The 110,285-nt window shown below is 40.4% G+C and overlaps 7 protein-coding genes across 13 annotated transcripts; 3 read left to right on the forward strand and 4 right to left on the reverse strand.

The window, feature by feature from the left end:
* Positions 1-18,827: 18,827 nt before the first annotated feature.
* ndufa8 (NADH:ubiquinone oxidoreductase subunit A8) lies at positions 18,828-27,501 on the reverse strand. The gene is made up of 4 exons (XM_085166471.1): positions 27,292-27,501; positions 25,015-25,178; positions 20,242-20,407; positions 18,828-19,288 (listed from the first exon to the last, which is right to left on the reverse strand). Exons 1-4 carry the CDS (start codon positions 27,340-27,342, stop codon positions 19,151-19,153), a joined length of 519 nt encoding a protein of 172 aa, XP_085022597.1. The 5' UTR covers positions 27,343-27,501; the 3' UTR covers positions 18,828-19,150.
* A 134-nt stretch (positions 27,502-27,635) lies between these two features.
* Positions 27,636-44,669, forward strand: morn5 (MORN repeat containing 5). Its single transcript, XM_085166472.1, has 6 exons — positions 27,636-27,836; positions 27,959-28,106; positions 31,415-31,526; positions 31,839-31,970; positions 40,487-40,543; positions 43,113-44,669. The coding sequence occupies exons 1-6, from the start codon at positions 27,790-27,792 to the stop codon at positions 43,232-43,234; spliced, it is 618 nt and encodes a 205-aa protein (XP_085022598.1). The 5' UTR covers positions 27,636-27,789; the 3' UTR covers positions 43,235-44,669.
* Positions 40,729-55,303, reverse strand: lhx6a (LIM homeobox 6a). 2 transcript variants are annotated; one of them, XM_085166462.1, is made up of 9 exons: positions 54,438-55,303; positions 53,542-53,613; positions 53,099-53,281; positions 51,215-51,336; positions 44,446-44,663; positions 44,001-44,101; positions 43,811-43,906; positions 43,484-43,658; positions 40,729-43,330 (listed from the first exon to the last, which is right to left on the reverse strand). In XM_085166462.1, exons 1-9 carry the CDS (start codon positions 54,513-54,515, stop codon positions 43,251-43,253), a joined length of 1,125 nt encoding a protein of 374 aa, XP_085022588.1. In that variant the 5' UTR covers positions 54,516-55,303; the 3' UTR covers positions 40,729-43,250. The 2 variants fall into 2 exon arrangements, with proteins under 2 accessions (XP_085022588.1, XP_085022586.1); XM_085166460.1 differs by having other exon boundaries at positions 44,446-44,666; positions 54,438-55,302.
* Positions 55,304-56,398: 1,095 nt separating this feature from the next.
* Positions 56,399-71,684, reverse strand: rbm18 (RNA binding motif protein 18). 6 transcript variants are annotated; one of them, XM_085166467.1, is made up of 6 exons: positions 71,506-71,680; positions 70,457-70,570; positions 65,794-65,920; positions 64,919-65,005; positions 60,579-60,679; positions 56,399-57,763 (listed from the first exon to the last, which is right to left on the reverse strand). In XM_085166467.1, the coding sequence occupies exons 2-6, from the start codon at positions 70,561-70,563 to the stop codon at positions 57,583-57,585; spliced, it is 603 nt and encodes a 200-aa protein (XP_085022593.1). In that variant the 5' UTR covers positions 70,564-70,570; positions 71,506-71,680; the 3' UTR covers positions 56,399-57,582. The 6 variants fall into 6 exon arrangements, 4 of the variants coding, with proteins under 4 accessions (XP_085022593.1, XP_085022596.1, XP_085022594.1 ...); XM_085166470.1 differs by having other exon boundaries at positions 64,925-65,005; positions 71,506-71,679; XM_085166468.1 differs by lacking the exon at positions 71,506-71,680 and adding an exon at positions 71,339-71,475.
* Positions 71,685-71,746: 62 nt separating this feature from the next.
* LOC146514409 (uncharacterized) lies at positions 71,747-73,152 on the forward strand. Its single transcript, XM_085166464.1, has 3 exons — positions 71,747-72,111; positions 72,268-72,408; positions 72,557-73,152. The coding sequence occupies exons 1-3, from the start codon at positions 71,877-71,879 to the stop codon at positions 72,997-72,999; spliced, it is 819 nt and encodes a 272-aa protein (XP_085022590.1). The 5' UTR covers positions 71,747-71,876; the 3' UTR covers positions 73,000-73,152.
* A 14-nt stretch (positions 73,153-73,166) lies between these two features.
* On the reverse strand, positions 73,167-74,641 carry LOC146514410 (uncharacterized). Its single transcript, XM_085166463.1, has 2 exons — positions 74,195-74,641; positions 73,167-73,958 (listed from the first exon to the last, which is right to left on the reverse strand). The coding sequence occupies exons 1-2, from the start codon at positions 74,597-74,599 to the stop codon at positions 73,308-73,310; spliced, it is 1,056 nt and encodes a 351-aa protein (XP_085022589.1). The 5' UTR covers positions 74,600-74,641; the 3' UTR covers positions 73,167-73,307.
* A 9-nt stretch (positions 74,642-74,650) lies between these two features.
* mrrf (mitochondrial ribosome recycling factor) lies at positions 74,651-98,626 on the forward strand. Its single transcript, XM_085166466.1, has 7 exons — positions 74,651-74,829; positions 79,263-79,439; positions 79,575-79,727; positions 88,096-88,214; positions 95,509-95,600; positions 96,901-97,060; positions 97,851-98,626. Exons 2-7 carry the CDS (start codon positions 79,265-79,267, stop codon positions 97,926-97,928), a joined length of 777 nt encoding a protein of 258 aa, XP_085022592.1. The 5' UTR covers positions 74,651-74,829; positions 79,263-79,264; the 3' UTR covers positions 97,929-98,626.
* The last annotated feature ends 11,659 nt before the right edge of the window (positions 98,627-110,285 follow it).

Below are 110,285 nucleotides of genomic sequence, written 5' to 3' on the forward strand. Positions count from 1 at the left end.
AATATATATAAATTCAATGATCCACTATGAGCAAGCACTTGGCAACAGGGGGAAGAAAAGCTAAACCACTCTCAGAGTGCAGCCATGTGCCCCGACACTCACATTACATCATCTTAAATATTACATGCAATAAGCATTAGACACATCTATTATTTTAAAGGCCATAATGCTTAAATTATTTTCTAAAGGTTTAGCACACACCACATCGCATCTTACCTGAACGTCTAGTCATGGACTTTTCTTTAACGTCACTTTAGGAACTTTAAACACGGCTTTACGTCTGATTGGCTGTCAGCTCCTCAGTAACCCATACAGGGCAGCTCCTGCATCATGTATGTGTGTGTTGTGTGAGTGTGTGCACGCCGGTGCTCACGGCTGCATCATGCACCTAATTAGCAACAGATGCTGCTCTGACCTCAGAGACTTCCTGGAAACGCAAATTTGTCAAAATGAAGCAGGAAAACGACAGAGCAGCAGTTTAGGTAAATGTAACATATAGGACACACGCACACACACACCAGCATACAGACAAACACAAACTGGCAGCCAAGGCACACTGACACACATGTCCCTTCACTTTGTGGACACAGCCACACTTTGGGTTGTACAACATGGGATGCACACAATAAATAATTGCAAATACAAACACATACATATCTACAAGCTTAAAATTAAAGAGACGGCTCTTTCAGGGGCCGCTTCACCCTCTAACCCCAGAGACAGCAGCTTGTCCGCTCCAGTGTGTGAATGTGTGCGTGAATGGGTGGATGACTGGATATGTAAAGCGCTTTGGGGTCCTTAGGGACTAGTAAAAGCGCTATATAAATACAGGCCATTTACACGATATCTGAGGTTTACCACAAAAACACACATTTACAACTTCTAATTTCACTACAAGTGCAAAGTAAGGCTACGTTATAATTGCATCAGTATGATCCCTACTGATAAAGGATAGGCCAGATATTAACCAGGGGATATAAACAGAAGAACCACTGAAGAAATATCTGGCTGAATGGGGACAGAAATAATTAAATAACCTAGGCTAAAACAAAAATGTTAATAATTGCCTTTAAAAAGGGAAGCTCTGACTGGCTAAATCTTTATCTGACATTACGTTTCAGGAAAAAAAAACAACAACAATAAATCCCTGCAGCTGAAAATTTATCTTCAAAAGATAAAAACTACAAAAGTTTGTTTTTTGATGAAGGACAATTTCCTGCCGATGTAATGACAGAGCATTTAAAACACAGCTTGCAAAACAAATCATGTTCTGACTTTGGCTTTGCTCCAGAGGGGCTTTTTTTGTGTGCTTGTCAGCCTTTAAACGATAACACCAAATAATTTGATGTGTGATTTACTGCAGCAGTAAATCCTCACTGAGAACCACATTGCCCTCTCATCCATCTCCCATCTTTCTTTCTGCAGTACCGGAAGCAATCACACTATCTTGGTGACGAACAAGCAGCCTGACCGCATGATATCACCTCTTTAGGAAAACAAGAGGGAACGCGTGCCAGTTGCGCTCACATGCGATCAATTATTTTACGTTGAAGTCAGGCTGGGGGGAAATTTTCAGCCATTAGCCCTTTAGTGCAGGGATCATACCGAGGGTAATAGTGACTAAACACTGAATAAACACATTTGGCTAATAGGTCATTCAAACCTGAAGGGGAGAAGTTGGGGTTGCTGATTGGCTCGAAGGTTGTTTTAAGTAGGCCTACTTATTCTGAAGTGCTGAAATGGGAAAGACAAAAGGCAAAGAAAGCAACACAAACACTTTATAAAACAGCTTGTGGCATTTGGTTTTTGTTCAGTCTGTCACATGAAATTACAGCATACACTGTAAATCACAGTTTCAAAGGAAATAAGTGACACATATGAGCCACACTGCTGACTTACAATTAGCAATGTGTGTGTGTCAGCTTTAATAGCATTTAAGGATACACAGGCACTTCGACGCAGACAGTTCCTGCCTGGATTTCTGGTTCGTTATTCATTTTTTAAATTATGCAGTGTTGTAAAGGGGAGAGTGCTTCAACATCTGGGACAACAAAACACAGCTGCACAGGAATAAGCAAGTTAATTTGTTCCTGAAACTCTCAGACAATGACAGATATAATAGTTACCTATCTATTGTTTCACGCAAGTATATTTAAAGCATTTCTGTGTTTTAAGCAAATCCATTTCATTAGCATAATAAAGACTATAAAACTGTTCAGTGCCTCAAAGTTATTAATAATGATCAATATAATAATGATAACTATTATATCATTGAGTTATGTCATGTTATTATTTAGTTCAATTCATAAGCTGCTTAATATTGCATGGTAAAGACCCTATGTTATTAAAAAAAACCAACAACATTCACACAACCCTCTAAGAGAAAGCACTTGGCAACGGTGGGAAGGCAAAACTTGCTTTTAACAGGAAGAAGCCTCTGGCACAATAAGGTTGTACCAACACCATACAATCAAAGAACATAGTACTAAACAGTTTAAGAAACAGCTTAATGTCATCATCATGTATTAAATGCATGAAAAGGGGCTTTACTTATTAGGCAGAAAAGGAGCAGATGAGATATATATGATGGAATCTGTGTTATAAATCCACATCCTTAATCCTGTAGCTGGTCTAAGTGACCTTATATACTCTTTACTTTTAAAAACCATGGTTTATTCTGTGCCAAAGCTCATATGTCTGCATTTTATAAATGTATTGAACATTTTAAATGTAAATGATATAGTTTAAAATAGGTTCACCACTGCAGGTTATTTAATTTAAATGCAGACAGATTTTTTTAATGTGTGGCTATTATAAGATTTATGAAACTTAAACAAAGATTTTGGTTTAGCCTTATATATGGGGCTATGTTGGGCATATGACCTAGACCTCAGAGAGTTAATTGTTTAATAGCCTATGTAACATTTTCATATTATTCTTTTATAGTCTGCTAGCTTTGTCCCAGATGTTTCCAGTAATATTCAGTCACACTTTTAGAAGAACTCATTACATTTCCTTCAGTGTAACCACACATTACACATTACAGTGCCCCATCCATTGACATGATTTATCCTGAGATACTTTTTACACTGGTGATGGTGGTGAGTACCCTCTGTTATTTTTCCCCCCGCTATAAGTGCACATAAACATATCCACAAACTGCTTTGGGCGATGTATGTGCAGGCTAAAGCACAACTACTTACCTAATTAACACAGGCTGAAGGTTTCCCCTCTTACTCCATCACCTTTAACCTCAACATAAGAACCAGCTACTCAACAGAAAACCTCTATTATGCTAATTCTGTGTTTTTTTCAATAAGTCACCAATATCTGCATGTTGTATTCACACTGTTGTCTCCATTCATAAGATTATATTTTTTAATATTTGTTTTTTTTTTCTATAGAAATATATCCACAGTGCGCACTCTCTCTCTTCCCATCAGCCTCTCTGTTTTTTCCCCACCCTCCTCTCTCGCTCTTACTGTTTATTCTTCTGGCGGTGTAGCAGGCCCCAGAGCCCAGAGGCAGGTCGTGTTCTCAGGGAAACAGCAACTCTCTACAGAGCTGATATCAAAATAGTTTAAAATGTGAATTGTCTGATAGTTCCCAGTGAGTGCAGAGCCGAGCCAAACACTTCCAGATCCCCGTTCCAGGAGAATGTAAACAGAGCTGGGGCTGTGAGAGAGCAAGTGAACCTGCTGTGTTCTTGTCACACAATATAGCTCAGACCGATCTGCTTGGTTTGGTTTACTAGGACCAAGGTTTCCAACCCCCCCCCCCCCTCCTTTTTTTAAAGTGATTTGTTATTTGCACAAAGAGTCAAGGATGTGTTTGGGTGGTGACTCTCAATGGGGGAAATATTTTGTCAGGGCTAGAGTGCTGAGATGAACCAGATATCCTTGGATAGTGTCAATGTTTCATGTCTTTCATGTTTCAAATTAAAAATGGTAAAAATCTAAAGTTGTTTCTGCTGACAGAAAGACAGGGGGAAAAAGTCTGGATTTTTGGGTTGCTTGGTTACAGACAATCAATTACAAAATCAATGTGGAAGATTAAAAATACGAAGATGGAAAAATCTAAACCATATATATAAAATGTGTTTAAGGTGCCCCATTCAAGGTGCAATTTAACATGTTAAAACAAAGAATGATAGATAAAAATAACAAAATAGCGCACATATATATAACATATTAATGAAAAGCCAACAATAGAACAACAACAAAAAAATACTGTGTACAACATATACTAGCTATGGCAAGTGTAAATAGTCCAGGTGTTACAGGGAGTTGTAAAATTTGATGCTCACAGGTATTAGGAATCATTTCCTGTGGTTGCTGATCGTGCTCCTCTAACTGTCCAACACATCATGGAGAGGGTGTGGGGAGGATTCCCAGTGCTGTTCCTGACTTGGAGTAGATTTCTTTCTTTCTGGCCCTGCCATCAGAGAGTCAAGCTCCACACCCACAGTGGTATTTGTTACTGAATGGATAATGTCAGTGTCTCTAGGTCAAGCTGTTTGTAAGCAACTCATTCTCTCCCATCAGTCCTTTTCTACATATGTGATTTTCCCACTTTAAAATAAAAAAATCTAATTGCTTAAAACACTACTAAAAATTCTGAAACCCTGTTTTCGCTGAATAAGATGGTAAAGACAAAATATAACTGTGATAAGTGTAAACATGTTATCAAAGTGCAAAAACACGCAAATACATTAAAAAAACTGATTTCATTTCTAAAAATATGTCAGTTCTATTTATATATGAATGCAAATAAATACATAATTATTTAGTAGTATTTATTATGTATGATAAATAAATAGCCAGACTTATGTGATTCACTGTAATTATGAATACAACAGTGAAACAGTAAGTGTAGCACTTGTGCATAAATGAATGAATTCACTCTTAAAAATTGTCTTTAAACAGTGGGTAATATTTACTGTTGCTATGAAACATTTATTCATTATTTCCTAACACCTACATTTTGATCAAAGGATTTTTTTAAATAAATCATTCCTCCTACACATCATCAAAGGAAAACTGATAAATATATCCAAAAGTACACTAAACTCAGAAAAATAAAACAAAAATGTTACACTTCCATAAAATATAGAAAATAAAGTCTTCAATTCACAGATCGGGTAAACTGCCAAAAACAATCGAGCTTGCACTACAAATGACCCCTAACATGGAAAATTCAATGATCTCCAGCTGTTAGCTTTAAAATCCCCAAAATATCATTTGATTTATTCTGTGTGTGTCTCTGTGTGTTTGTTTTCGTTTGGGAGTAAAATATCTAAATCCAATGTGTATTTTCATTGCATTTTTGTTTGAGGGTTTTATTGATGTGCTGGAAGATGTAATATTTGTGCATCTTTGCAAAACATGCCAGCATGCAGAAAGGGCACATCTTGCATGATGCTTAATTCTCCCTTTAATTTCTTTGCCCGTTTGTTAGTTTGTGCAGGAATCCAGTCTTTGTTTGTCGAGCAGGTAGAGATGCCAGCATGGAGTTACACAATGTGCTGCATTTGAGGTCGATTACATTATCATCATCATCACGTCCAGTTCTACGATGTGTGTTTGAGGCGAATGCAAAACTTGATCCATTAATTTTTTTCATGTGGTTATTTTAAACTATATGTAATTTCTGAATGTAGTTTTCATGTGCAAAAGTTGATATTTGATTTCTTTCATTGTTCACTGACAAAGAAAAACGGTGCCCCCGCTCTTATTTAGATATGTATTTATATCCTTCTATTTGCACTGGGTATGTGCAGCACTTCTAATGTTTCTACTCGAGATCACTAAATACAAATTAATTTAAAAAAATTTTAACAAGGAAAAAATTAAACACGGAAAACAAAATTGTTCACAAGCATGTCTGCATGTTGGGCGTTTCTGGGCTCTGCCTGAATAAGCAGTGGAACTTTCCAGCGTTTCTTTTTCCTTATTTATTTTTTGTCTGTGTTGTTTTCTCAGTATTGCAATGCATCACTTGACATTACCCAAGCAAGTTTGAGCTGCAGCGCATCAGCTGAAAGCAATTTGGTCCAGAGTGCAGCTGCCAGGCGGATAAGACTTTCCTTCTTTCGTTTACTTTGAAATGTTCCTTTTTTTTTCAACATCCAAAATACACAAGGCAGCCAAATTGCTGACATCTGTGCGAGGGGGCAGTGAGACTCCTGCATTCTTTCATGCCCCACTATGCAAAACTCCACATTGTTTATTTAAAGAACACTGAACACTTTAGCACTATTAAGAAACATGTCATATAGTAAACTAAAGGTTTCCTCTCAGGAAAAATCCCTGTCAGTTTATTTTTCCTTTGCATAAAGTTATTTTAGTTTTGACTCACAAACTGCCTGCATTCACAATTAAGCAAAAGTGTTGTAAGCTTGTGTAGCGCGGGATGCTAACGAGCTAGGAAAACCTGGAAGTGGTGTGATTATTTATGTGTTGATGCGCAGACAGGTGGGATAGCAGGACTGGGCTGTCTCCTTCTCGCTTCCTGGCGATCTCTCGAATAAGATGACACCACAGAGAAGACGGTGAGTAAAGCTGGTGTTTAGTTTTTGTTTTTAGCTTGAGCTGCACAATATGCAAAGATTATGTTTCTGGGAAAACAAAAAATGAATCAGTGTGTCTTCGAAACCTACCCAACAGCAAAGTGCAGAGTGTTAGATCACAGCAGGAGTCTGCTTCAATGCAAGTGTAAATTGAAGATGATGTGTCTGGACTGTATTTTGACACATCGTGATCTTAGTGGAAGACAAAGAGTGAGACAGAGGGGAACGTAAGGGAGAAGAGACATCGAAAACTGACAACTAAACTTAGGATGACAGCCAGAGGACGGCCTGTGCGTCAGTGCAGGCAAGGTGGTGTGTGGGAGGAGGGTGTGGACGCGGGGAAAGAGAGTAGGGAGGACCCACTGTGACTGATAGCCCACCGGGGCCTCAGAGTGGACCGACACTGGGAACAGCTAACCTATCTTGACATGCGTAGGAAACCCAAGACTTTCTGAGCCCTCTGTCAGATAGGAACCACCCACAGGAGCCCTGCCACAACTGTGTAGCCCGAGCCGCTGCGCGTCTTTTTTAACTAGCTCTGTTTAGATGAACACACGGCGGAGGAATGCTGCAGTATACCTTGCAGAAACCGCAAGCACAACAGAATTAGGGCGACTTCCCAGGGAAATCCATGGGAATGAGACAGCTTTGCCTACTAGCAAGATCATAACTGTGTGTGTATGAGTTTCAGTAAAAGTCCCTTTGATGCCGTGGTGCTGTCAGCAAGCAGTCAATAAGAGCTGACAAGGGCAAAGCGCCTCCGAGGTGGTTTTGGGTCATGTTTAGTTGGTGGGTATTAATGTAGTCATACCAAGATTTGAAAGAAAGTGAGGAACCACTCGATTCAAATGCGATGGTCAGTATCAGTTGTCGCCCATCCCATACATACCAGCAGTAGGTGCGCGGCGCTACCTCCTAGCTGACTCAGCAGGCTGTTGTTATTAACTGCAGTGATAAACAGACACAGATAATGTAGGAGACCTCTAGTGGCTGTACATAGAAGTGCATGCAAAATCTCAGGTTGAAAATATAGTTGTAAGCTTTGCATTTTAACCCAAACTGTGATCTTTTCCAAAAACTAACCAAGCAATTCAGACCCCTAAACATGACCAAGCCATCTTTACATTCTTTTATATATTTTTTTTTACCTCCACCTAACCACGCTTAGATTTAGTGGGTAAAACTAAATCATCTATTTCTGCTGACTGAACCCAACCAAATACCACATGAAAACAAACATTCAAAGATTTATGTTGCATACTTGCAACACCCATTTCACCACCCAGAAACTTTCACACCAGCAAATAGCAAAACTACTTCCTTCCAAAGAGCAACAACCAGAATTTAGCAACAGCAGCCTTTTCAGATCTTAGGATTGTGGTTTTTCAAACTTGTCTCTATGCCCTCACCTGTTTTTGTTCTTGAAAAATATCACACTAGCTGTACACAAACAACAACATGACTGGCTTGTTTTCTATGTCTTAATGTTACGCTGTCAGGAGAATCCACAGTCCACGTGAAGCTCTCAGTTTACACACTTTCACGACAAGGCGTCAAGTAAATTTTGTCACCATATTTGGTCATCCGGCACAAATTTGCTTCAGTCTTTGCATAGACTTTTTATGTAATCGTGCCACGTGCTAAAATATTGCCTCATTTTTGTTTTAGTCACAACATTAGGTCATTTCACTGAAAGGACGTGTTACATCAAAATACAACTAGGGCTGCCACGATTAGTCGACTAGTCACGATTACGTCGACTATCAAAATCGTCGACGACTGATTTAAAAGTCAACGCGTCGTTTGAAGCTTTGTAAGATCACAAAAGACGCAGGAATAAGTAGTAGGATTTAAGAGTGTAATAACGGACTGAAACAGAAGATGGCAGCACTGCATGTTCAAGGATGCCAGCTGCCGTTAAACCCCGAAGAAGAAGTAGCTCTGTCCCAGAATTCATAGCGCAGCCCAGCTCAGTTTCCAACAATGGCGGCAGCTAGTTAGTTTTAATATTACTCTTATTATTCTTTCTGGGTCACAAAATAAACGTTTAACATATTTTCAGGCGAGAATGTAGCTGTGTAAACCTCAAATATCTGCTCAGTTTATCAAGACACCACATATTTTCAAAAGCACTCCGACGTTTTCGGAGACGTCTGTTACCCACTAGTAGGGATGGGTATCGTTTAGGTTTTATCCGATACCAGTACCAAACTGGTACTTTTGAAACGGTGCCAGTGCTTAAACGGTGCTCGAACCGTAATTTAGATAATTCCTTAAAAACAAGATGCCAAAATAGTCCATAAGTTTTTTCATGATGGTAGGATTTACTCCTAGTAGACCTTTGCATATGATCTCAAACCATTTGTCAATTGTTGTCTAAATTCCTTTTAACTAATTGTATTTAGCAGAGATTAAAAATAATTTTAGCTAATTTTTCCCCCTTTTTCTCTTTTGTTATTTATTATTATCTAAGAATGGAGAACACACACTTTGTTCTAAAACCTCTCATGTTTAGCTGTTTTTTGTAAAAAGATAACAATGTTAGCCTTTTCTGCAGATATAGGGGATTTATGGCATCACTCTTGGCTGGAAGCAGTGCTTAATCAATGGAAACAAAACACAAACTTTGTCTAAAAACCTCTCATGTTTAGCTGTTTTCCACTTTTTCTTTGGTCATTTTAGCCTTTTTGGCCAGGGTGAAGGGAGTATCTGCCATCAAACAATAAGACAGCCGCATGTAACTACGATGGTGTTTGCTAGTTCACCTTACATGCATTAATGTAATAACGTGGTTAGCCTACTCAACGTAAATTACACACGAACAACATTAAGCTACTCACGCATCATCATCCGTCATCATTTCTGCTACACTGGCAGGGCTAGGGGCCAGGACTCTCCTCTTCGGGTTTTGGGGGGATGTTGCTAACTCCGGGTCCGATAACAGGCACCACACCCGCAGTAGATGTGCACGGTGTGAGGTCTCGCAGCAAGCTATCAAATACGGCGCATTTCTCGGCATTAAAAAAACCCTGCTATGCGTCGCCAGGTGTTTCATCAGATTCGAGGAGTTACCTCCTTTGACAGTATCACAGTATAAGCTTAAAGCACTTGTTGCAGGCTGCTGAGTTTGCATATTTTGCTGTGAAGTACAGCCAGACTTTTGACCGCTTTGCCTTGGGCATTTTTAATCTGTAGCTCTGCTCTAAAAGAACATACGTACGTGGGCCCGCCTACTGCGCTTGCAAAGATAAAATGATTGGCTAGAATCCAAAGTGTGTGACATCTCAGGAAAAAAAAAGCACCGAAATGTGCGCTGCTTTTCGGTCTGGTTACTACCGTTTATGTCAGAATCCGTGCCATCATGGCACCGGATACCGGTACCCATCCCTACCCACTAGCTCGATAGCTAGCCGGGGGCAAGGCTCACTAGAGCCCGTGAGAACACCGGACTCCTGGCAAATTGTTTTCAAACCCACCGCCGTCTTTCGCTACTCAGGTTAAACATGTAATATAAGTCACTTAGATAACTTAAAAATGTTATTGTTTGGCTTTTTTTCAGTATTTTATTTGTTTCTGAGTAAATCGGTTTGGCTGAGATCAAAGTTATAGTTTTTACACAACTGAACAAACGTCAAGCAGACAACTGATTATCAGAAGTGTGAGATGCTGGAGAATATACTCCGATGTCCTGTTATATTTTAGATAGCAAGGAGTTTATTAAACTTCACCCAAACAATCTGCAAATTTCATTAAAATTTAATAAACTATCATCTTGTCCTTATTTTTAGTTGGCACATACCTTAAACACTTAAAGCTGTAAGCTAATGATAGTTATATAAGAGCAGATGCTGGTGCAATAAGCTGTACGTTTTACGTCCAATGGATGCATGATCTGATTAGTCGACTATCAAAATAATCGTTTGTGGCAGCCCTAAATACAACCTTCTCACAGTAAAACGTGAGTGTCCCACAACTCCTTTTTAACGCCTAAAGAGTTCACAAATCAGACTACAATTCCCAGTTTACTTCAAAGTAAAACATACTAAAGAAAACTACAAACAGTGATTCTCATCAGGGGCAGATTTAGGGACTCTGTGAGATTTAATATTAATACAGTCTGTTAAAAACTGTCCATTTCACCGAAGAGATTCTGACATGACAGTCGGAAGAGCACAGGTGTAACCGACTGAATTAATCACGGCTGAAGTCTGTTTGAGTTTCAGTTGGATCGCTGTCACACTTTCATCACACTGTCGTCACTTTTATTCATAAGACTGTGCTCCAGTGCAACACAAATCAAAACACGAACAACCAATAACACAAAGGAAAGAATGAGGAAAGGGTGGAGATGGACACACACTTGGCCATCATTCAATCTATTTTGGCACACAGCGAGAGAAGGGGTTTTGGGGGTTTTTTTGCTTCCCTTTTTTCAGACCGACGTTGGGACACAAAAAAATATGAGACAGAGCAAATGACGACAGCATGGAGAGGAGAGGGTATAAAAAGGATTGGATGTTGGCACGCAGGGAAAAGCAGTCTGCGGTAGACTTGTAAATAGCCGGAGGGACAGAGGGATGGAGGAATGGAGCTATCGGCAGAGAAGTGATGAAGGTCTGGGATCGGGCCAAGATAAACACAAGCCAGCCCAGAAGGAGCTGCAGCAACACACACACACATTTATGACCAACAGCACATACATGTACAAATGCACAAACACCCAAACACATGAGGCTGCTAGCACTTTATATCCATCATGCACTTACATATACACAAACACACCCATGCATGCACGTATGAACACACACACACACACCTGCAGAAAAATAAATAGTTATGTATGGCTCCCCGACCACAGCTTCTTGAGTGTTAACCTGTGTGACAACAGGCCGGGCTGTCATTTTGACATCTCATTTCATCACATAGTTCACATTAGTCCATTTGCTCAGATACCACAGAGTAAACACGAAGCCAAAAGAAATGGTTGGAGTTTTATTTTTAAACACGACGAATAAACAGACTCAAGAGTTATTTGAGCCTTCAGAAAATCCCTCTTTGTTTTTGGCAGTCATTTAAATCCAGCTTGGAGAAAGAACCTTGTCCTTTGTAATTACCATAAATCCTCAAAGAAGAAAACGTCAGCTGTGTCCTGAAGATTTAATCGTAACGCAGGAACACTGGGACGTTTTTTGCCGCTACTGTTAATGTGCACGCATGCGTGCTTCTTTCTTTCTTTTTTCAGTGTATTTGTTCAAATGTGTTCAGATGTGTGTGACTGAGTTTCATTAGCGTGCTGTGAAGCGCAGGCTCTCCTGCTCTGTCTTGTCTCCAACTGACTTACATCTCGAGTGAAACCTTAAAAATCTGCTAAATGTTATCTTAAGCATGGCATTCAAAGGCAAAACTGCAGTGTGAAAGAGTTGCTGCGAAGCATGTCGCGCTGGAATGCAAAACACAAGTCATGGTCATCGTCCTGTCACCGCACAGGTTTGAACTGCAGGGACCTATGCTCATTTTTAACTGCAGTCTGTTAAATTTCCCTTAAGCATGGCACTTAATGGTGACTGCTGTGTGAAGCAGGGGGCAATGCTCATGTATCCATCTATCCTACAGAAATAAAGATTAATCAGATGCTATTTAAAGCTTCTCCCATGAATGTTTTTACTTTAACTGATTATGTGATGATTATGTGTAATGTTTTGAAATCTGCAGTTCTACTAAGTTAGATGTATCAGTCCGTTCCACCACAAGAGCAGAGGTCTGTGTCATATCAAAGAGTGCATGAAGACAATGTGACAAGCCCATTAAAAGTTGACGTAGGACAAGAAGTGGGCAATTTAGCAGACTAATTAGTCGATACACACTTCGAAATTCATCAACATCCACCTGTAAAGACGAAATGGAAAGTTATGGGCTGGACTAAACAAAAGACTGCTCTCTTCTTCCACAGAATAATGTTGCATGGGTTCACTTATGTGTAACTATCATCTACACATGGCATAAAGTTCACTATGCTGTATGTGCTAAAATTCTGTGAATCCTGTGTATAATAGATGGATTAAGCTACTATGACATCACCTGTAAGAGCCTTGAGCTGAGCATTTATCACAATATTGGTTCACTGAAATCGAGCCAGGGGTCTGTGAACGCAATAGAGGTGGGAATCACCTTATAATGATACTTAACTCACAGTACAATACTATAGCACTTTAATGCAGAGTATTACAACAACATATGTGATGAAGCATGTGAAAGATGAGGACTATGCACAAAAACAGTCAAGCAATGACGATTATTTCCAATGTCTTTAGGTCATTGTCTGCAAATATTTCTCAAAAGTACGTCTGAATAATGTAGTTTACTGAACAGTTTTTGATGAATAAACTGCAATTAACCAGTGCACTATTTTCCCCTAAATACTCATCCAGCACAACTCTCAAATATGAGGGTAAAACCACCGTGCTTAGCACAGCCACAAACTCCTACAGGTGGAATCTGGACAGTCACCTTTGGTGATGCTGCAGACTTTGGCGATAACGTGGTGTGGACTGTGATGAAGTGTCAGTTTCTTGAAAACCTTGTGGAGATTTTATCAGAAGCGTAAGCGTTTATGAACGTGCTACAAGTGACTATCTATTATACATAATAGTCACTAAACCACAATAATTTGTGGAATATACACCTGACATCTTCACATTAAACATTTATAGAAAATAAAGACAGAAATATGGCTTCTATTCAGAGTCTAGTTAGAGGAAAATTTTAATATAAAAAAACTAAAATTCTGGACCGGGTTGGTTTTTGCATGGTGTCTACATGATTGTGACATATTGCAATGTATTGCCGTTTTTTGTTTTGTTTTGTTTTTTTCAGGTGAAATTTATGTAAACTTTGTTCTGTTCCTCTCACTTCAGTAATTTTTATTCCTTCAAAATGGGATTATCAAACACACACACACTGACCAACACTGTTACTAAAACCTATGGTAAACCTGAGAAAGTGAACTGTTCAACTCTTCAAAATTTAACTTAAGTGGAAGCAAAAATGTGTGAGTTATGATACTATTAAAAGTATTTAGTCTCTAGTTTTCTGTGAGATATGAACGCACAGTATGTTCACATGTCACAATTTAATGCAGCTCTTCCTGCTGTACTCAGGGTTTGCTCAGGTTTTCGTTAGCCCGGGTACGGCTGTGCTGGTGCAGCTGTGTCACATACCTGCATTTGATTGTTCCAGTGGGAAAAAACGTATTTCCCACAACATTTTATTAAATTTGCCTAAATGCAGTTGATGGATTGTTATTTTCACTCTGAAGTGTAAGGTAGCTTTGTCAAGCTAAGTGTGTCCAGTATTGGTTGGTTTCTCGGTTGATTTAACATTAGCTTTGCTGTGACTGGCTAACGTTAGCTTAGGATGGCAGGACGTAAGATAAACCTTCATTTTGTAGTATAAAGGTTGCTTTCATATGACACTTCTTGCAAATCCCACGTGACATGTCTATCTCATTCGTTCCACAGGTTTGTGATTTAAACCTGGACAGCACTTTTTTCAAATTTCTTTCTCCAAAGCCTCCATCTTTCTTCCTTCCATACACTGACCTCATGTCACCTCTGCTGCACTCACTAGAAAAACTCAATAGCATCTGCTGGTAGAGTTAAAAGGTAATTAATTTTATTATTATAGTACTAAAAACGTTGTATTTCCAGTTTATATAAAAAGATATCAGCATTTGGTGTCCCTGTGTTAATAAAATATTGATATGTAAAATATTGCAATGCAATGCTGGGAACCCCTAGGAACCACATCTCATGTCCATCCTGTATCCTTTTTATTACTGGTGTATGTGACATATGGAATATAATCTAAATGTATGTTTACGTTTATTATTTTTAACTGTAGGCTGGAAACTGTGTCAAAGATTTTAAGACAGAGATAACTACAGATAACTGCATTTTGTAATTACAGAGGTAATTTGCAGTTTTTAAATGGTGACTTTTATTTATTAAAACGATGAAAGATTTCCAAACCAACTTGGCCCTGTGTGACAGTCATTGACATCTATCAGTCGGGAAAGGTTTGCAGTACAAAGTCATTTCTAAGACTTTGACACTCAGGTGGACCACCATGACAGTCATTATTTACAAATGAAGAAGAACTTGGAATAGTGGTGAACCCAGGAGTGACTGGCCTACGAAGTTACTCCAGGAGAGCATCAATGACTCGTCTAGGTTAAAAAAAAAACAACCTGAAAAATAACTAAATACACCATTTACCTCAGTTTCAGTCAGAGTTCATGATTCAACAATAAGAATGAGATTAGACAAAAATGGGATCCACGGTACAGCTCCAAGGTGAAAATCATTGCCGACCAAAAAGAACATAAAGGTAAAAAGAAACTTTCTGAAGAGCCCAAAGACCTTTGGGAAAGTATTCTGTGCACTCATGAGACTAAAGTTAAACTTCTTGGAATTTTTGATCCCGTCACCTCTGGAGTAAAACTATACAGCATTCAATAAAAAGATCAGTCAAACATGGTGGTGGTAGTGTGATGAGCTGGGGCTGCTTTGCTGCTTCAGGACCTGGACGACTTGATGTAATTGATGGACGCATGAATTCTGCTCTCTCCAAAAAAATCCTGATTTCTGGACATCAGTTTGTACATGAAGCTGAAGTTCACTGAGGTTAATTACGACAGTTCTGCAAAGAAGAGACCAAAATTCCTGCACAGCCATGTAAAAGACGCATTGCCAGTTATCACAAATGCTTAATTGCAGTTCTTGCTGCCAAAGGTAGCACGACCAGTTATTTGGTTTAGGAGGCAAAGATTTGTTCACAAAGAGCCAGGTAGGTTTATTTCCTTTTAATAAATAAAATCATCATTTAAAAACTGTATTTTGTATTTGTATTTATGCAACAAATATTACAATTTGTGTGATGATCTGAAGCATAACAAATATGACCGAAAATAAGAAATCTGGAAGGAGGAAAATCCTTTTTCACCTCAAAACAAAGGAATTATTTTGCAGCTGAAATTTTCACCCTTAATGGCACTTAAAGACTTGAAGGTTGCAGAAACAAACCCAACAGCCCTCACTTACTAAGATCTTATTCTCGTGTAAAGCTGCCTGCATAGCTCCTCTCAGAAAACACAGTTATTAAAAAATAACAATGTCTGCAAGTGCATGTATGTGCGTGTTTCCCGGGAAATTTACCCCTTTGATGCTCTCAGATTAGTAATCCCCCTGAGTTGTGGTTGTGAATGTGGTGGTGGTACTTGTGACCTGGTGGGTGGGTGTTTTATACTGCAACCTGCATGCTAGTTCAAAGCCCCCTGTGCAGTACGAGGGGGATAAGAGGACACATGAAAGCAGCACTTGACAACATATACCGTCTAAAAGATCACAGGGCCAAATAGCAAGAAAGGTGCACCAACATAAACAAATCAAACACACCTACATTTTAGTTTGTCCATTGAAGTGCACCCACATGTTGGGGGCTCTTAACGGCACTGATGTAGCAGATGTATCAAGCAAGATAAGTACTTTGGAGGGTTACTGACGCAAAGGTTTGCAACTTGCTAATGTACTACAGAGAAAGGAAATTCAATTTTTGGAAAAAAATTCACATATCTCTTGACTTATCAGTCGTTATACATTTGTTATCTTTTTTGTTTTTTTGCAGAAAATAGATGTTGGCTTGTTTGAAAACGTCCTCGTCATTTTTCATATATCCATCTAGCGTGTCAAACCTGACACTCAACAGCAGGAATACAGTGACAGTTATGTCTTCTGAACAAGCCAGGTTGTTTGAGTATTTTAGCACACTGAGCTCCCAGGCGGGCTGTAGCTTTATGAAAGCCCTGTATTGTATTTCTTTCCTGTGCCAGAGCCCGTTTCCTGTGGCGGTGCTGTGTCAAACAACGATGACCCTCTGCTTCCTGCAAGTCGCATGTAGACAGGCCTGCCACGAGCCCTGGGGCCTCACCGTCAGCCGCCGAACAACCTCCAAGCCCCTGCTCCGTCTGTCTGTTTTCAAGTCGTTTGCCACCTTGCCCTTTCTGGATCTCACTTTTTTTTTTCTCCCACTTCATGTTTCCCTTAATTTCTTGCTTCCCTTTAACTGTTTTTTATTTCTTTTTCTTCTCTCATCTCTCTTGCACCTATCTCTTCCCCTCCATGCCTAATTTATCACTTGCGACCTCCTGTTTCTCCTTCGTGTTTCCCTGTATCTACACCTCCTTTCCTTTTTGTATCCCTTCTTCCCTCCTCCCTTTGTCCCGCCGTCCAGGTCAGAAGATGGTCTGTCAGACGTTTCCTGTGCAAGCCGTAGTGCCAGACCACACCTCGTGAAGGGGATTTCTGCAGCTAAAGTCAGTGACGCCCCATAGAAACGCAGAGACACGCACAGTCATGTTTGCACATACAGTCATTTGATAAAGTAAAAACGTCTTATGGAAAATTGAAGCTTTTCTTAAGAATATTTGGACAAGTAGATATCTGATCCGCCTTTAAACAGTTAACCTTCAGTTAAAGGTATCAGCGTATCAGAACTCATCCACAAGGAAACTATCAACATGTTAGATTCTCCAAGATGTTTGTGAGTTTAGTGGACATTTGAAATCCTCCCATGTTCCTCTGAAATGCCATTCTGGGTTCTGCTTAGGCCTTTCCACAGTGGATCTGCCAACTCTTCTTTTTGGGACATTCCTCGGTGGATTTCCTAATGTGATCTGGATAATTACCCTGTTGAAATGTCCCTGTCTGGTTCAACTTCAGCTTTCGAACAGCACTCTTTGATATGATGCACAATTCATAGTCAAATCTGTAAATGCGCTCTGCCCAGTCAGTTAGGTAATAAAGCAACCCCAAACCATAACATTTTCACCACCATGCTTCATAGTTGATTTGAGGTTCTTCCCCTGAAAAATCGCCTACGGTCTGCATCGAGCTGGTCTAACGTCACTGCGGACAAAACTCTAACATCCATCTGTCCAAAGTACATTATTTAGAAACTCTAGTTTACTTACACAGACCCCATCACACCAGTTTCCTCCAGGCGCTTGAATAAGATCGTAGGGCCTGCGACTTTGACTTACTTTTTCCAAGCCCCCTGGAAAACTACTCAATAAGCAAGAAAACGGATCATTCTGAAAATGACCAAATAATGTCAGTTAAGTGTAATTTCTTTTAAGTATCTCACCTTTTTAAATAGCCACTTCAACAAAGATCACAAGCTAGCTTGTATAAACACATAATTAAAAGGCAACCAAATTTTGGTGGGGTGTATGGAAGGGATTTTTATTTTTGCATTCAGTGTTTCAGGAAATGGGGTCCTACTGTGCTGAAATTGTCGTGTGTAGGATAAAATGTAACTTGTGGGAAAATTGCTGAAAACATGCAAAGAAGAAATAAGGCTATCAATGCTCCATCTAGTAGAAACAAAAACAAGCATGTGTACTTTTAAATATATATTCTCAGAGACCGTCAGCAGAAAACTATCCTTTGTTAACTCACTTTGTTTTTGCACCATTAAAAAAAAGTGTTTTTTGATTATACATGAAAACCCCAGGGCCACATCTCTGCTTCTGAGTATGAGAAAGATGTCAAATTTTATGTTACCATTTTCCCCACAGAAGTCACCCACATGGCAGAGGTCAGAGACTCGTCTCATGTTTGGAATGGACCAAATCGCGACTGCTGCTGCCAGTATAGATTTTAAACAGTTGCTATGTGGGCTGAGACAAACTCTGAGCCCTTACAGTAAATTGTCTTCAAACCGGTCTCCCTCACCACACTGTAGATAAGCTTGGATCCTGGACATCATCCCAGTGATACGTGAGCACATGTGTGTGTACATTGGCACAGTCTTCCATGTTCCACAGACCAGCGGGCCACTTTCAATAGGCTTCTCACCTCCTTCCACTCAAGGTCATGAACACGTGCGCCGACAGCAATAAACACACTTCACCGTGCAACTCTGAAAATTACCCTTCTGGTCTTCTTCCAGTCCAGGTCAGAGGCAGGAAGTGAGCCGAGAGAAAATGAGGAAGCAGCAGCAGCGCGCTCTTGCTGCAGGTAGTGACCCTGAACCCTGACCTCTAACCTCACCTTGAATCACTCTGACAAAACACAGACGTGCAGCTCCTAATAACCTTAAAGTATATATTTTTTTTAAAATTCAGAAATGTTTAAGATGTTAAAACACATTAGTAATATTAACTGAGCATTGAAATAAATTTAAAATAAAAACAGAAAGCTCCTTTATAATTTATCTCTTTATTTTTAGACAACAATAATAACAGCATGTTGCTTTTGTTCACTTTTTTACATTTACAGAAGTGGTGGACTCATGGACTTTGTTCCTTAATCAAACTATTGGACAATGTTTGAGGTACAGCTGCAAAAAAAGAAATGACTGTTCAGGCATGAACCCTGTCCAAATCCAGCATCCTTAGTGCTCGTGTTTGCAGCTGAGAAATTCAAACCTTAGAACTATCTTAGAAGTATCAACAGTCACAAGAAGCCTAGCTGTTTTTGGACAGAGCCCATGGCTTTGGAGGGTGACTGATTTTCCAGAGCTGCCTCACCAGTTCCAGAAGAATAACCTGCTGCCATGTTTGGCAGGCTCCAGTTTGCCCTCGATGGTTTGGTTGGGCTCTGGACGAGGTCTAGAGTGGTAGGGGTTCTCTGGCAGGGGCCGCGAGGTTGCCACTTTGGTGACCTAAGGAAGAAAAGCAACACACAAACCATAGGTTCTCAGACATACACAGTATAAACACACTGAAGACTCACTCAAATATTAATTGACACACTGATGTCAAACATGGCAGTTATTAGGAAACAATATAGCACATGCTCTGTGCCAATCTCTGACAAGAGATTATGCTTAAACCGCATAATAGGTCCATGCTAAAATGAAACCATACAAAAGTTGTCAACAACTGAAGCCCTGAACATTTCCTTAGCCTTTCACTGGGCCTTCCATCGTATCCCTTGTCATGATTTATATCCCTGCACCTCTTTGTTTCCCCCAAAATCATCCAGACTGTCCCCTGCTTTGTCCCACCTTCACACCATTTGCCTCCTAACCTTTCTTACAAAAAACAGTTTGCTAATTTAAGTTCCAAAATCAGTAACAAAAATGGAATCTGTTTTAAATATATAAGCAGCCAGAAACTCCGTCCACATTAAACAAGAACATTTTTCACAGTTTTACAAAGTCACATTTTTGTTCTTTTCTTTGCTGGCTCACATGTTTGAGTCGGTGCACAATATCTCTGTCTAACAAATGAAAGACAGCCAGAAAGTTGATTACAACCATTCAAACGCTCCCAGGTTTTTGGGTTGTGTTTTTTTTTTGCAGAAGTCCTTTTAAAAGACTACATAAATAAATGTCTAATAATCTATTGTTGGCATCGCTTTTTGGCTCCGTTTTGATTGCTGATACCTAAATTAGTGATTGCCAGTGTTATACAAGCCCCTTAAAAATGTTGGTTTTATGGAAAGAGAAAAAAACAAAGCAGCATAAAACTATTTGCCTGCTCAAAACTGTAGCTGAATGAGACTGCATAAGATGCAATCATACATACCCCACAATCAACATGAATAGAGCCCATCAACCGAGCTACAGTACTCACACTGCAAATGCACAAGTTAATCCCTCACCAGCCTCACCTTAGACAGATCTCCCAAGTCAGGTCTCTCCCATCCCAGTTTCTCAAGGACGCAGCTGTCGAAAGCGTGCTGCTGTTTACGGCAGTGACGGAGTTCTGCCAAGTTTGAGTAATCCAGGCAGGTCCAGTACTCCGTGAAGGACTCGGCACAGTTCCCCTTGATTTGCCTAAAAGGCGCAGTGCAGACAGACACACATCATAACATGCAGAAGCAGGATTAATCTTCATACAGACTGAATCTGCAACGCATGAAGTGGAAATCTTAAATCTAAAATATAATAAATTTTTATCCATCATCCATTATTTAAACATTAAAACCACAAAGATGAAATTAATAATATTGACTATATTGTTTAAATGCGATGTTCTCTGGGAAATGATCCCAGCATTCTTGTGACTAGCACTTTGACACACACCACCCATGCACCACCTATGTCGCAGACAGACACCAACACACCCACTGCTAACACCTCCACCCTCCAAAAAGTGAAAGCACTCCCCGACAGCAGTAGCCTCCACCCTGTGGGAAATGTGCCCTGTCAGAGTGCAAAAACTGCTCGATAAACACAAAAGTCCTAAGCCACTGTCCTGACCTCCAGAGTTCCTAGATCCTAATCTGGGAAGTTTGGAGGAAGCAAACTAAGTCAGATGCACAGAGGCTCCTCTCCACATCCTACAGGACCCAAAAGGATTTACTGCCAACCTACAGGACACCATCCAGAGATCCCATCAATCCAGCGACCACTGAGAGATGTTTTGGTGGGGGATGAGGGGTACCTACACAATATTAGGCAGGTAATTTTGATGTTTTGATGCCCAGTTGTATGATACTGGTGATGACACCAATCAGCACCAGTATCCCACCAGTCAGTGGAATTTTCAAAAGAATGCATATCATAGGAGTCAATAATTCAAGAATGTAATGGACAGAGCTGCTCAAATTCAAGAAACCAAATGTATTTAACAACTTGTATCAGCGTATGGTTACCCTGCTTGTGAGCAGTCACTTGTTGATTGAATCTGATTGCTATGGGCTGGTTTTCTATAACAAGAACACCTAAAGGTGGCTGGCAGTTGCCAGAAACACCAGAGAATCAAAACAGGCCCCTGGTGCAATTACAACTTTTCTCAAATCTATCTTCATTATCATAATTGCAGGTTTTTCTCTCACAAAAGCACCTCAGTTACTGCACAGGCGTCACAACATAACCAAAGCTCAGAATAAAACTTTTCAGTAAACACAGACACTGCACTTAAAAGTGAAAAAGGCCAGACCACAAAGTTTTATGGACACAATACGCTTCATGGGTAATTTTCTATTCATGTTCTAAATCGGCCACTTTTTCTACTAAAGAGAGGGAAAATTACTGGAGTGTTTTCTACATCACACTTAATGAGCTTAAGTTGATGATTTATTCTTATGTTTTTGGATAATTTAGAGAAGAGGCTGAGTAACTCAGAGAACAGAGAAATGAAAATCTGGAACTGATTTTTATAAAGTCAAAATCAATATATTGATCAATAAGTAAAGAGAACATGATAAATAAAAAGCTTTGTGGAAGTAAATAGTGACTCAACAGGACGATACAAATGATGCAAAAGTGCAAGCGGCTGTGTGATTATCACACATTCCACAATGGAAAATAACTCTTCAACGTATGCGGCAACAACCCTAAAGTTGAAGTAACTGAAATTTTGATGAAATATCTATTGAGACTCATACTGATCTCATTAAAAAAAATGTCACTGCACAAATCAACCAGCAAAATACAACAAGATTTACCCTTAAAGATTTCTTCCCATAACTTAGTGCACAAGTTGAGCACTCATCTTCCCCCATCTTACATTAGGATGTACTTTGGATAATTGTCATACTGAACCACCGACCTTCTGATCAGCAGATGACCTGCTCTAGTTCCTGAGCCTGGGTGATGTCATGATCGAGATGCTGAATCACCCAGTAATGTTTCACATACTTTAAATTAGCCATTGCAAACATTTTAGGCAAAACTGATTTCACAACAGCAGTGCACACAGTCTCAAACCAAATGGTAGCATGGATTTCAGGATGACATACTTTGGATTTTGTCATTAAAATGTTTTTAATTAATTAATTAATTTGTTTAACTGATCTCATGCTGCTCTTTTAGCTGCTTTAATACAGTGGCAGCATCTCCTCCCTTTGTGTCTGGAAAACACAAATACATTGTTTGCATATTGATTTTTGTAAACCACGTATCGTCCCTTGGTCCTTGGATAACAATATATAACAATATATAATATAAATTTTTATGTGACATAAAAAATGTCATATCACCATATCATTGCTATAGCAACGCCATGAATTTATGTTCCCTAGTGCACAACAACAGGATCAGCATGGCCGTGTCTGAAAGCCAAGCATCAGCCTCCCATGATGCCTAAAAGGCAGCTACCTCAACAAACTCCAACAGTTCTTTCCTGTTCCTGCTAAAGGTGGAAACTAACGCATTTCGCCAATTGTGGCAGAAGCACATTGTCAAGTACAACCGTGCTACGAAGGAGGAGATACAAGCAGCTGATGAGGTGCGACTTAAACGTAAACGAATGACTCCACCGAGTGTTGCTGGAACACTCACTAGTTACACTCCATATGGCAGAAAGAGCAAACAGAGGCTGGAGATTACTGAAGTGGTTACATGATGGAAAAACAAGCAGCTGGCTAAAAGCTCGATCCAAAGTTAAGAATTTAAAGTTGAAAATATGGTTTTGGTATAGTTTTATTTAAGGGACATGGTTTACTTATAAATTCTCAGCATCAATAAAATGTTCATTATCTGGGCCAAAGGGGAACTCTTATTATCCCCCCCCCCCCCCCACCAAAAAAATTATTTTCTGTAAATTTTCTCAGAAATATAATGATATAAATTTGAGGCTATATCACCCATCACTAACACTGCAAACTCTCACCAGTGGTGCTTTGAGTCATTAGGGTGAGAGGCACCATGCATTCAAATTCAACATGGAATACCCCATATAAGCATCAGCCCCTTTTTTTGCATCAGGATCAGCTTCTCTGTCTACTTCACTACTAGCCCTTTCCATTAGTACCTTGGGTATTAATGGAAAAGTACCCAAGGAAAACTTGAAACTGTTTTTAGGGCTTTCCATTAGGTCAGCAGTCCCCAACCCCCGGGCCACGGACCGGGTTGTTTGGTACCAGGCTGAGAGAGTTGAGGCTCGGGTGTGAAATTTATGGTTTTCAGGGATTTTATTGTTAGCTTGGTTTCCCTGGGTCTTTTCCCGTGTTGTAGTTGTGTGTCTTGTTTTGAAAGATATATTTACCCGTTACCATAGCGACCAGACAGCATAAAGGGGCAGAGAGCAGGATGTTACTCTCAATGTTGTTGGTGCATTTCAGGAGGACGTTGCTAATAAAGTTACACAATTACACAGTGAATTCGCTTATTATTAATAAATTTACAAAATACCACAGTTTTTGTCTTGGTCGTATCGTTTTATTTTGTTGTATTCATCCGCGACACCTTAAAGGCCGGTCCGTGAAAATATTGTCTTACATTAAACCGGTCCATGGCGCAAAAAAGGTTGGGGACCACTGTGTTAGGTGATAGTACCAGGTACAAGGTACTTTTTTAGTACCTACTCAATCGAGGTTCAAAGCAATCAGAAAATGTGACGCTGTCAGACTGCATGTCACAGATTGGCTAGTCAGTGGCATCACTTGATAAATAATGAGAGTGTCTCTTTCACAAAAATCAAAACCACCATTTTTGCAACCCAGCAACAAGGGCTACACAGAACTAACACCGTGGTCCCCGATTCTGATGAAAAGCCACTGACTGCACTGCAGGTATAACATCACCTCAATGTTGTAGCATTCATGTTGCATACAAATGATGTCACGGGACGTTGAGCCGTGTTAATATAACAACCCCACGTACACATTAGATAGTACTCGACTGTAATGGAAAATGACTTGAGCCCAGTAGTACCGCCTCTTGTCGCATTGAGCCGAGTAGGTAATAATGGAAAAAATGCTTACTTCTCTAGAATCTAGTTGCTCTTCTCCATCCTTGATGTTACATGGAAACCTGATTATCACCACATTTTTCTTCCCTTGCACTACTTTTAAGTCACATATTCAACTTTACCATGACGTTTACTCAGTTATGTTAATAATTTATTTTAACCAAAAGTCAAAAGATTGAAAACCTTATTAGCAGTAGAAGACACAGAATATGAAACTTCCCAACTCTGCAGTCTTCTGTAAGCTCAACAACTTTGAACTATGAAGGCACAATTGTCCAAGAGCAGCATTGGAAACCTCAGAACACATTCTCTTACCCACATGCCCATCACCAAGAAATGCAAAAGTATCTGACCAGAGTTTCACATGGACTCCCACAGTCTGCACTTTCAGCTGGCTCCAAAGTCAAGCCACATTTTCAATCACTCTCTGACCACAAGCACACTGTTCACTTTTGCAGATGACGACAATGCAGCAGCCCTCAGTTCTAAAAATATAATTACTCTGCCTAATCACCGGAGTATCGCCTTTCTGTCAAATATCATGACAACGTCAAGCCAAGGCATAAGGAAAAATGTTATTCTCGCAGAAATGACAAAGCTCATCCTTTTACCATTCAGACTGCTCAGACAATACATCTAAGGCCTCATCAATCCAGTCCTGTTCATATATAGTCTCCTGCTTTAAGTGTTCACTTTCAGATATTGTGTCCATTCATACCCGAACTATATGGCACCAAACTACTACCTGAAGAAGTTGAGTGCACACTCATTGACTTTTCTCCCTTCCTCTAGGCACTTCCGGGGATCCTTCTCCTCCCAACGGCAGAGCATGAACTCTTTGTTGGGTTTGTCACATTGGGAGCCATAATGGTGGGCAGCAGCCTTCAGTACCGAAGAGGACACTTTTATCTGCACAGATAGCAACACATGGAAGACAATTAGAATGAAAAAGGAACATAACTACCAGAGACACTAACAAATAACAATTGTGCAATTGGTGTTTTTATGAGACACACTTTAGTTCACTTCGATTTTATGTATATAGCACCAATTAAACAACAGTGTATATTAAGGTAGCACTTAGTACTAGTTTTATTTTGGTATATCAACAAGAAACTTAAGACAGACCACAGTGAAGCCAATTATTTGCAATGTCTCTCTCTAGATGGGCTGTGTTTAAAAAACACAAACAAAAACCTGGATGCAGTGCCCAGTAGGAATTGTAAATGAACCTTGTATTGATCAGTTAATAAAGAGAAAACAGCATGATATGACATAAAGAAAGAGCTGTGTTACTACTTTAATATTCCCATTACAACTGCCTTGTAGTGATCACTACTAATGTGATTTAATTTATAGCTACTATATGCATTATTATCTCATGAAGAGCAGGCACGCTCAACATGTTAGAGTTTCTGCTGTGAAACTGTGAAAACATGTCCTTGAGCATCTGAACTGTTGACTGTTTATTTTTGTCCAATAAGAAACACAACCTATACAATAAATAATACATTATGAAGCAAATCTCTACACAGAAGCACAAATTCTAACATGAGAATGACCACTTTAGCCTACAAATTCTGGCTTTTTTAAAATCTGAATATTTTACTAGGACTGCCCCCATGGTAAAATTGCGGCCTGGTCAGTGTTATAATAAAACTTTAGCTATAGCCAACGCATGCATATACTTGTTTTGCATTTCCATTGTATCAAAGGAAAACATTTGCTTATTTATTTCTGAACTTTTTTTAATCTCCTCGTAGCCCTCCACATGTAAACATTTAGCCAGCACAAAATTAATGTGAGAAAAAAAAAAAAAAAAAAAAAACAGACATCAACCACTGTTTGCCATTGATGCCATTTGACACATTATGAAATATAATGATTTGTTTTATTTTTGAAAAATAATGGAAATAATGTTTAAGGTGAAATCAAATGTTCACAAATGAAACAGGAGTGTAAACATTATTCGTGAGAGTTTTAGGATTTAAATATACAAAAAGCTAAAGTAAAAGATAAAACTGAGATTAAATAATAATCTCTGTTGCTGGTGTTGAATTATGTAGTAAAAATGACATTATTAAACGCTATTTACATTTAAATTATTTATATTATCTACAACAATATTTCTGAGGGCTACATAAGTTAATGATATAGCTGTTTTCTTTGTGTCTTCTCTTTTGGAGGGTAAGGCAGCTTTAACAATACGAATGCAGGTCAGACATATACAAGCATTGCTTCTATCTGACCCTGTTCAGCCACTACTTCTTATACAAGTGAATTTACTATCTGTATCAAATATCAATATCAAAATCTTTCAACAAGGTAAACATGTTGGTGCATTTCTACAACATATAAATATATGTATATATACTATATTCTTCTCTTCGTGTTCTCTTTAAAATATCTGCAGGGGTCTTGCCAGGTATTTAACAAAATTCATACTGTACTTAAAGAAAGTTTGTCTCACAAGCTGAAAGAGTATGCTTTAGCAAAAGCTTGATAAAGTGCCCGATGTTAGGACAGATCTAATTTAATGGTGCAGGCTCATTTATTATATCCTCCGTGCTATTATTGTTGGACAGGCACAGGCTGCTGCTGCTGACAGCTATCACCTGACTTCCAAGGACAAGTTCAATATGTCAAATAGCACTGCTACAACAAACTGGTATAAGAACCGAATGGAATCGAAAGCTCCTTTCACCCTGACAGGTATAACCAAATGTACATTCTGAATGCACATTTGCTAAACTTAAAAGACTCAAGAAGTTAACGCCATATATTGTCAAAAACAGTTATCATAAAGGCGCCGAAATATTTAACACCTTCCTGTGCTGTAGTAAATATTCACTCACATATGTATAGCATTCATCAATATAATATAACTATCTTAGCAAGTAACGCTAGTGGCTTAAAGTTTACAGCTTTTCAAATGAACCGTGCAGCAGCTATCCCTTCAGCTAGCTACTTAGCTGGCTTGTCCCGTCTTCTTCATTCATGCTAAACAATAATGTCCGCTCACCTCGTCCACCTTCAGCTCCTGCAGGGTGGGGACTTCCAGCTTTGTGGGCATGACTGTGTAGCTGTGCAGTTAAAGAAATCAACAAGCTCAAATACCGCTGGTGAAAAACATTCAAGGTCCTCGTCAGACTCCAGTGCGAGCGACGAGGCCGTAAAGAAGGTCAGTTAACTTTCCCTGCTACTGTAAGCTAGTGGCCGCGCTCTGATGACGCAATTCACAGAGCGACGCGGAGCCGCATGCGCACTGTTAAAAGACTTTTAAGAAAATAAAATTGGATTGACATTTATCATATTTTATTTAAAAATGAATAAATCCAACAAACTATGAAAAACTTTTTTTTTTAGATGAGTAGAAACCAATAACTTGTTCAACAGTCGTATTGTTGCGTCATTGCCATGGTAACGGTATACCGCTTCACTGCTGTTTTCAGTTTTTAGAGTTTTTAGATCGACTTTGCATGCTTTTTCCACCCTACATAGAAAGCAGGACATTGTGTTAATGGAGCACATCGGAAGCAGTTACAATGGGGCAACAAAACTTGGCAGGTAGTTTGGCCGTAGTTGTGAAAAAGAGCCGCAGACACAGTGTTTGCATGTGTGCGTGTGTTTGTGTGTGCTCGTATACTCAAACACAGTTCATAAAACAGTGTGTTTTTTCTCTGCTTCAGGATGGAAGGTGAAGGAGAGTACACCTTCCCTACAAATACAAGATATGTGGGAGAGATGAAAGATGGAATGTTCCATGGCAAAGGAGTGCTGTACTTTCCAAATGGAAGTAAATATGAGAGCACCTGGGAAAACGGCATAGCCAAGCAGGTGAACAGTGCATGACTGTGTGTGTTTCACATTGGTTATAGCTGATACTATCTGATATTACATCTGGTCCCTTTTAGTAATCACTCACAGTTATTATCATAGTAATTAGGTTTGCCTTTTTTTGGTAGGATCTTTAGCCTCTCCTGCTCTGAAGTAAACTTTCATGGACCTCACTGCAATAGCAATCACTACAATTATTATCATCACTGCTGTTGCAGTTCATTTGAAATGATAGTAGCTCTTAACCATGACAAACCTTGGCCCAGACAACCCAGCACATGGTTTTAGTGCCAGTGAAAGACCTGCAACTTACCTCCATGCAGAACAAATCTAAACAATTCAATAAACCCAGAGGTTTGTAATACCAATTAGCTTTTTTAAAAGAACCGGCAAATGTAAAAAAAAAAAAAAAAAGAAGAGCACAGATTACAGGCACTCAGGATTTTTATTCACAGCCTTAGTTAGAGTTGTGCAGGTGCTGAAACTGCTTCTGGCAGTGGAGAATGAGCAGGTCTGCAGGTTCCAAGGAGCAAAGGCATGAGGTTGGAGACCAGAGAGGCTATATGTCAGAAATGTGGCTGGCTGGCACACAAAAAGAGCTCTAGAGCACAGAGAGAGTCATGGGAGCAAAAACTAAGCAAAGATTGTGAGTAAGCATGACACACTTCTACTCAGTCAGACAGTGGCTGCATGATTTGGTCTTAATACATAAGGAGCAGGCTTGAAAACCAGGGATCCAGGAGAAACCAGTGAGCAGCCATGCCCCTGGGAAGACCTTACATCATTACGACCCATACATATGCTGTATAGTTAACAGCATTAATCGAAGCTGCTGCTCCTGGATCCCTATCAGCTCACTGACATGAGATAATGGTGCACTTCAATGGAGCAGATTTATTGGTTACACACCTAGTGCAGGTTTCAGAGATGTACTCTGAATATGACTTAGATAGACTAAATGTCAAGGTCTTAGCTGTTTTTTGTTTTGGGGATTTTGAATTCCTCGTGAATATATTTGAGTTTGGGCTTCTGTGGAGGTTTATTGTTATTTCAGGCGTTTCCCGTTATGATCTCTGTGTTGAATTTCTGGGTTCCTGTTTTGATTTCTTTATTGTAGTAGATTGAGAGCTTTATCTTAGGTGACATTCCTGTTTGACTTTACAGTTATCCTTGTCGGATCCTTGTCCTTATTGGATACAAGTAACACGTTACTTGTATCCGATTACACTTTTCAAGTAATGAGTAGAGTAAGGGATTACTATTGCAAAACAGCGATTAGATTACTGTTACTTTCCCATAAGCACGCTACGTTACTGCGTTGCTGCGTTGCTAAACCGTGATTTTGTTTGTGAGAGTGTCTCATGACAATGTCTTACGAGTGTGCGACATCTGTGGCAGCAACAGACGTGTGTAGATCAACAATGGATAGTATGGAGTGCAGGAGAGAGCACGACCATGTAGCGTTTAAAGCTTGGAAGTACTTAAATTACTTCAAGTTTTATTCCGTAAAAAGTGACAAAAACATAAACTCCACTGTAAACTCTGCATGGGAGGAAAACTTCTTTCTACAGCAAAAAAAAAAAAACTTCAAATCTGAGCAATTATCTAGGACACTGCCATGAATGTGAAATTCACAGAGAAAGCCCCGGATCCCCCCACTGACATGACAGTTGCAGCACCTGGCAAACCCCTGACAGCCTCATTTCTGCTAAAAAAGTGAAAATAGATTTAAGAATGACAGGACTTAGTTCTGCTGGATCTTTGATTTTATTTATTTTTTGCTGTTTTACTTGCATCTATTTGAAAGAGTGAGTGTAAACACAAAATTATTTTATATGCTGGAATATGCAGAAAATAGGTTTTGTTACGACCCCTTTTGCTAGGCGACAGGGGCAGTCTCACTCCCTCCAAGGCCCAGGGCCGTAACAGTTTAAATGTTAAACAAATTTCTTCAAAGTCAAAGACTGTTGCATATAATTTATTTTTTGCAAGATGCGAAAGTTAAAAGATTCAAACTAATAAAACAAGTTTTAAAAAGAGAATTTTTCATTTGATTACAGGTCTATTGCTTTATTATGTATTCAGGTTCTGTATCATGTTTTTAGTAATAAAGTAACTAATTACTTTTGAAAAGAGGAAATCAGTAAAGTAACGGGATTACTTTCTTGGAGAAGTAATCAGTAATTAGTAACTAATTACTATTTTAAAGTAACTTGACCAACACTGCTTATGAATGGCTTAAAATATTTTTTCAAGTGGCTCAAAAAGCTTCAGTCGAGTCATGCAGAATGTAAACAACTAAATAAATAACTATAGATAATAAATGCCAGGGAAGTCTGTTTATGTTATGTGTGTCTGAAAGGATAAAAATATCCGCTGATATGTTGCAATATCAGATTTGTAAATCGCCAAATCTCAGTATTAATATTGGTCTTAAAAATATCACTATAACAGTTGAACTCTAGTTAAACTCTAATTAAAACTATCCAGAGTATCTAACTCTCCTTATGCGGTGAAAGAAAATGTGTGTATTTTTCGAAAGATTTCGACAGTTATAAGGATATTTTGGGGGGGAAAAATTAGGAAAGCATGGAACAACAATGAAAAAATATAGATATATAGCTAAAAATGACTGGAAAGTGTAATGCTGTAAAAAACAAACAAAAAAAAAAAGGCGGCCGTCTGCCGCCATCTGCTGTGACTGGTTGGGGGGAATGAGGGATAAAAGAGGCAGAACAACAAACAGTGTCTTTCTTGTATCATCCCTTGAGGATAAATAAAGTTCACCCCAAATACCAAAAGGCATATTTTTCCACTTTCTCCTTGAGATATGTATCTGTGCAGACAGCTTTGGTTTTATCTGCTGAGGTTTGGAGATATTCATCACTGAGAGCTCTGCGTCAATTGAAAGACAATGGAGGGAGATTTAAATTCTTTTGGGTTCTCAGAGAACTCAAAGCTGACATTTGAAAACCGCAGCTTCAACTTATCTTTCCAGAAACCATGCCTGGGGTATGCAGAATAACCCAGACCCAGACCTTACATGCAGCAAAGTTTGCTGGAATATTCCCTACGATAACTGTCATCAGTGAGATCTGTGCATTATCTTGGGTTTTTCACTGATTTGAGGAGCACACGTTACATTTCTTTCACTAACAGTGCACTGGGATTGGGGAGGATACAGATATTACAGCTTTGGCAAAGAAAACCCTCACTTTTCACTTGTAAGATATCACTGATAGGTGGTTTTTATTAAGCGGACTTAATTATAAGGATACTTCACAGGTCTGTGTGTGCTTCCACCCCAGGGGACATTTACCTTTGCAGACGGACTGCAGTACCAGGAGAAGGACTGGAACTACTGCGATGGTTATGACAGACGCTTCTACACGGAGAGGTGCAATGGCCTCAGACCTGCAGGTTGGATCTTATTTTCTAGACCACTCCTAAACAAACACACAAGGAATGATGAGCATATAGTGTACAAGCCAAGTCTCTGTATTGTTTGGCTGAAAGCTTCCTCTCAGTGCTGGATAATTTGTAAACTATGAGTTTTATCTGAACAGCTCTTTCTATTTCGGTCCCTGTTTTTACCTAGCAAAGTTATGCAGGCAGTTCTGTCATCCTGCTTCATGAGCCAGAGTCTGTGTTCATCACTGGCCTGACAAATAGATGGTTTTACCTCTAAGTCATTCCTCAGTCAAATCATAATAATTCCATCTATTCATACAGGAAAATCTCAGATAACAGATTTACATCCTCCACGAGCCATTCCTGATGGATGTTATGACTGTGGAGATGGTTTCTATAACCCCAGCACCAGAGTGGTCACAGCCTACACCGGCAGGTTTCTCAGGAGCGCAGGTGAGAACAAACTGTTAGAGCAAAGCTCGCTAACCATTAGGAGAGGTGTGCTCATTCATATAAATTTTTTGTTATATACTAGTGGATACTTTGTAGCTTGTACCCCTGATCCACACAAGAAGCAGAATTATCTGTATTTTCACAACAAAATCCTCCTCTTTCACTGCTTACCCCGCTGCGGTTTTGTGCACATTTTTCCACTTGTTTTGTTGCCAAACTGGCTCTGTCCACTACTGAGCAATATCCAGGCACCGTGGCCTGTTGCGCCAAGGTAAATTAGAAAGATTAAAGGCAAGCTGAAACACAAAATTTCCATTTCAAATTATGTACACAAAGTGTTACGTCCAGTAAAGCACCTGTCAGTGATGGATTGCTTTATGTTAAAATATATTTATTCAGTAACCTAATAAAGTATTTCCATTTGTTTCTACGACTGACCATAACTAGAAACAATATTAATTCCAGTAATCATGTAATTAATTTAACCTTAGCTTCAAATTTACCGCATGTGTATGTACGGCAAATATAAGTTTTGCACCTATGTTTAAACTAATGCTTGGATCATAGAAGAAAGCAAATATTTACTCACAATATGGTTCTGTGTGCATTTGTGACCACTGTTTTTCTGACTGAGAACACGCGTTGCTGAATTCAAACAGAAGGGAATCAAGTAAAAAACAAGGTTGAGAGGTTAAATGATTGATTGATTGATTTGGCGTGAGGTACACAGGTGAGGAGTCTCTGGTGATCGGGTTTTAATGTAACATAATATTTAAGAGGCTACTGATGGAATGAGCTGTGCACAAATATTCCCTGATGGAGGGAGCGGTGGAGCAGGGCTGAAGAGTGATGCTAAAGAATCTGGACGGATGTGATGAACTTAGTTGGAAAGACAACAACCGTGAACACTGGCGGTGATGTAAAGCGTGAGGCGAAGAAAAGGGTTGCACTAATCAGATGCTGACAGGAGCAGAAGACTGTTTCAAGACTATCGCGGTGCTACTTCAGGTGGGAGGTGGGCAATTGTGTGAAAAATATCATGTGACACCAGTTGAATTTCACAAACAAGACTTTTCTGAGACTACTGCACAAGCTTGATTGATTAAAAAAAAGTAAAAAGTAGGGTATGGGGTGTAGGTGAATTTTTTCGCTTTTGAAGTGGGCTGTTCTAGAAGTTCGAGAGCTTCTGATGTAAACGGAAGGAGAAATGGCCCCGGTGTACCCATGTGAGACATGGTGAGAGAGAGAATGTAAACTGCATTAGTCTTTCTGATTGAACTTTTGCTAAACTTCATTAAACTCTATTGAAGCTACTTTTAAACATAGTAAACCCTCACTTCCTCTTTCAGAGTTTCATACGTTCTGTTCTGTGCATCTGCCTGCACAGTATGTCCGTCAGCGAGATTACACAAATAGTTCAGGCAAGCGAGACATGGTGGAAAGGTGGATCTGATCAAAGGAAAAATCCACGAGTGACTCACTTTAAAACGTGAGTTATGGCAATGGCATCAGTGAAGGATTTGCTTTACTAGAGCGCTTTTAGGACCCTTTTTCTTTCATCATATTTAATAACTACAACTCTCAAAGTATACAGTGTGGCCATATGGAAAGGTCTTGATAAGACTGAACCCATGGAGTGACATTAATGGATTATACTTGCATTATCTGATGGCAGATCACTGTTGCATTTCATCTGATAGGCAAGCCTCTATAGGCTACAGCAGTAATTTTTTTTTCTCTTTTGTTATTTGTCAAAAGTGGAAAATTGAAGACACATTTTTCCACTGAACGAGTGCCCAGACTGGAAGTCTTGATTCGAAGTGAACGCAGTCTGTCGGGTGTCCCAAATTCTGACATCCTCTGTTTGTCGTGTCTCCCTGCCATGATTTTTCATCACTAGAAAATGTAAGACGTATAGTCAGTGTCATATTTCCAGGGCTGACAACATCAAGCTGTCGTCAGGTGGCTTCCCAGTCGATCCAACAATCTGATCTGGATAAATATCTCAGCTCCCACATAGATAGCTGTGCACTTTATTCAGGCCTTAGTAGGCCTCATGCCTGTAGGGTTTGCAGTCCTTTCTCTGAACATGTGCTCTGCAATGTCTTGACAAACTCCTGCAAAAGTCTTGTAACACTGGTTTTAATTGCCGTAAGCCTACAAGTCAGTGTTTTCTGGCATTCTTTCATTGTTAAATAAGACAGAGTCCAGCTTCAACGTCTGGCTTCTTATCTAACCATTTTCAAATCTGCTTTATTTTGTGTTTGAATCTGATTGGCTGTTTTTCCTCTTTAGGAATCACAAACAAGTCTTAAGAAATGATTCTTGGCACATGTTACGAGGTGACTCACGAGCTCCCTGAGGTATTAATGTATTTCGGGGCAGGATATTTGTATTTAGATGAGCTACTTGCAACACAATGCAGATTACTTCCACCGGTACACAAACCTCATTTACATATGTGTAGAGAGAGAATCAAACAGATCCACATCCTTGCCAGATGTCATCGGTATGTGTAAGAAGACAAAAATTTGGTTCGCGATCTTTTCCTTAATGCGAGTTGTTCATCATCATTATAGTTCTGGTATTGATCTGCAGAGTGATGAAGAAAGGGAGATATGGGGACTCTGTTTTGATTTAGATCAATATGAAGTCAAACAGGAACTGTTTAATGGATTTGTGCCTCTTTTTTTCCCCTTTGTTCATATGCAGTTTGTGTGGAGTGATGTGTTGTGTATGTGATGAATGCTGTTACATACACTCTTTATGCTTATGTGTACTCTCCCTTTTGTCTTGGTATACAATTCTTGAGAAGAATGTCTCTGTATCCTGTATGGATTTATTTTTCAACCCTGGGAGGTGAAGGCATATTTGTCAGAGTGGGTGTGAAGACTGAATTTATTGCCTCGTGGTTTCCGCCCAGGATGAGGACTGCGGGGATGATGGGGCACAGGGAAGGCCCGCCCTCCCAGTGGAGAAGTTTGCATGCAGCAAGTAAGAGGAAGGAGATCCCTATGTCGCTGTTGGGAAAAATTGAGCCAATGAAGACAAAGTCTCATGTTGTTTTTGTTTTGTTTTTAAGGTGCAAAAATTATTATTTTTACCCCCTAGAACCACAAGTTGCTGCTTGGAAATATCTGGCTAAACTTTCCTTACCCGCCAAATCGGACCTTCTGCAAAGAAGCCGTTGCAAACTTGGACAAACAGTCCTTCTTGGAACAGCGCCAAGCAGCAAAACAATAGGATCTGTTGATAATTTTCCCTAAGAGGTTTTAGATTATTTTTGGAGTCAAAGCGCTTTCTTGTCAGTGCCTGTATGTATGGAGGGATTTGTCAAAAACGGACCATGTAGAGTGATAGTGATAATGGAAAGTGGGGGGAGTGGACACAAAATACAAAATAGCTACAGGGAAGAGGATTCAAGAGTGAGTTCGAACTATACGTTGTGTATTAAGACGGCTGTAGCCAAGCTGATTGTACTTTTTGGTTAGCAAAGTCCATTTGTAAAGCCTCGAGATAAGCATGTTTTGGAACCAGAAACAAAGAACTCAAAGGGCATTGTTACTCTAAAACACCTTGTTTTCTCCTCCTTTTGGCTGATGCTGATCATAATTTACAAAATGCTGTATCCAATAAGAAACCAGTGACTGAGACTGCGAACCTCTCAGAAAAATGTTTACCGAGGTCATTCCTAATGCCCTCTGCTGGCCAATGGAAAGCGCGCAAAGCTAATGCACTTCTGCAATCTGCAAATACACTGGCTGTCCACACTCATTCTCAACTACGGTGCTCTTTTGGTTTATAAGCCTCAGATACAGATACAGATGTATTTCATGAAAGAGGATGCTGGCCATTAATAGAACGATTGGGAATTTGTTCCTCATATTCAAGTTTACTCAAGCTCAGCACCAAACCCTAAACCACTCCTCAAACGTGAGTTACTCTGGATAAATGCCAACGCCAAATAGTTGCAACTCAAACAGTGACAACAGTAATGGATGACCGTCTCTTTCTGAATCCAAGTGGTCTGCTCAGTTAATTCCACAAAACCCATTACAAATATTCACTTTAATCATTGACCAAAATGACTCTGCAAGCCGACAGAATGATCTTTTTAACCGATAGACGATAAGTGTCCTCCTCCAACATGCTGACGCATGAAGTCAGTGTGTTGTTCTTGGCTGCTGTTTATTATTTCATTTAAGGTCATACAGTCTTGAAAAGCTAATCCGTCCTAAATTATCTGCTAAATTAGTTTTATGATTCAAATCAAGCAAAGAATTATCTTTTTCTTTTTTTTTAAATCTAAAGTTAGTGATTTCATAGCCTCAGTTAAAATAATTTCTCGTTAGGATTCGAGAGGCATTTCAAAGACTGGCACAGCTCCGCACAGTTGTTTTTGGTTGGATGACACTGGAAGAAGGGAGTTTGAAAAAGGGTCTCGAGCAGGAGTCAGACAGGTCACTTGGATACAAAGCTACCTCCTGATTTGAACAGAGGACAGGAAAAAAGGAAGTGTGCACTGTGCAGTTATTGAAAGCGATTCAAAATACACATTCATCTATTGCATATTTTTTTTCTGGTTTTACTACCTCTTCTTAAGTCCCACAGCAGTTTGTAGGTTGTGCAGTAGGTTACTTATTGCTCACCTGGAGAATAAACCAAAGGAAAATAAGAGTATAGTACATGTCAAGCAGCAGATAGAGGTAGCACCTTTGTGCTCTAACTTTAAGAGTAGGGATGGGTATCGAAAACCGGTTCTTGTTGAGAACCAGTTCCCACTGTTTCAATTCCTTGGAATTGTTTGCCATTTTTGCAAACGATTCCCTTATCGATTCCAGTCGCCCCGAATGACGTCACCACGTTGCGGAGCGTCATTTACCTGGCAGGAAACATGATGGCTCAAATGCTCAAAAGTTTGGTTATACTTATATACTTATATTATACTATACTACGAGAACGGATGACAACAGGGCAACTTGCAATACTTGCAAAGTAGATATTTCATTAAGGGAGGAAACACTACGAATATGCAAAAGCATTTGCTCACAAAACACGCGATAACCTTAAATGAATGTCGTGTTTTTAATTCCGCTCCGGACTCGTGAATCTCAACCCAGCAGCAGCGGTAACGTTTGCACGTCCTCTCCCGTTAATGCGGCAGGTAAATAATCAACTAACAGTGCATATTATGTTAGCGCGATCTGCCTTATTACCAAACCTGCCATTACTGTGCATTTAGGTGACCATGATGAGAGAGACAGACAGAGTCTGGCTCAGATGCTGGCAGTTCTCGCTGCAGTCTACCGTTAGCGTCTCCTTTCAGGCCAGGATAGACGAATGTCACCGAGCAGTGACTAAGTTTGTGGTAAAAGGCTTGAACCCATTTGCCACAGCAGATGATTTTCGGTAAGTGAATGTGTTTAATTGTAGGCAGGGACATTACTGGATATTCTTGTGTAATTGCTACAGAATAATTTATGTTATACTTTGTTATTGCTACAGAAGAATATTTATTTTATAATTTTACATTTACAATTTTTTTTCCTGGGGACCCTGTGACACCCCATTGAAGAGCCGTAGGCTGTGGATCTCTTAAGATCTCACTGTTGGGTTTGTAAGGCCATGTTACTCCTAAATTTCTATCTTGTTCAAAGAGAAGATATAAAACAAAGTTCTAAGCTAATCGACCTTAGTGTTCTCCTTTTTTTAAAAAGAATCGATAAGAGAATCGATAAAGAATCGAATCGTTAAACAGAATCGAAAATGAAATCGGAATCGTGAAAATCTTATCAATACCCATCCCTATTTAAGAGTGATCTCACTAAATCAGTTGAGATTTTCTAATCCAGTTTAAAAGAACCAGATAGCCTGTAGGTGAGAAGGTTTGATAAATGTACATGATGTGAAAACAAACAACACTATAGATTTTTTTTTAGACTGCAGTTCTGAAGCAGTTTTTTTTAAATAATTTCTATTTTCATTATGATGAGATCGTTACAACAGTTGTGTCTTTCCACCCTTACTGTGTCACAGACAAACGCAGCTTAATTAAAACCAACAGACTGCAACACAGGGAAATGATTACTGTTAAATGTTAAGTCCAAATCACACAATCAACAGACTAAATATTTTTTAAATACAAACAGCTCACAAGGCTATTTTTAATCTGCTTTGCTGCAGACTTCCAGGGACATACATTAGTACTTTAATTAGCCATCGCTGATGCAGATTGCTGCTAAAAGTTTGAAGGTACTAAGACATTTTGCATTGCTCTGTGAAACTGTAATTTAAAAAGAATGAGGGATGCATAGGTCACATCTGCGCTTGAAATCTCCACTGGCGAGTGCCTGAATACGTTCTGTTATTACTGCAAACAAACACACACACAATCAGTTGTGAATACTGCATTCTGTCTTGGCAACAGCCAGCTTCAGAAGGGGCCATGTGTTGCCATATTATTTGGAGCGTTTTCCTGTTTCTGGAATAACCGCTTCCAGTTGAGACTCTGCACAGAGCAAGCTGCACACTGAACACATTCCACTGCCAAGGAAAACACCTCTCTGGTGACCAAAGCGCGGCCCCTCCCTTTGTCCCCTTCCAGCCAAGGTGTTTCACGGACAGATAAAAATCAGCCGGTCCGCTGGGGAGTGCAACATATCCTCACGCTGCTTTTCCTATAAAACAGGATTCCTGTGTTAATCCTGTGAGCCGTGGCAGACGGATTAATACATTTAAAGCTAGAAATTGTAAAACCATCGCTGTTTCATGTTGTATGTTTGTGTCATCAAGACACAAAATCACATTAAAATTGGAGACAGATGACTTATTCATGTATGTTTGAATGTTTGTCTAAGTGTTCATTTTGTTGATTTCCAATGTAGAGCCTTTGCTTAGAAACCAAAAGTGTGCTCCATCGATCGCACCGGTGAAGGGTCAGGTCGTTTCTCAGCGAGTCACAGAGTTCCTGTGAATATTATCCAAATTCTGGATTTACTTCAGCAGAACCTTGTTCATCTCTTATGCAACCACTGTGCTACAAGAACACCAATTTTTGTTTTTGTAGTTAAGCCATCCTGTATATCTTTGTGTGCATATATATGTATGTATGTGTGCATGTGTGTTACACCACTGCCATTAGGCTGGAAGGAAACACTTTTCTCTCTGAGTGTATTTTGAGGATTAAGATAAACAGACTTTAACAAGGTGCCATTATCGCTTGCACACACTCCCCTCCTCTCACACACTCACATAAAGGTTCTCCATGTAGGTTGTTAGTCGACCAGAAAACTGTTTGATGAATTTGTTTCTGTTATTGTTGTGTTGCTTTTCCTTCTTATAATTACCCCGCCCCCCCCCCCACACACACACACGCACGCACACACACCCCGGGATTTCACTGCAGTTATACCCATCCTGCCTGATAATTACCACCGTCAAAACTGCTAAATTTAAAAATCACAAAAAAGTGCTGTCCTCGCATGTAAATACGCCAGCCACCTGTGCCCTCAGCTAACTTTAGGTGCCAATTACACGTGACTTAAATCCTGAGATAAACGCTGCCAACACTGAAGAGAGCGGAATTGCAGCAAATATGAAAATGCCCCCCAATCTAATTATCATTAAGGAAGGTTTTGGGGGGTTGGTGGTTAATTGAGGTCAGTCTCGTGGCCGCTCAGTTTTGTGTGAGCTGCCGTAATTACCTTTTCCGCTAACAAAATGCGTTACAAAGATCCGCAGCGGCAGCTGCCCGCGTGTCCGTCGCGTTCAATTGACCTCCCGATCAGAGCAGGTAGAAAAGGAGAGGCAGAGAATGAGGGGAGAGGCCGTTTCACACTTGAAGAGGCTGTTAGTGTTGACGCCCTCGGCCGGCAATTACACACAATCAGCGGGAGAGCTGCAGACCTGCTCCTCTGTACAATGGAGCCCCGCGCGCGGTCGAACCTAGGGGTGAGGCCCGCGAGCCGCTCAAGTGTGTGCAGCTGCACGCGCTCCAGAGAGAAAAGCCGACTTCCCCTGCAATTAGCTCCTCATTTCAGTTTTTAACAACGAAAAACTGGTTTATTATCATCTCCTATGGCAGTCGTTTCGGTTAAAAAAAAAATTAAGAAAGAAAAAAGAAGAAGAAGAAGAAAGGAAAAAAAATTGGCGTCCATTTTTTGTGTGGGGGTTATTATTTATTGGTGTCTGAAGTGGCTCTGAGAAGTTATTTTCTGCTAATTGTCGGGCTTATCTTGCTTTGACAGATTTAACCGAGACTTAAATGGCACTTCAACGGTGCTGCCTCGAAATCAGTGCGACCTGCGGTGTGATAAAGCTTGCTGTTAGGTCTTTGATTTAAACGTTTTAAGCGAGTTCAACCAAAAATGCTTCTTGCTGTGCGCCTTTATATGATTAAATCTGTATTATCAGAGTGTAGGTCAAAAGAATGGTTAAATGGTTCACTTTTATCTGGAATAAAAAGAAGAATAAAAAGATACAAATTCTAATAATTTCCCTTTGGATCTTTCCACCAGATGACCAGGAGCATGAGTGGATTGTGCGGACTTGTCGGAAGGCTTGGGATGAGGTTTGTGACGCTGAGCCGGAAAAATCAGCTGCAGCCAGATGTGAGGAGAGCAGCAATGTTAACTTTTAGCATGTTATTTATTAAAACCGAGCTATAGGGAATTTCTGTCTTGTATTACATTTTGCATTAATGACTGAAAAGTAAATGATCAAGTCCATGCTTTTAAATCATCTCGTTTTATTCCCCCCCCCCCCCCCCCCACATTGCTGCTGTGGCCTATGAATTCTGGGAGGTGCAACAGCCGCCTTTCAGTGCATTCATCTTAATTTCCATAATACTGTATGCATTACAGAGAGGGAGCTAGAGGAATGGAAAGAATCTGGAAAATACATTTACAATCAGTTTACAGGCAGCACAGAATGCATCCAGTTTTATTACATGCTTTGATTGCCATACTGTATTATTTCAGATCTACATCTCACACCCAGAAGAATTAGGACAGGCAATCAGTTTCCAACTGGGTTAAACAGTCTTTATACATGCTGCCCAAACAACTCTGTTATTCTAACTTTATCCAACAACACATTTCCCATCCCTGTAATAAGAATTGACTTATTTACAGTGAATTAATGATGTGCAAAACACCACAGATTGCTGGTGTAACACAAATGTGCCATTCATGTGTGAGGGTTGGTTTTTAGGGGTTTTGGTGCTTTTTTTGCAGGGTTTTTTTCATGCCCAAATGAAAGATTTTAGCAGGCATTCAAAAGTGAGTGTATTAAACTACAATCTGAGGTAATTTGCCAAAGATAGGAAATTAGCAGGTAACATTGACAAGGCTTTGATCTGCTGGCCGAGCGTCAGGCACTCATTAAATTGCTCTTCAACATATCGCCATAAACTCCCATTAGCAGATCATCTTTTAAAAAATATCAAATAAAATTAATAATGAATGAACACCCTTGAGAGCAGGAGACATTTCCCATAATGCACTCTTTGTCTTGCACAAAAATGCAGACCCAGCACACACACACACACACACACACACACACACACACACACACACACGGATGTACACTGTTAACCACTAAATTAAGCACAAATGCTAAAGTAAACACACAAGAAGTGAAGTTACAGCAAAACACAATGCCTGACTTAAAAAAATACACATGGAACACAGAGTTATATTTATGGATTTTATTTGTGTATTTACCATTTGAAACTTCATTCCATCTGAGCCCGATTTAATCGTCTTACACGCTTGTCTGTGCTTTGCAGTTGACATGTTTTGGAAAATTAAACGTGAATAATTGCTTTGTTAGTTTATCCTCAGAAATGATCCAAAGCCACCAAAAAAATATCACATTCTATTTTATTGCATTTTATTACACAAAACATTTATGATGCACAGTCTATCAAATAAACTTTTTTGTTTCATTTCATGTTTTTTTAAACAAAACAAACAAACAAAAAAAACATTTCAAATGGGGGAAAAAGTGCTTTACAGGGATTTACCATCTCAATAAATACAAGGACATTGAGGTCTTGTTGGATCCTGTTCTTCACACTATGGCCATGGAACTAAAATACAAATGCACACTCTATACCCCTGCCAAAACTCACACATTCACACACACAGACACACACACATCTTAATATGTACAAAGCCAGTCATTTTATACTGTCCATATTGTACCAATACAATATTCCCTGCCTGCTTGTGTGGAACACACACACACACACAGAGGCTGAACAAGCAACCTTATAAATTATAAATTAGTAACAATACATCTGTGGGAAAATCTGGAAATGTGGTCTGATTTTGCAGGAATGTGAAGTTTGACTTGTATGGTCATCTCAGACTTTCCTCTTTAAACAGGACTGTGACGGTTTAAAGTCTGCAAACTCCTGCTTATAACCGGTGTTTTATTCACGTAACAGCTCCAATGTTGTCCTTTGCGGCTTCATTTAATGGTAAACAGACAAAATGCTACAACAGAGTCTATTAAATAGTTTGTGATTTTTTGCTAATTGAAGATTTAGGAGTCTCATAATTTTTCCTGCGTAATAACAGTTAAATGTTTAGTGAGAAATATCACTTTGGAAAAGATAAGGCACGTAATATTTTCTTGTCTCTAATTCTGCACCTCAGTTCGGTGGGAAAGGAAGGAGGAAGTTTCTGGTTTTCTGAGACGTCATAAAGTCAATATGTCATTCCGAAATAAAAAATATTTCAACAATCAAAGATTTCTGTTATATTTAGATTCCTTCATGGTTGCTTAGAGAGAAAAGAGCCAGGAGCCTTACCTCTAATGTGGTCTACTGTGGCCTTTGGGCCACAAAGATAGTTCCCCTTTAAATTTCTCTTCGTGTTTTGACAGCACTTCAAGAAGTTTCCTTGCTCAGTTTATCCCTTTAAAGCTCCCTTCACCTCCACATTAGGTGGTGGCTGAGTAGAGTAGAGGATGCTGTACACGTGAAGCAAAAGGGTCCGTGTGAAACATAGTCTGTCAGTTTAATGATAAACGCTTCCAAGTCATTTTTGGAAGTCCTATCCCCAGAAAAGAACATAATCACAGATGGTTTTTAGCTTTTATCTCGTTCATCCATTTCTCTTTTTTTCTGGTTTCATGGGACAAGGCTCCTGCAATATTTGTCTCTTCTCCACGCTGACTCCTGGATGACCTTCGAGTTGGTTCATGAGACATCACTGATGTTAGATCAGGGGTTGGGATCGGGAGGTCAGGGGTCATAAGGGCCATGTCGGAGAACTAGCGACTGAGGGGGAGCTGAGGCAGCGACATGGCCTGATGAGAGAGACTCTGAGAAGTCAGGACAGAGAAGGGATGACCTGGGGAGCAAACCATAAAAAACACACAAGATTAAAAAAAAAGAAGAAGAAAAGCAAAATGTGTGTCTTACAAAGCAACTCCCATAATTTAAGAAGTCAAAACAAATACTAAAAATGATGTGCCTATTTACACCACAGTAAATGATAACTCACTGTCAATGTACCCATGAAGGGCCACCATGCGCGCTCGCTCGGGACTGCCAAACGGAGAGTAATGCAGCTCATCGGGCAGAGATGAGGGTATCCTGGACTGAGGATGACCTTGAGGAGCCCCGCTGTGCTGGGGCGTGTGCTTTTTATGTCTTGCTCTGCAGTTTTGAAACCACACCTATGAAGATGCAATGTAACCAGACATCATGTGGCTATATTCTTAAAGTTTGTCTTTTCAGTGTACTGTAAGAATGTGTTCCATTAGTTTAGCATTTTAACATTTAATTATATTGACGTCATCCATTTGTGCTTTTTATACACACTGCTCACCTGTATGACTCTTCTGCTTAGGCCTGTCATGTCGGCTAGTTTCTGTAGCGTCTGGGCATCCGGATTGTTGTCCTGAGCAAACTGTGCCTGCATGATCTGCACAATGAGACAAAATATTAGGTACTGTGTCAGGGCTTTGGCACAGTAAATCAACGTTGTGCACTTCGGTGTTGCTGAGAGCGTTTCTCACCTGTAGCTGTTCTGCGGTGAACGATGTCCGTGCTCTTTTGGCCGGTTTGGGTTGACTGTCTTGTTCTGTTGGAACTGCTCCCTCTAATGTTATGCCATTGCCTAAACAATTACACACACACATGCAAGTCAGATAATAGTTCAGTGATAAATAAAGTGACTATAGATGTCAGGAGACATAGGTAGTCTACAGGACTTGAAAAATGTATCATATCAAAGGGACCTCAGGAGTTTTGATGCCCCAGCAGGGACCCAAATTTAAGAGCCGTGGCCTACTTTTCCGCTCTTGCAGCATAACATGCTAATTCTGTAGGCATTACCGTTCTCAGAAAATTAACAGATATCAATCATTTGAAATAGTTATGACAAGGAATGATTCAATCAGACAATAAATTTGCTGAAAAGCACAGCTTCAGAAATATCTTGTCATTTACCCAACCACTCACCGCTCTCAGCTGCTCGTTTGAGGTTCTCCACCATGGTGTCGTAGTGGATTCGGCACAAAACCTTCTCCTCCACCAAACCAAACTCTTCTCCCGTGGACAGCTGCCTCTTACACGAGTAGCAGGCAAAACATGCCAAGTGGTATGCGTTTCCCCTTGCACGCCGCACCCAGTCGCTGGCGTATATCTGCCGCCCGCAGCGGGCACACTTAGTACCAAACCTACTGTGAGGGGGAGAAGAACAGAGCAGGAGAATGAGGAATTATGGGTAAAAAAAAAAAAAAAGGGAAAAAGATAAAATTGTTGCAGAACAGAAAATGAAACATACACAGTGACTTCCTTTTCTTTGAGAATATTTTCTTGAAGTGAAGTTTGACATGAATTTGTTTTTTAATTTCTGGCAAAGGTCAGAAGCTTTAAAGGAAACTTTGGAGGAGGAGGATATGGCTTTCAGAAAAGACTTCTGAGTGCGGCTGCAAGCTGAGCCTTGAATGCAAACAAACCAACACCTGCAATTTCCTGACTGATGCATGAAGCCCCTGACACATATATACACACACACACACATAAGCCAGGTTGGCTTTAAACACAGTGGAAGATGAAGAAAAACCCGGATGACATCATTCTAGATCGCCTCGCTGTAACTGATAGCAACAGCGAGGTTGGCGGTGAATAAACCCAAACCACCTGACTTGCTGTTATGGATGGGTGGTTGGTGGGAGAGAGAAAGAGGATCCAAGATGTAAGGCTAGAAATGCTTCAAGACAATTCCTCATTAGCAAGAAATAAGATAGCTGAACATCTGCTTAGTTTAAATGTTTTAAATGAGGGGGATAAAACGGGACACGGGGCTCAAAGAAGAAATAAAGGCTGCTGTAGATTTATAACTAATCCCACAAAAAGGCCTTCCTATCCCGTATGTCGGTGGCCTTTCTTCTAAAAAGAAAAAATGTAAATCCCAAATATTAAAAAAGTATTTTCAAATTTATTAGTACATTAGTAATATGTGTGTAGAAATTAGTCAAATTGAGCTGCAGCACTTGTGCTTTATGAAATAAGATATATCAGACATAGGCAATACAGATGATACTTGTTTAGGGGAAAAATGTCGAATATCTCATATCCCTTCACGAGATTGTGTTTACTGTGCAGCTGGGTCCGTGGAGTATCCAAATAAATCTCCATTTTATTGCAACAGAAATATTATAGATGTTCCCTGTTTTGCACAAGAATAAAAAGATATTAAGCGCCTCATTTGAAGGACCCATTATGGGTTTTAATGGGTATCAAACGCTTTAGGTTGGAGATGGTTATGGTTATGTTAAGAGCCATTGTTGGGGTCGGCAGCTGCCAATTCTGCTGGAGGAGGCCAGATTTGTAAGCAGCCTGAAAGAAAGTGCTTCTTCAAGGGTAAAACTGGCGTGGAAGGGGGTGGGGGTAAACATGCGCAGTGTGCTGCACTGTACAGCCAGATTTGTGTACATTCATCAGCCGTGCTCACCCCGATATTTCGCTCGCTGCTCCATACACAGCCACAAACATGCGCCATATTTAGAGTCAGAGGTCAGTGGAGCTGGCGGAGGGCAGGGAGCCGGAAAAGAACAGTCATGGAGAGAGAAAGAGAGGACGTAAGTGACTGAGACAGGGAGTCGTAGGGCTGGGGGGAAATGGCAAAGTGGAGAGCGTAAGCGGCGGAGAGAGCGAGCAAAGAGAGCTGGGGGTGCAGAGGAGCACAAGGGCTGCCAAGTGAGTGGGTTTGGCAGCGTATGCGTGCACTCAAGTCCACTCTATCTAGGATGAAAGCATACTAAGGGCCTGACATCTCGCAAGCTTGTAACCCTCCTTATGTGCAGGAGCTTGTTTGCCAGAAGTCACTTTTATGCATGTAGTGTGGTGCAGACTATTTATGGGGCATCATTAGGCGACTACTGTTTGAGGTTCAGCCTAGTTTTTATCATCACAGGTCAACAAATTATATAGATATCACAACAAATGCAAAAAATGGTATTCATCAAGGGGGGGGGGGGGGGGGGAAGTGCGACTGTAACAGCGAGTCCTTGTGATGACCTTCAAGGAAAATTGGCTGGCATGGCACCCACTAAGGGCTCAAGTTGTCTCTGATATGTTCAGATTTAACCAAACAACCTCTTATGTGCCATTAAAGCCACTCCGGGAGACAAATGGACTGCACGGCTCACTGTACGATATCCTTTCAGACTGTTACAGAGAAGTCGAGCCTGTTTCTACAGTAAAGAGGAAAACATTGTGGAACGTTGCAGCTAATGCAGCATGACAGCTTGTCAGTTTCATGGTCTGAGACAGAACCCAGAAAAAGCTGCAAACCATCCCTTGTTTTAACCCCCTCCTCCTCTTCTGTCTTCCTCCCCTCCCTCCTACTTCTGCACCCATACTTTTTCTGTATCTTATTTTCCCTTTGCACTAAAAAAACTGATGTTTATTTTGGATCCGTGTCAATCCTCGCAGCCCTTATATCACTCACCGCAAAACTTCCTTTCCTCCTCAGACTTCTCCTATTTGCTCCCCTTATTCTGTCTAATTTTTACTCTTTTTTTTTTACAGTAATTCACCTGCTGCTGAAAGAGGGGCCTGAGGAGGTACACGTTTTTTGGATTATTTATGATGTGCTCTGAGAACATGCTAATCTCTATTAGATTTGTCCTGAGAGAGGCTGTGCGGTTTGTGTGCGAGAGGTTCACATTAGGTTGACAGGATTCTGAGCTGAGAAAAAGAGGGGAAATGTTTCATATGCTTTACGTCTTTTAACAGGTTTTAATAGATCAGGGTTTTATGGATAAACCCTGCAGAAAATACAAGTCTTTGACACTCTCATCCGTTGCTCTTTTAGCCTGTAGTAAGTAGGAATACGGGCAGTTTTCTTTGCAACAGCCAATCTGATTTTCGGCATGAATAATGTAGTGCAGCGCTTTAACTGAGCAGAGTAACACTGTGTGTCACAGATGTCTTATTATAATTTTAATTCATTCGCTTCTTGATAAAAATCTCTGTAGCTGCTGCTCTCCTTTGTTGCTATGGAGACCTAATCAGCTAACCAGAGGTGGGTGGTTGATGAATAATTATTATTGCAAAAAAATTTTAAAAAAATCAAGCGCGCACACACACACACACGCATAAAGAGACATGCACACATCCACATGTGCTCACATCTCACCCACGAAGTTCATTACATACGTGGACTCTGGTTACAGTGTCAGTGTCACGGGGTGCCCCTGATTAGGGCAACTTCCTGTGTGGCCTGCAGCTCATGGACGCGGATGGGGTTTCTATGGGGCAAGGCGAGGGAGGGCTGCAAGGAGGCGAGGGGGGAGAGGGGGGGAGGCTGATATAGAAATGGTTTGCGTATGTGTGTGTGGTTGAGAGAGAGAGAGAGAGAAAGCAAGCCCCCAAGGCCTGACATGGGTTTGAGAGGCACAGCGGGGGCTCTGTCCTGCACCCCTATAACGCTGACATCGCCCCCACCCAACCTCTGCATACACATACACACGTATATGGAGGGAAACCCACTCTGATTTCCTGCTATTACGCCCCATTAAAGCAGCTGTCAGTCCAAAGCCAGATGAGAGGCTGACACAGATGAGGAAATATCTCCAGAGGTTTGAAAGCAGCCCAAAGGATCTGGACTTGCAGCGGTGTTTAGCCTAGTTTAAATCTGGCCTAAACCCAGATTACAGTTTATATTTACAGAAGTAACCATTGCACAGGCCCCAGCCCTGCAGCAAAGCTTCAATGCAGCATTTTTTAAAATAGCATCACATTCTCAGAGTGACTTATAAGGACATCGAATCCAAAAGTACTGATGTTATTGTGCAAAACAGGGGTTTCGTCCACATATTGTAACCATACTAACTATTCTCTTCTTGCAGTAGTTTTTAATCTGCGTATCTGCATTATGAACTCTTTTATGACTGTGCTTGTCATCCCTGTCTTTAGAGTCATAGTTCTGTACAGCAGATAGATGACAAATGTGAGGTAAACTGTGGAGCAGTTTAGGTCCTTTGACCAGTTCTTAAACTTCTAAATTTAGGAAATTAGTTGCTTTGCATTTTGTGAAAATAACTATACGTTTTTCATATAAAACATCTGTCCAGAAAAACCCTTTTCATTCACACCCTTTATTAAAAAACGTTTTAAACAAAATTAGGAAAAATAACAAGAGTAATAATACGTTTTATTTTAGGGGGAAATGTGGCAGTTTATGTGACATTTTAATTTAGACCCCCAGTTTCTATGAATTAAATATTTTCTTAGCTTTCTGTGCGTTTAAATAATTAATTAACAACCATATAGGTTTGAAAATGCCACTTAACTACATCTATGACCAAATTAACCAGAAAGAGGCCCTAAGTGACCCTCATTATACACAACAAACGCATTTCATTTTTACCCAGGATGCAGAAACCAACCACTACAGAGCAAAGAAAATTAAATTAGCACAATAATGACAAATGGCTTTTAATATCTGGGGCTAAAATACTGCAGTAATTCTAAAAAGAGATTATATTATATTATTGAGGTCTTTGGCATCTGATTATGTACATTTGTTGCCACTTTCAGGCCTTTAAAACGCTAAAGAGTAAGTGACTAAATATTTGTCAGATGTCTTGAGGATTAAAAGAAATAATAATTGCTGCAGTGTTGCACTTCTCCTATAATGGGATGACGCAACATTGCCGAGGTTTTCTCTGTTTTAATTCGTTGGTGCACAGAGGAGAAAGAGAAGCAATCTGATGAAAGACAACTCTACCAACAAGTGACAATATAGCTTAAAACAATGAAGCGCTTAAAACTCTTTGACTGTAAGAGAGCTTAAACTGTTTTATTCATTACCATCTTTGGAGATCTGATACTATGACGTATTTAAGGTCCACATTTAAAAAGCATTTCTGAGTCTCTCAGTGATCAGTGTGGAGGTAAATTCTGAGGGAGCATTTAACCAGAGGTAGGTTGGTAAAATATTATGGTGCGGCAGAGCAAACACAAAAGTCTCCGTTTTCGGGAAAAAATGAGCAAAATGACTGGCAGCTGCTAGACATGCATAAATAAACAGAGATCTGTGTGTGTTGGTGACCAGTGTGTGCGTGTGAGTAGGTGGATTATGTGTGCAGGTGTTTGCATTGGGCATTTCTGCTAATGCCCATTTCAAAGTTTCACATTTGTGTTTTTATGTTTCTTATTACATGTTTGTCCATGTGCAGGTATCTGTCTCAGGGTGTGTTTTCAGTTTGGACATAAGCCACATTCACACGAATTACATGCTGACCAGACACTCGGGGCCGTCTAATTGCTGGTCTGGAGGCTTGAGGGTCTGGGGTGGGGGGACAACTAATTGCTGGTGATTATAAACCTCAGAGCAGTGACTTGGTGTCAGATTTTGATCAGACAAACACTAACGCTCACTTGCAGCTCTATGCACTCACACACACACACACACACACACACACACACACAGAGCGTTAAGCACAAATTGGCACACGTGTCCATACGATTAATACACCAGCTCCAGGCTACTGAACAGAAATTGACCATACTGATGCTGCTGTGGCTGTGAACCCCATTTAACCCTGTACTACCACACACACACACAGGCCTGCACACATTTTTATATTTTCCTCTTGGCACTCACAAAAACACACAAAAAGGGAATAGAAAACTGAGTCAAAACATCAGACAGGCTTTCTTAGTCCAGCTTGTATTGTAATAAAATTGTACAAAATTTGCCTACACATTCATGGCATGTTGTATACAGACGGTATACAATTTTATTTTGTAATATTTTAGATATATTATCAGAGATATTTAATTTTTAAGGTTTACTAAACAATCATTATTGGGGTTTTTATTATTATTGTTATTAGGCTTGATTCTCTAACTGAAATTGTATTTGCTTTTTTAAAATGAGACATATCCTTTTATTAGAGAATAGATAGGAATTTCCTTTTTTGCACTTAAGCTCTGTTTGTCTTTAGGGACCGACTAAATCCGGACAGCTCAAACTGGCATTTCCGCCAATTTCCGTTTACATCACGTGTCCCTGTCAGAGCGTTAAAACAGTTATCCGCGCGCATCGTGGCACGTGGTGTGTTAATTTTGTACCTCATTCAAGACTGAGTCATGAGAAAATGATTTCACCAGCTTTTACGCACTAAATGCTGGAGAAAGGATCCAATGATCGGGCAGTTGCAAAACACAAAAACACGCCCAGCCAGTCTGGCACAGTGCACTGGAAATGCATAAATAAGCGAAAAGAAACTAAAGTGTGCTAACTTTAATTTGCCTTTTAAGATCTGATATGATCAAAGCGGTAAAAGAGAAGCTGGTCATAACAAGGTCAAAAGCGTTTTTCCTTAAATAGCGTAAAACTACACAGCCCACAACTTTTTAAACACTTTAGGGAAATTTTCCCAGAGTGCAGCACTCCAGTGTTTTTCCTTTTATAGGCCAAGCTGCTGAAAATGTCGCGGTTTTTTTGGATAGCCATAACAAAACTGTGAATCTTTCAGCTCTTCGCTGTAGGCAAAAGCTTTTATTTTGTTACACACTTTCAGTTTTTGAAAAGGCTTTTCAAGAATATTCGAGGCAACCCACATGCATAAGTTTCAAAGGATAAGCGTGCGTGAGTGCACGTGTGTGCGACAAGAGAGAGAGGGGGGGGGGGGGGGGAGAGAGAGAGAGAGCTGTGCTGGCAGAGGGGCAGACGTGGTATTTTGAAAACACGGCCATAAACTTACCCTACCTGAAATAATCCATTTTACAGAAGATCTCTTTGTTTTTGATGTAGCAGCTGCTGTGCTGACGTAGTGACGTCCTGCACACTGAGCACTCCAGACAGCGCACGTGCCAAATCAGGTTGTTCACCTGCAAAGAGACACCAAGCGTGTCAAACACACACAAACTGATGATATAAGGCCGCATTAAGGACTTAGGGTGTCTGCTGTGGTGAGTAATGACTCTGTCACACTGTGGAACACTGACGTGATGCAGCAGCATGCGTTATGAACGCGCCTGCGCAAATCCGATCGATCGTGAGCTTATTTTGAATGTTTATGAGAGCTGTAAATAAAGGATTTTTTTAAAACAATTTTTTAAAAATTTCTTTTTACTCATTATTTTAAACGAATAAATACAATACAAAAAACTCTAAATAAAATAACTCACAATTTTGAGCCATTTATGAATATAATGCTGAAACTATAAGGCGTGCAGCTTATCACAGATGTATCTGTATTTTAGCAATATGCTTTTTAGGAGGGTTTTTTTTTTTTTGCTTGTTTGTTTTGTCCTAAAACATATTTTATTGGCAATTAAGATATTATACGAAATATTAAGGCATCAACCGATATTTTCTGTGACTGGATTTTTTTCTTCGTTAAACAGCATTATAATCGTTTAGGAAAACAATAATTTAAAAAATGTTTAAAAAACTTTTTTTTTAAATTATACTTTTGCAAGCTTACAGGCAGCAAAGACATCCGGCTTGTCTATTTATTCATATGAGAGTTAAAGGAAGCTGCCAAAAACACTTGCCTTAATGTTAAATTTATATTTATAACCTTAAATGATTATTAGTACTTATTATTATTATTTGCCCTAATAGATATATTTTTCGTTGATGAATTTGAGTTTTTTAAATTATTATTTTGAATACGGTGTTAAATAATCAGTCCCGACATTTAAAATCATGGGGAAAATATATTACTTTTTTTTAAAAATGGCTAAATAAAGAAGACAAACAATTGTTGCACACAAAAGATTTTAATTGTTTAGTTTTTGAGATCGTATAAATTAAATCTATCCAGAGAATTTACAACATGTATAGACAAAACGCCTTCTATAGATAATTGCAGATAAACTAATAGTTCTGGACATGAAAAATACAATAAAATAAAATAAAAATTTCAGTGTGACTAATTTATTATAATAGCATAAACGTTTAATTTAAGACCAGACATTAAATATTGAAATAAAATAACCTCATTTGTCTTATCTGTAACGCGGATGGAGAACAAAGTAGGCAGATAACGAACTAATGATCTTCACACTTCCTGACACACACACACGGCCGTGCGCGCACTAGTGAAGATTGTTTGGGGTTGGAAACACACGAGCGCACGCGACAAAAGCAGGGCGTCCTGGCTGTGAAACAGCAAAAGAACCAAAACATCCCTGTTGTGACTGCCTGCGGTCTCCCAAACACAGAGCGCCGTTTAATCTCCGTTTCCTGAAATGTTACGGTGGCGATAACATGGCTGAGATTTAGAAACAAATCGCCTCTTGTGTCTTTTCCTGTTTTCCGAGTTCGTTACAGGATAATAAAAGTTTTAAGTAAGTCAGGCATATAGCTGCCTTCAAATATCATTGCAACCTTTTTTTTTTCTTTTTCTTCTTTTCTTCTGTTTTCAGTTTGAAGTTGTATTTATTAATTTATTTTTGCTTTCAATCTCCAAATTGCGTTAAATTCCGTGCAAACTTACGGCGGGCCTCCAAATCCAAAAATAAGGGCAGAGTCAGCACAGCATCCTATTTCATTAGCTCCCGATTGCCTTGTGCAGACGAACTATTTCTGTCTGTTAATGTAAAAAGGAAAACAAAAAGTCTAAAAGTATGGCCGGCCTCTCACCTTCAGCAAGTATCTGTCCAGGATCTCCAGACCGCAGCTGGCGCACAGGTTCTTCCCGGTGGACGGCACCGAGCTGGTGGTGGAGGTCGGCGAGCACACGGAGGGGGTGGACGGAGTGCTGGGGGAAGAGCGGGTGTCCTCCCGCTCCATGTTGGACCGCTGGGATTCTCCGTCCGAGTGAGACTGCAAAAGGGCATCAGCAGAGCTCAGCACTGACACACACACACACCGATCATCCTCATCAGCGCGTTGACAGTTTTCAGGTGTCGCCATTTTTTTTACCATGCGTTTGCACTGCAGTGCGCGCATAATTCACAAATTTTCGCCAGCTTGAATGCGCGTGAAAGCAGCAAACGGTCATCCGCTGCACGCTATCGGCGCACTGAAAGAGCATTTTTTAAACATATATGTTTTAAAGCATAAACGGGCAATAAAGCTCTCACCATTGACGTGTGCTTAGAGTCCACACTGCAGCGCGAGGCTCCCGGTGTGCTCTGGTGCTCGGTGGAGATCACCTACAAGAAAACGATCAGTGAGCGGCAGGTCATCACTTTCTCCGTCTCATTATCAGCTGAGCCGAGCAATCCTCGGGATACATTTGCGGACAGCTCTCCGAGGCTACTCCTATTTAAAGTAGTCCTGACAATAAACCCCCGGTTAAACCTGTTTAAAAGCCCCCCTGCAACAAAAGGCAATGTTTTAATGAAGCTATCTCAAATTGGATTGATTTTGTTCCCCCTGCCCTTAACCCATGCCTCTCAGAATAATAGTATTTTCTTCGCAATCCAGGACACGAGACTGGAGGATGGGGAGTGGAGTGGTATGTGTGTGTGTGTGTTCGGTGGGGGGGACTACCTGTAATTACAAATAGCTTGAAACGCTGGGGGGATAAGAGGGACACGGAGTGTCAATTTCAACTGTCAATCAGGGTGGAAAAAAGGCAACGGTCACCCAAAGAATTGCAAATTTGATTTTTAATGGCTGTAATTAAAATCTAATTCTCTTCACGCGAGTTGGCAGCGCTCGAGAGGCTCGCGGACAGCAAATCACGCCATTCATACGCAGAAGAAGCAGCTGATCTTCACACACACACAAGAAACATGATTCTTGTGAGATCGCGGAGAGACAAAAAAAAAAAAATCCCCGCACGATCCCCGCCCCGGGGGGGCTGCCGAAGAAACTGCGCGTCCCGTTCAGTGAGAGAAGAAACTGGCATGTTGAAAATATCCCTCAGTAAAACTAGAGCCTAGTATAGCATTCGCACTGCACATATGACTAGCTGCAAGTAGAGTCATTTTAAACCTTTTTCTAAAAAGGCCCAAACATTGCGTGTCATTACCTGCTTTGTTGGGATTCCTTCGGACAGAATTTTATTTCCCTCTGAAAGAGGGGACAACACTTCATTTTTCCAGTACATGAACCCCTGGCGTCTCAGAGTTTCCAGAGTCTGGGATCAGGAGAATAGTCGGCGATGGGCGTGAAAAAACAAAAGAAAAAGAAAACAAAAAAGTAAAAAATGGGGAAAAACAGTTATATCCGTACCATGAATGAACTGTGGCGCGCACTTTTGTTCTACAAAAAAATGTCTCTTTAAAACACGAACACGGTCTGTCACGGCAGTGATGCAGCGCCGGAGAGTTTTGCTTGCTGCTCTTCACAACAGATTTCTTACGTTTCTCTCTCTCTGTCTTCTTCTTCTTCTTCTTCTCTCTTTCCCTTTTCTGATCTGGGGTCCGACCACAGGAAGTGAATCAAATCGAGGCGCCTCGTAAAAACTCCCCCCAAAAAGAAAAGCTCTTGAGGTTCAGCAGAGACCTGCGGGGCTTCATAGGCGAGCGGAGAACCTGAGTGTCTCTGCAGAGCTGCAGTGAAAGTTTGTGCGAGACTCTGGCCTGCCTTATAGTTAAAGAAGGGGGAGGGCGAGTAAAGAGTTTCATGTGCGTGAGAAGGCTGGACGCGCAGTTCGGAACAGTTCTGATTCCTCAAAGCTCTGCTGGTGGATGTTTGATATCTTAGACATTTATAGCAGCAGAGGGAGAAAAATAAAATTATACTTGTTTATGTGATTGTCATTTATTTGCTACTGGAAATATACAGCTGGCGTTGACCGCGGACAACAATGCGGCAATTAACGCACAAGTTTGCGCGTGAAAACCAAAGTTTTTGTTATATACACGCTGATTCTTGTGTATATGCGGATAAAACCATATGTATGTTCTTATTACTCATTTATATATATAAAAAAGAAAAAATAGTCATTATTAAAGACAAGACAATTTTGAGACTGAATTTAGTTCAACTCCATGATTCAAAATATAATTCCGTTAATATTTTGGATAATTTAATGCCAGTTGTCGCTATGCTTGCAGTTATTTAAAGAACATAAATATTGCGATTTAAGACATCATGTATTTATAAAATAAAACTGGTTGAAGTTAAAATTCATTAAAAAATAAGAATAAATTCGATGTATAAGTAAAAGGTAAAAGATGTATATTAGTAGGGCAAATGTTCACGATTTACAGATCTTTCAAACACAGCTGGCGCTACGTTTAAATCCACAGATTAATGTGTTTGTTTGTTTTTAATGTAAATCCTTAATACAATTATGCAAAAGTATAAAGACATATACATAAATACATAAACTATAGGAGCTGATGCAACTGAATCTAAACGCTGACAGAAACTCAGGGAGCAATTAAACAAAAGGCTGAGCTTTATAATTACAGGATATGTTTGAGCCTACAATAGTTTAGATCGATATGTCAATCATCCCGCTTTCCACAGCGGATCCATGATTATCTGTAAATCTACACTTCAGAAATTATTCCATCAAAATGATCCAAACGTTTAAAAAAAGAAGAAAAAAAATACACCCGAATGTGTATCCATGAATTAAAAAGGATATATTTATCCAGTGGGCCTTTTATTGAAAACAGATAATTACAGGCAAGGAAAATAAAAAAATAAATAAAATAAAAATAGAATTAAAAAAAATGCTGTAATTGATTTCACAAATGTTCTGCAGCCGCATGAATGATTTTACAGCAACAAACAAATCCCACGAAGAGCTGAGTGATGTCAAGAGGTAGGATTTGGTCCATCGGTCTGCACGAAATTGTGCTCTTCCGTCTTCTCCAATAATTAGCCCGCTGCGAGCTGTAGACCAACAGTTCCTACTTGGTAACCTCACAAAAACAGAAAAGGCCATTTGGCCGGCAAATTCATCCATCTGCCAATTAAATCCAGTTTACAGTCTCATCAGGATTTCGTCTCTTTTTTTTCTTTTTCTTTTTTAAAAAAAAAAAAATCGTAAGAGCCCCAAACTGCAATAAAAATGCCCAATATGACAGCAAATGGAAAAAAAAAAATGCAGTTTATAATAAAGAAAATTTGTCCACATTAATCAGTCTTACAAAAAGGCCTACAAATATTGGAAGTATTTACAGGAACTGCACAAAAATAGTGAACTACTTAATATTCATCATATCAGAGTGGGAAAAGTGAGCCTCAAAAGGCTACAATAGCTAAGACTATATGATTATTGTGGATAATGTTGTTACATAGATGCTCTTTCTGGTACTTAAATAAATGATTTGATCCATGATGGCTGATTTTCCACAAACAAAAACCCCCCAAAAAAAGGGTTACATGTGGTGAGGAGAGGGAGTTTTTGGGCAATGGAAACAAAATATTTTAATGGCAACAAAGAACACCATCAACATGAAAAACACAGGAGCGAAGTGATTATTTACTTTTAATTGAGAATTTTAAATAACAAGAATGCGACCAGGGATGGATCTAAATGCTACGCAAAAGTCATTAAAAACAGTCGTATAAAATTAGATCCAAGAAAAAAAACAAAAAAAACAAAAAAAAGAACAAAGGGGGAGAAATCAAGCGCGCCCGCACACACACACACACACACACAAAAAAACTCGCAGTGAGAGTCGCTAAGCGGCTTGTGGCTTATTATTTTTACACTCCATTAATAGTAACCAATTAGGACAAACCGAAGCCCAACCCGCCCTCCAAAAGAAACATATTCCTTAATTAAATAATGTGATCTGGAAGTTAGAAGATGTGTTCAAAACAAAACAGAAGCAGCGTTTACACTGCTTAACACTTTCAACTGTGTTCAATCGCTGCAAATCGTGACGAGGCAGGCCGACAAGAGGTCCGACCTGCACGTCAGCCAGGTTTGGGTCACATGTCCGGCTAAATAACTGCTGATGATTCTGAGACCTGAAATAACTAAAAAAAAAAAACCCAAACCCACTTTGGGTGCCGTCCATGATGGCTGTGGTTACTCCTTAACAGTCAGGGTTCACCTTCGAGAGCTTTTATTTTCCCCACATCGGACAGTCGAAAGCACTGAATGTGGAAACTGTTTGTGTGGAGGTGGGGGCTGAGGTGTAGACGCTGGCTTTGGGATTAGAGAGGAAGGGGTGGGTGGCTGGGGATAGAATAAGTGGGAGGATGGGTCATCTCCTGAACTTGCGGGGCCTGCTCTGGTTGCTGTGGTGTGATTTAGAGTAGGGCTCCCAGCGTTTCCTCTCCGGCGGCTTGTTGTAAACGTAGGCAGACGGGCCTGAGTAGCTATCGTCTGGATTCTCCTCCATCATCTGGAGCTTGGCTTCGATGGCGCGGATCTTAGCACTTGTGCTGGAGGAAGAAGGAAAAAATGAGAGGAGGTGTTAGCAGCGAGGCTGGGGGGGAATACTAGTGTTGATACTGAGTGTGAGGGACAAATAGGGCTGATGGACAGACTCTGGGGGACAGAAAGAGGAGGTAATAGCAGTCTTAGTGAGAGGGGGGTGGACAGGTTTAAAAAAAATATAGAAGAATGAACAGTGAAACAGAGGACTACTTTTATTTAAATGGTGAAACAGAATTTGGAGAAGCAGAGGAGATAAGATTGTGGGAAAAAATTGCAGTGCTTGTGGGGAGGTGGTGGGGAAATGAGGGAATGAGTATGTGCGAGAAGTAGCAAAAAAAAAAAAAAAAAAAGAAAAACTGGAGAGGAAAACAATAGAGGGGCCATCAGGGAAAAAAGAGGGCTATAGTGTATATTTCCTCTCTTGTGCTGTGTGGATAGAGTGACTTTGAGGTTTGCAGCAGATAGATGAGAGGTTCCTGCACAACAACATGAAATTACTTCTTTTTTTTTTTCAACCACATCTTGTCACATATTTTCACAAAATTAACAGCTTCCACATTTAAAGGGTAAAAAACACTCTGCTTAGTGAGTCTGCTCACGCGGGGGAACCTAATTTGGCATTTGACCGTTTTTACACTCCATTTGTCTTATTTTAAATAGGCTGCAAATGCATTATTAATCCCCCTAAAACTGTTGTTTATGTTAATGAAAAGATCATTGATCAGCGCGCTGCTTTACCTCACAATGGTAAGGTGAATCCACCGTGAGGCCAATTGCTGAGTGTCTTCTCTTCAACATCCCATCAAAATAAAGGCTAAAAAGGCCCCAAAATAGTAAAGGAAAATATCATAGTTCAGATTAAAGTCCAAGAGTTGCCTTTTTTTGGTTGCCAGTGGGATGTATACTCACTGAGTAGCCTGCATAAAATACATGCTGTGTATTTTACGTTTTGCTGTGACTCTAGGCTATATTACCTCAGTAGGAGGCGAAAATGCCACAGAGTGACTTAACAGCTCTTTATTTATTTAATTGGTTGACCTGCCGTGTATATGGGAATAAGGGCTGCAAATGTGGCTGCTATAATGGCAAACTTTGGAGTCGGACAGAATTTCAACACTTCCATTGATGTCTTTGGAGCCAATGTGGTCTTTCAATAATTTCAGCACCACAGTTGAGTACCGTGAAGAATGTTTTATAGCAGAGGTGTCAGACATGCTTCCTGGCAAAGGGTCAAATCCAGCCTGCTGGACAGCTTTACAAAGTATCAGAATGGCTGAGGAGCTAATAATAACTCATTTTCTTTAACAAATTGCACTGCTCTTGCTGGAGAGGTGGAGCTGTGAGGATAGCTAAACTTTTTCTAAATCATAAATGATTATTTCAATCATAAATGAGTAAAATACTATTGTTTCGTTTCAAGCGTGTGAGTTTTGCGTGTTTTTTTTTAAAGATCCACTTTCATCTGTAAAATTGTAATGCAAGTATAATTACAGCAGACCAACTGAATGTGGAAAAACTGAGGAACATTGTTGAAATAGCTCTTTTTTTCTTCTTAAGACATCTCAGACTGTTTTTAAAATGGATGTTTCATTAAATGTGAATGTTTTCAGAAGGTACTTGGACTACACTAAAAGAAAGAGAACAGCTCTTGAGAGAACATTAGACCCATATGAGGTCCAAAATATGTCTGAAACTTCTGTTTTTCATGTATTTGTGCTGGCTTGGTTAATTAAGGTTACAGTATGTCAGAAGATAGACGTGATTGTGGATGTAAAAAAAGGTCACACTCCCAGAGTGGGTGAAATGCTTCATGGGTTTCTCCAGCCCTCCCCCCAAAGTTGGATGAGTGGAATGGAAAAAAAATAAACAAGTGTTTTCTACTGATTGCATTTACTTTTTTTTTTCCCCATTCAGTGACCCCCCCTGCAAGTAGTTATAACAACCAACTGGTCACCCAGAGCTTAAGCATTCAACACCCTAACCTGTGGGTGCCCACTTTCAATCAATGCATGGGTCACAGAGTGGAAGGCAACCTGCCTCCAAACAATCGCAGTCTGACTCGGACTGAGTGCGGTCACTCTCAGACAGATTGGAGAAGGTTTGCAAATAACTGCTGTTTAATTTATAACATTGCCATCACACTAGTGTCAGTTGCAACTCGTCTGCAATTGGTCTCTTTGCAGTTGGGGACACGACTCAACTGGTTGCCAACTGGTTACAATCCTATGTAAAAGTTAATAGATAAACAGAAATATCTGAATTTCTGTTTCGGATCTATGAGGTTCTCGCTAGACTCTGAATGTAAGCAGTTGAAGTGCATTTACAATGAAGGAGATAGCACCAGATTAGCGATCATCACTGATTTATCACAGTTACTCAGATATAGACTGCATGTGTACATGCCAACTTATTCCAATTCAATCACAGGCTGACTGGTAGCAGACTGTCCTAATTCCATTTTATCACCTTCTCAATGCAATAAAGTTTCTCTCAGGATGGCAACTGTTATGAGGCTCAGGTTTTAGTAGTTGGAGCTCTCTCTTGTAGTAGGAGACGGTAAACTTCAGCAGCATTCTCACTGCTAGAAATTCTTTCTTAGGTTTAAGCAAGACTGACAGGTAGAGAAAGAAGAAGGCAATTCGATGCCCACTGGCTCATCTTTGCATTGGGTGCCGACAGATTAGACACCAATTCAAATCCATTCAAATACAAAAGTTCAGGGCTTCAGCTCATATGTGAACACACTCAGAGAAAAAACAAAACCTGATACAACAGCAGAAAGTTTATATGTGTGCGTGTGTGTCTGCTGTTGATGCCAACCTGAGGTGGTTGGTTGTTATGGATCCATCCTCTGTTGAACCGCTGCACGACGGTTCCAGGCTGGGAGGCATTGTCTTGTCATTACGAAAACCTTCAAACCTCTGTAAACAACATACGTGGGCAAAAACAAACAAACAAAAAAAGACCCACACAAACAATGATGGAAACATGTATGGACAGACAGATGAAAAGAGATAAACAGAAGGAGTAAAATAACAAGTAGAGCAAGTAATGGCAGAAGATACACAAGATACAGGGAAGCAGACAATCAGTGGAAGACACTGAATATGTCCTAAATATATAATGTGGACTGTGATATAGATTACAGCTCACAGTACACATCAATCAAACTTTAACTTTCTAAAAAGGACAAGCAATTCCTAATCATTAATCTCAGTTTAACAGCATTTTACCCCTGAGATACATTTTAAGTTTGAACAGGGCCAAATACAATAAGGCAGACATTTAGAAAACAACAGGCCTTCTAATAAATACTAACAGCAGGTCTCTGAAGTCAGCTCCAGTTTTCTCCCACAAATATGAACATTACTAAACTACAGTATTGATCTTGTTTGTTTCTGGTCAAACAGACAGTAACCAAGAAGCAAGCAAGCACGTCCGGCTTGTAATCACACCCTAAGGGATGATCGAGGATAAAAGTGGGACCAGCTGATGAGCAACAACCAACGTGTGCACTCATTTCTTTCAAAACCACCTTCCAAACATCTCCAACAGCCAAAACTGAAACCTGTGGAGAAAAAAAAAGAAAGAAAAAAGAAAAACTAAACAAAGTAACAGTCACATGATGGGTAATGATAAGCTCCAGCGCTTGGCGCAGCAGTTTCCGTGTGCAGTACGTTTGGAAACCATCTGGCAAAATTCAGCTTGTGGAAGCGAGACAGACTCACATGACATTAAATGAAGTTACATAAATGCAGCACAGCACACGCACACACATTCCTACATACAGTCCCATGAAATAAACAACATGTATAGCCAAGAATAAGAGTAAAAACAATGACCATGCAACCAGCCAGGACCCTTCCCTTCCACCTATTCCTAAAGGCATGTGGCTGGAATGCATAGAGATCTGAATGCAGCCAATAAGAGCACACTGAATCTGAAAACACTCCAAAACCTGCAAATAAAGCTAAATTTGGGTTGTTAAATTTATGTTTTTCAGGAGATAGCATTTTAAATTAGGTTAATAAATCTATATATCTAAATTACTGCACTATAATTGGCTGACAAGTGAGAAATGCATAGCAAATGTAGTTAAACTTTTGTTTTGTACATTCATTCAGTGTTGGATGTATCACCTTACAATATGACACCAATAACTTTTACTTTGTAACAAGTAACAAGTTCACCCAACCGGGTGGTAATATAGTTGAGGAGGTGCTGGAAATATCATGAAGTAAACTACACTAAGAAGACTTCACACGCTCAGGATGAATAATCAACATGCACAAACTAAATGAAAACCGTTTATTGTTTCTGGTAAAGCAAACAAACTCAAACGAGTAACTAATGCATACATGATGCTTTAATGTAATAGATTACTTTTAAAATAACTTGATATTTTAAAATTAAAAGCATATTACACAACACGGAGTACAAACAAATAAAGCCAAGAAGAAGTGTACAAAACCGCAGTTCCTCTCGTGGCCACTTGAGGTTGGCTCGAAAAAGGAATGAGACCCCAAAGACTCCCATGCTAAAATGCTCCACTTTGCAGCATTAAAAAGCAAACTTACATACCTGGTAATAAAAAAAAAAAAAGTTTACCCTCAGATCAACTCCGAGTGAGGGTATTTTTTTTACTCATCCAACTGGGTAACTCAGTTAGAGGTAGGATCACGGCAGGCGCCCTGACACAAGCATAAGCTGATAAGTGTGTTTGTGTGTTGCACTTGCTAACTAAGGTCACTAGGATAAGCTGATAAATTAGCACTGTACCCTTTTAGCCACACAAATCATTTCATCTCCAAAGGTGGCATGCATCATAGATAAGCTTACTTATATAAGTATGGGTATAAAATACGCCATCTTTAACAGTTGCATTAGCAGGTTTGGAAATCTGAGGATTGTGAACATCCTTAAATAAATGATCATCAGAGTAATTCCCTCCATTTCAAAGCTTTAAGTAAAGTCAAGATGTAAGCCTGGACGATTGGATAACTTCAACACCACCTGTCTGTGACTCACATATCCCAGCACACATCCTGGGTTGGACTCAATGAAGACAGGCTGGCAAAAATGTAATTCATTTTTAATTTGACTTGAGCTGGCTCCATCAGTGGAAGATTGCTCACAAAGACGGGACTGCAAAAATTAGTGACTCGCAATTCACAGACTAGTCCACTTGAAATATCAGTATACCGGCTTCACTGGAATTGGCGGTGATCTGCAATTGACCCCATGTTGTAATCTCTGTAGCTAATAAGAAACATAACCCTTGAAATTATGCATCAAACAAAGGTTAAGAAAGGGGAAAAGCACACATATCGCATGCTTTAGAAGGAGGTTTAATGATCAGACACCTCTTAGGAAAAAGCTCCTGAGGTGATGGGTGAAGTTGAGCGTTGCGGTGCCGTCTTTTTTGGAACATACGACATGGGTCATGCTTAAACCTCTACTCTTTTCCTCGCCTAAAACTCACAATAAGAAAATGTGGGGAGTCTACAACGTGAGGGAGAAAGATTGATGAACAATGTGAAGATGACTGTGGTTGAAATATTAATTTATTTTCACAAAGGGCACGATAATGGTGATGTGTGAATTCATTTCTGCCAGGAGGGAGGCAAATCCATGTCTGCAGGCTAGGCGGAGATACTCCCTGTTGTGAAACTTTAATTATAGCAATCAAGTCTAGCAGGACAGTTTGCAGGGTCACATGATCACGACCGTCCATCAACACACTGCAGCAGAGTGGAAAAATGCGCATATCTAGCTTACTTTAACAGATCAAAGCTTAAGAATACCAACAACATTCGCTGGAAGCCAAGGTCAACCCCAGTCTATAACCCACTGACAATTTAATTATAATTAAAAAACGAATTCCTAAAAAAACTTGCACTTTCTCCGACTCTGTTAGTCACGTATGCAGCAGAGAGGACAGCGAGATATATATTTTCCAAGGCTGTGTTTTAACTGCCTGAGCTGATAGACAGAAAATGGTATTTACTGAGAGGAACCAGCATTTACTGTATGCCTGCCATGCAGGCAAAGAGTCAAAAACCTGTTTATTCATTTAAATCCTCACATTAACAAACCTGATACTACAGTCTGGGGCCTGTTGAATCTAAGATGACCCCAACTTGACTTGAAAATACTGTTAATATGTCATTTTAAGCTTTAAAAGAATAAAACAATTATTACGTTTGATAATTATTTATATTAGCCTACACATACTGCTAATTATTAAAAAAAGAAGAAAAAAAGGGGTCAGAACCAGACCCTGTTCAGCTGATTATATTCACTCACTACAGTACACTGAATTATTCACGAGATTAACCGTCCTGTTAGTATAACCTACGCTAGAGATGCTTCTTGCATGCAAGTGTTTTTACATGCAGCAGTTATGCAAGCTGCATAACTGACTTGCATAACTGGACAATAGTTATGCAAGGAAATGTTTGATTTCATAGTACCGCACCTAAAAAAGTGCATGTGAGCTAAGGCGAGTGGCAAAGATGTTGGGAGATTGTTACTTAAGTGGTTAAAGGTCATTTTTATTAGTGGCACAAAAATTGTTTTTTTTTTTTTTGTTTTTTTTAAATGAACACTTGTAGAAGCATGAATATAAACAGCTACTACTTTTGCTTGAAACGGTTGATTGAACTGTTATTAGGTAAATCTTTGAGCAGATTTATCTCACAGCGTGTTCTCTTAAAGGCGGCAGCGTTGACCTTGACCCCCTTCTACCATGTGTTTGTGTGTATGTGTGTGTGTAGGGCGTGATTCGTCTCTATACAGGATATCCTTTCACCCTTCGCCAGTAGGCTTTCTATTGTTAACAGACAGGCATGCTGGTTGTGCTGGGATCCCTGTGTTCTCTGTAAACTGGCTCTGACAGCAAAAACACTAAAATTAAAACCACTACAGGCGGATCATTTTTATCTTTCACCCTAAGCCAGATTGACCTCTGCCTTCACACATGTCCCTCATCTTAAGATATTTTGGTGATTTCTCCCAACCCTTCGGTCATTAGAGAGCCTAACATTTTTCTAATGCACAGATCTAATATTTATATTTAGTCTCTATACCTGCAGATTAAACCCAAAATTTCAGCCACATTCAGAGCAGTATTGTATGCTGGGAGTGAGCGTGATACTTACCCTCACCTGTGCATGTGCCCAGCGCACAACCAACTTCTTGGACAAAGCTAGCTTCCCATTTAAACACTGGATAGCCCTCTCAGCCTCCTGCATGCAGCCACAGAAACACAAACACAGAGAAAACAAGGAAGAGGAAAAGAGAGAAAGACAGAGGGGCGGCTTTTAAGTCGTGATTAAAAATCAGCTTTGATGATTGCATCCGAGTGATTAAATCATTAGTCCTCATAACAGCAGAAGGCCATAACTGAGGTGTCTGAGTGTGTGGCTGTGCGTATGAGAGGCAGTGTGAATAAATACAGTTTTATCTAATCAAATGTGCAAGTGGCTTTGCTGCTAAATTATATTAATGCAGTTCTTTATCCAAGCGTGTCTACATGTAAGTGTGTGTGAGTGTGAAAGATAAACACACACTTCCTCTGTATAATCCTTTTGGGAGGGCTTCATATCCCACTGATAGACACTAGCTGTGAAACTAGATGCTTATCTCAATCCCACAGCACGCTCCAAAACAACCTGTGAAGCTTAAACCTGCTCCCTATAAAGCCCACTTCAACAGGACACACACGCACACTGCGTCAGGTTGACTCATGAACATTTTTACACTCAGTTTGGGTCATTTTCATAAAACATCCAACTCATAGTGGATGAAAATTGTTTCTCATCAGATCTTTAAGTTCAAATATTTTTCCTATATTGATGAAATGATTCGTTTTACTCCTGCCAACTGAGGATTTACTTTTAGAAATGATAAATCTGGTATTTCATGCATCTGAGTTTACGTACTAGTGTACAAAGCCACATGCTGTGGGTTTAAAAAACTAACAAACCTTTTAACACAACTGACATTTATATGCAGATAAACATGCTGCACGTACCTCCCTGGTGCTAAAGTTGACAAAGCAGTAGCCTCGTGGCTGTCCCTCCAAAGGCCCAGACTTGTGAAACAGGAAGTCAAACTGTTTCACTTTGCCAAACTTCTCTAACAACTTCACCAGGTGATATCTGTCGAGAGAGAGCGCAAAAGAGAGAGAGAGCAAAAAAAAAAAAAAAAGCGTAAGAAAAGACTGCTCCATAAAGACAGAAAATGGGAAATAAAAAGGCAAAATGACTTTGATATTTTGCAAAAGGGTCTCAGTCCATGCTGTATTTGGCCCCTGTAAATCTGTCAAGTAGGGCTAATGAGAATGACAGCTTTCTCTCCCTGACACCTTTTTAGCAGCAGGCCAGCTGGTGTGGCAGGCCGGTGACAGTAAATCTCTGACTGAGACAATGCTGAGGATACAGTAGCAGGACAATGAGGGAATAAAACAGAGGAAGCTTAAAATCCCCCCTGAGCACAGAGATCTGCACAAACAACCTCCACTGACTGTGCGGCGCTGCTTAGGAATACAAATGAGAATACATGTGGTCACTGAAGAGCTATGCAGTGTTTGTGAGATTGTAGGTGTGTGTGTGCGCGCGTGTTTAACCAGCAATTTGCAGCCATGGGAAAAAAACATTTCTTTTGACAGTACAGAAAAGAGCAATGAGTTCAGGGTCACTTGGAGACTAGATTCTCTGCTACACTACTGTAAATACCCCGGGGCTGATTGATTGTTTTCAACACAAACTGAGCAGCACGTGCTTTTCCATTTTGTTAAGAAGAAAATACAAAAAAGTGTCCATCCCAAGTTCCAATATGCTGACACATTCGAGATGCTGGGGTCAACTGTGTGAGTCAGGCTCAAAAAAATGACTGAAATGGTGAAATCAATTAGCAAAATTGTTGCAGACTTCTTTTAAGAGTGTCAGTGGACTCATTTATAGTAACTGTTTGAGGTCCAAGAACAAGTTTGAATCACTGTGAAAACTCCTCAACAAGAAACAACACATCACCCTGCTGATTAGTCACTGAAACCACCACAGAATTAACTCCTCATGTTCCCGAGTGAAGGCAAAAAAACGGCTTTTAGCAGTCCTCACTGTATGAAAGACGACAACACCCGCAACTCAATCAGCAGTTTACGAAAAAAAAGGTTATAGTTACACATTTGTATACTTTAATAGTTTGTGTCAACCCAAGGAGCGTGTACATGCACAAACAGTTGAAGCCAAACATATTCAGCAATTCGTTGATTTTATTGTTGTTTACATGTTCTTGTCTTCTGTCACAGGGGAAAAAACTGAAACGCTTGAAGAAAAGAGTCCAACAGACGCCCTCCTGTGTTCTTGATTCGGTGCCATTGCCTTGTGTGACTGTCCAGGCCTCAGAGTGACCCCAGGTGTTTTGTATGACTGTTAAAGAGAAATTAATGCTTCAACCTTTTATTGTTTAGGAGCCTGTTATTTTTAATCCTCAAGTGGTTTGTGTGTGTGTGACCAGAAAAATGTCAATGTGCAAGTGTGCAGTGTATGTGCAAGGGACTTGATGTGGCATTCTCAGAGTGAAGCGAGGTTCTAAGCTACAGGTTGTACTAATGTCTTCTACGACTCCCTGGGGGGCTTTAGACCAACGACAGTTTCTGCTTTTCCCAGACAACACCCTGCAAGTCTCCCCATGTGACAGTGGCTCATCTAGCCCTAGATTACACTTAAGTTGTTGTTTACACTTCAGTAAACAAAAACTGTGCACTAGTGAACTATGCCGTCCTTTGAAAAAGCTATATAGTTAGACGTTTGAGCATATGTGTATTTTTAACAGAGGTTACACACTAAGAACATTATTGGATGCTAAGCCACAATGGAGAGCTCCTCCTGGGGGCTGTAAAACCCACCAGAGGAAGAGGGGAAGAGAAGGGGGAGGAAAGGGAGGGAAAGGTGAGCAAACGGAGACTAAAGTTCAGAGAGGGGATATTGATGGCAAGGTGAAAGGTGTAGGAAGAGGAGCACAAGGCAAAAGAAGAGAGGAGGTGAGAAGCCAGGTATGACAGATACAAGAGTTAGGAAACAAGAAGAGAGGAAGGAAGGGACGGGGGGGGGGGGGGGGGGGGGGGGGGGATGTGAGTCAAGTCCAGAAAAAGACAAGACAAAAGGTTCGGTCCAGAAAAGTGCAGGTCAGAAGGGAAGAATTTGGAGAGGAGGAGCTAGGGTTTGACTTTTTGACAATGCAGCTATCTGCAGTTGTAAAGAGTAAAAGAACGTGCAACTGACAACTTGCACTGTGACAGGAACTGTGGGATTTTTACTGAAAATTTAAAAGGGAAACAACATCATAGTTTCCCCATAACCCAGTTGATATCTGAACAGGATGAAAAGCAGAAAAGGTCAATTTAATTATCACGCGTGGAATAAATTCTTCCCTCTTCACTGTAAGAGATGAACTTGTAGGAAAATTTCATAATTCTCTCAACAGGGAAGCTTACAATCAAACAGAACTGTGCACTTCACACAAAATCACAGTGCTGCTTTTCACTGTATTCAAATTAAGTGTAACATTTTACCCTGAACAACCTAAAACAGCACTGAAAACATGAAACAGAACTAAACCTCACCTAAACGCCAGCACTGAAAAATGCAACAATTTTACAAGAAGTCTTTAGGAATAGTTCTCCAGGCTTCCTGAAGGATATTCAAAGCTCCTCTTTGGATGTTTCTCCTTTTTGTTCTGTTCTCTGTCAAATATGATCCCACACTGCTTCAGTACTGTTGAGGTCTGTGCTCTGGGGAGGCCAGTCCATGACTGATAGTGTTCAACTGTGTCTTTGTCTATCCAGGTATGCTTTCACTGCATTGGTAGTGTTTTTGGGAAACCGCTGCTATTCAAATGTTTTCCAGATGGTATTGCATTGTGGATCAAAATCAAAATACAGAGTTTTCAGCTGATAGTTCTTTGGAAATCCCCTTGCTACTGCAAAATACTGTTTCCTCCAAGTCAAACCAAAATTTTTTTGGCAGTTTTTGTAGATTCAACTACAGAAATTGGAACAAACTATATACTTTTATGACAGGCTGCTAGTCACAACATACCTAAAGATACACATTAAAATTGGTTCATTTCTAAGTTGTGTGTTATGTGTAGACACAACATTGGTTCATCTAGTTTGTTAGGTGCCTTTTTAAAACTTGAATAATTCATAGGTGAGTGTTAAGTGTCATAACAAACAAAAAACATTCCTTTGGGACGGCCAGGTACAAGGACTGGACTGAAGATGGGTGCAATGTAAAAAAAAATAATAATTCAAAGACCTTCAGAAAGCCTGGAGAACTACTGCTTAAAAAAAGACAAAGTGTGTATCACTGGGAGCAAAATATAAAGAAATCAAGTGGGGCTTAAGACTTTTGCACACTTTTGTATTTCCAAATGATCCAAGCTCAAAGAAATAAAATTTCACCCTCACAGAATAAATTACTCATATGTCATCTTTTGTAATAAAATGATATAAATTAAGATTGGGGGCAGTTTATAGTTGTATTGATTTTAAATGCTGAAAACAGTTTGTTTCAGTTCAATCATTTTGCCTTGTGGCATCAGCACCTTGCATCTCAGGTCTATTTTCCACCTCTGCAGGGAGTTTGGCTCACCCAGACAAACACAGGGGGTACTGCGTGCTATCCCGGAGCTAATTAATCTTCCCAATCAGCAACGGGGGCCTTGAGCATTTCTCTTGTTTTCCCTCCATACTGAGAAGTAGAGGGCCATTTAAGAAGAAGCAGAGCAGAGCAGGGAAAGGGGAAGGAAACGCCTGTCTAGACGCCCACCAGAGCTGCTGCCCGTACATTCTCCAGCAGCCCCCACAGGCATGGGGGCTGCTGCGGCCAAACACACCCCTCACCCCAAAAAACTACCTCCTCTTCATCACAGCATATGCAGGGATGTCTTTAGCATTCAGCAGCAAACACAAAGAAGGAGGAACAAAAAGGATTTGCATGTGATGCTCTGTAAAGACTCTTCTGGGTGTCAAAGCCTCTACCAGTTGCCACCCAAACATCAACTGTGTGTGTATGCGCGCGCGCGCACACACACGCATACACACACACACACACACACACACACACACACACACACACACACTGAGCTCCAGGTTGACACAGAAACAGTAAACAGGGCAGGTGATTGAGGAATGATGGCTGCTCCTTAGCCGAGCAGGTCTCCGCGCTTCACTGCCTCTCTTTCACACACCCAGCCCTGTCTGCTCAGTCTCAGCTTGTGACACACACACACACTCTACACACACAGTTAATCAATCATACACGGACACACAATACATTGCCTTTCTATGGGGTAGAAGGTACAAACCAATGCCTCAGTTTCATACCATCTATTACAGTGACCACAGATCACCCACTAAAAGCCATCACTAAATGTTACTCCATATTAAAGTGGCGCTTTCGCACATTTGAGGCTGAAAACGTTACATTTAATTCCTAAAAATGCTCACTATGCCACAGCTCTATTGTAATCCCAGTGGGTCTTTGACTATGAGCTAAGATCCCTGCAATCATTACTAACGGATTAAAGTGTTGTAGATAATTTACACTATCTAAAGTGATATCTGGTGGATCAATGAAGATGAAATATGAGCTTGCGTTAAAGCAGAAGCTGACTTTTTTTTTACTCACTCTGTGATTTTGGGATCAATGTTTCCTATCCACAAGCGGTTTCCATCATGGGCCGTGCTCTCTGAAATAATAGAGGCATTTTCAACTGTCTCTGCTGCCGATGACATGTGGAATCTGTGGGATAAAAGAAGCAAAAGGCAGAGTTTTTGATTATCGCAAGTATGAATTTGCATGGAGCTCAGACACTCAACAGCTGGGCGTTTGCCTCTGGAAATCTCTGGAACATGAAGGAACCTACCAGAGAAGACCTGGACACCTATTGGGCATCTGTAAGTTCAACCAAATACAGATATTCAGCTAATTATACCCTCATTGAAGGAAAAATCCAGGAAAGGTCAAAAAAGTAAAGCGTCAGATAAACAGCTTCCACATTAACTGCACATAAATCATAAAGAGTCTCAAAACTTTGCCTTTCAGCTGCCCTTTATTGGACGCCACAGTTGATCATCTTCCTTCATCTGACACTATCCCAAGCATCCTCCTCTGTCACACCAACCCTTTGCATGTCCTCCTTCCCTACATCCACGAACCTTTTTCTTCCTTCTGCTCCGCAGTTTCACCACCAACATGCTTTCTACGACATAGCCACTACCACGCCAATGATCTAATCTCTGAAAAGTGTCCAATTAAATAGTGAAATTTAGGGATTTTCTGATCTAACTCAGTTAATTTCATTCAATTAAAATTTAAAGAAGTTGTGTGCAATGTATGCGCCGATGTATGTTTCATAACAGGGGTTTTAACCTAATCAGGAAACAGAATCAGGAAACGACGTAGTGTGGGTTACTTCCTCGCACTGTCAAATAAACATCTGAAAAAGCAAAACTCCGACTCCACATCTGGGAAAAGCTAAGCAGATAATCTTAGTTTAACAAACCGTACAATTTTACTCCTTAACTGCGGAACTTCTTCGGATAGATCAGCCCGGGTAGAGTTAAACCAGACACGGTTATGCAGGTGGTAGCATATGTGATGAAGATGAGCTCTCAGTCACTTCGTTATGGAAGAGCAGTAGATTGCAGCAGTTAGCTAAGTGAGTTTCCGTTTACCTCGTTGTTTGTCAAACTTCCTCTTCGCTGGCGAATTCTTCGAATTGATTTACCACTGATCCCACCTTCGGGATGATTCTGGTGCGTCAAAACGTCAAAATAATCATTTCCTAAACTGTTTTCGTTCTATATTAGAGACTAGGCGAGCTAGCTCTGACGATACCTCGCTACCGTCTGACAACAAAGGCGCGGGGTGATGATGTAGATTGTTTGAGCATGCGCAGAGTCCTATGGGAGCACTCGGTTACTGTTTGGTATCACCTATAGGGCTTTGGAGCGTGATGTCACGGGGGTGGGCGTGGAAAGGATTTTGGCCTGATCCGCCATTTTCGGGGTCTAAGAGCAAGCGATGAAGGAGCGAAAGCACAGCCATGGTTCGTACTTGCTGTGTGGTCGGCTGCAATGTTCGATCTTACGATCGGCACGGGAATAAGCTTGGGTTGTCTTTTTATGCTTTTCCAACCTGGAAGCAATATCAAGGAGCTCATGTATCGGATGTTACCAAACGAAGGCGTCGAGCCTGGATAGCAGCCGTGAGACGAGCTGATATCAAGTTCTGTTCCATCTCCCCATATCACTTGGTGTGCTCCAGACATTTTCATTCCGGTAAGTGCTAGATATGTTCATATCACACTTTATAGCTGAATAATATTATCGTTGGTGGTCTCGGAAGTTATAGAAATTGCGATCAAACATGAATGGAGTGACTTTGCAGACATATGTGCTATGTAAAGATTCGCTAATTCTTTTGCACAACTGTAGGGAAGCCTGCCTATGAAATGGATCAAACAAATCCAGACTGGGTACCAATGCTACACATGGGGCACTCCGAAATCCGAACATCACATTCAGACCGTCACAGGAGGCGAACACAACGCCAACAAAAAAAAGCACTAGTAGGAGGTAAACAACAACCGCACCCCCAACCACAATTTCTTATTTTAAAAGTTGATCTTAGTCAATTAACACAAACATTTGAGTATTCATACTGCCTTAATGTATAAACCACTTTAAAATTCCCTTGTGTATTTGCACTCTTTTTATTGGACAGGCTTTCACAATGGAGCTGCAGAATGTGAAGGTGAAGCCCCAGCAGAAGTTACCACAGAAGAGCAGCCAGAGATGGACACCGCAGGAGAGCAACTCCATAACAACCTTGTTATTTTGGCTGAGGGCCAAATTTGTCTTGGACAAGTAGAAGCAGAGGTAACGGGTGCAGATGCAGAAAACAGTGATATCAGAGAGAAACAGACAGAAGATCAAAGACTGACAAATGATTGTGTGCGCTGTGTACAGAGCAGAGCAGAAATAAACCGGCTGCTGGAGAACAGAAAGCTTAAATCAAAGTTGGACAAGACAGAGCTGAATGAAAACTTTTTAAAGGATGATACGGAAAAAGTGAAATATTACACTGGTTTTACTTGTTTTGCTATTTTTATGTCCGTGTTCGAGAATGTGAGGATGAAGACGTTACCTTCATTGATAAAATTGTGAGGGTGTGTTGTGTTTTGGTTAACATGTGCCCTAGTGTGGTAGTGAAACCAGGCACACATGAGACTTGTACTTGTTAATTAATAATTGTGAAAACTCTCAGTATGTCTCTGAAGACATAGTACTAGTAAAACCTTTTTTTTAATGTGTTATTGTATGAACACACTGACATTACGTTATGTAACCATTTCTGTACCTGTTTCACTAAAATGACGTTATAATAAAAGCAAGATAACAAATAACTGTATTTCACTCTTTATTTTACAGTTTGACAATTGTTACATGGTAAGTGCTGCAGGTTTGAAATCAAGTTATACATATTTCAATGCTCTCTTGTGTTGCAGTCTTGTGCGTACCTCGATAGCTTCTGCCTGTTCTTCAGTAACTTTTGCTGCATTTATGTACTTTACACAGTGTAGTTGCAGCTCGGTAAGACCAAGGGACTGTGCACCTGTGTTGTGCAAACAAGCCAGAGACATTGGTAATGTGGATGATTGTACAGTGTGTGATGTGTAGTATTTCTCCAATCCAGACAAACACACTGCTTTATTGTGTTTATGAAGTGTGTCTAACACTGGTGACAACTCCTCAAACGTAGCAGAAGGAATCTTTCGTTTTGAAGGACGGCTTCTTCTGCCTTTCACCACAGACGGTCTGTTTATATTTTCATCAAGAGTCTTTTTTTGTGCTGCTGAAGATGGAAAGTCAATGTTATGGCCAACCTCTGGCTGTATCTTGGTTGTGTTCCCCGGCAAAACCCAGTAGGCTGGTTCATCTGTGACAGTCTTTGTGCCACGGATCCTCACTGTTGCCTCCACTTTAAATAGAAGTGCAGCGACATGGGTGCAGGTCTCAGCAACTCCGGCCATACAGGTGCAGTGTGCAGCTTCGACCTTCCCCGTGGTGCTTACAATTACCCATGGTCGTAATGCAGGTTCATTCAATCTTTGGGAGTGCAGTACCTGTAACATACAAGGACAAGGTTGATGTAAAGACAATAAATGAAATGAGACAGGGAGGACACGAATTGGCGTTAATAATTTGCCCGATTATCAACGTGTTAGTTTGCATCTACTTTACAATTATGGGCACATAATATGATAACGATATTTTAGCAGTTCGATGATAAATGTATAACATTAATTATGGTGGGGGGTGGAAAATGGCTATTACACTTGATGCGCTTCAGCTGACTTACCTTGGTATGAATGACGACGTACTCAGAGTTTGGCGGCTTGAAAATACCCAAATCTTGCACCCAGCCGTTGGTAAATTGGATGTGCGCCTCCAGTGACTTGTAATTTCGGAACTGGTTCGCTGTGTAGGCGCTTACTCCACAAACAAGATAGGCGGAGACATCGGGGTAGGACAGTGGCGGTAGGTCGTCTGGGTCTTTACTCCACTGCCGTATTTCGTACGGGTCCAGATTTGCGATGCACTCTATTTTTTTCAAGTAACGCTGCTTCGCCTCTGGACGCAATCGGTCTCTATACCGTCCGTTTTCTTTTGAGCTGCTTTTAAGCATGATTCTTGTTGTCGTCGTTCCAGCAAAGTGAATAGGGCTTTGGATTCGTAGACCCCGAAAATGGCGCTGCGCTCCCATAATGCATTGCGGCGTGACGTCAACTCCAAAGCCCTATATCATTCTCCTACAACGCTTCCAGTGTCCTCTCAGTCGGTAACCCCGCCCAGTCGGTGTAACCCGTACAGATATCCAACATCTACCAGGTGGCCATAACATACAGTCTCGTAGTGATGACGAAATAGATGTCAAACGCGTTTTCCCCGATGGCTTTTGCCAAGGCTGACACGCTTCTGTGAAGACTTTTTGAAGTAAGTGTGTGTTCTAGTGCACTTTACAGTTGAGGCTTTTATTTTGCTGGGTTGTTGTTGAAATTAAGGGTAGCACTGTGCTGAACACAGTTCAGTTTGGTTCAATTTGCCCCCTGTAAGAATGGAGAGAAGTCTTACTGACCTTCTCAACCCCTCAGCTATAGAGTCGTACAGTTAGTTAACCTAAATGTGCATGGGCTTGTATGATAGCTCCCAACTGCTGTGAAATTTGCACCGAATTATTCTGGTGCTGTATGCAGGACCGAGTCCACAGTAATATAAAAACACATGAATTTTTAACGTCATGTTAAGTTGCGCATGTGATGTGCCCCATAGATGGCTGGGGCGCACGTTTCTTATTGATTTGTGTGTTTGATTTGATTAATTGTGAAGTTACTGTTGGTGTCGAAAAACTACAAAATTATCACTTTCATACCCAGCTGGGTAACAGGAAGTCTGTGAAAAGGTCCATTAAAACATGTACATAAGCAATAGTTCCTGTTTTTACACATTTAGACTCACTGGATATTAGGTTCATCTTGCCTGTATTGGATTGGTTGCCATTTGAGTCCAGTAAACCCACTGTCATTTTCAAGAAACCAGTGCTTTTTGGTGTTATTTGAGCTATTTGCACCATGGGTTGCATCATCATTGCTGATTTGAGGCAGGATGGATGCATGCTGCAGCAGAAATCAAGACTCATCGGACCAGGAAACATCTTCCAGTCTTCTGTTGTCTAATTTTGGAGAGATCGCGTTTATTATAGCCTCGCTCTCCTGTTCTTAGCAGACAGGAATGGCACCCAGTGTGATCTTCTGCTCCTGTATCCCACAGTGTTCGGCGTGTTGTGCACTCAGTGATGCTGTTCTCTATACCTTGGTCGTAACTAGTAGCTATTAGAGTTATTATTATCTTCCTGTCACCTTGAAGCAGTCTGACCATTTTTCTCTGGCCTCCAGAGACAATTCAACCAGAGACCTGCTGCTGACTGGATATTTTCTCTTTTTCTCTGTAGACAGAGTGTGTGGGGGAAGCAGGGATGAGACATTTTAAAGCCATGTCATTTAAATATGATGTGTGACAAAGCTGAATTATGAATTGTTGCTGTATAAATTGTGTTCATTATCACAGATATAAAATTCTTTGTGACTTTTTTTTTTCAATATTTGGGACTTTTTTCAAAATTAAATTCACAACATGAGACAATGTGGCAAGATATCAAACCTTCTTTTAATCGCACACAGAGTGTGAAGACAAGAAGGTTTAGTCACGCATTCAATCACCCTAAATAAACAGCTGTGTGCCACTCCTGTTTTTGTACTATGATGGTTAAAAAAAACCAAGAAAAAAAACCACTTTGGCAATAGTGGCACTTTTGCTTTGTTGAGTAAAGCTCTGCCAGAGAACCTTTTCTCTACTCCAGCTGCACCTTTCAACACTGGCTACTAAGACTTGGTCACAGGCCAGAGGACGAAGGAAGGAAGAGATCTGGGGGAACAAATCAGAGAAATGAGTCTCCATTTCATCATTTCTACATTATGCTGTGGTAAAAACATATTCATCAACACATTATGGTGATTGATTGTTATATCAGTCGAACTGCAGTGCTACTATGTGATGAAATGATTAGTTTGAATTGATCGAATCCTCAAGCCTGTAACAATGTGAAGTATTGTCTGGAGCCTGCTTCTAAAATATGGGGATCTTTTGCATTTTTGGTATTAGACAAAAAAGAACATTTGAGGAAAGTTTAGGAATTCATTACACACTAAACCAGGTGTGCTCAATGGTTTTTAATGAGAAGAAAATAATTTGTTTCGCTCCCAGCATGAACATCTTGTTTGAGGAGGCAGAGCCATGCAGAACATCATCAGATACTCTGCTGTGTTGTTCACTGCTCAGGCTGCAGAGCAAAAGGAGACAGAGCATGCGGGTTCACCAGCTGGTTTCTGCTGCTGGAAGACACAGGGTGTATCTGCAGCTGCTGCCGTGTGTGTGAAATCTACAGGACGTGAGGCTACAGTATCCCACTGAACACCTGCGCCTCACTCTTTCTGCTCGGCTGGCTTCTTAAAGAGATCTGTCACCGTCCCGCATCTCGGCCTATCGTCTCTGCCACATTGTGGCGTGTCGCATCATACTTGCTGGGAAACCTGCCAGCCGTGGATACCTGTTTTGGGCTTGTACTGGAGGTGGTGGTGTACTGTGTAGCCTAAATATTGCCGCAGGAATGAGTTTGGATGTTGGTTAATATCTGGAGTTATTGGTTGACTTTGGGGATTAGTGGTAGCTGGAGGTATAATGGCGAACAGTGAGGTCAGTGTCATGTCTGGTTGGAGACAAACCACACCCAGTGGCTTGTTTAAAGCTCACTGTGACACAGTCTTTGACTTAAAATGTTAAATTTGGGTATTCAGACTGTTCAGACGGTGTGTTTCCCCTCACAGGTCGCAGTTATAAATACACGAGGCACAATAGAAGATGTCAGGCGGGCAGCAGTGCACCGCACGCTGTTCACAACCACTGACTGTGAAAGACAGGCTTTAGAGTCTTGTTTGTGTCTGGGGGGCTTAAATATCTCCGTGTTTTTCTGCACTTGTGTGTGCACACCGAGGGTCAGTGACACAGTTCACAGTCAAGAGCCCATTTGTGAGGTGGAGTGTGATTCGTCCATTGAAAGGCAGGGCCTGCTGTCATATTGTTGGTTTTTTTTGGGGGGGGGTTGAATGGGAGGTTCCTCCCTCAGGAATGCCCAGACGAGTGCGCGTGAGCTGAGATAATGGTTAGCTTTATCCCACAGATTTATGAGAAATGGCATGTTTTTAAGTGTATGAGTGTAACTGAATGTAATGTAGGTGGTGACTGTTGAAAGCTTCACAAAAACAGTGACGTGTGGATGGATTTATAAGAACCAACCATCTCTGTTCTACTTCGAGAGAAACTCCGGTCAAATGCATGGGCTGTAATTCAGGTGGAAAGGATTCATTTTTTTGGAATACCAGAAAAATAATAAACTGTTATTTAGATCAGTTGATGAGTAATTTTTGAGCTGCTCTCAAGAATTTCTTATTCATAGGCTTTTATCTCTGTTTCACAACCCAAACACGCACATGATTACTCATGAAAAGAGTTTATTTCTTTTTTTATTATGTTTTAAGGGGATTGTGCACATTAACATGCACACCGAGACTCATGTAAATGTGCTTTAGTTACACTGGCTGATTTTCATCTGCAGTCCCTGGCAGGTTTACAACGTTTGCACAGAGTGGGGAAAAAGAAAGACTAAGATACACTATAAGGATAAACGTAGTTGGCCACCTACACAAACCCATTCTATGACACTTTAAGCACACAGTTTTTGTGCTGATGTTAATACCAGAGGAGGTATGAACAGTTATCGAGACCATTCACTTTCGCACCTACGACCAGTTTAGAATCACCTAGTAACCTAACCCCATGCACATCTTTGGACTGTGTGCAGACACAGGAAGAACATGCAAGAAAGGCCCCAGCTGGATTCAAACCCAGGATCTTCTTGCTGTGAGGCGACAGTGCTAACCACCGTGCTTCCTTGGCTGTGTTGCTGTGGTATTTAAAAGCTTCTATTTTGCAATAATATCACTCCACTCAGGGCTGATTGTGGAGTATCTACAAGGGAAGAACTTTCACAAAGTGACTTCTTGAAACAGCGGCATCCTGTTACAGTACCACGCTCGAGCTCTTTAGAGTGAACATTTGTAAAGACAATCTGCATGGCTAGGTACTTGAATTTACACAACCGTGGCAAAGGGACTGAAAAAACCTCTACCAGATAGTGTAACATAACAGCATGTTCACAGTCAGAAACATAGAGTAAAAGATCACTTATAAACCTCACAGGGGAAAAAATTAGTTACAGAAATTTGGAAAAAATTAGATCAGATCAGCTGTTTATCAAGCAAACATTAGTTTATGATGTCATTATGTGCACACCATTATGCGCTCTCACTTAATAACAGGTTTCATTTACTTAGCAAATATTGATCATTCATCTGCAAGTCAATCCCTTTTATTAGATTTGAATGCTTTAATAATTTATGGAGACCGTAACAGAAATGCTACAAAGGAAATGACAGATTAGAAGGTTGCATTCATTTTGATTTAGTTGCACTTCTGTCAGAAATTATCATGCATTTACTGAGGTGCACACAGACTACGGTACTGTACTGTTAGAAGAAGATGAAGGCCTACCTCCTGCTGGCTGATATGAGCTATTACCTCATTTTGATTAATATTACCAGCTGTGCTTTCAACTGCTTTTCTGATTGAATTGTAGCTCTGTCGAATGTAATCACATGTTGCCCATCCAAACTCAGCTGTATAGCATTTATCTACTTTAAAATGTTTTGTTAATTTAAACTCTTTTTTTTTTCTCCCCTTTTCTGTGTCAACAGTTATGGCTTTGAATCATCTGAGCTTGCTGCGGCCTCTCCTGTGTCAGCCCCTGCTGCGACATGTCAGGTCTCCGCTCACATCCAGAGTCAGCCTTAGGCCTCTTCTGGCTCCTGACGCCTTCCACCACCCTGCTCCTGCTGTATGCATCAGGTTCTACGCCACCAAAAAGGCCAAAGGTCAGTGAGGAGATTGCTGAAGTTAACTTGTACAACTTCCATGACTCTGCTGGCACAAATGTGGTGTTATTTATCTAGATGAGTCTCCACTCTTCCCTCTGTTTTTTCCTTCTTTCTCTCGTTTAATCTTCAAAGCCAAGGCAAAGGGCCAGTCAGGGAAGGTGAACATTAATTCATCTCTGGTGGAAGACATCATCAGTCTGGATGAAGTGAAGGAGGACATGACCACTGTTCTCGATTCGCTCAAAGATGACTTCACACGAAACCTCAGCATCCGAACCTCGCCAGGTAGTGAGCTTATCGTACTTTTCTTTCTTTCTTTTTTGGACTGTGCCTTTCATTCCTCCTTGTTTCAGTACAAAGTTCAAAGCAGAGAACAAAGGGTTACCAACAAGGCAGATGAAGCATGAAAGCATTACCTCTAAAGTTAAAAGAAACGTTCAGACATCACTTCATGTACGTACAGTCCAGACTGAAAACATTAAGACAGTTAAACACGTGGTGGCTAAACTTTACCTGTGTGCTCGTCCAGCTTTTGTTCATGCACAGAAAAGCTCACCAGCCTCACATAACAAGGATATCACAAAGAGGAATATTCCACAAAGGCATGTGGATTCTGTGTGAAATGTGAATGGAAACAAAATGCAGAAACAACATTTTAAAATAGAACATAGATAATATCAACTATTTCAACTGAGGAAATCTAACATTTTAAGAAAATTATTGTCTTATTTTGAATTTGAGATCTGGTTGCAGCAACAAGTCTCAAAAAAGCTTTAAACTGCATTGCATCCTCTCTTCTTTTAACAACAGTCTGTGAACATCTGGGGACTGAGGAGTCCAGCTGCTGGACTTTTGGGAGAGGAATGTTGTCCCATTTGTGTCTGCTATGAGTTTCTAGCTAAGCAGTGCCAGGTCTTTTTTTGTCATATTTTTCATTTTCAGCTGGTCAAATGTCTGAAATGCCAGCAGGCCAGTTCAGCACCCACACCCTTCTGCTACAAAGCCATGCTACTGACTGGTTGAGATATGATGTCTGAATTGAAGCACATGTTGCTCTAAAACCATTGAGCGTTGATGGTACCTTTCCAGATGTACACGCTGCCAGTTCTGTAGGCTTTAATGCACCATCTGAGATGCCGGCTTTTGAACTGAGTACTTATAATAAGCTGAACGGTCCCTCTCCTGTGTAGTCCAGTGTCCATATTTTCCAAATAGAATTTCACATTTTTATTCATCTGACAACAGAACAGTTTTCCACTTTGCCGAGCTTTGGCACAGAGAAGATGGCAGTATTCCTGGATCGCGTTCACGTGTGGCTTCTTCTGACAGAGCTTTAACCTGTATTTGTGGCCATCACGGTGAACGGTGTTCACACACGGTGGTTTCTGAAATGTTCCTGAGCCCATGCAGTGATTTCAAAGACAGAATCATATCAGTCTTTAATCCACATTGCCTGAGAGCTCGGAGATCACAGGCGGCCAATATTAATTTTTGATGATGTCACCATACAGAGAGTCTTTTGATGATATTATGTACTGCAGATGATGACAAGTTGGAGAAACCTCTGCTCATCTTTACCACCACCAGGGAGATTATGTTTTTGACATTCTGTCTGTAAGCCCGATAGTTTGAAAGGTCTTGAATCAATTCTGAATAAACTTTGTAGGTTTTGAGTCAAGTGGGGTCATGTAAACGATCCATTAAAATTGAACGAGAGCGAGAGAGAGAGAATCTAAAAGACGATGACGATAAACCGTTAAAGCCTCGGAGAAGTCAATAGACATCATGCTGGTAATGATGTAAATGATTCTTCCAAAAGCATTTATTATTATTGTTTTCCTTCACGGGCATCTTTCCATTTACTTTTGTACTCCTAAGCTGTTAAAAGAATTACGTCTCCCACTTAGTTCTTTTCAGATTTCTGAAAACCTGCTCGAATTACAGCTGAAACCTTAGAGTGTTTAGGTGAGCTGCATGTTTTTGAGAGGGGGGGTTGGGGCTAATTTTCATCCTATAATGTGAAAAGTTGCTCTTGTTCACATCTTTAAAGGAAAATATGCATTTATGATGAAGACAGATGAGTTTTTGGGGTTATATTAATGCCAGAGGAAGACATTTAATGTGGTATCCATTATTTCGTTTCAGAATTAACATACTGGAGGGAAAAAATAGGTAACTGTCCAAATATAGTGTGCACTGTAGTTAAGAGGGGGGCTTTTTCTTAACGTTTTTAAAACTTTTGGAATCAAAGTCTTTCTCGGACACGGCGCCAAAAGGCTTAGCATAAAGAGATCCCTATTTGATGTTACCTTGACCCCGCCTTGGCCCCTGCTTCCCCAAGTACATCCAGGTCACAGCCTTTTTTTTTTCCTCTCTCTGCATTTTAATAAATGGGGGCACGCTCGGGGAGTCAGAGGTGGGGTGTGTAATGGAAGCTCCCGGGGGACGAGGCAGCTGCCTGAATCGGACTTCAAACTGAAATTACTTTGAATTTGTTCCACTTTTCTTCCGCACACGTATCTGATTTGCTTTTAGTGTAGTATTCCTTTTTCTTTTTTTACACAGAATGAAGACGCATACAATATCATTAACCCTTCAGTGTCCAGCTTTGCTTTTCACATTCCCAACTTTTCTTTTTTCTAATCCGGTTATCACTCAACTGATTTTTGCTCTGAGTCATTTTCTGTGTGGAGCCCTGCCTCTATTACTTTTGTCTTATAATTTTCCAGTGCTTCTCAGCTTCATACTTTGTCTTTTGACTAGATAAGACCACATAAGAAATTTTTAAACCACCTTTTTACAATTTTATAACACGTTTCAGTAAAAAGTTCCCTTCATCGCTTCCTCTTTTTCCAGTCCTTTCTACCGTTTTTTGCATCAATCCCTCTGTTCTGTCATCCTTCCTGTGTCCCCTCCCCCTAATCTATATATCCCTCGCTCCTTTCCTCTGGCCCATTCATCCCCCTCTCCTCTGTCCAGCTGGACAGTAATCCAGGGAGGCAGCAGGACTTAGAGTTGACAGCAGAGATGAGATGGTGGAATGGGATGACGTCAGCTGTCCGAGCGTATGTGTGTGTGTGTGTGTTGTTCATGAACCTCTCATCTGGCTCTCATTAAACTTATGAGAGTGAGTGTATGACTGTATGTACTGCTGTTTGTTGCCATGAGTCTGTACTTATGTGTGCAGCAAACACGTAGCACAAAGTCAGACAGATAAATGCAGAGAGAGGGAGATCAGTGCTACGCCCACCATCTCATGGTCATCGCAGATGGGTAATGTGACTTGGAAACTAGCGCTGTGTCCAAGAAAACATTGTTTAAAGTAGACTTCACATTCTTGTTTCTCACAGACGGGTAAAAACAACTAGCTGAAACATGGATATCGCCATTTCTTAAGCTTTTAATCAGCATATACTCTCATTGCGGTAATTGTAATCCGCCCAAGCTGCAATGTATGTGGACACCCGCTGATCACATCACATGTAGGAAATCATTAAATTACCGTATTGGAAAGAGCACGGCTATGAGGATGCACTCATTGGATGCATGTGTGTGTGTGATTGAGCTGGTTCGGAGCTTGGATCTGCAGAAATTAAACTGAATAAAAACATGTCCAGCTGTCTTTGTGAGAACTGGTTTTGGACGTCAGATTTATGAAATTTTTACAGGTTTTTGTAAAAGAGTGTTTTGGCCTGCCTCCTTTTTTCACACTCCTTCAAAAGCCTGTTTGAGGGTGAAGACTTGGTTTTAGGGAAACTTTAGAATTAGGTTTACCGAGTTTTTCCTGGCTGAAAACGCAGCTCTGTGCTGAGACTACACACAAAAGCACATCAGTCCACATACGGTAATGAGTCTTACTTAACAGAGCTATATACATTTTCCTTTTACCCCTGGCCATTTGATAAAGAAAAGCATATTTATCCTGGAGTAAATAAAATAAAACCACTTTAAAAAGAAACGCCTGAAGTATTAATTTATCACAGCCCTGGTGATTTTCTTTTGGAAGAAGGCCAATAGAACAGAATTTTATATGCAGGAAAACCCCAGAGTTTAGTTTAGTTTAGGGTTGGACTGGAGGTCTCAAAGTATTCATGACTAAGAAGCCGATGTATGATTTAGGACAGCGCAAAAAAAATGCACTAATCCAACATATTTAGTGTTTGTAGCGCGTCAGAAAATGGTTATGTTGGTAATCGCCCTTTTTGTGCTGTTGGCATTTCTCGACAGCACCTATATTTGTAAATTTCTTCTAACAAGGACACTTATAATCAGACACAACCGGGCACAGGTCAGAGCACTTACACAAAATCATAGTGCTGCCTTTCATTGGATTCAAATAGGTGCAACATTTTATCCTCAACAATCTGAGCAGAAGTAAAGCTTTTCACGTGTAAATGAGAACACCGGTCAGCACACACAGATGCAGTATTATTACTCCACAGCTTTGCTGTTATGTGAAACAAAAACCATTTACACTATTGTTCAGAAGTTTTAAGCCACCCCTCGTTTTGTTATTTTGCTTGGAAAATTGGAGACTTTCAAATCCAAAGTCAGTTTGTACAAGTTTGAAAGTCAGTATTTGATGTAATTATCTTTATTTTTCAACACAGCCTGAACTCTCTTAGTCACACTTTCTAAGAATGTCTTTATGTAGTCCTCAGGAATAGTTCTCCAGGCTACTTGTAGGACATTCAGAGCTCTTCTTTGGTTGTTGGCTGCCTTTTATTCTGTTCTCTGTCAATGCGATCCCAAGCTGCTTCAGTAATATTGAGGTCTGAGCTCAGGGGAGGCAATCCATGACTGACAGTGTTCCAGTGTGTTTTCTGTGCAGATGTGCTTTTACTGCAGTGAAAGTATGCTTGGAATCATCGTTATGGTGAAAAATGAACCACTGTCAATCAGAAGATCACAGAGACTCCACTGTATTTTATAGATGCCTGTACCCACTCACTGTTGTAGCCTAGTCTTGATCTCCTTCATACATACTGATGATAATTTCAAAATTTTCCACTTGGGTTTGCATCCCATTAAGAACTGTTGCTAAGAATGGATTCATTCCTGTTCTACTGTAATTTGGCATACACTGCACAGCGCTCCATGCCAATATATGACAGGTTTTCAGTTAGTATCTCTTTGGTAATCACCTCGTTGGTGCAAAAATATAAATTGGTGCAAATTTCATTTCAGCAAAAGACTGCATTTAAAATTGGTGTTTTGTTAGGTTGGGCGTTTATCCTTGAACGATTCTTAGGACAGTGTTAAGTGACTTAAATAATTACAAAAAAATGGGGTACGAAGACTGGACTGAAAATGAGTCATTGTTCAAAGAAAATGAGAACTATTGATCAAGATCACTTTTATAAGAATTACAATAAAGTCTGGCTTCTTGGAAGCAAAATATAAAGCCATGAGAGGTGGCTCAAGACTTTTGCACAGTACCCCTTTCCTCAAAAAACTGACTGGAGCAGGCAGCAGTCACTCCAGGAAAGGGAGAACTACCAAAAGGTGAGAATCGCTCATCCAGACAACCTCAAACTGAGCACTGGGCTTATTCGGGTGAACGACATTACAGCCAGCAAGTTTGCAACGGTTCAGACAAACACTCGCTGAGATAGGCGAAGGAGATGGGAACTGATATAAATTTTTACAGCACCTTTTTAAAAGGAGATTTTGGCCTGACAAGACACAAAGGAGGGGAAAAAGTGCAAATTAATGTGGTACATATCCTGATTACACCAACACCCAGACGCAGCATATAGCTTAAAATCTGTTTTTGGTATCGTTAAAAACTCAACGTGTTTAAAAAATAAAGAACATTTTAGCCAAATTTCATCCGATATCTCAACCAGCTGCCACCCCCTCTCACCATCCATCTTTGTAGCAATGACCGACTGTCTGCCGGCCTGCCTGCTTAAAGTACTTGCAGATGTGCTGGTGCTCGTTGTGAAGGTGCAGGTAACAAAGTCAGACAGGCAGAGATATGGGCATGAGCTGTCTGCATGTACACAGAGGGACAAAGTAAAAAAGAGAGACGGTATAATTGGCAGCAAAGTAGGCAGCATGTCAGCTGATATCCATGTTATCACATCATACCAACCTTTTATTTTTAATTCATTGCAGCTGTATCTTATTTTTTGATTGGATATGTCTCTCTCTTTTAACCCTTGAAATCATATGATAAATTGATCTTTTAGAGAAAACTACACCACTGGCTCACCTTCGGTTCACCTCACATTTCCACAATCACACACCACTAGCGCAGCCCCCCACCGGGTGAGCCGGGAGGGAGTGATGTAAGGCAGAGGTGGAGAAGAAGGAAACAAGCGCGTCTGAGGTTAGCCAGATGGAGGATGGAGAGGAGTGGGTGGATGCAGAGAGGGAGGGAGGGACAGAAGTCAGCTTGTGTTGGCAAACATGCATTAGTTTCGTTCAGTGTTGACAAAGAGGGGAGACAATAGATCATGGAAACTTTTAAGAGTCTGACAGTGGTCTCAAAATTAATATTTTTCACTGTGCTATTGCACGTTCCTCTATCTGTTAATCTGTCCAAGGGACTAAATGATTTTTCCCCTCATCTATTCCATTACACCATAGCAACATCTTATTAACTATGTGCCAGTGCTGGTGTTAACACACAGGGTGAAACTCTATAGTCAGACCATTTTTATTTTTCAATTTCAGCTATTTTGCTTCCATAGCTTAAGCTCCAAAATACACATTTGGGACCAAAACTGATCTGTCGGTCGTTCTTCCAAAGTAGTTAATATCTAATGATAAAATACTCCATCTGTATTATCATACATATATTTTCAGAAAGGTTGTAATGAAAAAAAGCCTCTGATTGATTTTTAAAGTGATATAAAGCTACTTGCAGCTGCTTTGTTACTCGTAAGTAGTCGCCGTAGCATCGCAAGGCGTTGTTTGCCTCCTCCACGGATCAGACTGGGAATCATTCACTTGTTAAGCAAATGTGCAAATCACTGCAATACAAATGTTGGTTTAAAATTGACAAATCGAATGTTACAGTACAGGATTTTAGAAGACACAATCAAAAATAGATATTTTTTCATACCCTTAGCTCGAAATCTTCCAATTTAGGAGCGCTAACAAACTCTTATTTTCCTCTCTGTTTATATTTTGAAGGTTTTTACAGAATCCATTTGATAATATATCTTTAAGAGACAAATTTTACTTTGTTTGCAAAAGACTTGATTTTTTTTATGGCTCTTAAAAGTATTTTCTGATTTATGGAGTGATTAAAAATAGATTTCCCTCCTTCTGTGAAGCAAGAATGAATGATTAACCTGGCTTTAACCAGAAATACAGTGACTGTTCTGTTAGTAATCAACTGAGCTGTTTCGTGGTGGTAACTGCTGCTTTTTTTTTTTTTTTTGATTTGCTTTCACCTGATTTTAAAGCTACAATTTACAGGTTTCCTCTAAATGCGTCACAGAGAGGCGATAATTAGGTTACTGTTTCGAAAAGAGGACAGCCATAAGGATGCATGTGAATGTGAATGCATGTGTGCGCAGAAATAAGTTATTAAAACATGTCCAGCTACAGTGCTGTGCAAAAGTCTTGAGCCAGCCTCCGTTTCTTTATATTTTACTATAAAAATGGGGAAACAGGTGCAGTTATTCACTCAAACATGTTGAAATATACATGGAAATACAACATTTAAGGCATTTTATGTGAGTTTAATTCAAAGCTCATCTTTGAATGTTGGCTGCCTTTTGTTCTGTATCAAAATGATCCCACACTGTTGAGGTCCAGGCATTGGGGAGGCCAGTCCACGACCAATATTCAATTGTATATTTTTCTATCCAGGTATGCTTTTACTGCATTAACAGTGTGTTTGGGATCATTGCCATTGCTGAAAAATGAACCACTGGCAATCGGATACTTTCCAGGTGCTGCTGGAGCAATTTTGAGACGATTCTGCCAACACAACTCACTTAAATGCGTCCCCACACTGTGACGGAGCCTCCGCCGTGTTTTAAAGATGGCTGTGGATGCTGACTGTTGTACCTCTCTCCTAACCATGATTTGCCAAGTTTTCCGCAAAGAGCTCTTTGGGAATTACCTTGTTGGTGCTAAACTATTATTTCATTCCCATCAAATTGTGTTACATTTGGCTTTTTTTTTTTTTTTTTCTCAACTATACAAATTATGTGTTTCTGCTAGTAACAAAATGCCTTAAAATACATTTTAAAATTGATTCTATGGTCTTCAAATATTGAAAAAAAGCAGCCAATGTCCAAAGAGACACTCTGAAAGACCTTCAGAGTGCCTGGAGAACTACTACTTAATACTACTTAAAAGAAATTGCAATAAAGTCTGGCTCCTTCAAAGAAAAATATAAAGAAAATGATAATGAATCTATAATTATAATTCTGGGGTCAATGCATATCATATCTTGCTGAAAGATGGATTTCATAATTAAAAACAACAGTAAGACAGAAAAACAATTAAAGTACATTAAATGTATAAGTTAAATCTGCCTTACAGTAGAACAGTTAATCCTGTGATGCGAATACAAAGGAAAAATCGGGATGCTACAGTGCACACAGTGAGAACACAATGATGCCTAAACTGTCCATGAAGGTAAATAAATGAAGAAGGTAAACACTGGCATTGACCTGTATTTGTTTAGGAGCTCTGGATCACATTGTGGTGACGACTCAAGATGGGAAGTTCCCTCTCAAGCAGCTGGGCCAGATCTCCATGAAGTCACCTCAGCTCATTATGGTCAACATGAGCAGCTTCCCTGAAGTAAGACGATCTCACACACACACACACACACACACACACACACACACACACACACACACACACACACACACACACACACACACACACACACACACACACACAGAGTCAAACAGAGCACACACAGCTATGATTTCTTCCTACCGGTATCAGTTTGTCTCATATGGACAAGCGCGCAGTAACTAAGCTTTGTAAAAATAATCAGACGCACAGACAGATAGATGGTCCTCCTCACAGAAGGAAAAGTAAGCCAGACCAGAACTCGAATCTCACATCACTCTGTAAATGAAACCTGACCTACCTCTCTCTCTCTATGCTGTGTCTCAGATGCTAATTGATTGATCACTCAGGGAGCCCTTTGTTCTGGGGTGAAAGATAGCAACAAAAGTCTGTATGTGTGTACTGCAGCGCGGATATGTCTTAGTGTGAGTTGTCACAGAATAGGAAATGACCTCATTTTACCCCCAGGTTAGGAAGGAATGGATTATTTTTCTTTTTTTGCTTCTTTTCGCTGCCTCCTTTGCTCTGTAGATTTTCACGTTTTTTGGTGGCCAGACTTTCTGGTGGTCTGGAAAAGCTGAATGTGCTTGCATGTGTCACTATACAGTCATATATCCAGAGACGCTAATGACCGATATGCTCAACTTTCTCTGCTGTCTGCTACATTTTCTTTGATCTCATTAAATATTGAACGGAAATATGTGCACAGTCCTTTATTCTTGCAAATGACAAACAAGAAAAAAATGATCTGAAAATGTTGCAAATGAAAATATCTCCACATATGTATGAATGAGGAAAAGTGCAGCAGACAGGATACAATACGGAAATATGCATAACCAGGGTTTTCCTGGCTCATTATGGGCCTTTGGGGGATTGGCTGTGCACAGCAATAAAGCACGGTCACCGGTTTCACTACAGAGACACAGAAATGTGTGCAATTTCTTACTGTTTAGGACTATTTTATTAATAAAACTGACTATTTTGCCTGTGTAAATAAACCCCAATTAACATGTATTTGTTTTCCATTTGGCTCTGGTTTAAACCCCTTTGGATGGATGCCAAAATGTCATTTATGTGGAGGAAAAACTAAAAAACCAAACCCAGCAGTGTTGGTATAATCTGGAAGCACACAACAGGAAATAGTCAAATTTAGACTGATTTCACTTCTTTAAACAGTTTGCTTTAGTTGAGGGTGATTCTTAAACTAAATAGCTAGCTCTTAGTCTGAGCTTATACCAGGTCTGAACTCTCAAACAGACCTGAGAGAGATGAAGTGAAAAGTAAGGATGGGCTGATTCTGGTAATAGTTTGTTCTAAAGGCCCATTTCAGTCACTCTGAATGCCTATGAGGTGTTTAGAGAAACTCTGCCCACGCCACCCACAACCACCACCATATTATCAACCTGCGGAAAACACCGCTCTGAAATTCGGGCACTTATGAAAAAAGAATGACTCAATTCTCAGGAGTTATGTCTAAGATCGTAAAAATAAAGTAAAACTAAACTTCCCGACAGTCTCTTTTTTTTCCAGTTATGTCATCACAGTGACATCATCAGACAATGTCATAAGTTGGTCTTTTTCATAGTGGAAGGTTGGGAACAACAGACACTCGTACAAACAATCCGCTTTAGTCCTTCTTGAATCATAACCACCAGTGTTTTCCCAGCAACCAGCAGCCATGCTGAGGTCTAATTACTGTATTCTGTTTATTAAGAGACACCGACACACGCATGAACTTTCAATGATTTTTAATAAAAATGTATTTATTTTCTTTTGATTAATTTTTTAAAATTTAAAAAAAAAAAATTATTTATACTGGTTTATAATTCTACTGGGATGGAGTTTACCTGGAAAACTACATGTAACACAATGTTAGTCACTGAACCGCTGTGTATACCTGAGAGGAAGAGGCAGTAAAGTAGAAGGCTGATGGAGGGAGAAGATGAGGATGAAGGAGACGGAGGGAGCTTGGAGGCAATGAGGAGAAATCTACTCCACCGTCCTATCTGGATTTTTTGTGTTTCAGCTGCTTCCTCTCATCCTTTTCTGTCTTTCCTCACATCTGGTCCAATCTTCAGTCTCCGTATTGGTCTCCAGGTTCTTCCTCACCTCCTCCGCTTTCTTTCCATCACTGCCTGTCCTTTTTTTCTCGTATCTTCCATTTCTTGTTTGACTGTATCCAGTTCACTTTTTTGCCCTCGGTTTCCTTCTGCACTTCCTTTTAATACTTGTTTTGTGTCCTCCACCACTTGTTTTTCCTCACCAAGTTTATTTTTCTTTTTCTGCTTCTCTCAGCCACTCTTGCGCTGCCTTTTGCACTTCCTCCAATTCTTTCTTGTCTTCCCACGGTTCCCTGTGCTTTTCAGTCTTTTCTTGGCCCCTTTCAGCTTCGGTCTTTTCATCTTTCTTTCTCTCTTGTCATATTTCCTATTTGCTTTTGTCACGTCTTTCTTTACCTTTTTCAGTTGCTTTTTTCCCTCCTCTTTCAGTTTTCTGATTGCCACCTTAACTTTTTCCTTTTCCTCATCCAGCACTTTCTTTCTTCCTACAGTTTATTTTGTTCCTCCACAGCCTTCATCTCCTTCTCCAGTTTTTCTCTCTCTCTGCCATCTCCTTTGTCAGACTCTCCAGAGCGCTGCAGTTTGGCATACAGGCCTTTTTTTTCCTTTTTTTTTCTCTTTTTAAGGTTTACATTGAGCCTCCCAGGGAGACTCCTTCTACTCGTTGAGCTCCAGTATTCCTGAGCTGCTCCCTCGAGCATTTCCCTTCCACCCTGTCTCTAAACAATCTTCATCTTTCAGGTGGTTGTTTGAGTTTTTTTTGTGGTTGTTTTTTTTTTTTTTTTTTCTCCCTCCAAAAGTGTTAACATCCTGTCACGGTGCTGCTAGTTTTACAGTTATCTGTAATAGACTGTATTTGTTTTGTTGTTAGGAATTTTCCTTGACTGTGTTTGTGTGAAGGACATAAGTATTGGTGTTAAGACTTGCAGGTCTAGTGCTCATCGCTAATGACTTGTCAATCAGAGGTTAGTAAATGAGCGTATCCTGGGTAATCCTTCTTACTTAGAATGACTAAAATATCACCTGAAATGGGTGCTTGAGTGAATAATCCCAGCAGGAAAGTGTTTATGGAGGTCAGGGTTAAAGGTCATTTTCCCATAGACTTCTTTAGGACCGGGTGTCTGTCTGTGACCACAAGCATCACACAGAAGCTACATACTTCTTTGGTTTTAATGTAAAGGCTTTAAAAGCATGCAGGAGCTGCATGTCACATAAGTTGGCTGAAACGTTGTCAGAATTGAATATTTTAACATTCTTTGTTATTTTAACATTCTTTGTTATTTTAACATTTTGAACTGTTGGATGTTTGACTGAGATAAAACCCAGCACTTACTTTTAACTGTATTCCTGTACTGTTCACTTGCACCGTCATTTTCCCCCCCAAAACTACTCTACATTAACCAATGTGCAGTGAATCTGGGTGGACTGCGAAGGATCCACCTGACGCATTCTTCCAACTGCATATTTGGACTGCCTTTGTTGCGAATCTGCGAGGACTGTGTACAGTGCAGTACTGTGATCAATCAGTGAAAATCACAAATCTGTTGTTGTTTGTAGAAAATTTTGTTGCTGTCTGTATACATAGAAATTCATATTAGCATTTACATTCAGATTCAACCTCATCAGCATAATACTCATTCAGAAATCCCTCCACAGATCGTGCCACGTTTGCTTTAGAACAGCAATTTAACTGCAACAAGACACTCAGCAACTTTGCTTCTATGTAGGAATATAACCAGAATATATTGAGTCAAGTTTCCTGTGGCAGACAAGTTGCACTCACCGGTGCAGACTGACTCAGATCAGTCTGTAGTTATTTGCAAACCTTAATAAATCTCTCAGTCCTTGCTCAGGTGGATGAGCAACACCCTCAAAACATGGGCAACCAGTTGGTCACCCCAACTACTAGGAGTCAGTCTCCAGCAGCAAAAACCTCATTGCAATCACCGGCCAACCATTAATTGTTTTCCTGGGAGGTTTAGAAGAGGCCGCCATACTATTTTTACTCTGTAAATAAGTGTGATTGAACCATAATGGGTAATAATCAGGCTTGCTAGCATTAGCTTATAAATTAGCACTCTAACTTTTCAAATACGGTCACTTGTGGCTCCAAAAACACCAAATATATTTTATATGCAGTCTGTGGTTAAAAGTGTCTGGTTATGTAGTGTGTGGACAAACTGCACAGCTTGCTGTTGTGCTATGTTGGCTACAGTAATGTTCCTGAACATTAACCTCCTAAGATCCGAACTCTTCCACGGCATGCATTTTTAATTCTCTTTGATATTTGGGCTGATTGGGACCTGATGAATGTAAAAACAAAGATTTTTTCTTACCAAATTTTTGTTTCTAAGAAAAATAAGATCCACATATAAGGATATTCGTTTAAAATTTCAATAGAACAGTGGCAATTTAATGTCCTCGTAAGTGGATATCAGGCCCTTGTAGAGCAAAATTGAGGATTTTGGTCTAAATAACCCAAAATGTGATGTCCACATATGTGGACGCCAGGTCCTAGGAGGTTAATGTGACTGTGGCAGAATAATTCATTGCTCTCATCTCTGTAAAACAGAGATTCCTTAATTGGGGGCATTAGCAGGTCCTAAGTAAAGTGACTGTACACTGGCTGTGACGACAGCAGATACACCATACATCTTTTCTTCTATATATAAAATGGGTAGAAGAGGCAGTGAAGGCAAACGATAAAAATCTGTCTCAGTAAAAAAAGTTAAAAGAAGCTTCTTTGCACTCGACATCCAAGAGCTTTTCCTTTCCTTTTCTTTTCTTTTTTTCCAGTACAGCTTGCTAAACAAAAACCTGTTTTTAAATATCTTCCTGCACCTTCTATTTCCACAGCCAGTCACCTGAGGGCTGTGGTTTCCCTCATTTGTTCTCCAGGTGAAACCACAGCATACAAACAACATGCAAATCCAAGTATTTATCAACACCTCAAATCTGTGAAGTCAGTTTTCCACCTGAATCCGGAGTCTCTTTTTTTTCCTTCCCAGAAACTCTAGAAACCACAGACCACACATACACTGACAGACACACTCATCCACATGCACGCTACCCTGTCATGTCCCGTGTTACCCATGTATCACACAGAGGTGAGTCGTCAGTACTCAGAGCTAACAGGCTTATAATGATGCCTATCCATTACCAGGAACTACAGAGGCCCTGCCATTGTTTTCCATTCATTCATTAAGAGCAGGCTGGGACGATACAGAGAACAACATCTAACCACTACGCTCGGATCCGGAGGCAATTTGGTGTGTGTGTGTGTGTGTGTGTCCATGTTTAAGCATTAAATGTTTTTTTTTAAAACACACACACAGACACACACACACATTCCTCTTCCTTCGCCTATTTGCTTTGAACCAAATCGTGAGTGTTTGATGTGAAACTTCAGTGTAATTTCTCTTCCTTTCCAACATATTAACCAGAACCTGCCCAGGCTTCACAGAGAAATTCCACTCGGGTTTTAGTAACCACCGGAGTGGTCGTCAGAGAGGGGAAATGGTGATGAATTTGATGCTGAGAACAATCAAACATAGGTATGGGATGAATCTATCACCCCTCGCTCAAAGAGTGCAACTGGAGGCCTGTTTCCCGAATGACTTTAACAAAAGAAAAGAAACCCCTTGAATTAATTTAATGCACACAAATAAATTCCTTTAATGTTGCTGCCATTTCTTTCCCCCAGTGGATGAGGCCAGAAGGAGCTGTTGAGAAAGCAGGATGGGTTAGTGACGGCCGAAGTAAGAGGAGGAAATCTTTTTTTTTTCTTTTCTCCACATGCATTGCACATTTGCTCACTTTGCAAACTGAGTTATGAGACTGTTGCGCTAGCTTGAGGAGTGTGGCTTTGTTCCTCTCCATTGTGTCTATGCACTCTTTTAACTGTAGCTTTATGGTCCTATGCAGTCATTGCTTAACTTAAGCTTCACTTGGTAGATAATGTCTCAGTTTTACACATGTAAACATGTCTTAATATGTCATTTTCAGTTTTAAGTGTATTTCTTAGTTCTGGGAAAAAGACCAAAATCCAGCTTATCATGTAACTGTTGTTGTTGTGCGTTGTGTGTTTGTGGTCCAGTAGTTTTTCTGATCCTATGTTGTTCTATCTCTATGCAGCACTGCTGCCTCTTTTAATCTCCCCCAATCTTAAGTCATTATAATGATGACAGCTCCAGTCTGGGGGGAAATTAATAAATCTTGATAAATTCAAGACAGATCCCAAGCTGTTGTTTAAGGATTCAGCGGTTACCATAGAGATGCAGCTAACAGTAGTTGGATGTTGTATTATTATAAAAAAAAAATGATCCATTGGTGGGGTCTTACTTCTAGACTGTGACTGATATAGCTGCAGGCTGATATCAGTATCTGCATTCATAAAAGTGAAAATGAGAGAAACACCCTTCAACCATGCTGTGAGTGTTCATGTTGCATAGTTTGTCCACCAGAGGGCGCCCTGCAACAAACACAGCATCCTGCTGATCTGAGCAGAGTTGAGCACTTCCTATTTTCTTTGTAAGGACTCGTAAAGGGCAACACATAACAAGTGTTAAGGGAGGAGTGTTTGTTTTGTGTATCCAAAGAGGGGGGGGAAATTATACACAGTAATCATTCTACATATACTTCAATATAACTTGTGTAGTTCATGCTTCATGAGTCTTTCACATCTGTAACTCATAATCTTATAGCTCCTGTCTGTGTCATGTACATATGTAAAACATGTTTGCATTTACTGTTTGTTAAGGTGAATAAATATATACACGTGTGTCACTGTAATAAAACAACAATGCATAAATACACCCCCCCCTCCCATATTCACAGGCGAACAAAGTATAAATAACTTTTATTAATAATAATAATAATAACAACAATAATGTGGTAATGATTCTGCCAGAAAACCTTCAAGTACAACTGAACACAAACTCAAAGTTTGTGTGTGTGTTGATGTATCATCCACAAGCAGACTCTCCTGTGGGGTCACCAGGAGTCACCACCCTGCCCTGCAACCTCTCAGTCCTGTCCCACGGGGCCAAGTGTTGACAGTGGCCTGAGGCAATTCCACACTACATGGGATTTCCCTGACACACACACCATATACACACCACACACAACACCTTAATGATTGCCAGCTGGAGCTAAGCCACTACCTGCACTTGTAGATTTGCTTTTTATTCACTCCAGTGTGTGTGTGTGTGTGTGTGTCTGTGTGCATGTGCCCCCAGGCTACAGCAGCGGCCACCCATGCCCTCAGAGAGAGCAGCATGAACTTAAACCCAGAGGTGGATGGGACGATCATCAAGGTGCCCGTTCCCAAGTGAGTCTCTCTTTGACGCACTCGCAGACAAACACGCCGGAGGCCAGAAAACATTTTTGCTCCCTTTAGCACTTTCCATCTTTCACTTCTTTTTCTCTTTCACCTTTATTTTTCTTTTGGTATTCCTCTATTTTCCTCCTCCACTCGTCTCCGTGCTCTAAACTGACAGGTTTATTGACTTTTGCCTGTAGATGTATAGAGACCCCCGGTGTGACGACGTGAGGGTTGGGTCAGTCTCTTTCTCTTTCCCCCGGCCAAATCAAACAACCCGACACAAAACAATCAGTCACTCACTCACTAAACCGCTCTGCCTGTGTATATAAAGTATGTTTTTTTTACATATACACACGTGCATGCGCGTCTCGGTGCATGACTGCTGTCTTGTGGTTATGTGCATGCATTATCATGAGAGTGTGTGTGCGCATGGAGCAGCAGGTGTTATTCTGGCAGAGGAGGGACACGAGAGTCAGACTGCTTTTCCCCCTGCAATCAGTCTCGGCACGCTCCAAGCCTACATTTGCATTTCCAAAGAGAAGGCGCTTCTTGATTGGCCCTGGAATCGGTAATTAGGCCGTATTGTTTGCAGTAAATAGACGGCGCACTTGGATTGTTTGCAAATAGTCCCTGAGGCAAAAAACAAGGGGGAAAAAAAGCCAATTAAGGACAAAGAGGGAGAGTGAAATGGGAAGTAGGACTTTCTAAGTGATTAACAAATGCAGAGTGAATGCAAAGTTGTTAGGATGACGGATGTTTCGGCTCTGCTCTAAGGTCTGAGGAAGATTGTTTGGTGGTTGCTGCAAGTCAGAGCTAAGAGGATCAGACGTCATGCTTATAAGCACTTAGCGTCCCCATCTGCACAAGTGAGGACCTTAGTTTTCATTATTTTGTTTTTCAGAGTGCATTTACTCGTGTCACACAAAGTTGTGACTGCTTGTTAGTGTCTCTTACTGAAATGTTGTTTCCAGGATATTTTTAATAAAACCTTCTTACCGTACACTACAAAACACAATAATTACTTCCTAGCTCACGCTTAAATGCGGTCAAACCGAGCTGGTATTAGACTTCATCTCGTCTTAAATAAACATGGTAAATACAGATGCATAACAGGCGGTTTGTGCTTGCAGATGGCAGCATTCGCCAAAAGTGATGTCAAAGCTGCTGGCATGCAGCAAGAAGTCTCATTTCAGTATTTAGACCATCTCCCTTTTTTTTTCCCTGTAACTTTGAATTATATATTTTTTTGCACTCTCGTTTTTTTGTTTTGCCTCTCATTTCTGACATTTTTCCCGTTTCCCTGCAGAGTGACTCGGGAGCATAGGGAGAACCTGGCCAAGGTAGCCAAACAGCTCAGCAACAAGGCTAAAGACTCACTGAGGAGAGTGCGCTCTAATGCTGTCACACAGGTCAAAAAAGCAAAGGAAGCACACTCAGAGGACACAATACGACTCGTAGAAAAACAGGTAGGAGACGAGGGATTCCCTGAGATTTAAAAAAAAGAAAAAAAAAAAAAGTATAGCTTGAGGTGAGGAAAAAATCAAACGGTTTTTCCTCTGTCAGATATGTTTCCCTGAAGGCAGCACAACCAGAAGTCACTTTCGTTGTGCTGCACAAAACTCTAAGAAAATATATTTGAAAAACTCATCAGAAATGTGTTGCTCCGAGGTTTTCCCTCCAAAACCCCCCCACCAAACTGAAGTGCCTAGTTAGAGTTTACCAGCTGTTGCAATCAAAACATGAACACTGTGCAAGGATACAGCTGATGACAAATGATAACTTTATCATCGCAAAGTTACAAAAAGTTTTATTTTATACGGGGACATGGTGAAGCCTCTCAGTTCATCGTCTATCCAATTCAAGCAGTTTTAGCACCTCCCACTTTAAGAAACATCTACCTGATTGGCTGCCCCTTGCAAACAGAAGGTTTGACCAGCAGGAGCTGGTGAGATGACCATAGGATGTCAGCTCTCTTTGAGCTTGATCAGCATGCACTGTTATAAGAGCACATATTACAGAAAATAAGGAAAAGTGCAGTGAGTCCACTTCACTGATAAGTTAACTATTGATCGTATTTTCTTTATTTGAAAACTACATTCAAAATGAGAAACTAGCCTCCACCCAAATGGAGCTCACCTCCGCTCACCCTCATCCTTTTCTGTAGCTGTGTCACGCCACCTCTTATTAGACCTCTGCTCTCTGAAGCGTTAACTTTCATTACTTTTGTTTTTTCCTCCCCTCTCTCTGCCTACACAGATTCAGCAGATGGCAGACAACATTGCAGCAGACATCGACAAGCATCTTGCAGCCAAGACCAAGGAGCTGTTAGGCTGACTGTGGAGCTTGTTATTTGTGTCACTGTGAAACAGAAGACACTCTAAAAAGCAGCAACATATCCTTCTTTTTTTTCATCTTGTTAATAGACAGTGACTGGATCATGTTGGGGAGGTAGTTTTTGTTCAAACCACATCTTGGGCTCTTGTTCCTGCCCACATCACTGGGTACGACCACCTTTTTCTTTTTTTTTCTTTTTTTTTGCTGCGTCGTGATATCTGCATAAACAAAAACTGGTACAAAAACGACAACAGACTACCCGTCACCTCCCTCCTTCCTTGTTACTCTTCCTGTCTTCAAACAAACAGCGAGAAAGCAACGAATGGACTTTTAATGGGATTTGTGGGCCTCCTCCTAATCAAACCCTTTGCCACAGGGCCTGTCTGTTTATATAAAAGCAAGCGCACCCGTCTCAATGTAAACTGGCTGCGGGTTTGTCTTGGTGGCAAGAGCAAAAGCGAGTTTGTTCCAGAGACATAGGAGTCGACCGAACAGATGCCATTAAGATGCTGCCAAACATTTGTTTCACATTGATTCCAAGTCTGTTAAAAATGCACTTGAGGGGGGAAAAAAGGGGCCTTTAATTTCTGTCCATGTTGAGGATTGATAATATGGCTACTCTCTTCTTTAAACACAATAAAGTTGGGAACGTAACATTATTGATGGAGTCCATTAAAGAAACGCTGCTTTGTACCATGTGCGTCATCTTGTTCTCTCTTGTTTTCTTTTCATTTTTTCCACTTTATGTTTGAAGTCGCTCCCTCCTCCATTAGTTGGAGTGATAATGGACTTTTCCTGCGCACAGACCCCTAGGCCCTGGCACCACAATTGTCCATTAGGAGAAGGCTTTTAATGTTGTGCACTTGGCCTTTGCCTTGAAATAGCTTCACTCAGGAACTGTAGCGCAATAGCTGTTGAAACCAACATATGTTTGAATGAGAAACCCAGCGACACTCACTCACACACACAAACCCTGCTTTCATGTATGTGCTGTTTACAGCCATTATGTGGTCGGTGTCATCGTCTTTATCGTGATTGGTTTTGCTTCTTCCGCTACTGGTCATAGGCGGCCCACAAGTCAGACAGGTTTTATTTTAAGTTTGCCCACACACTTGGTTCTACAGCTACACACTTGATTGGAGACCACAGAGCTCCAATTTTGCATCAGCTAGTTACATTTTAATCAGAGTGCCTTCAGACTTATTAAAAATGAATTGAGAAACAGTAACAAACCACATTTCTCTTTGGTATTTGGTAGCCACGCTGTGTTTCTGGTTAGAGGTTGTGACTTTTTTATGTTATTATATTTGCTCTGTCTCCTTCAATGGCTTTTCTTTAATGGCCTAAACAGTCCAGAGTCACTGGATAAACAAGAGTTTAGCAGAGGAGTGGCTGGGTTGGGACAGAGGAGGGGTGGGGTGGAAATGGCAGGTTTTTGTGGTGATTCTAGGTCCATATGTCAGCAATTTGAGGGCATTGTGTACCTTGGCCTAAAACAGAGGCTTCATGATCGATGGAGGGGTGAAAATCTCCCAAGTTCCTGGCGCAGAACACAGGCAAGCACAAGGAAATTGCTTTCAGCTGATAGCTTCATTTTGGTTGACATTTATCAAGTGAATTACCCCTGTTCCTTTCAAATGTTTACTACTACTACTAGCACCGCCTTTTGACGTGCGTGCATGTGCTTGAGACTGCACTCGTGTGCGAGCGAGAGCGGCGGAGGTTTGTCTTTGTGTCTTTGGTGTGTCCTTTGGCGATTCCTCACAAAAATATACAAGTCTAAATTAGTTCAGTAAACGTTTGATTTGATAGTCGAGGCTTTTATCCCAGGCTGGTGTGCAGAGGAAAAGATAACCAGACACACACCCAAAAATCACTGCTTTTACTCACAACGCCCTTTATAAAAATGTCATTTTACTGAAATAAAACATTTTTTAAAAGTGTCGACTATTAAAAACAGGTTTTCAAGAACAAGGACCAAAACCAACTGAATTAAGAATAATTTCTGCAGCAGAGGAGTTAAAATCCATGAACAACCTTTATGACTGATATAAGTAGAAAATGTGAAGTTTGCTAACATACAGTTAGCCAGTTAGCTAAGCTATTTGCAACTGTTGCACCCTAACAGTCCTGTTGATGGACTAAATCCAGGCTGCTCATATTCAAACTGATAATTGGATCTATACTACTGTAAGTCTCTCAAGTGCTGTTTGTTAAATGTCTCTGCTGTCCACAAGTATTAGCTTACTGCTTTAACCAATGGAAGCATTGTTTCTGTACTAAAAAGCAAACAAACAAACCTTTGCCACGCAAAGTTTAATTTTTGATGTATTATTTCAATCTAAGTTTTAGTTGGTATGTAAGTTGAGTTTTTGGCTTACAGATGGCAAAATTATTTTTTTTCAGTGGTAGAAACTAGCTTTCATGAATTCCTCTGTAAAGAATGAAAGTTGTGAAAGGTTGAAAGGTTTGTACTGCAGGCTAACAATTTTAGTGATGTTTCTTTTTTTTGCTATTTAAATTGCTTACATTTTTTTTTATATAATCTTAGCCAGTGTCTATGTATTTCAGCAGGTATTCACTATATTTACTGAATTAGTTTTAATATATTGTTAGCTAAAGGTTTAGCTGCTAGCTATACTTTTAGCAACTATAATCGCAATTTTTTTTTTTAATGTTAGTTAGCTTCTGTATTAGTTATTCACTGTGTCTAACTAACAGTTTCATGTATTTACACATACAGTATATAAGATTGAGTGACGACATTAAAAAAAACTGAACTCTGAGAGAATTTCAGCAGAAATGCTGATATAAGTTTAACTAGCAAGAGGGGAAAATGTTTGGTTTTGCAACTAAACTAGAGTCTCAAAATGCTCAATGTTTTTGAGCATTTTTGTGATATTTGACTGAATATAAAGCATCTATGTAACCAATGAAATCAATGTTTATTTAGACAGTGCTTCAAATTAACTACCTAGGTAAGTGCCCAAAAGCATTTCAAAATGGCTGCCAAGTGGAGACCCTTGCTGCTGTGAAGACTTGAAGTGTTTACTAGGTTTAGTAAGTTCAGCCTATTTATCAAATATTCTTGGTTGTTATTTTCTATGACACTCAATTAGTTGTGATAGTAGCACCCCTGAAGAACAGGTACCATCAGACCGCTGTACGGTAAATTAACTAAAAGTGCATTTTAGTGCTTAAAGTGTTTATTAGCAGGGAAAACTTTCAGGTTGTTTTTAAAAACATATATATTCTGGTGTCTGGGCGTAGCACGAGAACAGCAGCTTCCGTCCTCTCTCTGTCTACACAGGAAGTGTTTAGGCCCAGAGCTTTAGGTCACCCGCGTTTGGCAGAACTCGTAGCCCAAACACACAATTAATTTAATCACAGGAAAATAGACCTGAAGCATTAAAATGCACTTGGGCATGGACTTAAACACATATAGTGCAAGTAAAACTAAGCCAGCGTGCGTGACTGAAAAGTGCATGTGAAATGCTTGGGTGTGGACTCGCCTGCGCTCACACTCGTGCGCTTTCTCTCTCACCTTTCATGCAGATTTGTCTCCTGCATTATTCATACACGTTGAGGGAATCTGGTGACAATAGCGTAATATGAATTCTGTTATGTTGTGTAGCCCGTGTATCTCGAAAAAGGAGCAGGAGTCTATATTATATGGAGGCTCTCTGCCTGCTCTCTTCCTTCTGTGCCGCCTCTGATTACAGCCTGAGCCGCGGCGCTCCTGCTGCAGCTGAAACCGACGAGGACGTGGAGTTGGGCGATGACGGAGCGGACCACTTCAACGTAGTCAGAATTGGATTGATCCCACATACACACCTCTCATCTCCTCCTTCTCCCCTCTTTCTCTTCTCATCTCCTCTGGAGTGTGAAGAGCACCAGAGTGTGAGAAGCCACCCTGAAGATCTCATCAAGGATCCAATCAGTGTATGAATACAAAATGCAGGCTCCTCTTGCGATGTGATGATGGGGGAAACGAGAGCCTGTTTGGAAGAAAAAAAATCTCTGCATATGCAAATTGAACTTAAAATTTAAATGAATTAGAGTGTCTCTGACCCTTTCAGGGATGTACTAACAGGCTCTGAGGGAAAGAATCCGCGCAGATTAGCCTATTAATATTTATGTGTGTAATTGGTGGGCTGCGTGGCGTGAGGCCTGGTTGCGCCTGGTGGCATGTGGACCACGTTCAGGCTTAATCCAGGTGGGCGCTCTTGCTGCCTCTAACAGGGAAATGATCGACCATTTTAGGAGGAAGCTGGATATCCTAATAATCACGTAAACCAATACTGGGTAGTGAGAGTGTTTCCTTCCGGAGCTGTTGGCACGTCAGTCATTCACAGAATTGCTCCTGTCTGGTCTGCGAGCCATTTTAACTCAATGGAGCGGCCGCCGCCCCACCCCCTCGGTGCGTTTAGAGAGGACCACACGGGGCCTCTTTGGATAGCTACTACACCCGCGAGGAGGCTCCCCAACCATCACAGGGACCAACCAGACGTTCCAGCACACACACACTTGCGCACACACACACCTCCCGGTTCTCAAATCTGAACAAAGCGTGCCTCAGTCTAAAGTGGTTAAACTGTCATTTCAAATCGTCTGGACATCGTGATTACCGGCATGGGAGGAATTATATATTTAGCTTTATGTCCGTCGCCATTTCCTCCCCCCGCCCTGATCTGAAGTGACTAGCCAGTAGTGCCCTCGATATTACTATCTCTGAGGAGTTTAAGCCTTCCCCCAGGAGACGAGAGTAATCAACAGCTGCCAGCAGGAGAGAGGGAGAGGGAAGGAGAGAGGATGAGAGGTGTGGGGTGGGTGGTGCTGGAGGCTTGGAGTGATGAGATGGTGGAGGGAATGGCAGTGGACCTGGTTTCTGGATATATCAGTTTATTTAATAGAAAGCATGAAAAAAATTCTTTTTGAGCAATGTTGTTATAACAAATAATTTTTTCCTCTTTTTTTCTTCCATTTTCAAATCTAAAGATTAATAGACCTAGCTGTGGTACAACAATATTATATATATTGTACTATATCCACAGCAGGTAAAATATCCTTTGGAAAAGGCTCTATTTTAGTAGGTCATCTGTCATTAAGACCATTAAGTTACATTTTATCATTTTTTCAGCACTTTTAAGACATTTTTAAGAAGTAAAAAATCCTGTTGCAATGAACTGCAAAACACTTAGCCTTTATTTTACCGATGACCTAAATGTTACCCAGTTTGTACTCTGTAAATCCTCATGATAAGGGCAATAGCTGATAAAAGGAAAAGTGTAAGTGTTGATGCTGGTAACACTGTTTTCTCCACACTCCCGGCCAGTCTCCAGCATTTCATCCATCCTGAAGAGACTCATTCATCCTCAATAACGTCACTGCTCGATCATCAATAAAAGTGACCTGTAGGAAAGCAGATGAACGCAGCCAACTGACTGGACAGGAAGCCTGTTAATCTGCAACTCAATCCAGCCCTAGTCTAGTGAAACCTGGCTCAGCTTGGCTGACCGAGGCCTGCGAGGAAGGAAGTGAAGGACTCAGGAAGCAGTGTTCAGAGCTTTCACCAGTCATATCCATCACATAGCGCAGTGTTGGAAGCATATGTGCGGGTGTGTGTGTGTGTGCGCGCGCGCCTGTTTCGCCAGTCATATCCATCACAGGGCTCTGTCTCCAGGCCTGGGCAAGAGAGCTGGAGGGTCATTAGAGGGGCCGGGCTGTAGGCTGCTGCGCTGCACTTTAACTAAACATCTTTTCCATAAAATAAATGCTTCCAGGTTACCGCGGGTCTTGGAGGAACCCAGGTCGCTTCGCTTTTGCTGCCACTCATCTGATCCCAATTACCAAACAGACTGGGTCAGTGCCAGCACAGAGAGTGTGTGGATATTAACTGGAGTTGTGTCCAGACTCCAGTGAGGATTCAGAATGGACCTCAACAACCCCAGTGGCATCTTCATTTCTTTCTTTTCTTTCTTTTTTTTTTAAAGCTTTTTGGCACATCAGAGAGGGGTACTCACACGTGGCTCCATCGTTCCTGTCACTGTCCACTACTGTAATCTAAGCAAAAAATAATCCCTCAAGTGACCTTGTACATTTAGGTTAGTAGTAGTGTATTGTGCGTTCCCATAACTTGCTGCTATGTGCTGTCGTTAGGGTGTTTCATATCAATTCCTTTCATGAGCTGCATGCATGTAATATATTGTCACGAGAAAGGAGATTTTAATTCTATAGCCTCCTCACAGTGTTTGCATTGATATTTAAAATACTCAGTCTGAGTGAACGCACCGTGCTGACCTCGGAGTACACTGACCTTTTTTTATTTTCTGGTGCTTTAATGTGATAAATGAAGATGCCTGTTCGCAAACAAAGCCGATCAGCTTGCGAAAGCTTCTAAAACCGCGGTGGATTTTTGCACGAGAACAACCATCACAGCTGAATCTCTGAGCGTTTGTGTGCAGGCCAGCACATTCATTGCTTTCACTCCAGTTGTATTAAATGTATGAAGGTAATCTGATCTTGGAATAGAGGAAGAGTCGATCACAGTGATGTATATGCCCTTGCGCATATGTGTGCGTTTTTGTGTGGAGGGAGTGTGCATTTACATTCATACATTATTGAATAATTGTTTCCTGATGCTCCCCTCTTTCCTAGAATATTAATTACCAAATGATGAAGCTTTGTCGGTCTGAGAGGTTGACACTGAGGGAGGAAGTGCGGGAGGGGGGCACACATGAAGGAGATCGTTCTTTTTGATGGGGGTTAACTCTCGTTTTGCGTGTGTGCGACTTGTGGGTCTGTTGTGATGTGGAGCGTAGAGCGGCTGAGTTTGGTTTCAGGGCAAGGTTTGGGTTTTTTTTGAATGGGTGATGAGAATTTTGTGGGACAACTGGACAAAGCAGTGGATCTTTACTGTTACTGGCGAGTGATTGATTGCTTATCAATAGATTTACGTTGATTTCAAAGAAAGTTTTTTTCAATTAGAACAAAAAGGCATAAAACCAGATGTCTAATAGTTGTACTGTAATATTTATGTGGTCTTTTGGGCACTGTTTTGATGTTTTATGTACTCTTTTCCTTGTTAAATGAAGTTCAGTACAGGGCCATTACCTTTACAGTGACAACAATTTGATCAGTGACGTTAATTGATTCAGTTTCTGCAGGTTTTTGGCAAACATCAGGGTTTCTTAGGGGATAAATCACTTCGAAGATAAGACAGAAGAAATGAAGCTATAAAATCCTTCCCAATGAGAGAATCACAGCAAATATTGCTTGCTTTTGTTCGTGTTTTCTTTTTTTGAAATCCAGATTAGCCACACAAGTAAATCAAATTTCATGGATTGAGTAGCAGACCAAGTCCACAACGCTCAATGTGAGCCTGCATGAGAAGTGCAATTGCACCATCTAGTGGGACCCTCATGTACAGTGGCTAAAGAAAGTGTCTGTTTTTGTGTGTGTGCATAAAAAGTGAGACCAAGATCAGTAAGTTCAGTACTTTTTCCACCTTTATCATGACCTGTAACTTAATACAGCTGAAAACTGAAATCCTTTACCTGGTTGGTAAATAAATATGGACACCCTTAACCTCCTAAGACCTGAACTCTTTCACGGCATGCATTTTTTAATTTCTCTTTGGTATTTGTTCTGATTGGGACCTGATGAATGTAAAAACAAAGAATTACCAGATTTTTGTTTTTGACAAAAGTGAGATCCACATATGAGGACATTTGTTTTAAATTTTGACAAAACAGTGGGAGCATAATGTCCTCGTAAGTGGATATCAGGCCCTTGTAGAGCAAAATTTAGTATTTTGGTCGAGACAATCCAAAATGTGATGTCCACATATGTGGACACCAGGTCCTAGGAGGTTAAACTAATTATTTGTGGAAACACATTTTTGGTTTTAACACAGCATTCACTTGTTTTAGGGAATATTTCTTTCATCGTGGCACATCTTAACTTTGTTAACTTTGTAGTATTTGCACTGTCTTCCTTGTGGAAGTGCGTCGGATTGTGAGGGCATCTCCTGTGCACAGCCCTCTCCAGGACCCCACACAGATGTTCAGCTGGGTTTGGGTCTGGGCTCTTGCCGGTCCACAAGCTTTAATCATCTTCTGGTTAAGCCATTTTTGTTTTTCCGTGGGTGCATGTGTAGTGGTGGTGTGCTGAAAGGTGAAATTTATCTTCTATTTCAGCTTTATAGCAGATGCCTCTGTCCTAGCTAAAGAAGAATAGTCACTACCTTGTTCAGCAGATGTTTGGGCTCATCAGACCACACGCTTTTTAGTGACTTGCTGCAAAATTGAGCCTAAATGGATGTTTTTCCTTTATAAGAAAAAGCTTCCATCTTGCAACCCAACTCCCCCAGGCTCATGTATATACAGAATATGGAGCTTGTTGTCACATATAGTACATGACCCTGCAACTTCTCTAATGTTGCTGCAGGCCTCTTGGAAGCCTCCCTCACCAGCTTTCTTCTTTTCATCAGTTTTGGAGGGGCTTTCTAGTTTTTATGTAATGTGCCATATTGTCCCTGTTGTCTTCACTTACTGATGACCGTCTTCTTTGTTTTCTGTGACCCATCTTATGTCTTGGAAATTCTTTTGTATTCCAACTGATCCCTTTGATGCTTACGCAGACGATGGATTTTGCTGCAACTAAGTTAACGTCAGGAAACTCCTACTGGAAAGTAAACTAAGAGATGTTGGTTTGTTTGATAACAGGATTGTATAGCTTATAGGACACATTGAATGTGGAAAAAGTTCTGAAATGATTTATCTTGGTTTCTTTTTTTCTTTTTCTTTTTTAGATTTTTTACAAACATTTTAACGACTTTTTATAACCACAGCAGGCAACGATGGATCCCACAGTAAGTAGGCTTTAATGGCTGGACCAACATGCTTGTAAACACAGATTAAATGAACAGAAATCTCTGAAAAGTAAATTCCCAGTAAGTACTTAGCTTTGGTTTACACTCACTGTTTAGCTTTATAAACCCAGATGTCACCCAGACTTAAAGCCATGAAATACATGAGGCTTCTGATGTAGGAGCAGGCTTGTAGCTAAGAGAGAGCACGTATGAGCTCAGTTTTTGTTACTTTGGGAAATGTTTTTCTGGCGGGAGCGGAGGGTGGTGAAATTATGTTAACACAAAGAAGAAACCCCTCTTGCATCATTAACCACTTCTCTTCTGTCTGTAACCATCTCCAAAATATCGCAACACATTTGGTGCTTCCCGTAAATTTGGGTTTTCCTAAGAATAGGAAGATACTAAAAGGATGTGGAAGCTATGGAAGAGGCATTTTTGACTAAATGAAGCTGAATCCTGGTGTTTCTGAAAATGTGGTCAAACTGCTTCGATTATGCGGTCTGTTATGTGTCTACTGTAGAAGAATGAGGATTGATGGATTTTTTTGATGAATGTGTGTGTGTGTGTGTGTGTGTGTGTGTGTGTGTGTGTGTGTACACTAAAGTGTAATGATTCAGAAAAAAAAAGGTTATTTCAGCTCCTGACTCCTTCATGGCAGTAAGTGTTTTTCCCTCCTCTTCACTCAATCCCAAAAGATGAAGCCCTGGCAGAGACAAATGTAATGAAATTTCCAGCAGTTCCAGTGAACAAAGTAAAGGCGCAATGATTAAACTAAAAAATGATCCGTTTTTGAATTTGCTGCAAAGAGCATAAAATCTGAGGCTTACCAAAAAAACCCAGAATAAGCAGGTTCTGCTTTAGCAATTTAGAGTTTGGAGGAAGTTGTTTTAGATCATTTACAGGCAGCTGCTGATCAGAACAAGGCAATAAAATCTGATAATGTGTAATAATCGTGGGTGGCTTTGCTGTTCAGTCTAGTCATATTTATTGCCTTTCTTATCTATTTATCTGATCTCAAGTAAATGTGGCATTTGTTTGGATTTGTGTTCGTGGTCACGAGGGACATTAGTCTGATATTTCTCCTTTCAGGGCAGATTTTCTGTTGCTCACTGCCAGGGTAAAACCCTCCTTTGGCTTTAAAGAAAAAGCCTCCTGTCTGTGATGGTCCCTGGGATTTGTTATTTTTGTGTTTTATGGTAAGGTTGGTTTCTGTTTCTTTGGTGCTGCTTGAGTTTGGTTTTTTTTTTTTGGTCATTATAACTTCCTGCTTTTTGGCTTTATCATTTGAGACTCAGTCTTGTATAACATTTTGCTTTCTGTTTTGACTTTATTTCTTATTATATTATATTATATTATATTATACTGTTCTTTCAAAACTTCTGTTTTATAAATTGTCGTGTTTAAATAATTGTCTGTCAGAAATCAAACAATGGTTAAATGACAATTTCCTCCAGTTAAATGCAGATAAAACAGAGACCTTGATTATTGCACCTGATCACATGCTCTCAGAAATTAAGCAGGATATCCGTTCTTTAGACTCTTCATTTCAGTCGAGTCTCAGAAACTTGGGTGTTATATTTGACAGTTCAATGTCTCTTGAAAAACGCTCTAAACAACTTCTCCGGAACTGTTTTTATCATCTAAGAAACATTTCTAAACTCAGACTACTGGTGTAGTCTGAGTTTATCATCTCATAATCAACTTGAGATGATTATTCATGCTTTTATCTCTTCTTGTTTGGATTATTGTAACGGTCTTTTTACTTGTCTTAACAAATCAGCTCTGGATCGCCTTCAGACTGTACAGAATGCCACGGCAAGACTTTTAACTGGCACAAACAAGAGGTCACACATTACTCCAGTTTTGGCTTCTCTTCATTGGTTGCCAGTAAATTTTAGGGTTCATTTTAAAATTTTAGTTGTAACTTTTAGAGCTCTGCACGGTGAAGCTCCCCAGTATGTCTCTGACCTGTTGAAACCTCATGCTTCATCCCGAGCACTTAGGTTGTCAGGTCAGAGGTTACTGGTGGTCCTACGTACTAGGTTTAAAACACGTGGGGATCGGGCTTTTCAGGCACTGGCACAGAGGCTGTGGAACTCCCTGCTGTTGTTTTTACACTTTCTAGACTCCATTGACTCCTTTAAAAACAGCTGAAGACATTTTTAAACAAACAAGCTTTTAATTAATTTTTTCACTGTTTTATATTATTTTATTTGTATTTCTGATTTTATTGTGAAGCACTTTGTGATTTTTATATGTGAAATGTGCTATATAAATAAATTTTACTTACTTACTTACCTTCCCACTCAATTAGTTTGTTTCCTTTCTGTTGTCTGTGTGTTTAGTTGATATATTTTGGATTGCTTCCTGCTTTGTTTTATAAAAGTTTTCACTGGTGCCTTGTTTCATTTCTGACCTTCTGATTGTCTGATTGTGTGTTCAGTGTTTTCACTTGTTTCTTGTTCCCATCAAGTTGTAAGTATAGGCTATAAATAAAATAGTCCTCCCTTTCTTCTTCGACACGTCGTCTGCTTTGGGTCCATTTCTGTTGTACAGAGTTCCCTTGTCTGACTCGTAGTGTTTGATTATATCGGAGGTTTTTGGACTTTGTGTTTTTGAATTTATTTAATCGCCAATTAAAGCGAGTGTTTTATTCGAGTTCTCTCCCTCCTGCGTTCTGGATGTTGCGTTTTCCTATCTGCAGCCCACAAAACCACCTTACTGTCTGCTGTCTGGCTTCGCCGAAGAAGTTCATGAACAAGTTTGTGACTGAAAGGCACATAAACAGATTTATTCCGTATGTCGTATTTTCCCTTTCACATCACTAAAATTTTGGAAGGAAAATATTTAAGTGAATCATATAAACGTACCCAGTACGACACATGCAGGCTGCCAAGTTGCTCTTTACATTGAGCGTGTTGAGTGTGTTAGGGTGCGTCCGGTTTTAGTCTCATTTTTACACAGAGATCAGTCAATAATGAAAGCTGGAAGAAGAACCAAAACTTTTGCAGAGCTCAGCAGTTTGCACACAGAGCTCCGCAAACGTTACAAATGTATTCTTAAATACATTTGGCTTTTATTTTTCCTCCCCTTTATTCATGCTTGAATGTTTTTCAAGATTGTATCGTGACTCAGACAGAGCTGAGTTAGCAGAAGAATAATTCTGACCAGCAAATTGTAAGATTTAGACTTATTCAGCTGTTCAGATTTTGCAGAAATTGTTGTTCTCAGATGACTCTGAGTCAGATTCTTCCCTTTGACTTGGTTAAATATCTGCAGCCTCACATGTGGGGAAAAAATGATGAGGATGATACCATGGCATAGTAGTCGTGACTTCACCAACTTAAGGATTTCTTAGGGTCTGATTGTAAGTAATGATCTGTGTTTTGATGACATGCCAGTTTCCAGTTTACACTGCACCCTGGTTTTAGATTAAAGCAGGTTTTCTTGGATAATGCCTGTGCTCCAGATTGTGTGCCAGATTT

This window comes from Neolamprologus multifasciatus, chromosome 7, assembly GCF_963576455.1.
Source record: "Neolamprologus multifasciatus chromosome 7, fNeoMul1.2, whole genome shotgun sequence".
NCBI lineage: Eukaryota > Metazoa > Chordata > Actinopteri > Cichliformes > Cichlidae > Neolamprologus > Neolamprologus multifasciatus.

What these genes read in the sequence shown, in the direction of transcription:
- ndufa8 (XM_085166471.1), bottom strand. Translation starts at nt 27,342, where the DNA reads ATGCCCACAAAGCTGGAAGTCCCCACCCTGCAGGAGCTGAAGGTGGAC. An exon ending in TGTGCACTCAACTTCTTCAG is followed by an intron (nt 20,408 to 25,014) that starts GTAGTAGTTTGG and finishes TGCGCCTTTTAG; the next exon opens with GCAAATCAAGGGGAACTGTG. An exon ending in ACTTGGGAGATCTGTCTAAG is followed by an intron (nt 19,289 to 20,241) that starts GTGAGGCTGGTG and finishes TTTCTTCCTTAG; the next exon opens with GTCACCAAAGTGGCAACCTC.
- morn5 (XM_085166472.1), top strand. Translation starts at nt 27,790, where the DNA reads ATGGAGCACATCGGAAGCAGTTACAATGGGGCAACAAAACTTGGCAG. An exon ending in GGGGCAACAAAACTTGGCAG is followed by an intron (nt 27,837 to 27,958) that starts GTAGTTTGGCCG and finishes TCTCTGCTTCAG; the next exon opens with GATGGAAGGTGAAGGAGAGT. An exon ending in GAAGGCTTGGGATGAGGTTT is followed by an intron (nt 40,544 to 43,112) that starts GTGACGCTGAGC and finishes TCTGGTTTCATG; the next exon opens with GGACAAGGCTCCTGCAATAT.
- lhx6a (XM_085166460.1), bottom strand. Translation starts at nt 54,515, where the DNA reads ATGTACTGGAAAAATGAAGTGTTGTCCCCTCTTTCAGAGGGAAATAAA. An exon ending in TGTAAAATGGATTATTTCAG is followed by an intron (nt 44,667 to 51,214) that starts GTAGGGTAAGTT and finishes TCCCCCTCACAG; the next exon opens with TAGGTTTGGTACTAAGTGTG. An exon ending in CCTTCATGGGTACATTGACA is followed by an intron (nt 43,331 to 43,483) that starts GTGAGTTATCAT and finishes TTTGCTCCCCAG; the next exon opens with GTCATCCCTTCTCTGTCCTG.
- rbm18 (XM_085166467.1), bottom strand. Translation starts at nt 70,563, where the DNA reads ATGTCATCGGCAGCAGAGACAGTTGAAAATGCCTCTATTATTTCAGAG. An exon ending in ATTGATCCCAAAATCACAGA is followed by an intron (nt 65,921 to 70,456) that starts GTGAGTAAAAAA and finishes CTCTCTCGACAG; the next exon opens with ATATCACCTGGTGAAGTTGT. An exon ending in ATAACAACCAACCACCTCAG is followed by an intron (nt 57,764 to 60,578) that starts GTTGGCATCAAC and finishes TTCTTCCTCCAG; the next exon opens with CACAAGTGCTAAGATCCGCG.
- LOC146514409 (XM_085166464.1), top strand. Translation starts at nt 71,877, where the DNA reads ATGGTTCGTACTTGCTGTGTGGTCGGCTGCAATGTTCGATCTTACGAT. An exon ending in CTCCAGACATTTTCATTCCG is followed by an intron (nt 72,112 to 72,267) that starts GTAAGTGCTAGA and finishes GCACAACTGTAG; the next exon opens with GGAAGCCTGCCTATGAAATG. An exon ending in AAAAAAAGCACTAGTAGGAG is followed by an intron (nt 72,409 to 72,556) that starts GTAAACAACAAC and finishes TTTATTGGACAG; the next exon opens with GCTTTCACAATGGAGCTGCA.
- LOC146514410 (XM_085166463.1), bottom strand. Translation starts at nt 74,599, where the DNA reads ATGGGAGCGCAGCGCCATTTTCGGGGTCTACGAATCCAAAGCCCTATT. An exon ending in ACGTCGTCATTCATACCAAG is followed by an intron (nt 73,959 to 74,194) that starts GTAAGTCAGCTG and finishes TGTATGTTACAG; the next exon opens with GTACTGCACTCCCAAAGATT.
- mrrf (XM_085166466.1), top strand. Translation starts at nt 79,265, where the DNA reads ATGGCTTTGAATCATCTGAGCTTGCTGCGGCCTCTCCTGTGTCAGCCC. An exon ending in ACATGAGCAGCTTCCCTGAA is followed by an intron (nt 88,215 to 95,508) that starts GTAAGACGATCT and finishes ATGTGCCCCCAG; the next exon opens with GCTACAGCAGCGGCCACCCA. An exon ending in TACGACTCGTAGAAAAACAG is followed by an intron (nt 97,061 to 97,850) that starts GTAGGAGACGAG and finishes CTGCCTACACAG; the next exon opens with ATTCAGCAGATGGCAGACAA.